The 134,891-nt window shown below is 46.3% G+C and overlaps 1 protein-coding gene and 1 long non-coding RNA gene across 4 annotated transcripts; one reads left to right on the plus strand and one right to left on the minus strand.

Moving 5' to 3' along the window:
* The first annotated feature begins 6,641 nt into the window (after positions 1-6,641).
* LOC139259057 (uncharacterized) lies at positions 6,642-7,911 on the plus strand. The gene is made up of 2 exons (XR_011592383.1): positions 6,642-6,764; positions 7,156-7,911. It is a non-coding gene; the product is annotated as an uncharacterized lncRNA (long non-coding RNA).
* Positions 7,912-14,462: 6,551 nt separating this feature from the next.
* tyw5 (tRNA-yW synthesizing protein 5) lies at positions 14,463-121,194 on the minus strand. Of its 3 annotated transcripts, XM_070874834.1 has the most exons (9): positions 121,138-121,194; positions 107,848-108,060; positions 77,696-77,850; positions 57,379-57,448; positions 54,247-54,291; positions 28,219-28,356; positions 23,186-23,273; positions 18,928-19,044; positions 14,463-14,827 (listed from the first exon to the last, which is right to left on the minus strand). In XM_070874834.1, the coding sequence occupies exons 2-9, from the start codon at positions 107,926-107,928 to the stop codon at positions 14,571-14,573; spliced, it is 951 nt and encodes a 316-aa protein (XP_070730935.1). In that variant the 5' UTR covers positions 107,929-108,060; positions 121,138-121,194; the 3' UTR covers positions 14,463-14,570. The 3 variants fall into 3 exon arrangements, with proteins under 3 accessions (XP_070730935.1, XP_070730934.1, XP_070730933.1); XM_070874833.1 differs by lacking the exon at positions 121,138-121,194 and having other exon boundaries at positions 28,237-28,356; positions 107,848-108,291; XM_070874832.1 differs by lacking the exon at positions 121,138-121,194 and having other exon boundaries at positions 107,848-108,291.
* Positions 121,195-134,891: the final 13,697 nt, after the last annotated feature.

The raw sequence follows: 134,891 nt of genomic DNA on the forward strand, positions 1-134,891 counted from the left end.
CCTTTTTACATAGCTATAGAAGTTTTTACAGTCTGCTTTTATGTCTCTCGCAAGTTTACTCCCATATTCTATTTCGCTTTCTTCATCAATTTCTTGGTCCTCCTTTGCTGAATTCTAAAATCCTCCCAATCCTCAGGCTTACTACTCTTTTTGGCAACATTATAAACCTCTTCCTTTGATCTAATACTATCTTTAACTTCTCTTGTTAGCCACAGTTGGATCACTTTTCCTGTGGGGTTTTTGCGCCTTACAGGAATGTATTATTTGTTGTAAATTATGTATTAATTCTTTAAATGCTAGCCATTGCTTGTCCACCATCATACCTTTTAATGTAGTTTCCCAATCTACCTTAGCCAACTCGCCCCTCATACCTACGTAGTTTGCTTTGTTTAGATTTAAGACCCAAGTTTCAGATTTAACTAAATCACTTTCAAACTCAATATAAAATTCTATCATATTATGGTCACTCTTCCCTAAAGGCCCCTTTACTACAAGGTTACTAATTAACCCTTTCTCATTGCACAATACTAGATTTAAAATAACCTGTTCCGTTGTTGATTCCTCAACATACTGATCTAGAAAACAATCTTGTATACATTCCATGAATTCGTCCTCCTCACTATTACAGACAATTTGGTTTTGTAGATTAAAGTCCCCCATGATTATTATATTACCCTTGTTACATGCATCTCTAATTTCCTGATTTATACTCTGCCCTACATTACCACTACTGTTTGGGGGCCTATAAACAACTCCGATCAATGTTTTCAGCCCCTTGCTATTTCTTAGCTCCACCTAAACTGATTCTGTTTCTTGATTTTCAGACCCAAGATCCTTTCTCTCTGCTGTCTTTATCCCATCCTTTATTATCAGGGCTACCACTCATCCCTTTCCATTTGCCTATCTCTTCTAAAAGTTAAGGATCCTAGAATATTTTAGTTCCCAACCTTGTCTACTTTGCAACCAGATATCCATAATGGCTATTAGATCAAACCTATTAATTGCTACTTGCACTATTAATTCATCTATTTTGTTGTGAATGCTTCGATTTATTTTCCCCTGATGTCACTTTAGTCACTGATGCCTTCTTTGTTACACTCTCTGTCCCTTCCTGACCCACTCTGCTTATCTTTACCCAAAACTCTACTCTGCTCTAGAGCCTTGACATTTCTCTTGCTGCTTTTAAATTTACTCTTTTATGAATCGTCCCACCCCCAATTCATTAGTTTAAAGCCCTGTCTACTGCCCTTGTTATTCGATTTGCCAGGATATTGGTCCCAGCCCGGCCCAATGGAACACCTCCCTCTTTCCTCAGTACAGGTGCCTGTGTCCCATGAACCAAAATCCCTTCCTCTCACATCAATCTTTGAGCACACAGTTAAACCTCTAATCTGTCTGTCAATTTGCTTGTGGCTCAGGTAACATTCCAGAGATGATTACCTTTGAGGTTCTGCTTTTTAATTTGGATCCTAGCTCCTCAAACTCCCTCAGGAGAACCTCATTCCTAAGTCTACCTATGTCGTTAGTTCCTACGTGGACCACAACAATTCGATCCTCCCTCTCCCACTCCAAGCTCTTCTCCAGCTTTGAGGAGATGTCCTTAATCCTGGACAGGCAAGCAACACAACCTCTGGAACTCCCTGTCGTGGCTGCGGAGAATAGTATCTATCCCCCTGACTATACTGTCGCCTACCAATACAACATTCCGTTTTACTACCCCACTTGAATGGCCTCCTGTACCATGGTGCAATGGTCAATTAGCCCATCCTCCCTGCAGTGTTTGTTCTCATCCATACAGGCAGCAAGTACCTTGTACCTGTTGGACAAGGGCTGAGGCTCCTCCATCACTATATCCTGGGTCCCCATACCTTCCTGACTCGCAGTCACACTCTCCTGTCCCTGACCCTTGATGAACTCTAAATTACTGCTTAACCTAAGGGGTGTGACTGCTTCCTGGAACAAAGTATCCAGGTAACTCTCCCCCTCCCTGATGCGTCTGCAGCTCAGACTCCAGCTCAACAACTCTGAGCCGAAGTTCGTCGAGCTGCAGGCACTTGCCGCAGATGTGGTTGCTCAGGATCTCATTGCTCTCCACCAACTCTCACATGCTGCAGTTACAACACACCACCTGCACTACCATCTCTATCAACCTTATTTTATTTATATAATTAGTTACAGTATTTATTCAAATGATTATTTTAACTTTTAATTTGTAGGTTTAATTGGTTAATTTAGTTTAAGTTATTAATTCAATTAAGTTATAGCAGTTAATACTCTCACAGTTCTGAATTTAATCCACTTACCTAAGCGAGAGAACAAAAGAGCTATAATACTCACAAACCAATCATCTACCTGCTGTCACTCCTTGCTTTTTGTTTTTTTTAAATTCACCGGTCAGCTACCTTTTAGCCGTCACTCTCGCTCAGGTCCACCTGTGTTCTGGGCCTTCTCCTCTCAGGTCCCTTTTAGCTGCTGCTCCCACTCATATATAGTGTCACAGTACATGTACTAGTGTATTGGTGCACGCATCCAATATCAGCATAGAATAGTTACAGCATAGAAGGAGGCCATTCGGTCTGTTGAGCCCATACTGGCTCTCTGCAAGAGCACTTCAGCTAGTCCCACTCTGCTGCCAATTCTCCGTACCCCTGCAATTTTTTTTCCTTCAGGTACTTATACAATTCCCTTTTGAAAGCCATGATTGAATCCTCCTCCACCGCCCTTTCAGGCAGTGCATTCCAGATCCTTACCCCTTGATGTGTAACAAAGTTTTTTCTCATTTTACCTTTGGTTCTTCTGCCAATCACCTTAAATCTGTGTCCTCTGGTTCTCGATCCTTTCGCCAATGGGAACAGTTTGTCTCTATCTACTCTGTCTAGACCTCTCATGATTTTAAACGCCTCTATTAAATCTCCTCTCAGCCTTCTCTGCTCTAAGGAGAACAACCCCAGCTTTTCCAGTCTATCCACATAACTGAAGTCCCTCTTTCCTTGTAAAAATTTTTTGCACCTTCTCTAAGGCCTTCACATCCTTCCTAAAGTGTGTGCCCAGAATTGGACGCAATACTCCAATCATAATTTCCTTGCTTTTGTACTCCACACCTCTATTTTTTATGAAGCCCAGGATCCCGTAAGCTTTTTTCATTGCTTCCTCAACCTGCCCTGCCACCATCAATGATTTGTATACATGTACCCCTAGGTCTCTCTGTTCGTGCACTTCCTTTAGAATTGTACCCTTTCGTTTATATTGCCTCTCCTCATTCTTCCTACAAAATGTATCACCTCACACTTTTCTGCGTTAAATTGCATCTGCCACGTGTCTGCCCATTCCACCAGCCTGTCTATTTATTCATGAAATCTATCACTATCCTCCTCACTGTTCACTGTACTTCCAAGTTTTGTGTCATCTGCAAATTTTGAAATTATGCCCTGTACACCCAAGTCCAAGTCATTAATATAGATCAAGAAAAGCAGTGGTCTTAATACCAACCCCTGGGGAATACCACTGTATACCTTTCTCCAGTCCGAAACAACCGTTCACCACTATTCTCTGTTTCCTGTTACTTAGCTAATTTCGTATCCATGTTGCCACTGCCACTTTTATTCCATGGGCTTCAACTTTGTCAGCAAGCCTATTATGTGCCACTTTGTCAAACTCCTTTTGGAAGTCATGTACACCACATCAACCACATTGCCCTCATTAACCCTCTCTGTTGCCTCATCAAAAGACTCAATCAAGTTATAAGAACATAAGAGCATAAGAAATAGGAGCAAGAGTGGGCCATACGGCCCCTCTAGCCTGCTCTGCTATTTAATACGAACATGGCTGATCCAATCATGGACTCAGGTCCACTTCCCTGCTTGTTCCCCATAACCCTTTAATCCCTTATCAGTTAAGAAACTGTCTATCTCTGTCTTAAATGTATTCAATGTCCCAGCTTCCACAGCTCCCTGAGGCACCGAATTCCACAGATTTACAACTCTCTGAATGAGCGGCCCCTTATTCTAAGATTATGACCCTTTTTCTAGTCTCCCCTATCAGTGGAAACATCCTCTCTGCATTCACCTTGTCAAGCCCCTCATAATCTTAAACTTTTTGATAAGATCACTTCTCATTCTTCTGAATTCTAATGAGTAGAGGCCCAACCTACTCAACCTTTCCTCATAAGTCAACCCCCTCATCTCCGGAATCAACCTAGTGAACCTTCTCTGAACTGCCTCCAAAGCAAATATATCGTTTCATAAATATGGAAACCAAAACTGCACGCAGTATTCCAGGTGTGGCCTCACCAATACCCTGTATAACTGTAGCAAGACTTCCCTGCTTTTATACTCCACCCCTTTGCAATAAAGGCCAAGATTCCATTGGCCTTCCTGATCACTTGCCGTACTTGCATACTAACATTTTGTGTTTCATGCACAAGTGCCCCCAGGTCCCGCTGTACTGCAGCAATTTGCAATTTTTCTCCATTTAAATAATAACTTGCCCTTTGATTTTTTTCTGCCAAAGTGCACGACCTCACACTTTCCAACATTATATTTCATCTGCCAAATTTTTGCCACTCACTTCGCCTGTCTATATCCTTTTGCAGATTTTTTGTGTCCTTCTCGCACAATGCTTTTCCTCCCACCTTTGTATCATCAGCAAACTTGGCTACATTACACTCGGTCCTGTCTTCCAAGTCGTTAATATAGATTGTAAATAGTTGGGGTCCCAGCACTGATCCCTGCACCACCCCACTACTTACTGATTGCCAACCTGAGAATGAACCATTTATCCCGAATCTCTGTTTTCTGTTAGTTAGCCAATCCTCTATCCATGCTAATATATTATCCCCAACCCCGTGAACTTTTATCTTGTGCAGTACCTTTTAAGTGGCACCTTGTCAAATGCCTTCTGGAAGTTCAAATACACCACATCCACTGGTTTTCCTTTATCCACCCTGTTCGTTACATCCTCAAAGAATTCCAGCAAATTTGTCAAACATGACTTCCCCTTCATAAATCCATGCTGATCCTGCCTGACCGAATTATGTTTTTCCAAATGTCCTGGTACTGCTTCTTTAATAATGGATTCCAACATTTTCCCAACCACAGATGTAAGGCTAACTGGTCTATAGTTTCCTGCTTTGTCTGCCTCCTTTTTTAAATATTGGCGTTATATTTTCAATTCCAATTATGCTTTTCCAAATGTCCTGCTACTGCTTCTTTAATAATGGACTCCAACATTTTCCCAACCACAGATGTTAGGTTAACTAGACTATAGTTTCCTGCTTTTTGTCTGCCTCCTTTTTTAAATAGGGGCGTTACATTTGCAGTTTTCCAATCTGCTGAGACCTTCCCAGAATCCAGGGAATTTTGGTAAATTACAACCAATGCATCCACTATCCCTGCCGTTACTTCTCTTAAGGCCCTAGGATGCAAGCCATCAGGTCCAGGGGATTTATCTGGCTTAGTTAAACACGATTTGCCATTAACAAATCCGTGCTGGCTTTACTTCATAAATCTACTTGTTCAAATGACTGTTAATTTTGTCCCGGATTATCGTTTCTAAAAGCTTCCCTACTACCAAAGTTAAACTGACTGGCCTGTAGTTGCTGGGTTTATCCTTACACCCTTTTTGAACAAGGTTGTAACATTTGCAATTCTCCAGTCCTCTGGCACCAAGGAGGATTGGAAGATTATGGTCAGTACCTCTGCAATTTCCACCTTTACTTCCCTCAGCATACTAAGATGCATCCCATCCGGTCCTGGTGACTTATCTACTTTAAGTACAGCCAGCCTTTCTAGTACCTCCTCCTAATCAATTTTTTCCCATCCAGTATCTCAACTACCTCCTCCTTCACTATGACTTTGGCAGCATCTTCTTCCCTGGTGAAGACAGATGCAAAGTACTCATTTATTACGTCAGCCATGCCCTCTGCCTCCATGCGCAGCTTTCCATTTTGGTCCATCCTCTTACTACCCATTTACTATTTACATGCCTATAGAAGACGTTTGCATTACCTTTTATGTTAGCTGCCAATCTATTCTCATATAGCATGTAGTGTCAGAGTACATGAAGCAGTGTATTGATGTAAAGCTTTCCCTCTTTCATGAAGGTTGTTGGGTCGCACAGCTAGAAGTGATCACTGTCCTGCTAGTGATGTGTCCAGATGTGGGCAGAACATCTTACTGTTCTTCTCCATTGGTAAAATGTTTGTGTTGCAGTTTAATCTCGCAAAGGAGAATCGTAGGGGGAAAAAATGAGAGAAAATACTTTCTGAAATTAATTATAGAATCTTACAGTTCAAAAAGAGGCCATGCGGGCGGCCCATCGTCCCTGTGTTGGCTCTTTGAAAGAACTATCCAATTAGTTCCACTCCCCCATTCTTTCCTCACAGCCTGCACTGTTTCTCCTTTTCAAATATGTATCCAATTCCCTTTTGATAGTTATTATTGAATCTGTTTCCACCACTCTTTCAGTGTTTATTCAGATTAATTGTAATGGGAATTATAGCATTGGAAAAAGGTTTCATGTTTACATCACTGGACTATGCACATGTTTCATTTAAAGTGGATTTGCATTTTGAGAGCTGTAAGACTATGAACACGCTAGGTGACGCACCAACCACGCTTCTTTCCCGCGCGTCAGTTTCATCGAATGCGCGAAGTTTAAGTAAAGTCTCGAAATTCACAATCTCAACCCTCAGATCGGTGCCCAGACCATCCTGAACAGGCTACACAATGACTAACTGGCCATCCACGCTGACAGCAAAGAGAATGGTGGGTCTTTTCATGTTTATACACCATGTAACATTATCTTGTGATTTAACTCATTAGATCCGTGTAAGTTTTGAGACTAGGGTACAGTTCTCAGCAAAGCAACTCCTAAAATGATCTATGAACCGTTGTCAAATGTACCAAGAAATCGAAATAATGAGTCAAAACTAGCCCACATTATTTAATATACTTCCTTTTCAATATACATAATAAAGTCCACGATTAGTCCCCACTGTTTACTTTCATTACTGATGTGGTGGCAGCTATTAATTGTCTTTCTTAAAGTCTACTTGAAAGCAGCAGTCTTTTCTGTACACTGAAGTATTGTTTTTTAAATGATGTGTCGGGATGTCTTTACATTGCTTGCACCAATATCGATGCTGTCGTTTTCCAGGCTTCCCGTGAAGTGCTTCTGTTGGTGGCAGTTCTGCTCCTCGCTCTGCCGCAGACCCAGAGTTTCCCAAACTGCTGTCGCCGGAGAAAGTGCTACTGCAAACTTTACGAACTGCTGCACGGCGCAGGGAACCACGCCGCTGGCATTTTAACGCTAGGGAAACGCGGATCGGAACTCGCGGGAACCTTCTCATCAACGGATCGACAGTTCCTGATATCGTCCAGGAATGAAGACGAGGATGACATGAGCAGCAGAGAGCGCGACGATCCCGATCCCGTCCCTTGGCGGGGTCCGTGTCTCCAGCGACAGTCCGGGAGTACAGTCTCCAGAAACTGCTGTCTCTCTGCAGCAGGCTCTTCGACCACCTCCTGAGGTGTTCAGCATTAGGAATAGCAGAAGCTTTTCAACAGTAATTGTGATTATTCTGCAACGCAATGTGTTGATATTAGTGCAGGATAGTTAGTGTTAGACAGCGCGCTACATCCATGGAAAATAACTTGTTATTTAGTGTTTACTTACGTGTTTGTAGTATCTTAAGCTTCATTGTCCAACACTAGAGATGTGACATCTTTGTATTATGTAATCATCTCACACAGTTCTGTACTCTCAGTTTTCTCAGCCTCCCTCCCCTGAGATTTTCAGAAATCTTTTCTATGATTTTTCAATGTAAACATTACGCCGATAGATAGTTGATCTTTGTGATGGACCATGTTATTGTTCAGAACTTCAACGATTAAAGGCATTCGCAAGTATTAATTGAAACCTATCAGTTAATTCTTTCATTTTGTAAAGCGGTGCAGTTAAAGTTTCCTGCATTCCAACAGCGACTACATTCCAAAAGTACTTCATTGGCTGTAAAGCTCTTTGAGACGTCCGCTGGTGAAAGGCGCTATATAAATCCGAGTCTCCTTTTTTTGTGCGCAAAGTGACGGGTGTATAACTGTATAAAATACAAATATCTGTCCTTCGGCAAACTGTTTTTCTTTTGCCTATTATCGCACAATATAATGAAGCAAATCATCTTGAAATGAGCGCAGTAAAACAATGACATATGCCTCACGCTTCTCTCTGCCCAAACAAAATATAAAAACACCTCATTAACTCGCTAACACTTGTGTTTAATGTAAAAAGTTGAACCTAACAGGCTAACAATAGTGTGGATGGTAGCTCGGGAGCGTGGCAGGAGCAGTAAGCAAACAGGAGGGAATCGCCACTACTCCAACAGTAAGTACAACTAATACCATTATCTTGTTGTTGAAATCTCTATATTGAATGAGTATAAAACCGACAATCAAGTGAAATGTCCCCTAAAATAAGATCAGTGGTCTGTGTATGTAGGTGCACATTTGATTTCTACACAACTCCCAAGTGTATCATGAAGTAACTAGCCTTGATAGAAGGCACGTCGACAGGATCACTTTCACTTAGTCAAGGTCAAGTTACTTCTAATGCACAGGTGGAAAGTGCCAGGCAGTTAATACATAGATGGTGTTTTCAGCAGTTTGACCGGACAATGTGCGTATTATGATGCCGCGATATGATTGTCCTTTATATAGTTTATAAGAGAATGAAATGATAACTGACATGGCACAATCCGTGGATGTGTTCTCTGCTCAAGAGACAACCTGTTTGCTGGTAAAAGTACTATTATGGGTGACACTGCCCATATCGTAGAATGAGGCCATTCGGCCTGTTAGCGTGAATGTTTTCTCGGAAGAATCACTCAACACTCAGAGTCGGTTCCAACGCCAATGCGGCCTTTATTTTCGCTAGCGGGGAGGAAGCCTCAGGACTGGATCCAGGCACTTCTCTCCGACGAACAAAGAAACTCATCGATATTTATATGTTTTACAATAGTTCTTTACAGTTACTCAGCCCACTTTGGCTGGACACAATCCAATCATACCGATTATAGATTACATATAGGTTTCTTTAACCCAATAGAATTCTCCTGATATCTCAGGGGCTGTATGTTCGTTTTTTGTCAGCTCGGGCTGATTAATGACCTCGTTATGTGAGGTGGGCCCCCCTCCCCCTTATCTCTGTTCCTCGGGCTCTGCTGTGTGAAGTCCTTAGTTTATATTATCTTGTCGGAAGTGAGTGAGCTAAGGCATTCCCGGTAGTGGGCCTCACAGGGTCATTGCTCGGTCAGCCCCAGTTCATTACTTGACTAACTGAGTACCCATCATGCTTGGGCAGCCATTTTATTTGTGGCCACTTTAAACTTATGAGTTTAGATATATTCAGCAGGTGCCTAATGCCTACAACACGGCCCATTGTGTCTGTGACGGCTCTTTGAAAGTGCTCTCCAATTAGTCCCACTCCCTGCTCTTTCTCCATAGCCTTGCAATTTTTTTCCTTTTCAACTATATATCCAATTCCCTTTTGAAATTTACTATTAATTCTTCTTCCTCCACCCTTTCAGACAGTGTATTCCAGATTGTAACAACTCCCCGTGTTTAAAAAAAGCTCCCTATCTTGCCATTGGTTCTGTTGCCAATGACTTTCAATGTGTGCCCTCTGGTTACCGACCATCCTGCCAATATAAGCAGTTTCCACTTTATTTACTCTTTCAAACCCTTCATAATTTCGAACATCTCTATTAAATCTCCCCTTAACTTTCTCTGCTCTAAGGAGAACAACCACACTTTCTCTAGTCCCTCTACATAACTGAAGTCCCTCATCTCTGCTATTACCTTAGTAAATCTCCTCCACACCCTCTCCAAGGCCTTGACATCCATGCTCCACAATTTTTAATTAAGGGCACTTTCACATTGCAGCTCCGGGTAGAAACCCTCAGCACATTTAAAAAGTACTTGGATGTGCACCTGAAATGCCGTAACCTGCAGCGTTACGGACCTCGAGCTGGAAAGTGGGATTAGGCTGGATAGCCTCTTGTTGGCCAGCATGGACATGATGGGCCGAAATGGCCTCCTTCCGTGCTGTAAACTTCTATGATTGCCATGGTGGGATTCTAAACTCATGGGCCTAGATTTCGGGCCACATTGTGTCCATTTTTCAGGTTCTGCACGGCCTACTTAGGCCCCAAACGGTGAGAAGGAAGCGTGTGCACATCCTCCATATTAGCTAAGGACAAATAAGAGGCATCCGTTACCCACGCCTGAAGCAGGCATTAGGTCTTTACATATGCAGATAAGGGGCTGAATGCATGTTTGATGCACCCTTCTATAAGATTGGTTGCTCTGGGGCAGCCCCCGCCAGAGCCAGCTGCACTCTGGAAAACAAGCATAGGGATCGCCGATAACAAAGGTGGTAAGTAACTTTCCTGAATGTGGAGCAAAAGTGCAGGACCAGGACTCCACGTTAACAGGAGTCATGCTGCCCCCCCCCAATCGCCGCCGCTCCCAACCTGACTGCTAGTCCCGATCTCCCCTCTGCTCCCACATCAATTCCACCCACCCCACAAGAGTTCTCCGACATCAACCCATGGCCCCATCCTGATTCCTGACCCAGGCCACCAACCACAATACTTACCCAAGGGCTCAACCTTGGACTCCTCTTCACCGGCAGTCTCTTTACGCCTTGTCGGCGTAAATATTGAAATATCTAGAGAGCCTCGGGGCTTACCATTCAGGCATGTGTGTGGAGTAGTAAAAAGTCTCTCTCCCTGCCCCATGTGCCCAAAAATGGTTGTGGCCCGATTTCAAGGCCAAAAACTGAACTGTGCTAATTTCAATTGCAGAGTTAATGGCTAGTGCTCTGCAAACCAAAGGATCTCTAAGGAACATGAACATCGAATTTTTCCCTAGTTTATTTTTTCTACTCCTCATCTCTCCTGAAGATGTTGACTCCTTGCTCAGGCATGGTTTCATAGGCTCCTGGTACCTCACCCATTATATATGTGTGCAAGCCTTGATCGGGAGTGCTGGAGGGCTATTTTACTGCAGAGGGTGCCACAGTTAAGCCTGCTGCTGCTGTTATCCAGTATCCACATGTGCACACTTGCAGCTGGGGCTGTTGGATAGTAGAAAAAATAAGTCAGAGTTTCAATTCCTGATTGCTATCCCGTGACAGCTACTGCAGAAAGTGGTCTGTGGTCAAGATCAAGCACAGCTATGATGCCCACTGCAGTAGAGCAGCCTGCTGACACTTACTGTTAATGTTCACACATGATGTTTAGCCATTTGGAACAGTCAGGGGGGTTAGATCTTCTTGCACTATACCTCCCATTTTCATGTGGGAAAGGTGGCATTGGGGCGGGCGGGGAGGGAAATCAACCAGGGAGCCATTGTGCTGGCTCCCCAATTGTCCCTGACACTACTGTGATTTTCCTCTGGTGGTGGCAGCAGTTGCTGAATACACCCACCCATATTTGGGCAGGGGTATTCAAATGTCATGTTAAATGAAGGAAATACATCATCAGACTTATTTTCCTGCACGTTTATCCTACACCAATGTTTTTAAAGTGAGCAGAGGGAGATGTCTTAAATCAAAAGCACTGCTTGACCAAGTTAGTCAATTGCAGAATGTGTTTGTCTTCAGCCAGCACCATCAGCTACGATGCACTACAGCATGCTTTGCTCCACCTCCCCCCCACCCGCCCCCTCCCCACACACACACACACTTGAGTCAGGCGTCCTACCAGTATTGTAACTGGCTGTTGCGTTTCCTACATTACAATAGCGACACTTCAAAAGTAATAAAGTGCTTTGGGACGTACTGAGGCTATGAAAGGCGCTATATAAATGCAAGATCATGTGCCTGCGCTCTATACTGTGTAAAATACCTTGGCTGCCCCCCCCCCCCCAGGAAATATGCTGCATTCAGTGGAGTAGACAGGGCCTGGATGGAATTTTTTTGCCATTGAAGATCCACCGCTATTCCAACAAAAAAGATGAATCTATTGAGGAAGGGTGCTGAAAAGTTTCTCCTGCCATATCCCAAAGTTAAATCAAACAGAACTGCTGGATATTTAAATAACCTTACATCCTAATCCCCGACCAGTTGCTGCTCTCGTGTGGCATTTTCACAGGATCTGCCGATCAAGAACTATCATGGTCTACAAAGTATTCAAACATTTATCTAAATTTATCTTTCTAGTGATGAATTTTTTGAAGATGTAACTAGTAGAGTGGACAAGAGAGAACCAGTGGATGTGGTGTATTTGGACTTTCAAAAGGATTTTTGACAAGATCCCAAACAAGAGATTGGTGTGCAAAATCAAAGTACATGGTATTCGGCGTAATATACTGACGTGGATAGAGAACTGGTTGGCAGACAGGAAGCAGAGAGTCGGGATAAACGGGTCCTTTTCAGAATGGCAGGCAGTGACTAGTGGAGTGCCGCAGGGCTCAGTGCTGGAACCGCAGCTCTTTACAATGTACATCAATGATTTGGATGAAGGCATTGAGTGTAATATCTCCAAGTTTGCAGATGACACTAAACTGGGTGGCGGTGTGAGCTGTGAGGAGAAGCTAAGAGGCTGCAGATTTGGATAGGTGAGGGGAGTGGGCAAATGCATGGCAGATGCAGTATAATGTGGATAAATGTGAGGTTATCCACTTTGGGGGCAAAAACGCAAGGACAGAATATTATCTGAATGGCGGCAGATTAGGAAAAGGGGTGGTACAATGAGACCTGGGTGTCATGCAGGTACAGCAGGCAGTGAAGAAGGCAAATGGTATGTTGGCCTTCATAGCAAGGGGATTTGAGTATAGGAGTAGGGAGATCTTACTGCAGTTGTACAGGGTCTTGGTGAGGCCTCACCTGGAATATTGTGTTCAGTTTTGGTCTCCTAATCTGAGGAAGGACGTTTTTGCTATTGAGGGAGTGCACGAAGGTTCACCAAACTGATTCCAGGGATGGCTGGATTGACATATGAGGAGAGACTGGGATCAACTGGGCCTTTATACATTGGAGTTTCGAAGGATGAGAGGGGATCTCATAGAAACATATAAGATTCTGACGGGACGGGACAGGTTAGATGCGGGTAGAATGTTCCCGATGTTGGGGAAGTCCAGAACCAGGGGACACAGTCTTAGAATAAGGGGTAGGCCATTTAGGACTGAGATGAGGAGAAACTTCTTCACTCAGAGAGTTGTTAACCTGTGGAATTCCCTGTCGCAGAGAGTTGTTGATGCCAGTTAATTGGATATATTTAAAAGGGAGTTAGATATGGCCCTTACGGCTAAGGGGATCAAGGGGTATGGAGAGAAAGCAGGAAAGGGGTACTGAGGGAATGATCAGCCATGATCTTATTGAATGGTGGTGCAGGCTCGAAGGGCCAAATGGCCTACTCCTACACCTATTTTCTATGTTTCTATGTAGCGGTCAATATTTCCGGCCAATTATTTTAGCTGGGGTTCTATTCTAAATATACTAATCTGTGTAGCAGAACAATCCTTTAAAATCGCAAGTTTTGCTTGAGACTTGTTAATTTTATACCCTTATCTTTCCCTGATTTTGCACGTTGAAGTATCTGGCTGATGATACCCAGTACTCAGTTCATGATCACCAAGTTTACTCGTGCATCAGTTAAGTCTTCGTAGCAAACAATAACTAGATTTTCTTTTAAAACGCATTATTACTCTATTGTTGAAAGTTGTGCATAAGACATAATTGAAGCTGACTTTCACAAAGAATTTTAATTTTTTAGAGAAGTACTCTTTGTGTATCACTAAAAAGTAAGCCAAGTTCACTAGCAATGTTTTAAAACTGCTCATTTTGTACACTTTGGGACAATTATATGGAGATCTTAGTGCATTTGGAAAAAAAAAATCCCATTATTTGGTTAGAGGCACGAGAGAGAAATACAAATGTTAACATTCTCAATATTATGAATGATTTTGTATTTGCAATATTTCCATTTCTATACAGAGCAAAATTGGATATTTTCTACACCATTTGAAATGTGCACTATGGACTTTACTAGTGATCGTGCATGATATTAAGACACTACATGAGGTTGCTGCAGGATATATTTTATGCGCTTCGAAAAAGTATTACAGTTGTACTTCTCCAGTCCGGCACCCTCAGGACCTGACCTTTGCTTGAACAGAGAATTTCCTGAACCACGGGAGGTCTCGCTTACCAGTACCGGTGGACAGTGCCTGGGCTCCTGTATGTGAGCGCGTGTCATGGCAGTGTGTGGATGGCTCCCGCGCACACTCGCTGACTGACAGGTGCTCCCAGCCGATTGCCCCCACCCCCCGCAGCAGGCCCAACTAATAAGTATTAAAAGATGCAGTGTAAAACAGTTATGCATATGAATTTAAAAACTTACTGGTAATGTACTACTGGGTTTATCTGATCATTTAAAACAGTAACTTATGGAAAAGTAGAAACTATTTCCATGTTACAACTATTAGTTTTATTGTAAATTGTTTCACTGACAATAAATACTGCACCTGTGTACTGTTCATGATTTTGTACAATCAAGGCAGACATACATTATTCTATTTATGACGATTGCTGTATGTTTTGCTTTGAATTCGTAGAACCATTCTACATGCATAAAAGTCTCTGTATTCGTCCGGAAGTTCTCCCAGTGTCTTTAAGGCTCGGTCTAAAATCTGCATAGCTCTTGAGGCTGCTAGAGGGTCTTTGTTTCCATAGGTGTCTGTTTTATCATAGCAGTCTGCTGGAAGATGTTTCCAAAATACGTTCACTCCCACCCCAAACTCTTTAGCAACAGTGTTGTGAAACCACAATGCTGTGAGGGAAAAACAGTTATTCAGATGATTTATTTAGATGACCTTTACAAGGTAATTCCAAAGAACAATTCATATACTGGATGTTGCAAACATGTTAACCCAGTATAAATTATGATCTTTGAGTCAAATTAATATTCAATATGAAACTTGTTTTCAAGACAATTAAGATGGCATATCTTGGTTCTGTTATATAATCATTGTAAATTGATGTCGGATCCCAAATAATATTCAATGGTCTAGATGCAGTTTCAGAATATTTCATCACAGTGCAACAAATCCAAGGCAAAGTAACTGTATGAGTGCCTGATCAAAATGGGCACTTGCACTATGAATAAAACCTGAACGCAATTAGCTCAGTTCCAACTTCTGGCATCCCAACAAAACAAAACTTAAAATATTGTAGCCATTTGTAGCACGTTATGTCCAGTCAGGTCTGGGTGCAGGACGCACATTATTACTATTTTTTAAATGTTTATAGCACAATATATAATGCTGGGAACTAGTAAAGGAGAGTGAAGGCCAGTCAAGAAGTGAGGGGCTGGCCGGCTAAAGATAGAGGTCAGAGGAGCGGATGAAGCTGGACTGGCAAGGCCATGAATAAAGGTTCAGTCAGGGTGGGAGAAAGCCACAGAGGTGGGGTCCAGGTTGGTGTACACTGTCTTCCGTATACGATTGGCTGCTCTGTGCTGCATCTGGAGTTAATGGTGGAAGTGGCAAATTGGGGATCAGAAATGTTGGACAAACAGCAGTTCAGGAATGACTTTGAGGGGGGTTGCTTTGATTCAAAGTTTAATTCTTTACATTAAGTTGCAATTTCTGCCAGCACATTTATTTTTGCAGGCAGTTCGGTTCAGCAACTTTAAACGGGCCAGTTACTGTATTGCCAAGGCAAGATGAGATAAAGGAGAGGCAGGCTCATTCATGAAGCGCTGAGAAAACATATTTTTCATTTGATTTGATAGGGGAGAAAGCAATGTGAAGGCTTACACATTTTTACAGAAGGAACTGCAGTAAACTAAAATTAATTTGTTTTAAAAAATCCACAAAGATTAACCTATTTATTGAAGAGATGATTGTACCCAAGGACAAATTTAAATGGTGGTCAAAGGTTCTGAAATGCGGTGGAGGAGGATTTCCTGGAGTGTATTAGGGATGGTTTTCTAGACCAAAATGTCGAGGAACCAGCTAGAGAACGGGCCATCCTAGACTGGGTATTGTGTAATGAGAGAGGACTAGTTAGCAATCTTGTGCGAGGCTCCTTGGGGAAGAGTGACCATAATATGGTAGAATTCTTTATTACGATGGAGAGTGAGACAGTTAATTCAGAGACAAGGGTCCTGAACTTAAGGAAAGGTAACTTCGATGGTATGAGATGTGAGTTGGTTAGAATAGACCGGCAAATGATACTTAAAGGGTTGACGGTGGATAGGCAATGACAGACATTTATAGATCACATGGATGAACTTCAACAATTGTACATCCCTGTCTGGAGTAAAAATAAAACGGGGAAGGTAGCTCAACTGTGGCCAACAAGGGAAATTAAGGATAGTGTTAAATCCAAGGAAGAGGCATATAAATTGGCCAGAAAAAGCAGCAAACCTGAGGACTGGGAGAAATTTAGAAGTCAGCAGAGGAGGACAAAGAGTATAATTAGGAGGGGAAAATAGAGTATGAGAGGAAGCTTGCAGGGAACATAAAAACTGACTACAAAAGCTTCTATAGATATGTGAAGAGAAAAAGATTAGTAAAGACCAACGTAGCTTCTTTGCAGTCAGAATCAGGGGAACAAAGAAATGGCAGACCAATTGAGCAAATATTTTGGATCTGTCTTCACGAAGGAAGACACAAATAACCTTCCGGAAATACTAGGGGTTCGAGGGTCGAGCGAAAAGGAGGAACTGAAGGAAATCCTTATAAGTCAGGAAATTGTGTTCGGGAAATTGATGGGATAGAAGGCCGATAAATTCCCAGGGCCTGATAGGCTGCATCCCAGAATACTTAAGGAAGTGGCCCTCGAAATAGTGGATGCATTGGTCATCATTTTCCAACATTCTATTGACTCTGGATCAGTTCCTATGGACTGGAGGGTAGCTAATGTAACACCACTTTTAATAAAAGGAGGGAGAGAGAAAACAGGGAATTATAGACCGGTTAGCCTGACATCAGTAGTGGGGAAAATGTTGGAATCAATTTATTAAAGATGAAATAGCAGCGCATTTGGAAAGCAGTGACAGGATCGGTCCAAGTCAGCATGGATTTATGAAAGGGAAATCATGCTTGACAAATCTTCTGGAATTTTTTGAGATGTAACTAGTAGAGTGGACAAGGGAGAACCAGTGGATGTGGTGTATTTGGACTTTCAAAAGGCTTTTGACAAGGTCCCACACAAGAGATTAGTGTGCAAAATTAAAGCACATGGTATTGGGGTTAATGTATTGACATGGATAGAAAACTGGTTGGCAGACAGGAAGCAGAGAGTTGGAATAAACGGGTCCTTTTCAGAATGGCAAGCAGTGACCAGTGGGGTGCCGCAGGGTTCAGTACTGGGACCCCAGCTATTTACAATATAAATCAATGATTTAGATGAAGGAATTGAATGTAATATCTCCAAGTTTGCACATGACACTAAGCTGGGTGGCGGTGTGAGCTGTGAGGTGGATGCTAAGAGGCTGATGCTAAGAGGCTGCAGGGTGACTTGGACAGGTTAGGTGAGTGGACAAATGCATGACAGATGCGGTATAATGTGGATAAATGTGAGGTTATCTACTTTGGTGGCAAAAACAGGAAGACAGATTATCTGAATGGTGACAGATTAGGAAAAGGGTAGGTGCAACGAGACCTGGGTGTCATGGTATATCAGTCATTGAAGGTTGGCATGCAGGCACAGCAGGCGGTGAAGAAGACAAATGGCATATTGGCCTTCATAGCTAGAGAATTTGAGTATAGGAGCAGGGAGGTTTTACTGCAGTTGTACAAAGCCTTAGTGAGGCCAAACCTCGAATATTGTGTTCAGTTGTGGTCTCCTAATCTGAGAAAGGACGTTCTTGCTATTGAGGGAGTACAGCGAAGGTTCACCAGACTGATTCCCGGGATGGTGGGACTGACATATGAGGAGAGACTGGATCAACTGGGCTTGTATCCACTGGAGTTTAGAAGAATGAGAGGGGATCTCATAGGAACATATAAAATTCTGACGGGATTGGACAGGTTAGAGGCAGGAAGAATGGTCCCGTTGCTGGGGAGTTTCAGAACAAGGGGTCACAGTCTAAGAATAAGGGGTAAGCTATTTAGGACCGAGATGAGGAGAAACTTCTTCACTCAGAGTGGTTAACCTGTGGAATTCACTACCGCAGAAAGTTGTTGAGGCCAGTTCGTTAGATATGTTCAAAAGGGAGTTAGATATGGCCCTTACGGCCAAAGGGATCAAGGGGTATGGAGAGAAAACAGGAAAGGGGTACTGAGGTTGAATGATCAGCCATGATCTTATTGAATGGTGGTGCAGGCTCGAGGGGCTGAATGGGCTTCTCCTGCACCTAATTTCTATGTTTCTATGGTTCCAGAGAGGGTCTGAAGGATACCAAGTAGCCTGAATTACAGCGTGATATGTTTACATTGACAAAATCTACTACAGTGTGGACATGCATTTGAAGTGTAGCCACTGTTGTAATATAGGAAGACCCGGCAGCCACTTTGCACACAGCAATGAGATAAATGACCAGATAATCTATTTTGTTTGTGTTAGTTGAGGGATAAATGCTGGTCAAGTCACGAAGCAACTTCCCTCCTCTTTTGAATAGTACCATGTTATCCTTTACATCCACCCGAGACAGGGCCTCAGTTTAACGTCTCATCTGAAACACGGCATCTCAGTACTCCCTCAGTCTGTCAGCCTAGATTTTGTGCTCAAGACTCTGGAGTGATGCGAACACATGACTTTCTGACTCAGAGCCAAGACTGACACCTTCACTATTAGTTAATTTTAACAGCATTGTCAACTTTTTATGACCTCCAATTATTAATATGATAAAGGAATTTGCTGATGTTTTGATGGCCTATTTTGAGACTAAAATCAAGTGCTGGATTTGTACTTGCAGATTACCTGGAATGAAAAGCACGTCACCTGGATCTAATTGACATTCATAGCCCAGGGCGTTGGCAAATTGTGGATATTTTCCTAGATCAGGAGTGTCCACGTCTAAGACCTCAGACTTATCACCTGTGCCAAGTTAGAAAAAAAACTCAAATGAAGTTTATAGTATATTAAAAGAACTTAACTTAATATTAAAAGAAATTAAAAGAACAATTACCATTATTTATTTTAAGACTTTTTTGGATTTTAAAATAACAATGTACATATGGATTGATTTTATATATTGTATATTTTTCTATTGAAACTGGAGACAATCCTAGAATTGTATAGATATTATTAGTGGGATATGGCATGTCATTAACGAAAACAAAAAGCAGTACAAGTGAGTGTGGGTTAGGAAACCTCTAAGGAAGAAATACATTGTTTGCCTTCGGTGGTATTTACTGGAACAACACTTGTGACCTTCGGATTGTTGGCTTCGTGATTTTCTTCTGTTCTGTACAGCAACTGCTTTAAACACTGATCTTAAGAACATAAGAAATAGGAGCAGGAGTAGGCCATACGTTCCCTCGAGCCTGCTCCGCCATTCAATAAGATCAAGGCTGATCATCGATCTCAACACCACTTTCCCACCCGATCTCCATATCCCTTGATTCCCCTCGACTCAAAAAATGTATCGATCTCAGCCTTGAATATATTCAGAGACTCAGCATTCACAGCCCTCTGGGGCAGAGAATTCCAAAGACTCATAACCCTGAGTGAAGAAATTCCTCCTCATCTCTGCCCTAAATGGCCTGCCCCTTATCCTGAGACTGTGGCCCCTAATTCTAGACTCCAGCCAGGGGAAATTTTATTTACATTAGTGTTCTATACTTTTAAGGAATGAGTTCCCGATATGGAAAATGTCCTGTTTCTCTATCTTTCACTACTCCTTCACCTGTTATGTTAATTATTTTAAATCGCCTCCGTTAAATTAAAGTGGCAAAGTCCTGATAAAGTGATGCAATGATGTCCCAGCATTGCCAATTGTATCTGCCAATAAATGGTAATATTTAGTAATACCATTCAATGATATTAAGGCTGATCTGCAGCCTAACTCCATCCACCCACCTTGGGTTCATATCCCTTAATACCCTTTGCTAGCAAAAATCGATCGATCAGATTTAAAATTATTAATTGAGAAAGCACTTTTGCTTTTTATGAGAGTTCCACATAAGTGTTTCCTAACTTCTCTCCTGAATGGCGTGGCTCTGATTTTAAGGTTATGTCCCCTTGTCCTAAACTCCCCCACCAGCGGAAAACATTTCTCTATCTACCCCATCAATTCCTTTACAAAATCCTTTAAATCTCAATCAAATCACCCCTTAATCTTCTATATTCTAGTGAATACAAACTTAGTTTATGTAATCCCTCACAATAATCTAACTCTTTGCATCCTGGTAATATTCTGGTGAATCTGCACTGCACTCCTTCCAAGGCCAATATATCACTTCTAAGATGTGATGACACAGTACTGCAGATCCGGTTGAACCAGGGCTTTGTATAGCTGTAGAAAAACTTCCTCCCCATTATATTCTAGCCCTCCAGTTCTAAAGACTAACATTCCATTAGCTTGGAGCTTTGATTTGACATTTGAAGCTGTCAACTTATCAACTGATTCAATGGCAAGTGACCTCCCGCCTTAGCTTCACAGCAGGAAACTGGTAGGCGGCCTGTTAAATTCAAAAGTTGAGAAAAAAAAAACATTGTTAAGAGGCTGTAAACAAGCCACTAATGATTTTAATTGCCTCCCCGCCTCTGCGTGTTGGGTCTGCTCAGCGCTAACAGACCCGACATTTGGTAAAGATGTGAAGCGGTGAGTTCACAGCAGGGTTTCAACCCGCTGGAGAAAAAAAACTTCCCACCCAGACCCCCCCCCCCATTGCAAAATCCAGCCCAAAAAGTCTGCAAAGGGATATTGGCAGTGAGTGGGCAAAAAGATGGCAGATGGAGTACAATGTGGGGAAATGCAAGGTTATTTACTTTGGTGGGAAGAATAGAAAAAACAGCAGAAACAGAATATTTTTTAAATGGTGAGAACATTTTAAATGTTGGTGTTCAGAAGGATTTGGGTGTCCTTGTACATGAAACACAGAAAGTTAACATGCAGGTAAGGAAGTCTTGCTGTAATTGTACAGTGAGACCACGTCTAGAGTACTGTCTACAGTTTTGGACTCCGTCCCGAAAGAAGAATATACTTGCCTTAGAGGGTGTTCAACAGAGGTTCACTAGATTGATTCCTGGGATGAAAGGATTGTCCTATGATTGAGTAGATTGGGCCTATACTCTCTGGAGTTTAGAAGAATGAGAGGTGATCCCACTGAAGAGGCTGTTTCCCCTGGCAGAGAGTCTAGAACTAGGGGTCACAGTCTCAGAATAAGGGGTTGGCTAATTAGGACTGAGACAAGGAAAAATTTCCTCATTCAGAGGGTTGTGAATCTATGGAGTTGTCTACCCCAGAGGGTATGGATGCTCAGCCGTTGAGTATATTTGGCTGAGATCGATAGATTTTTGGACTCTAAAGGAATCAAGGCATATGGGGACTGAGTGGGAAAGTGGAGTTGAGGTCGACTACACTTGCTCCTATTTCTTATGTTCTTCTGTTCTTAAATAATACTTGGATCTATCCTACTTTGGTCCAAAATAGATGACCTCACATTTACCGTGTTGAAATCTATTTACCACATTTTTGCCCACTCACTTAATCTATCGATATCTCTTTGTAATTTTATGCTTCCGTCTACACTACTTACTATGCCACCAATCTTTGTGTCATCGGCAAACTTGGATATATGGCTCTCTATTGTATTATCTGCAGTGAATAATTGAAGCCCCAAGCACAGGTCCTTGTGGACTAGAGATTATAGTGAAAGTGGTTCTGAAGGGGTCAGAAACTGAGCATGTCCAATAATTCCCCCAAATTATATCAATGCAACTTTAAATTCAAACAGCTATGGGGTATGTAAAATAACTTTGCATGATTCTCTACAATATTCCAGATTTCCAAAGATGATTTGGACTTTTATCCTAAACAAAAATATCTGAAGGAAGTTAGACTTGTAGGAGAGGACAGAGAACAAACTGACGCACTGCAAATAAGAATAAAAAGCACCGAGTGCGTAAAAAGGTTCTGCCTTTCCATAGTATTAAAAGATACTGGTGGGGGAGGGGGGAGGAAATAGCCCTCTGCCTCTTTTGGAGCGGATAATACGAGTTATTTGAATTATTACCGCCCGGCGGGAGTCAGAGGGAAGAGTCGGAAAATTCGTCTCTTTAACTCTGACACCGCCTCTCAGCGCTTGGGGACACTGTTGGAGGCGGTAGCGGGTCGGGAGCGGGGCTGTGTCCATCACCCCCACATGGCCCTGCTGCGTCGTGCTGACGCGTTGCAACATCCCTCACCTTCGCTTAATGGGCAGGGACGCTGCGAGGCCTATTGAGGCCTCAGTGAAGCCCACTGGGCCACCAGGGAGGGGTTCGGCCAAGCCAGCGGCCACCATTGTTGGGCCGACTCCCACAAGATAGAAAAGGAGTCACCACCGAGCAGTAACGGGTCGGCAGTGGCCAACAACGGATCAGGCGCCGGGCAGGGTGGAAAGTCAGGGTGTGACGGAAACCTCTTAGAAGTGGTAATGGGCCTTAAAAAAGGGGCAATTTCGGCCCCACTGCATTGTGACAGGGCAAGCAACTTAATTAAGGTTCCCAAGTGAAATCCACTTAGAGAAAATATTTTATCAGAACTATTTCTTCCTACCAAATTTGCGTAATTTCAAAAGGAAGGGACTGTGTCAGGACATAAATGTGCCGTCAGGACAAGCTCTTCTCAGTATATTGTAATTATATAATATACAATTTTATACATTGTTCACTTCATCAATTACTGCCATTGCAAGCTAGTGATGATTAAATCAATTAAAAAAAATAATAAATGAGAAGTCAGGTCCCAGCAGAGCAAATAGGTTAACAGTGAGCTTAAACACTTGAAAGGCACTTTGTTCTCATAACTGGCGCTCTGCCTGCTATGAATATTCAACAAAAGACATGAACACTAAACAGATGGAACTAATTATCTCACAGAGCACCTCCACAATCATTACACTTTCTAGTCTTGCAAAGAGATATGTAAATTAGGCTTGATGATACTTAATTTGGAATGAGCTTTTAACAGCCCCAGTAAGATCTGGTGCAACCCAGAGTCTTCCTTCTAACCCCTTACTGTAAGTGTTACCTGTTAGGTATAAGTAAGGTGCATCCCGAGGGCTGAACAGCACAACTCGCTTCCTTCCTGTTACTTGGATCAGTAGGTTATCCATAACCTGTAGGAGACAACAGTATGTTGCAAACAATTATTTTAGAAAGATGAAAATTCAACTTTATATCAATGAAACTACATTTTTGGGAAGACAGCTGTCTGCCCAATGAGTTTCAGTTATATTGTACATTTAGTCATGGTGGAGTATGATCGTCACATTGGGGTTATCTTGGAGGTTGTCTTCTTTTTGGTGATTTTCCTCTGGTTTTAAGAAAAAAAACATTCGCCATTCTTTAACAAACTATCCACAATGACACAAAGGTTAATTGGTGAGAAATGAAAACATCTAATATGCACCAGTAAGTATGGTCGAGTCTAAGTCAAAAATGAGGAGCTGCTCACTGTGAAGCTAGATGTTGGAGATCTTCAAGTAGCAAATCTGGTTAGAAAAATGGGCCAAGAATGTCTTGAACAATGCAAAATTCCAGGTTTTTGGGAAGAGAGCTAGATGTGTTGGGTAGATATAATTGGCACTAAAACTAAAACCCGAGCCCGAAAGTGAGGCAGTCAACTGGTGGGTAAAGGTCAGATGCACCATTAAACGAATGTGGTACGATACCAAAAAATAATTCATTGATAATTAATGGAACTGCACAACTACCCTTCAACAAATGAATTGAAAGTGAAACTGGTGGAAATCTCCTCCACCAAAGATTATATATAACAGACAGTACCTAAAGTTAAAAATAACACTATAGTGTTGACGTATTACAATGTCTGAAGGGTAACAGTTCTGCCAATTCTTTCCTTTTTTTTTGTAGTTTTCTTCCCCTCACCTGAAGGTATTGACTGAACGGTAGCACCAGAAACCCACCAGCATCCCACTCAAATATGTGAGACCCCTCCATAACTCCCTTGTTACGCTCCAACTGGCACCCGATTGAGATTAGCCAACTCTGCACAGACTGAAAACAGAATTTCTAGTCTCTGGCTCAGTTAAATATTGTCCGTGAAAATCTGCAGGGTGGCGCATGTCAGATACGCTAGTCCTAGACCCGCACTGCCATCCTCGCAAGGTTTGCAGAGGGCGAAGCTTGGGTACCTACACCTCCACCAAAGCAGCCAGATAGTCTGCTGAAGAGTCTGCGGCTGGGAGGAGGGGCTGTTAAGTCCGCTATACCCTCCTTCAATCCCTCAGGAATAAAAACTTGATGTCCCTACAGCCTCCTTAAAATACACAAAAAACATTTCACTTTTTTAATCTTCGTGGGTCTAGGCCGCTTGGAGCCCCAGATGAACTTCACTGATGCCAGTTGGTCAGTCAATCTGTACCAGGGCCAACCATGTGTCAGATTCCTGAGTAGAGTGGGACAAGAGACCTCTGGCATTCTGACTGGGTAACTTTGTTTGATTATTATTTGTGGTTATATATTGGTTTCCAATCATCATCAATAAGCAGTCCCTCGAAATCGAGGAAGACTTGCTTCCACTCCAAAAATGAGTTCTCAAGTGACTGTATAATCCAATACGGGAATTACAATCTCGGTCACAGGTGGGACAAACAGCTGTTGAAGGAAAGGGTGGGTGGGGAGTCTGGTTTGCCGCACACTCCTTCCGCTGCCTGTGTTTGTCCTCCGCATGCTCTCGACGACGAGACTCAAAGTGCTCAGCGCCATCCCGGATGCTCTTCCTCCACTTAGGGTGGTCTTGGGCCAGGGATTCCCAGGTGCTGGTGAGGATGTTGCACTTTATCAAGGAGGCTTTGAGGATGTCCTTGACACGTTTCCAGTCACTAGCCTAGCAATTGGTGAGAGGAGCCTCCACTCCTTACAAGACCTAACAGCAATTCCTGTGCACGCCTGCAACCTGGAGTATTCGGGCCCTGGTCTAGTTTCCAGTTGTTCCAGGGGGTCTTTTCATAAACCAAAGCTAGTCCTAATGAATTACTTTTTTTTTAAAACAATCTGATATGTTATTTTAATGCATTTTATGAACATGCTGAAATAATCTTTTCTAGTATTTCCACAGAATAATATTGATAATTGGATTGTGTTTTATACTAAAGTTAGAAACCCAATATCCAGAGCGCTAGCTAAATATTTTTCTTTGATCCCAGTAGTTTATATAACTGTAACCTATGCCCCCTTTATTTTGCTGTTTTGTTTATAATTTCAAAGTTATAATGTCACTTTTTATGAGGCTGTAAAGAGCTTTTTACTGAATTTATCCCATTTCTTCTACGCTTCATTAATAATATAATACAAGATGAGTGTTAAACCTGCTATATCACCCCAGGGAGATGTATAGCTATGTGAATAATCAGTTGAACATGATGGATGTAATAGAAAGGACACGATGATTCATCCATTCCCTATTATCAATTTCCTAATTTTAACAGCATCATCATAAAAATATTGAACATGAAATCTAATACATGACCATAAATAATAATATTACACCAGGATTCCCAGTCTAACCTCGACATAATGACTACACATTAATAGGGAGTCGTGCTGTAGTGGAAGCACTTTCAAAGTAAACTACTTACCCCTTTTATCTTTGCCCACATGCAGTTTATTTTATAAAATTCCGTTAGAAGGGCAGGATTACAGTTCTGTGCAAACACCCTGAGGAGATACGACATTTCAGACTGAGTGGAAGCCCCCTTCTTGGTTAAAAGACTGGGGATCACTAAAGGCTGATTGAGGGCAGACAGCCATTTCCTAACTCAGTCTGACATCATCTCCAGGTTATAAGCTAGGAAGGAAAACAATGTTGATTGATGTTCTTTTAGGCCTTCATTCACTGATTCAGCTTATTAAGGGCACTGGCTATGTGGGAATCAGGAAATGCAACCAATCCGATGTACTGGGCCTTCTAGAGGTTGCCACAAAGACTGTAAATTTACTTTCTTTCCTGTCTGAAAGGAAAGAGACCAAACCTGCATTTGTCAAAGCATTTCATCTTCACCACACCTTGATCATAGACGTAGCACTGCTGAATAGTCAACAGTCTATTGCTCCTTTCACCATACCAGACATCCGCTTGTAAATACTAATATTTTAAAGGGTCAGCCTAGGCTCAGTGGTAGCACTCTCGCTTCAGTCATAAGCTTGTGAGCCCCATTCCAGAGACTAGAGCACTTAATCTAGACTGATACTTAAGTGCAGTACTGAAGGATTATTGCACTGTTGAAGGTGCTGTCTTTTGGATGAGATGTTAAACCAAGGCCTTATTTGCCTTCTAAAGTGGACGTAAATGATCCCATGGGACTTTTCGAAGAAGTGCAAGGAGTTCGCCTGTTGTCCAAGCCAAGTTTCTCCCCCTCAACCAGCATCACTGAAACAGATTATCTGGTAATTTATCTCATTGCTGTCTGTGGGACCTTGCTATGTGCAGAATGGCTCCTATAGAAACATAGAAAATAGGTGCAGGAGTAGGCCATTTGGCCTTTCAAGCCTGCACCGCCATTCAATAAGATCATGGCTGATCATTCCCTCAGTACCCCTTTCCTGCTTTTCTACATTCCCCTTGATCCCCCTAGCCGTAAGGGCCATATCTAACTCCCTCTTGAATATATCCAATGAACTGGTATCAACAACTCTCTGTGGCAGGGAATTCCACAGGTTAACAACTCTCTGCGTGAAGAAGTTTCTCCTCATTTCAGTCCTAAATGGCCTACCCCTTATCCTAAGACTATGTCCCCTGGTTCTGGACTTCCCCAACATCGGGAACATTCTTCCTGCAACTAACCTGTCCCGTCCTGTCAGAATCTTATACGTTTCTATGAGATCCCCTCTCATCCTTCTAAACTCCAGTGAATAAAGGCCCAGTTGATCCAGTCTCTCCTCATATGACAGTCCAGCCATCCCTGGAATCAGTCTAGTGAACCTTCGCTGCACTCCCTCAATAGCAAGAACATCCTTCCTCAGATTAGGAGACCAAAACTGTACACAATATTCCAGGTGAGGCCTCACCAAGGCTCTGTACAACTACAGCAAGATCTCCCTGCTCCTATACTCAAATCACCTAGCTATGAAGGCCAACATACCATTTGCCCTCCTCACCGCCCGCTGTACCTGCATGCCAACTTTCAATGACTGATGAACCATGACACCCAGGTCTCGTTGCACCTCCCCTTTTCCTAATCTTCCGCCATTCAGATAATATTCTGCCTTCGTGTTTTTGCCCCCAAAATGGATAACCTCACATTTATCTACATTATACTGCATCTGCCATGCATTTGCCCACTCACCCAACCTGTCCAAATCACCCCGCAGCCTCTTAGCATCCTCCTCACAGCTCACACCGCCATCCAGTTTAGTGTGGTCTGCAAACTTGGAGATATTACACTCAATTCCTTTATCCAAATCATCAATATACATTGTAAATAGCTGGGGCCCCAGCACCGAGCCCCGCGGCATTCCACCCGTCACTGTCTGCCATTCTGAAAAGGACCCCTTCATCCCGACTCTCTGCTGCCCGTCAGCCAACCAGTTCTATATCGACATTAGAACATTAGCTCCAATACCACGCACTTTGATTTTGCATACCAATCTCTTGTGCGGGACCTTGTCAAAAGCCTTTTGAATGTTTGCCTTCATTACAAAAGTATGTTGGATGTGAAGTGCTTTGAGACATGAAAAGTATTATATAAATGCAAGCTCTTTCTTTAACTGAGGTGACATTAAGCTTTCATACATGTTTAATTGTGGTTTTAGTACCAGGCTGGTAAATGTAAAATTTAAGGTTAAATTGCACATTTGATTTGGGCATATATACCATATAGAGGGAAGAACAGGCTGACGTGAGTATTTTCTAGCTGCCTGACCCCCATGGCTACCACCATGAAAGCAGCCTCATCATGAAGTGTCTAACTTGTCCATACCAGTACGTACAATAATGTCAACAGATTCATTGTATTAATGCATGCTCCTACAAATGTCATCTAAGCAAATGCCCACCGTATCAACAGAAAAAAGCACCACAGTATTAGTCTTGTTACATACATCATAATGAGTCCAGACCTGCAGGCCTGGTGAGCTGATTCGAAAAACACTGGAGAAAAACTGATTCTTCTCAAAGAACTCTGGGATGTTGATGTCCTCAGCCAGAGATGGGAATTGTTTTGTGATATCTGCAATATCCTGTTTTTAAATGAGCGAAGAAAGATATTGTCAGCTATTTCCTTGATACACAAACTAATAGAATTAAATTAGCTTTGGAAAAAAACAGCTACAGTAAGACACAGATAGTGAAAGCATCAGAATTTGCTCATTTATACAAATTCAAACTGCTACTCCAATCCTATAAGTGCAGAAGTGAGCATTTAGGATAAAAATTAATTGTTCTATATCAAAGCCTGAAAATTACTGTTGGCTGATGAACACTTAAAATAGTTGAGAGAGGAATTTGTTAACAGCAGCATTAGCCCATTTGTTTTGAGTAGGTTAACACCCCTGTTAAAACAGTCGTGAGTACAATGACATAAGTTTTTAACATCACTGTTAAAGTAGTAGTGATTTAGCACAAGCCTTTAACACTCCTGATAAAATAGTGAAGAGCGCATTTTGATACAAGCTGTTAAATGTTCATAAGGTAACGTTGTTCATTATAATTCCCCCCCAGTTTCATTAAATTTTATTTGATCTTTTCACTTCAATAAGGAATTTGCATATTACAGTAATCTTCGTCAGCGCTGGGTTAAGAATTCTCGCGGTCCTTAGATCAAGAACATTCAGGGCTAGAAATTCACCGATTTTGCGACTGGGTTTTTGGTGGTATTTCACCATATTTGGCGAAAAACCGGTCGGCGGGAAATTCGGTGACGTTTTGCAGCGCCGCTTTCCATGTACCATTGGGGAGAGGAGCACCGCCGTGCAAGACCCGAAATAGCGTTTTCGCCCAAAATTTGGCTCTCTCCACACCTGTATTCTGCGCCCAGATTACTGCCAGGGAAAAACCTGCACTGTAGCAGTAAATATGAAGACCTGCAAAATAGGGTAAGTTAAAGTTTTTATTTTTTAAATTTTTTTTCAGCGATTTAGTAAGTCAGGGTTCTGTGAATGTTTTGTGAATTTTGTTTTTTCCAATTTATTTTTGTTGTTTTTTCCCCCCTCCCAAGGCCTTTTTCGTAGCGGTATCGGCCTCGGACTAAAGTTGTCGAAATTCGCGGTGTGTGCCGAGAATCCTTGTGCAATGCCGATTTTTACCGCTGCGCAAATTAAAGGCCGAATTTCCAGCCTACTAACTGTAACGAAGCGAAAATGGTAATTTTGACGAAAAAATAGGTTTTCACTGAAAAACGAATTTCTAACCCTCAGGGTTCCTCCACATCAGTCCTGCATTCCACCCTCTCTAATCTATTAAAACACAACGTGCAGTAAAATGTATGAAGAAATAGGCTCATAGAATGTTTACACTCTACATCAATAATAAATCACATCACAATATACTATGCTCAAGTGAAACATATTTGCATAAGGTCTCCGGCAGGGGCCCACTGGACACAGGCCCCATAGTCCACTGCGTTAATTTAACCCTGATTTTTGTGCAAGATATGATTTACAATCAGAATACTGAATACCCAGCCAGTCTCGTACAGTATTGGACCCGATAACTCATGAGCCGTTTTATGCTATTTTATTTAATGGTATCAATTCAAATATGCATTTTGTAACCCTTTAAACAAGTGCAATTAAAAATATATATTTGCAGATGTGTGTTTGTTTAAAATAAAACAGAATTGCTTGAAAAACACAGCATGCCCATCAACAGCTGAAAAGAAGGGAAAAAGCGTTAACGTTATGGTGAAGACACTTCATCGACCTGACAATTTGGATAAGATTATCTATCACACTGTTGCTGATATGATTCCATTTAGCTGTCAATGGATTAAAATGCTGAAATGTTAAATTTTATGTACATGACACATTTATGATATTCAATAAAAATGCTGTTTAAATATTTTCCCTGAAAAGGTGATTCGCCCGCCATCATGAGAAGTATAAGAACATAAGAAATAGGAACAGGAGTATGTCATACGGCCCCTTGAGCCTGCTCTGCCATTCAATAAGATCGTGGCTGATCTGCTCATGGACTCAGCTCCACTTCCCTGCCTGCTCCCCATAACCCCTTATCCTCTTATTGTTTAAGAAACTGTCTATTTCTGTCTTAAATTTATTCAATGTCCCAGCTTCCACAGCTCTCTGAGGCAGCAAATTCCACAGATTCACAACCCTCTGAGAAGAAATTTCTCCTCATCTCGGTTTTAAATGGGCGGCCCCTTATTCTAAGATCATGCCCTCTAGTTCTAGTCTCCCCTATCAGTGGAAACATCCTCTCTGCATCCACCTTGTCAAGTTCCCTCATAATCTTATACATTTCGATAAGATCACCTCTCATTCTTCTGAATTCCAATGAGTAGAGGCCCAACCTACTCAACCTTTCTTCACAAATCAACCCTCTCATCCCCGGAATCATCCTAGTGAACCTTCTCTGAACTGCCTCCAAAGCAAGTATATCCTTTCGTAAATATGGAAACCAAAACTGCACGCAGAATTCCAGGTGTGGCCTCACCAATACCTTATATATCTGTAGCAAGACTTCCCTGCTTTTATAATCCATCCCCTTTGCAATAAAGGCCAAGATACCATTGGCCTTCCTGATCACTTGCTGTACCTGCATACTATCGTTTTGCGTTTCATGCACAAGTACTGCTGTACTGCGGCATTTTGCAATCTTTCTCCATTTAAATACTAACTTGCTCTTTGATTTTTTTTCTGCCAAAGTGCATGACCTCACACTTTCCAACATTATACTCCATCTGCCAAATTTTTTCCCACTCACTTAGCCTGTCTATGTCCTTTTACAGATTTTGTGTGTCCTCACACATTGCTTTTCCTCCCATCTTTGTATCGTCAGCAACCTTGGCTATGATACTCAGTTCCTTCTTCCAAGTCGTTAATATAGATAGTAAATAGTTGGGGTCCCAGCACTGATCCCTGCGGCACCCCACTGGTTACTGATTGCCAACCAGAGAATGTACCATTTATCCCGACTCTCTGTTTTCTGTTAGTTAGCTAATCTTCTATCCATGCTAATATATTACCCCCAACCCTGTGATCTTTTATCTTGTGCAGTAACCTTTTATGTGGCACCTTGTCAAATGCTTTCTGCAAGTCCAAATACACCACATCCCATTATCCACCCTGTTCGTTACATCCCCGAAGAACTCCAGCAAATTTGTCAAACATGACTTCCCCTTCATAAATCCATCCTGACTCTGCCTGACCGAATTTTGCTTTTCCAAATGTCCTGCTACTGCTTCTTTAATAATGGACTCCAACATTTTCCCAACCACAGATGTTAGACTAACTGGTCTATAGTTTCCTGCTTTTTGTCTGCCTCCTTTTTTAAATAGGGGCATTACATTTGCAGTTTTCCAATCTGCTGGGAGCCCCCCAGAATCCAGGGAATTTTGGTAAATTACAACCAACGCATCCACAATCCCTGCCGCTACTTCTCTTAAGACCCTAGGATGCAAGCCATCAGGTCCAGGGGATTTATCTGCCTTTAGTCCCATTATCTTACTGAGTACCACCTCCTTAGTGATTGTGATTGTGTTAAGTTCTTCCCCCCCATAGTCCCTTGACTATCCACTGTTGGAATATTGTTCCCCTCTACCGTAAAGACTGGTACAAAATATTTGTTCAGAGTTTCTGCCATCTCCATGTTCCCCATTACTAATTCCCCGGTCTTGTCCTCTAAGGAACCAAAATTTACTTTAGCCACTCTTTTCCTTTTTATATGCCTATCGAAACTCTTGCTATCTGTTTTTATATTTTGTGCTAGTTTATTTACATAATCTATCTTCCCTATCTTAATCATTTTTTTTTAGTTGTTCTTTGCTGGCTTTTAAAAGCTTCCCAGTCTTCTGTCCTCTCACTAGTTTTGGCCACTTGTTTTTAATTGGATACCGTCCTTTATTTCTTTAGTTAGCCACGGATGGCTGTTACACCCTTTTCTCCTCAATGAAATATATTTTTCTTGAGTTGTGAAATACCTCCTTAAGTGTACACCACTGTTCATCAACCATCCTACACTTTAATCTATTTTCCCAGTCCACTCTGCCCTCATACCTTCATAGTCTCCTTTATTTAAGCTTAGTACGCTGGTTAGAGATCCAACTTTCTCACCCTCCATCTGGATTTGAAATTCAATCATGCTATGATCACTCATTCCGAGGGGATCCTTTACTAGGAGGTTGTTTATTAATCCTGTATGGTGCGGAATTTCATGGATTGCATTTACGCGAAATTTATTCCGGTTTCTGCACTGATCTTGCTGATGGGAACTTACACCATCATTTCCTGCAGAGCTCATTTGACTATGTCGGACCATAAAAATCGGCATAAAAGAAATTGAAATGCAGCCCCATTATTCGGGGAAACAGCGAGAGAGCTGATGTTTTCTGCCATTGTGCATCACTCTCTGAGCCTTTTGCCTCTGCTCTCCTCATCCTCATCTTATTGTGCTGAACAGGGGCATGCGCATCAGGAATGTCATTCCAACTGCTTAGTCCTTCTGAACACGTGGGGGAAGGATGTCTGAAAAGTATCAGTTGTACAGAGACTGACAACAATTTGGTGAATTATAGTGCAGGTCTTAGTAAGGATTAGTTTTTTGTTTAAATCGCAAAGAAAATCACTCTCAAACTCCAGAGATCTCAGTTATGCCGATATATCAAATGATTTTGAGCTCTACTGCACCTAAAAATGTTTGAGCATGAATCTACGGTAGTGCATTCTTGGCGTAAATCCAGGAAACTCATGTGTGCTGGTCATTTACATGAGCGGCAGAGGGCTTCGTCCTATGTAGCTGAGAAGCATAACAAACGATCAAAATAAAGGCACACGCAGCGATGTATCAGTGTAAATGCAGAGTTAATCAGTTACTTGCAAATCTCCTTGGAAAAACAGCGGTGCAATGTCACTCTTATGCCGTAGTTACAGCGGAATTTTTCAGGAAATTTTAGGCCATTATATCTTCAGCCTGCGTGATTTCAGGGCTTTGCTCACTGTTCTGTGATTCTAGTCACAAAACTTTTGTGTATCTGTTCTAAATCTCCAGTCTTATTACAAATATTACATTTTAATGGACCAGTGAAAGCTTTTTAAACAAGGAGACAAAATATTCACAAAGAAAATGCACAACAAATTTACTTCAGCCCTTGTAGTAAAGTATTACTTTCTGAAGTAACCCTTTGCCACTATTACTCTGTTTTCCTAATCATCATGTTCCCTATAAAAACTTCCGAGATAGTAGCACAAACCAGCAGTTACTCGTTAACAAATTTGCAGCATAAATGTATGCATACCTTCATTTATGATGCAATCTTACTTTGGAATGATCAGTAAGTCACGCACCCGTGTGTCACTTTGTACATGATAGACACACAAAGCAAATACATTGTTACAAGAATTATGGAAAGTAATCAAATATTGAAAGATAAACTTCAAAAACAAGAGCTCAATGCTGTAAGCACATTAAGCACAAGGGACTTGTGAAAGGATTGGTGGAGTAGAAAAGGGAGTTACAGAAGATCCACTTTGCTAGGTAGTGCCAATGTAATCTGGAGACTTATCTAAATGGATAAGGCTTTCAAATCAGCTGGAACACTGACTCGAAATTCCTGCACCCCTGATGCACGGGCAGAACTGCGGTTGGGTATGAATTTTATCTATTGGTATCCAAGGATGGTGACCCCATCGGAAGTCCTGGATTAGCTAATTTCCATAATGCTGGGTGAGACAAGTATACGAATCCTGTCAGCAGCAAGCCAGATATACTTGGGAGAGTGGATGGAAACTTTGAGCATGAGCAGGGAAGCAACTTCCTCATTTAAGGGGTTGCATCAATTTAAAGGGGTGAGCATGCTGTGGTAAGAAGCATTGCAATGGCAACTGCAGAAGGAGGAAAAAGGTGAGCACAGAATTTTTCTGAGGCCAATGCTGAATTTCTTCTATAATAAAAACAGAAAATGATGGAAATGCTCGGCAGCTCAGGCAACATCCGTGTAGAATCAGGTCGACCCACCCAAGCCTACTCCTGATCATCACTCCTCACACCAACCTACTTTTCAGGTGCACCCATCCCTCACTGTCTATGCACTTACTCACATCCACATCTGACTATCCACCACTGACACTCACCCTCATCCTACTATAATCATAGAATTTAACACCACAGAAGGAGGCCAATTGGCAATGTCACACCACTCCCTCATAGTCACCCTCTATAGATATTATCCATCCATCCCTTACACTCATTACATGATTCGCACTGGGAGGTCTCTTGCTTTCTTTCTTGCAGAAGAGAGCACAGAACACGCAGGAGAGGCAGAGAACCGGACGAGGTCCTCCGGTAACAACATCGCTGACTGCAGCAGAAGAGGTTGCACTGGAGCTCAGCTGAGTTGCAGAGTTGCTGGTGGTGGGAGATGTGACAGAATTAAATATCATACAGTCACATGGCATACAACAGTCACTCATGAAGAGTTGATGCCAGCAGCCAGTGAAATATGATCATGTGCATAATGGTAACTTAAAACATTCTTATCATAACAGCTCTAATTCATGTCTTTACTCTCTCACAGGCCCATCAAGTGCCCCCCCGCCCCCCAACACACTGTCCAGCTAGAGGAGGAAGGTGACTCCTCAGAGGCCGTTGCGGTCTCTGAGGGCGCACCGTCACACAACCCATGCACACCCAGCACCAGCGCAGATACACACATGCCGGTGGGTCCAGTAAGTGAGAAAGTAGTGCTGTCACCTGGTGTCTCACAGATCACATGTGAGCAAGAACAGATGGTAGAGACAGGATCAGCAGTGGAGTGTCCTCATCAGAGGGTGGACGCTCCAAGCAGTGCTCAACTGGGCAAAGATGCAGAACCTCAGGGGCCATAGACAAACAGAATGATTCTTAAGGAACAGCTAAAAATACGGGAGGCTCTGGCAGCTTTTCCAGCCGAGTTGTGCTTGATTGTAGGAAAAATGGATGAGTCCATCTCCAACATGAGCAACATGCTGTCGTAGGTGTTTGTCCATGGAGCATCAAATGTGCCAGTTGAATGAGTGCATGCTTGCTTATGAACAACAGCTTGCAGACTCTGATTGCAGCCATATCTAGAATGGATAGAAACCTGGAGTTGACCGTTCGTCGACCTATTGATGTGCAGCAAAGTGCACACCAGTTCCTTGCTAGCAGAGAAGTATGGTGGGCTATGAGGGGGATAATGGTGAGAAGGGACTTGGAAGTGGGACCTCTCCTCAAAGTCCATCAGAGCCCCACATGCTGCCTCGGATCCTGATGGTCGAGTCTGCCCCCGCACAGTCGCAGGAGGAGCAGTCTTTGGCAGGGTTCTTACAGGTTCCAAAACCCAGAGAACGTCCGCCAAAAGTGTCTAAGCAGTCAGAGCAGGGAAGTGGACAGTCTGCCTCTGACTCTGCTGAAACCACAGGGTCGTAGAAGTAGCAGAAAAAGATAAAAGACACAATTGTAGTTGCACAAGGAGATGCATATGGGTGTGTTATAACATGTTAAAGGATTAAGTTTCTGTGGTTATGTAAGAGGGTTAAGTTAGGAGACACATAAATTAATTTATTTGCTCCACTTTCCCGTCTTGTCCATTTTTGCCTGGAAAGTGGCCTTGTCAGTTGGAGTGAATGGTAAGACAGACATTACTTAACTTGGAGCAACGGGTGTCTGTAATAGGATTGGTTTGGTAATTTTAGGACTGCTTTATGGTGGGTGGGGGGAAAGTTGACGAAATAACTTAACTAAATCGTGCTATTATGAGGCTATCCTGGGCCTCCCGGGCAGCAATATGCACCGCTGCTGGTGCCATGTCCACTTCAGGTTGCTCCTCCTCTGAGGAGGCTCCATGCTCTGCGCCTTGCTCTTCCTTTTGCTCCAATCCTTGCTGCTGCGCTGTGCTGTGCAGAGCACAACATACAATAATCATTCTGGAGCACTTGGCTGGTGTGTAATGAAGGGCTCCTCCAGATTTGCCCAGGCATCTGAAGCACATCTTCAGCATCCTGACTGCTTGCTCTATGACAGATCTCTTTGTTATCTGGCTTTGGTTGTAGCGCTCCTCGGCCTCATTGCTGGGCCTCCTCAAGGGTGTCATCAGCCACGTCTTCAGTGGATAGCCCTTGTCTCCAAGCAGCCAGACTGCAAGTCTGATCGGAGGAGTGAAGAGCTGAGTGAGGGTGGACTGGTGCAGGATGAATGAGTCAGGACAGCTCCCTGGGAATAAGAACATAAGAAATAGGAACAGGAGTAGGCCATACGGCGCCTCGAGCCTGCTCCGCCATTCAATAAGATCATGGCTGATCTGATCATGGACTCAGCTCCACTTCCCCGCCCGCTCCCCATAACCTCTTATTCCCTTATCATTTAAGAAACTGTCTATTTCTGTCTTAAATTTATTCAATGTCCCAGCTTCCACAGCTCTCTGAGGCAACGAATTCCACAGATTTACAACCCTCGGAGAAAAAAATTCTCATCTCTGTTTTAAATGGGCGACCCCAGATTCTAAGATCGTGCTCTCTAGTTCTAGTCTCCCCCATCAGTGGAAACATCCTCTCTGCATCCACCTTGTCAAGCCGCCTCATAATCTTATACATTTTGATAAGATCACCTCTCCTTCTTCTGAATTCCAATGAGTAGAGGCCCAACTTACTCAACCTTTCCTCATAAGTCAACTCCCTCATCCCCGGAATCAACCTAGTGAACCTTCTCTGAACTTCCTACAAAGCAAGTATATCCTTCGTAAATATGGAAGTCAAAACTGCACGCAGTATTCCAGGTGTGGCCTCACCAATACCTTATTTTGCTGCAGCAAAACTTCCCTGCTTTTGTACTCCATCCCCTTTGCAATAAATGCCAAGATACCATTGAACTTCCTGATCACTTGCTGTACCTGCATACTGAGCTTTTTTGTTTCATGCACAAGTACCCCCAGGTCCCGCTGTACTGCAGCACTTTAAATCTTTCTCCATTTAAATAATGACTTGCTCTTTGATTTTTTTCTGCCAAAGTGCATGACCTCACACTTTCCGACATTATACTCCATCTGGCAAATCTTTGCCCACTCATTTAGCCTGTCTATGTCCTTTTGCAGATCTTTTGTGTCCTCCTCACACACTGCTTTTCCTCCCATCTTTGTATCATCAGCAAACTTGGCTACGTTACACTCAATCCCTTCTTCCAAGTCGTTAATATAGATTATAAATAGTTGGAGTCCCAGCACTGATCCCTGCGGCATCCCATTAGTTACTGGTTGCCAACCAGAGAATAAACCATTTATCCCGACTCTCTGTTCTCTGTTAGTTAGCCAATCCTCTATCCATGCTAATATATTACCACCAACCCTGTGAACTTTTATCTTGTGCAGTAACCTGGTACACACATGCATGATGATCTTTTTGTGGTTGCAGACAAGCTGCACATTGAGGGAGTGGAAGCCCTTATGGTTCATGAACACTGCTGAGTGATCTAGGGGTGCCTTGATGGCGTGGAGGCCCCGACCTGCGGGAGAACACCAACGGCAGGTCGGGTCCATAAAAGGAGCAGCGTGCGGAGGCCCAGAAGCAACATGGAGGCATGCAACTTTAGGGAGCAGCGTGAGCTACGAAGGCAGTGAAGAGTGACGTCATCAAGATCCAGGTCGGTGATTGGAGCGTGGGCAGATACAGCAGGACCAGCGAGGTCGGGGCAAAGGAGCGGCGAGAAACTATAGAGCGATGTGATCGGGGCCCAGGGGAGGCGTGAGTTCGGGGCCAGAGACAGCACCGGACAGCCCACACTGTGATATGTGTGCGCGCTAGGTCCATGCAGCAGAGCAGGTCTCCAGTTTGTCTTGGTTAATCCTTGCCACTGGACCAAGACCTAGCTCTGTCAAGCCCGTGTGGTGGCAGGTCTGCAACGGTCACCACACGTTAAACAAATCTAAGCACAGGCATCTTCCACCCTTCAGGATGTAGTTCAGGACCTGGAACTTTAAGATCTATCATTGGAACACCTGTGAACTTATCCTTTTTTGGCGTGGAAGTAAATCATCCTCGTTTTGAGGGACCGCCTATGATGATGATAATGATAGGCACGTGTGCAGTCGATGACGCCCTAAATCTGTGGGAGGCTAGCCAGAGCCGCAAAGCTGAGCACTCGCTCAGGCTGACTGACTTCATCAGTGGCAACGTTTACATAAGTGCCTGACTTGTGAAACATGGCATCGGTCACGTGAGTGATGCATTTGTGGATGAGATCCTGCAGATCCCCGAAGGAGCCTGAGGCAAAGATGTTGAGGGCAGTGACGACTTTGACAGCCACTGGTAAGGCATGTCTACCGGGTCCTCAGCAGGTCTTCTTCCAGCAAGCTACAAATGTCTGCCATGACCTGACGAGATCGCCTGAGCCTCCTGAAGTACTGCTACTCAGTCATGTCCAGGAAGCTCATCCTCTGCCTGTATACCTTGTGTTAGGCGTTTCGCCTCCTGTGAGATGCACCCCTGTGCTCATCCTCTCTGTCCTGTGGAGCGGCAGGGCGTTGAGGAGGAGGCTGTTGATGTGGCTGGTATTGTTGGTGTTGGGGCTCATCTTGGTTCAAATTTGAGGTCCAAAGTGAAACAGCATAAGCGGCACCCATGCTGATCTGATAGATGCCAGGTGAAGTGGAGATCAGAGACACAATCCTCCAATTGTAATCAGAGTGACTTCCAAAGTGTGAGAATAACTTCCAAAGTTATCAAAGGTAATCAACTGCAAACTACTGAAAGCAAACTCTCAGCACAAGTGGCGTCAGTAAGAATATTTTCCTCAGGCAAGGAAGCAGATGTGTGAAGTTTGAGTATTTGTGTGATTTTTTAAAAAACTATAAATTGTTCAACTCCCACAATGACTGCTGTGCTCTCGTCTTGATTTCATTGTCGAGGTTCAGCAAGCCTGTGAATTTCATGGACAGCCATTAAAAGCTCCAGCTTCAGGTTAAAAAGGCTGTTAATAGCTTCTTAATAAGGTCTCTGGCGTGTTGCCTAACTCACCCAAGTAAGAGGTTGAAGCCGGCTTCCTGACACTGTTAATTTCAGAGCTTTTAACTGCACACCCGCTCGCAAACCCGCACATTCCAGCCCTCGTTTCTCTCTCCACAGATGCTGCCTGACCTGTTGAGTAGTTCCAACATACTATGTTTTTATTTCAGATTTCCAGCATCCGTAGTAGTTTGCTTTTGTAATACTGCTGAATTTCTTCTGTCAAAAATCAGAGAAAGTACATCAGAACATAAGAATTAGGAACAAGAGCAGGCCATCTAGCCCCTCGAGCCTGCTCCGCCATTCAAAAAGATCATGGCTGATCTGGCCGTGGACTCAGCTCCACTTACCCGCCCGCTCCCCATAACCCTTAAATCCCTTATTGGTTAAACATCTATCTATCTGTGATTTGAATACATTCAATGAGCTAGCCTCAACTGCTTCCTTGGCCAGAGAATTCCACAGATTCACAACCCTCTGGGAGAAGAATTTCCTTCTCAACTCGGTTTTAAATTGTCTCCCCCGTATTTTGAGGCTGTGCCCCGAGTTCTAGTCTCCCCGACCAGTGGAAACAACCTCTCTGCCTCTATCTTGTCTATCCCTTTCATTATTTTAAATGTTTCTATAAGATCACCCCTCATCCTTCTGAACTCCACCGAGTAAAGACCCAGTCTACTCAATCTATCATCATAAGGTAACCCTCTCATCTCCAGAATCAGCCTTGTGAATCGTCTCTGTACCCCCTCCAAAGCTTGTATATCCTTCCTTAAGTAAGGTGATCAAAACTGCACACAGTAGTCCAGGTGCAGCCTCACCAATACCCTGTACTTCCCTGTTTTTGTACTCCATCCCTCTCGCAATGAAGGCCAACATTCCATTCGCCTTCCTGATTACCTGCTGCACCTGCAAACTAACTTTTTGGGTTTCATGCACAAGGACCCCCAGGTTCCTCTGCACCGCAGCATGTTGTAATTTCTCCCCATTCAAATAATATTCCCTTTTACTGTTTTTTTTTTGAAGGTGGATGACCTCACATTTTCCAACATTGTATTCCATCTGCCAAACCTTAGTCCATTCGCTTAACCTATCTAAATCTCTTTGCAGCCTCTCTGTGTCCTCTACACAACCCGCTTTCCCACTAATCTTTGTGTCATCTGCAAATTTTGTTACACTACACTCTGTCCCCTCTTCCAGGTCATCTATGTATATTGTAAACAGTTATGGTCCCAGCACCAATCCCTGTGGCACACCACTAACCACTGATTTCCAACCCGAAAAGGACCCATTTATCCCGACTCTCTGCTTTCTGTTAGCCAGCCAATTTTCATAGAAACATAGAAACATAGAAAATAGGTGCAGGAGCAGGCCATTCAGCCCTTCTAGCCTGCACCGCCATTCAATGAGTTCATGGCTGAACATGAAACTTCAGTACCCCCTTCCTGCTTTCTCGCCATAACCCTTGATCCCCCGAGTAGTAAGGACTTCATCTAACTCCCTTTTGAATATATTTAGTGAATTGGCCTCAACTACTTTCTGTGGTAGAGAATTCCACAGGTTCACCACTCTCTGGGTGAAGAAGTTTCTCCTCATCTCGGTCCTAAATGGCTTACCCCTTATCCTCAGACTGTGACCCCTGGTTCTGGACTTCCCCAACATTGGGAACATTCTTTCTGCATCTAACCTGTCTAAACCCGTCAGAATTTTAAACGTTTCTATGAGGTCCCCTCTCATTCTTCTGAACTCCAGTGAATACAATCCCAATTGATCCAATCTTTCTTGATAGGGCAGTCCCGCCATCCCGGGAATCAGTCTGGTGAACCTTCGCTGCACTCCCTCAATAGCAAGAATGTCCTTCCTCAAGTTAGGAGACCAAAACTGTACACAATACTCCAGGTGTGGCCTCACCAAGGCCCTGTACAACTGTAGCAACACCTCCCTGCCCCTGTATTCAAATCCCCTCGCTATGAAGGCCAACATGCCATTTGCTTTCTTAACCGCCTGCTGTACCTGCATGCCAACCTTCAATGACTGATGTACCATGACACCCAGGTCTCGTTGCACCTTCCCTTTTCCTAATCTGTCACCATTCAGATAATAGTCTGTCTCTCTGTTTTTACCACCAAAGTGGATAACCTCACATTTATCCACATTATACTTCATCTGCCATGCATTTGCCCACTCACCTAACCTATCCAAGTCACTCTGCAGCCTAATAGCATCCTCCTCGCAGCTCACACTGCCACCCAACTTAGTATCATCCGCAAATTTGGAGATACTGCATTTAATCCCCTCGTCTAAATCATTAATGTACAATGTAAACAGCTGGGGCCCCAGCACAGAACCTTGCGGCACTCCACTAGTCACTGCCTGCCATTCTGAAAAGTACCCGTTTACTCCTACTCTTTGCTTCCTGTCTGACAACCAGTTCTCAATCCACGTCAGCACACTACCCCCAATCCCATGTGCTTTAACTTTGCACATTAATCTCTTGTGTGGGACCTTGTCGAAAGCCTTCTGAAAGTCCAAATATACCACATCAACTGGTTCTCCCTTGTCCACTTTACTGGAAACATCCTCAAAAAATTCCAGAAGATTTGTCAAGCATGATTTCCCTTTCACAAATCCATGCTGACTTGGACCTATCATGTCACCATTTTCCAGATGCACTGCTATGACATCCTTAATAATTGATTCCATCACTTTACCCACTACTGAGGTCAGGCTGACCGGTCTATAATTCCCTGTTTTCTCTCTCCCTCCTTTTTTAAAAAATGGGGTTACATTGGCTACCCTCCACTCCATAGGAACTGATCCAGAGTCAATGGAATGTTGGAAAATGACTGTCAATGCATCCGCTATTTCCAAGGCCACCTCCTTAAGTACTCTAGGATGCAGTCCATCAGGCCCTGGGGATTTATCGGCCTTCAATCCCATCAATTTCCCCAACACAATTTCCCGACTAATAAAGATTTCCCTCAGTTCCTCTTCCTTACTAGACCCTCTGACCCCTTTTATATCCGGAAGGTTGTTTGTATCCTCCTTAGTGAATACCGAACCAAAGTACTTGTTCAATTGATCCGCCATTTCTTTGTTCCCCGTTATGACTTCCCCTGATTCTGACTGCAGGGGACCTACGTTTGTCTTCACCAACCTTTTTCTCTTTACATACCTATAGAAACTTTTGCAATCCGCCTTAATGTTCCCTGCAAGCTTCTTCTCGTACTCCATTTTCCCTGTCCTAATCAAACCCTTTGTCCTCCTCTGCTGAGTTCTAAATTTCTCCCAGTCCCCAGGTTCGCTGCTATTTCTGGCCAATTTGTATGCCACTTCCTTGGCTTTAATACTATCCCTGATTTCCCTAGATAGCCACGGTTGAGCCACCTTCCCCTTTTTATTTTTACGCCAGACAGGAATGTACAATTGTTGTACTTCATCCATGCGGTCTCTAAATGTCTGCCATTGCCCATCCACAGTCAACCCCCTAAGTATCATTCGCCAATCTATCCTAGCCAATTCACGCCTCATACCTTCAAAGTTACCCTTCTTTAAGTTCTGGACCATGGTCTCTGAAATTACTGTTTCATTCTCCATCCTAATGCAGAATTCCACCATATTATGGTCACTCTTCCCCAAGGGGCCTCGCACAATGAGATTGCTAATTAATCCTCTCTCATTACACAACACCCAGTCTAAGATGGCCTCCCCCCTAGTTGGTTCCTCAACATATTGGTCTAGAAAACCATCCCTTATGCACTCCAGGAAATCCTCCTCCACCGTATTGCTTCCAGTTTGGCTAGCCCAATCTATGTGCATATTAAAGTCACCCATTATAACTGCTGCACCTTTATTGCATGCACCCCTAATTTCCTGTTTGATGCCCTCCCCAACATCCCTATTACTGTTTGGAGGTCTGTACACAACTCCCACTAACGTTTTTTGCCCTTTGGTGTTCTGCAGCTCTACCCATATAGATTCCACATCATCCAAGCTAATGTCTTTCCTAACTATTGCATTAATCTCCTCTTTAACCAGCAATGCTACCCCACCTCCTTTTCCTTTTATTCTATCCTTCCTGAATGTTGAATACCCCTGAATGTTGAGTTCCCAGCCCTGATCATCCTGGAGCCACGTCTCCGTAATCCCAATCACATCATATTTGTTAACATCTATTTGCACAATTAATTCATCCACCTTATTGCGGATACTCCTTGCATTAAGACACAAAGCCTTCAGGCTTGTTTTATTAACACCCTTTGTCCTTTTAGAATTTTGCTGTACAGTGGCCCTTTTTGTTCTTTGCCTTGGGTTTCTCTGCCCTCCACTTTTCCTCATCTCCTTTCTGTCTTTTGCTTTTGGCTCCTTTTTGTTTCCCTCTGTCTCCCTGCATTGGTTCCCATCCCCCTGCCATATTAGTTTAAATCCTCCCCAACAGCACTAGCAAACACTCCCCCTAGGACATTGGTTCCAGTCCTGCCCAGGTGCAGACCGTCCGGTTTGTACTGGTCCCACCTCCCCCAGAACCGGTCCCAATGCCCCAGGAATTTGAATCCCTCCCTGCTGCACCACTGCTCAAGCCACGTATTCATCGATCCATGCTAATACATTTCCTCTGACTCCGCGTACCTTTATCTTCTGCAGTAACCTTTTGTGTGGCACCTTATCAAATGCCTTTTGGAAATCTAAATACACCACATCCATCGGTACACCTCTATCCACCATGCTCGTTATATCCTCAAAGAATTCCAGTAAATTAGTTAACCATGATTTCCCCTTCATGAATCCATGTTGCGTCTGCTTGATTGCACTATTCTTATCTAGATGTTCCGCTATTTCTTCCTTAATAATAGCTTCAAGCATTTTCCCCACTACAGATGTTAAACTAACCGGCCTATAGTTACCTGCCTTTTGTCTGCCCCCTTTTTTAAACAGAGGCGTTACATTAGCTGCTTTCCAATCCGCTGGTACTTCCCCAGAGTCCAGGGAATTTTGGTATATTTTAACTTCCGCCATCTCTTTTAATACCTTGGGATGCATTTCATCAGGACCAGGGGACTTGTCTACCTTGAGTCCCATTAGCCTGTCCAGCACTACCTCCCTAGTGATAGTGATTGTCTCAAGGTCCTCCCTTCCCACATTCCCGTGACCAGCAATTTTTGACATGGTTTTTGTGTCTTCCACTGTGAAGATCGAAGCAAAATAATTGTTTAAGTTCTCAGCCATTTCCACATTTCCCATTATGAAATCCCCCTTCTCATCTTCGAAGGGACCAACATTTACTTTAGTCACTCTCTTCCATTTTATATATCGGTAAAAGCTTTTACTATCTGTTTTTATGTTTTGCGCAAGTTTACTTTCGTAATCTATCTTTCTTTTCTTTATTGTTTTCTTAGTCATTCTTTGCTGTCGTTTAAAATGTTCCCAATCTTCTAGTTTCCCACTAACCTTGGCCACCTTATATGCATACGTAGTGATGCTATTTTTGGAATAGTTGGGAAGAAGCTATAAAATACAGCAGGATAGGCCATGTGGAGGAGACTGGCTGTGAGTGCACCGCCATAATCCCAAGGACCCTCTTATAGTGCCAGAATTAGTTTAATGATCTCACAAGGTCAACAAGAGTAAGCTGAATAAGAGCAAAGGAAATGGGTAGACACTGCCTCAAAATTCAAGCTCTGCCATTTGGGGTATCACGCTAAAGGGAGTTAGGGAAACCTTAGTGGTTGATATAAATATGGGAGTTAATACTCAGGTCTGCAAAAGTACATGAAAATCAATAGCTCTTACAACCCTGGGAAATTCCAGTGATTTTGTGACAATGTATTGCCCTATCTGTCATCTGTCTTGGATCACTGCTGAAGTGCATAAACTGAGCTGCTGTAGCAATGAGGGCATCGGTAACTTGCCTTATACAGGAATGTACAGCAAACTACTTGATCGGGGAAAAGGTCCCCATGGCTGCCTGGAATGAGCGTGTTGCATAAATGTTGAGAGCTGCTGTTACTTTCGCTGCCACTGTAAGATGGGATTCCCAATGGGAAGCCCATTTTTCAGCCTTCAAAACGTAGCTCCCTAATTCCTTTCAACTACATGGCTCTCCACAGGAATTGGAGAATATAGGTGAAGAGTTCCTCAGTACAGTGGTGAAGCCATTTTTCAGTAGCCCCAGTCAATTGTAATAAATGGCCAAAAGAATTGAAAACAATCTCACCTTCAGCAGTTTCCCTTTAAAAAACGTACTACCTTGATGAACTACAACTGTTATACAATGGTGTACAACCAGAAGGGTTGTATGGGAAGACAAAAGTTACAGAATTTAGGCTGGGTGCCATCATCCTCTTAACTTCATGATTTACATAATTTGCAACTTTTATGGATGGACACTTCTTCAGCCCACCCTGAAATATGTTGGCATTTGCAATGTGGCGCTTTTGAGCAGAAACAGCTGGATTTGCCCCAAATTCCTGCCCCCAGAAAGGCACAAATTTCAAATTACACCCATCCTCAACCTAGGCATTTAGGGGCAATTACCTTTAACGTACCCCCATAATTTTTTGGTTCTTGTAAAAAAAAAAAGGAGGTATATTTTCCGCCAGTATATTATATAAAAAATGTCAGTCAGGTCAGTCAAACTGCTGTTTCAAACAGACATATTTGAGAATGCAACTCATACCTTAGGTCAAAGTTCAGATATTATTTTCCCACAAAACACACATTTCAATGTCAGATCAAAATCTATTACTGTATGTTAGATTTACATAGAAACATAGAAAATAGTTGCAGGAGTAGGCCATTCGGCCCTTCGAGCCTGCACCACCATTCGATAAGATCATGGCTGATTATTCCCTCAGTAACTCTTTCCTGCTTTCTCTCCATACCCTTGATACCCTTAGCCGTAAGGGCCATATCTAACTCCCTCTTGAATATATCCAATGAACTGGCATCAACAACTCTCTGCGGCAGGGAATTCCACAGGTTAACAACTCTCTGAGTGAAGAAGTTTCTCCTCATCTCAGTCTTAAATGGCCTACCCCTTATCCTAAGACTGTGTCCCCTGGTTCTGGACTTCCCCAACATCGGGAACGATCTACCCGCATCTAATCTGTCCCGTCCCGTCAGAATCTTATATGTTTCTATGAGATTCCCTCTCATCCTTCTAAACTTCAATGTATAAAGGCCCAGTTGATCCAGTCTCTCCTCATATATCAGTCCGGCCATCCCGGGAATCAGTCTGGTGAACCTTCACTGCACTCTCTCAATAGCAAGAATGTCCATCCTCAGATTAGGAGACCAAAATTGAACACAATATTCCAGGTGAGGCCTCACCAAGGTCCTGTACAACTGGAGTAAGACCTCCCTGCTCCAATACTCAAATCCCCTAGCTATGAAGGCCAACATACCATTTGCCTTCATTACCGCCTGCTGCACCTGTATGCCAACTTTCAATGACTGATGAACCATGACACCCAGGTCTCATTGCACCTCCCTTTTTCTTAATCTGCCACCATTTAGATAATACTCTGTCTTCGTGTTTTTGCCCTCAAAGTGGATAACCTCACATTTATCCACATTATACTGCATCTGCCATGCATTTGCCCACTCACCTAACCTGTCCAAGTCACCCTGCAGCCTCTTAGCATCCCCCTCACAGCTCACACCGCCACCCAGTTTAGTGTCATCTGCAAACTTGGAGATATTACACACAATTCCTTCATCCAAATCATTGAAGTATATTGTAAAGAGCTGAGGTCCCAGCATTGAGCGCTGTAGCACTCGACTAGTCACTGCCTGCCATTCTGAAAAGGACCCGTTTATCCCGACTCTCTGCTTCCTGTCTGCCAACCAGTTCTCTATCCACGTCAGTATATTACCCCCAATATCATGTGCTTTGATTTTGCACACCAATGTCTTGTGTGGGACCTTGTCAAAAGCCTTTTGAAAGTCCAAATACACCACATCCACTGGTTCTCCCTTGTCCACTCCATTAGTTACATCCTCAAAAAATTCCAGAAGATTTGTCAAGCATGATTTCCGCTTCATAAATCAATGCTGACTTGGACCGATCCTGTCACTGCTTTCCAAATGCGCTGCTATTTCATCCTTAATAATTCATTCCAACATTTTCCTCACTACCGATGTCAGGCTAACTGGTCTATAATTCCCCACTTTCTCTCTCCCTCCCTTTTTAAAAAGTGGTGTTACATTAGCTACCCTCCAGTCCATAGGAACTGATCCTGAGTCGATAGACTGTTGGAAAATGATGACCAATGCATCCACTATTTCTAGGGCCACTTCCTCAAGTACTCTGGGATGCAGACTATCAGGCCCCGGGGATTTATCGTCCTTCAATCCCATCAATTTCCCTAACACAATTTTCCGCCTAATAAGGATATCCTTCAGTTCCTCCTTCTCACTCGACCCTCGGTCCCCTCATACTTTCGGAAGGTTATTTGTGTCTTCCTTTGTGAAGACAGAACCAAAGTAATTGTTCAATTGGTCTGCCATTTCTTTGTTCTCCATTATAAATTCACCTGACTCCGACTGCAAGGGACCTACGTTTGTCTTCACTAATCTTTTTCTCTTCACATATCTATAGCAGCTTTTGCAGTCAGTTTTTATGTTCCCGGCAAGCTTCTTCTCGTATTCTATTTTCCCCCTCTTAATTAAACCCTTTGTCCTCCTCTGCTGAATTCTAAATTTCTCCCAGTCCTCAAGTTTGCTGCTTTTTCTGGCCAATTTATATGCTTCTTCCTTGGATTTAACACTATCCTTAATTTCCCTTGTTAGCCACGGTTGAGCCACCTTCCCCGTTTTATTTTTACTCCAGGCAGGGATGTACAATTGCTGAAATTCATCCATGTGATCTTTAAATGTTTGCCATTGCCTATCCACCGTCAACCCTTTAAGTATTATTTGCCAGTCTACTCTAGCTAATTCACGCTTAAAACCATCAAAGTTACTTTTCCTTAAGTTCAGGACCCTAGTTTCTGAATTAACTGTGTCACTCTCTATCCTAATAAAGAATTCTACCATGTTATTATCACTCTTCCCCAAGGGGTCTCGCACAAGATTGCTAATTAGTCCTTTCTCATTACACATCACCCAGTCTAGGATGGCCAGCTCCCTGGTTGGTTCCTCGACATATTGGTCTAGAAAACCATCCCGAATACACTCCAGGAAATCCTCCTCCACCGCATTGCTACCAGTTTGGTTAGCCCACTCAATATGTAGATTAAAGTCACCCATGATAACTGCTGTACCTTTATTGCATGCATCCCTTATTTCTTGTTTGATGCTGTCTCCAAACTTACTACTACTGTTTGGTGGTCTGCACACAACTCCCACTTGCGTTTTCTGCCCCTTGGTATTCCGCAGCTCCACCCATACCGATTCCACATCATCCAAGCTAATGTTCTTTCTTACTTACTATTGCATTAATTTCCTCTTTAACCAGCAATGCTACCCCGCCTCCTTTTCCTTTCTGTCTATCCTTCCTAAATGTTGAATACCCATGGATGTTGAGTTCCCAGCCTTGGTCACCCTGGAGCCATGTCTCCGTGGTGCCAATTACATCATACCTGTTAACTGCTATCTGCGCAGTTAATTCATCCACCTTATTCCGAATACTCCTCGCATTGAGGCACAGAGCCTTCAGGCTTGTCTTTTTAACACACTTTGTCCCTTTAGAATTTTGCTGTAATGTGGCCCTTTTTGCTTTTTGCCTTAGGTTTCTCTGCCCTCCACTTTTACTTTTCTTCTTTCTATCTTTTGCTTCTGCCCCCATTCTACTTCCCTCTGTCTCCCTGCATAGGTTCCCATCTCCCTGCCGGATTAGTTTAACTCCTCTCCAACAGCACTCGCAAACACTCCCCCTAGGACATTGGTTCCGGTCCGACCCAGGTGCAGACCGTCCGGTTTCTTCTGGTCCCACTTCCCCCAGAACCGGTTCCAATGTCCCAGGAATTTGAATCGCTCCCTGCTGTACTACTCCTCAAGCCACGTATTCATCTGAGCTATCCTGTGATTCCTAATCTGACGAGCACGTGGCTCTGGTAGCAATCCTGAGATTACTACTTTTGAGGTCCTACTTTTAAAATTTAGCTCCTAGTTCCCTAAATTCGTCTTGTCGGACCTCATCCTTTTTTTTAACCTATATCGTTGGTACCTATATGCACCATGACAACTGGCTGTTCACCCTCGCTTTTCAGAATGCCCTGCACCCGCTCCGAGACATCCTTGACCAATCCTGGAGTCTTGGTTGCAGCCGCAGAAACGTCTATCTATTCCCCTTACAATTGAATCCCTTATCACTATAGCTCTCCCACTCTTTTTCCTGCCCTCCTGTGGAGCAGAGCTATCCACGGTGCCATGAACTTGGCTGCTGCTGCCCTCCCCTGGTGAGTCATTCCCCTCAACAGTACCCAAAGCGGTGTATCTGTTTTGCAAGGGGATGACCGTAGGGAACCCTTGCACTACCTTCCTTGCACTGCTCTTCCTGTTGGTCTCCCATCCCCTATCTGGCTGTGTTACCTTTTCCTGCGGTAAGACCAACTCACTAAACGTGCTAATCACGTCATTCTCGGCATTGTGCATGCTCCAGACTGAATCCACCCGCAGCTCCAGCGCCGCAATGCGGTCCATCAGGAGCTGCAGCCGAATACACTTCCCGCACACGTAGTCGTCAGGGACACCGGAAGCGTCCCTGACTTCCCATACAGTACAGGAGGAGCATAACACGTGTCCGAGCTGTCCTACCATGACTTAACCCCTAGATAAACTTAATTTGGCAACAAGGCTAAAAGGTTATTTACTGATATAGAAAAGAAAAAGAAAAACCAATCACCAGCCAATCACTTACCCCCTTGGCTGTGACGTCACCTTTCGATTTCTTTCTACTTCTTTTTTGCCTTCTCACCCTGCTGCGGCTGCACCGGCTGGCTTCTTGTAGGCCACTCACCTCCCGAACTCCCGCCTCCGACTACGAACTCCCGCTGCTCACTGACGGACCTTTTGTCGGCCGCTCGCCTCCCGAATTCCCGCCTCTCATTTTTCATTTTTATTAAGTCACGTATAAAAAAAACTGTTGGATAGCTTTGTTAACTTTTTCTAGCTATTGGATCTGTTAATTATTCCTAAAATGTCCTACATATAATTTTACAAGTCAGTAATTAAAGTAACATTCAATCTTTGAATTATATTGCAAGTTTTTTTACTAATATAAATATCATATTTGAAACTTTGCGATAAATTGGCCTTGGTGAGGCCACACCTGGAGTATTGTGTACAGTTTTGGTCTCCTAACTTGAGGAAGGACATTCTTGCTATTGAGGGAGTGCAGCGAAGGTTCACCAGACTGATTCCCGGGATGGCGGGACTGACATATGAGGAGAGACTGGATCAACTGGGCTTGTATCCACTGGAGTTCAGAAGAATGAGAGGGGATCTCATAGAAACATTTAAAATTCTGACGGGTTTAGACAGGTTAGATGCAGGAAGAATGTTCCCAATGTTGGGGAAGTCCAGAACCAGGGGTCACAGTCTAAGGATAAGGGGTAAGCCATTTAGGACCGAGATGAGGAGAAACTTCTTCACCCAGAGAGTGGTGAACCTGTGGAATTCTCTACCACAGAAAGTTGTTGAGGCCAATTCACTAAATATATTCAAAAAGGAGTTAGATGTAGTCCTTACTACTAGGGGGATCAAAGGGTATGGCGAGAAAGCAGGAATGGGGTACTGAAGTTGCATGTTCAGCCATGAACTCATCTCATTGTGCGAGGCCCCTTGGGGAAGAGTGACCATAATATGGTGGAATTCTGCATTAGGATGGAGAATGAAACAGTAAATTCAGAGACCATGGTCCAGAACTTAAAGAAGGGTAACTTTGAAGGTATGAGGCGTGAATTGGCTAGGATAGATTGGCGAATGATACTTAGGGGGTTGACTGTGGATGGGCAATGGCAGACATTTAGAGACCGCATGGATGAATTACAACAATTGTACATTCCTGTCTGGCGTAAAAATAAAAAAGGGAAGGTGGCTCAACCGTGGCTATCTAGGGAAATCAGGGATAGTATTAAAGCCAAGGAAGTGGCATACAAATTGGCCAGAAATAGCAGCGAACCTGGGGACTGGGAGAAATTTAGAACTCAGCAAAGGAGGACAAAGGGTTTGATTAGGGCAGGGAAAATGGAGTATGGGAAGAAGCTTGCAGGGAACATTAAGGTGGATTGCAAAAGTTTCTATAGGTATGTAAAGAGAAAAAGGTTAGTAAAGACAAATGTAGGTCCCCTGCAGTCAGAATCAGGGGAAGTCATAACGGGGAACAAAGAAATGGCAGACCAATTGAACAAGTACTTTGGTTCGGTATTCACTAAGGAGGATACAAACAACCTTCCGGATATAAAAGGGGTCAGAGGGTCTAGTAAGGAGGGGGAACTGAAGGAAATCTTTATTAGTCGGGAAATTGTGTTGGGGAAATTGATGGGATTGAAGGCCGATAAATCCCCAGGGCCTGATGGACTGCATCCCAGAGTACTTAAGGAGGTGGCCTTGGAAATAGCGGATGCATTGACAGTCATTTTCCAACATTCCATTGACTCTGGATCAGTTCCTATGGAGTGGAGGGTAGCCAATGTAACCCCACTTTTTAAAAAAGGAGGGAGAGAGAAAACAGGGAATTATAGACCGGTCAGCCTGACCTCAGTAGTGGGTAAAATGATGGAATCAATTATTAAGGATGTCATAGCAGTGCATCTGGAAAATGGTGACATGATAGGTCCAAGTCAGCATGGATTTGTGAAAGGGAAATCATGCTTGACAAATCTTCTGGAATTTTTTGAGGATGTTTCCAGTAAAGTGGACAAAGGAGAACCAGTTGATGTGGTATATTTGGACTTTCAGAAGGCTTTCGACAAGGTCCCACACAAGAGATTAATGTGCAAAGTTAAAGCACATGGGATTGGGGGTAGTGTGCTGACGTGGATTGAGAACTGGTTGTCAGACAGGAAGCAAAGAGTAGGAGTAAACGGGTACTTTTCAGAATGGCAGGCAGTGACTAGTGGGGTGCCGCAAGGTTCTGTGCTGGGGCCCCAGCTGTTTACATTGTACATTAATGATTTAGACGAGGAGATTAAATGCAGTATCTCCAAATTTGCGGATGACACTAAGTTGGGTGGCAGTGTGAGCTGCGAGGAGGATGCTATTAGGCTGCAGAGTGACTTGGATAGGTTAGGTGAGTGGGCAAATGCATGGCAGATGAAGTATAATGTGGATAAATGTGAGGTTATCCACTTTGGTGGTAAAAACAGAGAGACAGACTATTATCTGAATGGTGACAGATTAGGAAAAGGGAAGGTGCAACGAGACCTGGGTGTCATGGTACATCAGTCATTGAAGGTTAGCATGCAGGTACAGCAGGCGGTTAAGAAAGCAAATGGCCTGTTGGCCTTCATAGCGAGGGGATTTGAATACAGGGGCAGGGAGGTGTTGCTACAGTTGTACAGGGCCTTGGTGAGGCCACACCTGGAGTATTGTGTACAGTTTTGGTCTCCTAACTTGAGGAAGGACATTCTTGCTATTGAGGGAGTGCAGCGAAGATTCACCAGACTGATTCCCGGGATGGTGGGACTGACCTATCAAGAAAGACTGGATCAACTGGGCTTGTATTCACTGGAGTTCAGAAGAATGAGAGGGGACCTCATAGAAACGTTTAAAATTCTGGCGGGTTTAGACAGGTTAGATGCAGGAAGAATGTTCCCAATGTTGGGGAAGTCCAGAACCAGGGGTCACAGTCTGAGGATAAGGGGTAAGCCATTTAGGACCGAGATGAGGAGAAACTTCTTCACCCAGAGAGTGGTGAACCTGTGGAATTCTCTACCACAGAAAGTAGTTGAGGCCAATTCACTAACTATATTCAAAAGGGAGTTAGATGAAGTCCTTACTACTCGGGGGATCAAGGGTTATAGCGAGAAAGCAGGAAGGGGGTACTGAAGTTTCATGTTCAGCCATGAACTCATTGAATGGCGGTGCAGGCTAGAAGGGCTGAATGGCCTGCTCCTGCACCTATTTTCTATGTTTCTATGTTTCTATGAATGGTGGTGCAGGCTCGAAGGGCCAAATGGCCTAATCCTGCTCCTATTTTGTATGTTTCTATGTTTCTAAATTAGAATGTATGATGAAATTGTTGCTTTGAAATGTCCGAATAATTATTAAATGTTCCCTGTTGAGAAGTGCGACGTAGACACTCTTCATGATAATACCAAACACAGGACCTAAAGCCCATATTTCTGTATTTCCTTTGTGTTCATGCATCTTTTAATAACAGCAGATTAATTACCTCTGACATTTGAGAGCTTACTAATTGTATAGCCTAATTACTGCATTTGATCTTGATTCAAAGAAATGCTAATTATCTGCAGAGTACACAAGGTTTATTACAAACATTTAAACCAACTGTAGCATGAGCCTATTTAACAGCATGTCGTCAAAACTGGATAGCACAAGTCATTTCTGACTGGCAGTCAGTTGTTTTAGTTAGGCCCTCTGGCAAAAGCTTCCCTGCCGACTCAGTGAATATGCAGACTGGGAAGGTCACAGCTGCAATCCCTGGTCTGTGCAGTGAACGGCTCGCAGCTGGGTGGCTGAACGAGCTCCACAACTGCCCTCAGTGTTCCTGGACTGCTCGCTATCCAGTTAGATATTGTTCATGGGTGAAAGTTCAGCAAGGGTGGAATCAGACCTGGCCAAATAACCCACAAGCACAGATTTTCTAGGCTGCTAGCATGACCACTTGTGCAAGATAACGAAGGATACATTCCAGTGCCCATTGAATCAAACCCAGCATGTCAGTGACTTCATGAGAGGAGAGAAAACTAGGAAAAAATAAGATGCAAGGGTAGTGGTTTAAAAGCTGCAGATTGTGAAACATTTGACTGTTTAGTCACTCACCTTCCGTGGGTCTACTCCTAGTGACCGCAAGTAATACTTTTCATCCTGAACACAAAACAATTATTACATTAGTCATAAGGGCACATAGCTCATAAATCTGTGGTAAGTTACAGGAGTTATTAAAGTTTCATACATTCAATGTTATTTAAAAGTTCTTGGATAAGCTGCTCTACAGTCTTGCCCTTTTCATGACTGCTCCCTGCAGATTTCTCAAACAAACATAAAAAAATACATAGGCTTATGTATGGAGCAAATGGGCGTAAAACAAACCCCTGAAGACATTAAACCAAATTTGCTTTAACTTTAACTTCAAGTTTAATGAAGCACTGAAACAAAAGTATCACACAGATGATCACTATTATATCAATGATCACACAACAAACCATAAAACATCTGGAAAATGAGACAATGGCATTTTTCTCTGTGAAAGTTAGACACATGAATTGCTTTTGTACTCGTTAATAAATCATTTTGATCAAGTTCTGAGACTAAATAACTTTCCCATGCATGATGATCCTCGACACAGGTCACTTCAGATTTCAGTTTACTTTGCAGTTTTGGCATTTTCAATCTTAGATCTTAACAGTTCTCCTGTGGTTCAATGGGTGGCTCCACTATGCAGACTGGAATCCCAAGTTCATCCTAACAAATCTCAACCAGGGCTTCTGTGGAGATGCTACAGCGGCCTCAAGTATTTCGGAGTTAAACAGGAGAAACAAAACAAGATAACGTTCCTACTTCAGCTTATTGGTGAAAGAGCACTTGTGTGGATCCCTGATGAGCATGTTTGGGTTTTGTTCTGATGGGCCAGCATGGCCGAATTGCCCATCAACACTGTCCAAGTAAGACTGGCTTCTTGCCTCCATCCCTACACCATCCATACCCCTGCATGAATCATCTTTTAGGAAAGGAGAAACAATGGGGAAAAAATTTGGAGTCGGAGTAGATAGCATGTCTGATTCAAGATGTCTTCAGTGTGGATGAAGAATTAGTCAATTTTGTATTCCTTCAGTTAAGTAGGTTTAATAAAGAACTCCAATAAGACATATTAAGCACTACTCATCACAACATATTAGTGAAGCACAGATTAAGAACTACAGCTGCATATGCAATTAGCAAATATAAAGCTGCTCTTCACCCAGTCCATACTACAGCAAACAGGTCTAACACCTGAGTTCATACAGACATCATTCTTGTTTTCGTAAAGTGGCAGTTAACACTATATACCCCTTTATGGATTTACTGAGGTTTTTTTCTCTATTTAGTTATCCAAATCTTCTCTGACATTCTTGAGGCTAGAAATTCAGTAGTGCCTCAGCTGGGGCGCAAACTTGTGAGAAGTTGGAAGTTTAGCTTTAGGCGCTAATCAATCTTGCTGCCCGCTAAATTCAGTCTCAGCACTTAAAGAATGCAGGGGAGCACTAAATCAGGCACTAATAGCGTAGGTGAGTGGTGTTGGGGTCCAAGCGATAACAAATATGAGATATTGTGTAATCGGGAATGAGCATTGGTGAAGGCGCCTGCCAGCCATTACAGGGGAGGTCACTGGAGTCTGCACACCAGCCCCCAATGATTTGGGGAGTGCAGAACGGCGATATGCTGTGAGATGAAATGCAAAGTCATTTGACGGCCTGCAACACTCCGGCAACTAAGCAGCTTCTATTTGGCTGCAGATACATCCTGCGCTCTCTACCACTCATAACTGACCTTTGGAACGGAAGTTCCTTGACAGCTGGGGCGCATCCCTTTACGTAGCGGCCCGTCAGCTAGCTGGTTCACACCTCCGCTCCCTGGCGGGAAGCGGTACTGCGGGGGGTGCTATTTAAGTTTGCAGATTGGGCGCTCAGTGAGCGTTGCACATTTGCCGACGTCACGATCTGCATGGCGAAAGATTCTGACGCGCTAATTTGCCGTGCAGCGCAGTATTCGTCCTGCCGTGGCGCTATTGCCTGCGCACCCCTTTAGTGCCCTCGCTAGGCGCTAACATGCCGAAGTTCTTCCCCCACTATTTCCTCTGGGTAATTAGGCCCAGTGCCTGATGCTTCTGCTGACTATGATTCAGTCACAGGTGTATGTTGCTGGTTAACTGTTTCTTCCACTTGATTGTGGATCCCCAAATGTGATCCAGTGTTGAAGTATGAGGTGCCTTCTGTTTCAGAAGAGACTCCCTCCTGGAGCACTGATGAGTAGGATTGTGACATCTTTGCTCTTGCAACTACGATACCAGTAAACTCTGTGGGGGTGATTATCCACTGACAACTGCCCATTTTTTGTCTGAAAAACAACTGCCCAGCAGATGAACATTGAAAGGGGAGGGGGGGGGGGTGCACCTTGGCTGCTCCACTGATGTCCAAGACCCAGGTGATGTTGTTTTCCCTTTTGTTAATGTCACCAGAAATATTCTTACACATTTAACTAGTTATGTTCAATGCCAAACAGTATGGTTGCATGAAATACTTTATACTAGCAGAGACCCGCAAAATATTTGCGGTCAAATTAGTATCTTTATTGCCACAGTACTTGTTTAGACTGTTATCATCCTCCATCTATAGAATCAATGCTGCTGCCCTCCCTTCTCTCTCCCTCCCCCCCTCTCTTTCTCTCGCTCACCCGCCGCTCCAGTCAGGCACTCCTCTCGACTCTGCAGCAACGCCCGGGGAGGTCCCACCCCCCCGTGCCTGCGCCTATTGGCCCCCGCCGCATCCACTGCTGTTTCCATCGCTCCCCGCCTGAATTGGTTGTAAGGCTGGGTGGGCTCTGATCGGCCATTGGTCAGTGCAACTGTCACTCAGTCCAAACCACGTGCTCCCAGCCCTCGCCCCATCCCAGGACAGACAAAAACTGACTATTATTATTATAATAGAAGATTTCTCCAGGCACAGCGTAAACTACAAAGTTGCAGTAGCCAGAGATTAATTTACGTGTGATTTTTGTTACTATCAGGCTTACCTTCTTCATTCGATGTCAGCATTTTCCTGTTGCCTTTAACCCACCTATCTGATGCTGCCCTGCCCAACCTTGTAACTGTTGAAAGCAACTAACCCAAGCAAGGTACTAATATCTTCCCAACTGCAGCAAACAAGTCCCAAAACAGACAGTTTATTTTCGTTTTCAGAAAAGTTGAATTAATACCTCAGATATGAAATATTGTGCATGTGTTGCCTCTGCTGCACGCTTCACAAACACATCAAATGGCAAAGTTCTGCAAACAAGGAACAAAAATAATTAAACTAGATATTAAAGATACAAACAATGCATGGATCATTGAAGTAAGTGACTCAGGCTTCACAAGGATTAAAAAACGAGAACATATGAACACACAAAAAAGGACAGGAAAAGACCAGTTGATCTATTAAGCCTGCCCCATCCTGTCATGGTGTAATGAAGCTAGCTCCAGGAGATCACAATGACTGGAGACACGAGCCTCCATTAATCCACCTATCTTCTAAAGATCAAGGGGCTGGATTTTCCGGTCTTCTGCGCTCCGGGTTTTGCCCTGGTGCGGCGACAATGAGGGTTTTTGGGCGGGCGGTCAGCCTCCAGCGCTACACAACGATTCTCGGGTCCGGTTTTGCCGCATTGCGGAGCAGCAGCACCCAGTGTGCAACACCCTTGGTTGTGACACCGGCACGAGTTTGAGCTCCTGCCCAACCCGTCCATCCGGAAGTGTGCCCGCATTGACCGTCTGGGAACTCAGGGCGGTCCAACCATCCCATCGACGGAGAGGTAGGTAATGGACTCCTAAGGTTAGCGTGATTGTTTTTTGTTTTAATTTTTTTAGCGATTTGTGTTGTGGAGGCATGGGCAATGTTTTGGTGGGGTTTCTTTTTTGGGTTCTCCCCTCCCCCCCCCCGCAGATGTCTCTCGGAGCACTTCCGGCCCGGCACTTTAGTTTGGGGGTTTCCCATCCTTGCGCCAAGAGAGGTGTACAACGCCTCCCTTAGTGCTATGCCCCCAGATGCAGGGCCCAGATGCCAAAACTTAACTACTAAAGCACAAACTATTCCCGCCGCTAACTTTCCCGCCCAACCGCCATTATCGCTCCAAAAACATAAAAGCCTAAAATCCAGCCCAAGGTATTCACTACTCAGAGGAACTTGTCTAACTCCCTTTTGAATTGTGAAACCACATTGTATGTGCTACCAAGTTTTTCCAGAAGTTGACAACTCTTAACATCGAACCTAATTCTATGCTTTGTAACTTGTACTGGTATCCCATTAGTTCTCCTTTTCCCTAATTTGTTCAAATAGACTGTCCATGTGGATAGCATCTAATCCCTTCATTATTTTAAAGACCTCAATCATATCTTCTTGAAGTATCCGTTTTTAAGAGTAAAAAGCCCGAGCTCTCTAAGCCTGCCCTGATAACCAAGAGCCCGTCAATTAGATATTAAATTGCGTTGCCCTCCTCTGACCCTATTTCATAACCTTGATATCCCTCACCATGTGAGAGGAACAAAATGTGACATAGTATTCTAGATGTGGACAGACCAAGGCCTTATACAAGGAAAATATTCTAATTTTACGCTTTTTTTTTGGCAATACAGCTTTAATAACCTATTCACCTTTGCAACAGCCTTGTGACACTAGTTATGCACCTTCAATGACTTATGCATCATAATGCCCAAGACCTGCTCCCATACAGCAGCTATGAGCAGGAAATCCTAAAGTGGCAATTGAAGCCATCAGCACTTAGCCAGTACGCTCGCTGGGGCAAGGTTACTACTTCTCATTTCGGCAACAAGCCGACATGTTGCAGGTCAGTAGCAAGAAATTTTCTTTCTACTGAACATGATCAATTTTTGCATGTGTGCAATATTATAGATTGTAAATTTGATTCCTTTGGTACACCCTCTCCTCAAGTCAGAAGGTTAGGAGAAGGTCATTTATCCCCTCAGGCCTGCTCTGTCATTCAATTAGATCATGTCTACATTTTCCTGCCTTTGCTCTATATCCCTTGATACCCTTATCCAACAAAAATAAATCTATCTCAGTCTTGATAGCTCCAACTGACCCAGCATCCACAGCCTTTTGCGGGAGAGTGTTCCAAATTTCTACTACCCTTTGTGTGAAAAAGTGCTTCCCCATTTCTCTCCTGAATGGCCAAGTTCTAATTTTAAGATTTTATCCCTTTGTTCTTGATTCCTCCACCAAAGGAAATAGTTTCTCCGTATCTACTGTATCAAATCCTTTAAACATTTTAAACACCTCTATCAATGTCATGTATGTACAATTCTGTTTGTAGCCACCAGATGCCATCATTGTTGGAGGCCACTGAGCAGCATGCACATGGTGCTGCTCAGGTATAAAAGGCCAGCCATTTTGAGAGTCAAGACACTTTGGGCCTAAATAAAGCAGAGCCAAGGTTGTACCTTGCTTAGTTAAACAGTACTCAGTTTGAAACTTTATTGCATACATAACATTTGTCAACGAGAATACAAGAAACTTTGTTTACAAAATGAGCACGATTGGATTTTTAGAGCGATTCGTGGAGGGAGAAGATTGGACAGATTTTGTGAGCCTGTTAGATCTCTTAATTTCCAATGAAATACGAACTCCGATTGTAGTTTTAATGTCACTTTATTTTGGCCGCAGTAACAAGCTCTTGACTTTAAGCCAGGTCTTTGTCCTTCTGAGACCACATGGTCAAAATGGCTGTATTTATACCGGGTTCAATTTACAAAAAAGAACTCGCCTTCTTTGACCTTATTGGCTCAATTAATAGTCTTTTAACCTTTTAATTGGCTCACTACCCAAGGTCCTAAAATGTCAAGTTGATTGATGACTTAATGCAACATGCTCCCACTCACGTAGCATCTCTGACTTGGTGTCTGAATTTTCACAGCCTGTCTAAATGCAGCCTGTTTGAATTCTCTATCAGAGCCGTTTGAACCAGTACTTCGTGCCAACAAAATGAAGGGGGTCGACGATGCAGATCGGCGCCGGGCCGTGTTCCTTACTGTGTACGGTTCAAAGATCGATGGTCTGATAAAGAATCTACTCATGCCTAGTGATCCAACAGAGAAAACATACGAAGAGTTGTGTACATTGGTACGGGAGCACCTCAGGCCAGACGACGGCATCATCATCTCGAGATACAGGTTTTATACACACGTTCGTTCGGAGGGCCAGAGCGCGGCGGAATTCGTTGCCGACCCGAGATGTCTAGCGGGACCGTGCAAGTTCGGGACGGTGTTGGCAGACATGCTGCGGGACTTCTTTATTATCGCTATCAACCACGAGGTGATCCTGCGCAAACTTCTGGTGGTGGAGGAGTTGGATTTAAATAGGGCCATCCAGATCACTCAATCATGTATGACGACGGACAGGAGTCTAAAGCAAATAGCGGTGAAGAACCGAACCTCGGTAAGTACTGTAAATGCGATTGATTCGGCGTTCAGCAGTGCGGCACATGACAGGGCCTATCCAGCTGCGTTCGCGAAACCAGTGGCTGCCCAAAGTCCGCCAGCGGGAATGTATCTGACTTCTCCGTGTTGGTGTTGTGGGGGAAATCATCGGCACCAGCAGTGTCGATTTAAGCAATATAGTTGCAAAGGCTGTCTGAGAGTGGGGCATCTCCAGTGCAAGTGTCCGCAGATGAGCAAGCGAGCTGCGGCACACCACGTGGAGGATGAGAGTCAGACTAGCGCGGATCGGGATATGCAATTCGAGATGCAAGAGGAGGAAATGTATGGACTGTACTCCTTCATAACCAAGACTAAACCAATTTTGATTAACGAGATACTGGTATCGATGGAACTGGACACGGGGGCGAGTCATAGAAACATAGAAAATAGGTGCAGGAGTAGGTCATTTGGCCCTTCGAGCCTGCATCACCATTCAATATGATCATGGCTGATCATGCAACTTCAGTACCCCATTCCTGCTTTCTCTCCATACCCCTTGATCCCTTTAGCCGTAAGGGCCACATCTAACTCCCTTTTGAATATATCTAACGAACTGGCCTCAACAACTTTCTGCCGTAGACAATTTTCTACAGGTCCACAATTCTCTGAGTGAAGAAGTTTCTCCTCATCTCGGTCCTAAATGGCTTAGCCCTTATCCTTAGACTGTGGCCCCTGATTCTGGACTTCCCCAACATCGGGAACATTCTTCCTGCATCGAACCTGTCCAATCCAGTCAGAATTTTATACGTTTCTATGAGATCCCCTCTCATTCTTCTAAATTCCAGTGAATATAAGCCAAGTCGATCCAGTCTTTCTTCATATGTCAGACCTGCCATCCTGGGAATCAGTCTGGTGAACCTTTGCTGCAAAAACAGGAAGGCAGATTATTATCTGAATGGTGACAGATTAGGAAAAGGGGAGGTGCAACGAAACCTGGATGTCATGGTACATCAGTCATTGAAAGTTGGCATGCAGGTACAGCAGGCAGTGAAGAAGGCAACAGGCATGTTGGCCTTCATAACGAGAGGATTTGAGTATAGGAGCAGGGAGGTCTTACTCCCTCAGTAGCAAGAATGTCCTTCCTCAGATTAGGAGACCAAAACTGTACACAATATTCAAGTTGTGCCCTCACCAAGGCCCTGTACAACTGCAGTAAGACCTCCCTGCTCCTATACTCAAATCCTCTCGCTATGAAGGCCAACATGCCAGTTGCCTTCTTCACTGCCTGCTGTACCTGCATGCCAACTTTCAATGACTGATGTGCCATGACATCCAAGTCTCGATGCACCTCCCCTTTTCCTAATCTGTCACCATTCAGATAATATTCTGCCTTCCTGTTTTTGCCACCAAAGTGGATAACCTCACATTTATCTACATTATACTGCATCTGCTATGCATTTGCCCACTCACCTAACCTGTCCAAGTCACTCTGCAGCCTCTTAGCATCCTCCTCACAGCTCACACTGCCACCCAGCTTAGTGTTATATGCAAACTTGGAGATATTACATTCAATTCCTTTGTCTAAATGAATGTATATTGTAAATAGCTGGGGTCCCAGCACTGAATCTTGCGGTACCCTACTAGTCACTGCCTGCCATTCTGAAAAGGACCCGTTTATTCCTAATCTTTGCTTCCTGTCTGCCAACCAGTTCTCTATCCATGTCAATACATTACCCCAAATACCATGTGCTTTAATTTTGCACACTAATCTCTTGTGTGGGACCTTGTCAAAAGCCTTTTGAAAGTCCAAATACACCACATCCACTGGTTCTCCCTTGTCCACTCTACTAGTTACATCCTCAAAAAATTCTAGAAGATTTGTCAAGCATGATTTCCCTTTCATAAATCCATGCTGACATGGACCGATCCGGTCACTGCTTTCCAAATGCATTGCTATTACATCTTTAATAATTGATTCCAAAATTTTCCCCACTACCGATGTCAGGCTAACCGGTCTATAATTCCCTGTTTTCTCTCTCCCTCCTTTTTTAAAAAGTGGGGTTACATTAGCTACCCTCCAATCTATAAGAACTTATCCAGAGTCTATAGAATGTTGGAAAATGACCACCAATGCATCCACTATTTCTAGGGCCACTTTCTTAAGTACTCTGGGATGCAGACTATCAGGCCCTGGGGATTTATCGGCCTTCAATCCCATCAATTTCCCTAACACTAATAAGGATTTCCTTCAGTTCCTATTTCTCGCTAGACCCTCGATCCCCTAGTATTTCCGGAAGGATATCTGTGTCTTCCTTAGTGAAGACAGAACCAAAGTATTTGTTCAATTGGTCTGCCATTTCTTTGTTCCTCATTATAAATTCACCTGATTCTGACTGCAAGGGACCTACATTTGTCTTCACTAATCTTTTTCTCTTCACATATCTGTAGATCATGAACAAGAGGGCTTTTTGTAAGCTGTGGGATACTAAGACTGAGAGTCCCAGGCTGAGCCCTGTTAATGCCAAGCTGTGCACGTACACCAAAGAACTGATAAAGGTGATTGGCAGTGCACAAATGAATGTGTCATATAACGGTCCGGTTCACGAGTTACCACTGGGGATTGTTCCAGGCAATAGCCCAACGCTGCTTGGCAGGAGCTGGTTGGAGAAAATCAGATGCATCTGGAACGACATAAAGGCGTTGTCATCGGAGAAAGATACATGTGCCCAAGTATTGAGCAAGTTCCCCTTGCTGTTTGAACCGGGTATCAGCAACTTCACAGGAGCCAAGGTGCTGATCCATGTGGACTCAGATGCAAGACCCATCCATCATAAAGCTCGGGCAGGGCCGTATGTGATGAGGGAGGTCGAAATTGAACTGGACAGACTCCAACGTGAAGAGATCATATCGCCGATCGAAATTAATGAATGGGCAAGCCCCATTGTTCCTGTGCTGAAAAATGATAGCACAGTCAGAATCTGTGGAGACTACAAGGCTACGATCAACAGGGTTTCGAAAGAAGATCAGTACCCGTTAACGAAGGCTGATGACTTGTTTGTGACGCTAGCCGGAGGGAAGTCGTTCACAAAACTGGACTTGACGCCGGCCTATATAACAAAGGAGCTGGTCAAGACGTCGAAGAGACTTATGTGCATTAACACGCACAAAGGACTGTTTATTTACCACAGGTGCCCTTTCGGAATTTGCTCGGCTGCAGCAATATTCCAGAGGAATATGGAAAGTCTACTGAAGTCCGTTCCCAGAACCGTCGTGTTCCAAGATGACATCCTGATCACCGGTCGTGACGCCAAGGAACATCTGAACAACCTGGAAGAGGTTCTACTGCATTTGGACAGAGTGGGATTCAGACTGAAATGCTCGAAGTGCGTCTTCATGGCACCAGAGGTCGAATTCCTCAGGAGGAAAATCGCTGCTGATGGCATCAGACCTACTGACGTGAAAACCAAGGCCATCAAGAATGCACACAAGCTGCAGAACGTGATGGAGCTGCGTTCGTTCCTGGGTCTACTCAACTACTTTGGTAACTTCCTACCTAAATTGAGCACCTTACTAGAACCATTGCATATGCTATTGAGAAACAGCGACAACTGGGTGTGGGGCTCTTTGCAAGGCAGAGCTTTCAAGAAAGCCACCAATCTGCTTTGCTCGAACAAGCTGCTAGTACATTACGACCCATGTAAATGTTTAGTTTTGGCCTGTGACGCATCATCATATGGAATTGGTTGCGTACTCCGACAAGCCAGTGAGTCGGGGAAACTTCAACCTGTCGCGTATGCATCTAAAAGTTTATCTAAAGTGGAAAGAGCCTACAGCATGGTAGAAAAAGAAGCTTTAGCGTGCTTGTATAGTGTTAAGAACATGCATCAATACCTGTTCGGTCTGGGGTTCGAATTAGAGATTGATCACAAGCCGCTCATTTCATTGTTTTCCGAGAGCAAATGTATCAATACCAGTGCTTCATCCTGCATTCAAAGGTGGGCGTTAACATTATCTGCCTATGATTATGTCATTCGCCACAGACCTGGCACAGAGAATTGTGCCAATGCTTTGAGCCGGTTGCTGTTGCCCACACTGGAGATGGAAATGCCAAAACCGGCGGATCTAATGTTAATCTTGGATGCTCAACAAGTTAAGACCTGGACCAGTCAGGACCCGATGTTATTGGTGGTAAATGGTTGCATCCTCAAAGGGGATTGGGCTGCCATACCTAAGCAAATGTGCGAGGAGGCCAAACCGTACATTCGTCGCAAGGACGAACTGTCTATTCAAGCAGATTGCATATTGTGGGACAATCGCGTTGTAATGCCCAAGAAAGGGAGAGAGAAGTTTGTGCGTGAGTTACACAGCACACAACCGGCTATAGTCATGATGAAGGTCATCGCCAGGTCCCATGTATGGTGGCCAGGAATTGATTCAGAGCTGGAAGTATGCGTGCATCAGTGCAACACTTGCATGCAGCTCAGCAAAGCACCAGCGGAATCGCCGCTGAGTCTGTGGTCGTGGCCATCCAAACCTTCGTCCAGGATCCATGTAAATTTTGCAGGTCCCTTCCTGGGCAAGATGTTTTTAGTGGTGGTGGACGCTTATTTGAAGTGGATAGAATGCATAATCATGTCATCCAGCACATCCACGGCAACCATAGAGAATCTCAATGTCGTGTTCGCGACACATGGTCTGGCTGACATAGTGGTGAGCGACATTGGTCATGCTTCACCAAGCAGGAGTTTCAGGAGTTTGTGAAACTTAATGGGATAAAACATGTAAGGTCAGCTCCATTCACACCTGCGTCCAACGGGCAAGCTGAACGTGCAGTACAAATTATCAAGCAAAGCATGAGGAGAGTAACCCAAGGGTCACTGCAGACCCGCTTGTCCTGCATACTGCTGAGTTACAGGACAAGACTCCACACACTCACAGGGGTCTCGCCTGCTGAACTCATGATGAAAAGAGATCTTAAGACCAAGCTATCTCTGATACACCCGGAGTTAAATAATCATGTTGAATACAGAAGACAAAGTCAACAAGGGTGCCACGATCGCGCAACTGTGTCATGTGAGATTTCTGTTAATGATCCTGTATATTTGTTGAACTATGGTCAGGATCCCAAATGGATCTTTGGTATGGTCATGGCCAAGGAGGGCAACAGAGTATTCGTTATTAAGCACAAGAATGGGCAAACTTGCAGTAAACACATGGATCAGACAAAGCTGAGGCACATAGTCAAGCCAGAACAGTCGGATGAAGAAACCATCGACGACCAACCAACCTCCCAGCAGCCTTCAGAGGACTTGAGGGTCATCAGTGAACCCGGAATTTCCATCACGGACCTGTTCAATAAAAATGGACTTGCAATTCCTGACATGGCCACTGCCACCCCCAACAAGTCAGTCATCCAGCCATCAGCCACAACAGACCCCGCACACTCACCCAAGGCTGGAATTGAACTGAGACGGTCAAACCGGGAGAGCAAAGCACCGGACCATCTCAACCTGTGAAATACTGTGATAAGATCTCAGAGGGGAGTGGGGTATTGTCACGTATGTACATTCTGTTTGTAGCCACCAGATGGCGTCATTGTTGGAGTCCACTGAGCAGCACGCACATGGTACTGCTCAGGTATAAAAGGCCAGTCATTTTGAGAGTCAGGCATTTTGGGCTTCAATAAAGCAGAGCCAAGGTTGTACCTTGCTTAGTTAAACAGTGCTCAGTTTGAACCTTTATTGCATACATAACAATCAGATCACCTCTCAATCTCTTAAACAAGCCAAGTTTATGCAACATAATTTAACCTCTAAAGCCCCAGTATCATACTGGTAAATTTGTGCTGCACACTCTTTAAGGCCAATATCCTTCCTGAGGGGTGGTACCCAAAATTGAAATCAGTACACCAGATGAGGTCTGATCAAGGCTCTATACAGCATAACTTGCTAACTTTTGTAGTCCAGCCACCTTGAGATAAAGGCCAACATTTCATCAGCTCTCTTGATTGCTTTCTGTACCTATCTACTGGCTTTTAATGATGTGCACTTGGACTCTCAAATCTCTTTGCTCCCCTACAGTCCCTAGTTTCTCACCATTTAGAAAATACTCCAATTTATCATTCTTAGGTCCAAAATGGATGACCTCACATTTCTCCACATTGAATTCCATTTGCCATAGTCTTGCCCACTCACTTAATCAGTCTATGTCCCTTTGCAACTTTCTGCTCCCATCTGCATTACTTTCTGTCCCTCGTGCCATCCTGAGTGGACATCTGCCTCTTTGATGGGACGATTCAAAGAAAAGCAGGGAATCATATCCAACATTCCTCCCTCAACCATCATTGCCAAAACCAGATTAACTGGTCTTTGATCTAACTGCTGTTTGAGATTGTGCCTTATATAAAATGACTGCTGTGTTTGCTTAAATAACTAGTCACTGCTCTTCAAGTTAATTTGATGCATGCGAAGCACTTTGATATGCTTCTGATAAACCATTATCTATAGATACCAAGCCTTTCTTTAGACATCTTCTGAAGAGAATAGTCTTTATATAACTAGTGAACTATGGCTTTCTTAAACAATTATTGTACAGAATTAATAACAGTGCCTACAACGCTCTTTGAAAAAATGTTCCTCTTAATAGGGTGCTCATTAACTGGAACTAGTTATCTTTGTACAACTTCGCTCATTAACAATTTCTTGTATTCTGTAATATCAATGTGAAATTCAACAATAATGGGGGCCAATGTTCATTCATTCACAAAATTGAGCACGCAGATCAACTATGTTGCTGTGGAGTGGCATCAAGCAAATGCTAGACAAACAAGGAGGAGGAGGAATGAGAATACCTTTCTTTGCAGAACTCTGAATGACACTAGCAAAGGACTGGGCATTTTTCCATAAACGGTACATATACTTTATGGTGACATTTCTTGTGTTATTAGCAAACTGAGCATCTTTGCTGTTCATTTGTATGAATAATTATTATTCATAGTCCCTTGTTATTCTCATGAGCTTCTTCACAGCGGTTTCTTATAATCTCAGTTATTTTTAAGATAATAAAAAATTTATAAAATGCTTTAATGCAGAAATCCCAAAGCACTTAAATCAACAACTCGTATTTATATAGTGCCTTTAACATAGTGAAACATCCCAAGGTGCTTCACAGGAGCATTATGCAATAAAGATTTGACACCGAGCCGCATAAGTAGAAATTAGTGCAGGTGACCAAAAGCTTGGATCAAAGAGGTATGTTTTAAGGAGCGTCTTGAAGGAGGAAAGAAGTAGCGAGGCGGAGGTTTAGGCAGGGAGTTCCACAGCTTGGGACCTAGGCAACAGAAGGCATAGCCACCAATGGTTGGGCGATTATAATCAGGGATGCTCAGGAGGGTAGAATTAGAGGAACGCAGACATCTTGGAGGGTTGTGGGGTTGGAGGAGATTACAGAAATAGGGAGGGGCAAGGCCATGGAGGGATTTGAAAATAAGGATGAGAATTTTGAAATCGAGTAGTTGCTTAACCGGAAGCCAATGTAGGTCAGTAAGCACAGGGGTGATGGATGAGCAGGACTTGGTGTGAGTTAACATGAGTTAAGTGCGTTAAACCCTCTTGTTTACGTAGGGTAGAATGTGGGAGGCCAGCCAGGTGTGCGTTCGAATAGTCAAGTCTAGAGGTAAGTGGATAACCTCATATTTTCCTACATTATACTCCATCTGCCAAATTTTTGCCCACTCACTTAGCCTGTCTATATCCCTTTGCAGATATTTTTGGGTCCTCCTCACAATTTGCTTTCCCACCCATCTTTGTATCATCAGCAAACTTGGCTACATTACACTCAGTCCCTTCATCCAAGTCATTAATTTAGATTGTAAATAGTTGAGGCCCCAGTACCGATCTCTGCGGCATCCCATTAGTTACTGTTTGCCAACCGGAAAACGACCCATTTATCCCGACTCTCTGTTTTCTATCCACACTAATATACTACCCTCAACCCCGTTAAATTTTATCTTGTGCAGTAACCTTTTGTGTGACACCTTATCGAATGCCTTCTGGAAATTCAAATACACCACATCCACTGGTTCCCCCTTATCCACCCTGCTCGTTACAGCCTCAAAGAACTCCAGCAAATTTGTCAAACATGATTTCCCTTTCATAAAATCATGCTGACTCTGCTTGATTGAATTATGCTTTTCTATGGGCTAGAACCTCCACTTTTGTGCTTATTGCCCAAAAATGGGCGATATTTCCAGTGTCGGCAGTAAAAAAGGGTTTTCAGATTGCCGGCTTCGCGCCCATTTTCAAACCACCTAGTCTCCACTTTTGAAAATGGGCATTACCGTGAGCGATATAAAATGGGTGGTAGCATAACATTTTTTTGACCTTCTGCCATTAAGTGTGGCCGTCCATAGCAATGGCATGGCAACGCTCGATTCCTGCGATTCTGGAGGTCAAGGGTCATCATGACATGCGCAGAAGAGGACAGAGCGAGAGGGAGCACAGAAGGACTGAAGCGTGGCTGGGTGTGGTGTGGCTGCTTTGGGAGGAAAGAGGGAGACTTTAGAGTTTCACAGCAAGTAGGCAAACAAAATGTAGCTGTTACCATCCACATATTTGACTGAATTTGGCCTATAATGGCGAGAGAGGAGGAGGCATCACAGCATGCTGTGGAGACTGACGCTGGAGAGAGCAGTGAGCTGGGAGAGGAGGGCGCAAGAGCCAGGAGGTTCTCGGATAAGGCAAATGCCTCCCTGCTGCAGGAGGTCGAGTTACGCTGGGGTGATTTGACACAGGGAGGGTGTGGGAAGCCCACCCCAAAGGCCTACTAGAAAATATGGACCGAGATAGCAGAGGTGGTCTCGTCGGCGACCAACGAGGTGCGTGAGGGCAACCAATGCCGCAAACGATGGAATGACCTGGTGGGATCCGCAAGAGTAAGTATTACATTGATTTACATGTACTTATGTATTTATATAATTTGATTTGTAACAGTCATGTGACTATCAGCAGATGTGAGGTCTTTCACTTTTACCGGGAATGTTGTACTCCAAGCCTGCGGTCACGTTGGACGTCTTAGGTAAAGAATGATAATTTTCATAATAATGATGATTACATCTGTCGGTTATGTGTTGTATCAGTATCTGTGACAGTACCTAGCAATGAAATCACGCAATGATCTCATGCCATGCCATCCTGTCAACCTTTTACAGAAGAAGCTATCGACGATGAGATCTGTGCAGAGGCGAGTGGGTGGGGGGGGCCACCAGTCCCCAGCGATATCACTGACATGGAGGAGCACGTGCTCGCACTCATGGCGAAGCACCCCCGGACAGCCACAGACGCATCTGCAGACCCTGAAGTGATGCCACGTGAGTAATGCTTACACCATTGCGTAATGTAAAGTCAATAGATGCCACACTCACTCATATCCGAACAACCATACATTAAAGATGATTTCTAAAATTGTCATGGAAATAATGATGGCCTGATGAAAATCATTGGAATGCAAATGTGTTGATGGTCATGAAATTTGATGTCTGCGATGATTTTGATAGCGGTGGTGCTTTTGTCGTGCATATGCTGTGTGTAGGGCTGGGCTCACCTTGTGACCCTAGCACCCCCGTCTCCTCTAATAACCTCATTTGTGTTTTGCAGCTCAGCCAGCAGCGCGTCCCAAGGCAAGACCACAGAGGCCAGAAGGTGCAGGAGTCGACGGACGATCCTATATCTGGTGCTGAGGAGCTCCAATTCCTGCCAGTCAATCCGCTGGGTCTGTTCTCCACGGACGAGCACGCATATTTCGAGGAACCTGCATCACCACGCTCCAGAAGCCATTCCACCCCAAGGTCATCTAGTGGTCCTCCGGTCATTCCTGCCTCCACTCTGGAGGTACCGGCCCCAACCACCTCGCCACAGGGCACCCCATTTGTCCCCAGGACAGCGCCAAATCCGCGGAAGTCCCGTGGACGTGGCAGGTCTGTTCAACGAGCGCCACATGACAGCGGAGAGATGGTACAGTTGTCCAGGAGGGCTGTAGACATTGGTGACCAGCTCATCGAAGCATTGGGGGGCATATCCTGACAGCTGGCCATCATGACTGAGTATGTTCCGCGAATGGCGGAGGCCCTGGATGCGATAGCCAGGAACACTGCTGCCACAGGCCTTCCAGTGGTCCCCGAGTGCAGCACTCCACCCCTAGGTTCCACACCACCACTGCGAATGACAGATGAGAGCAAGGACCAAGATCCTCCTTCTGCATCAGAGAATGTTGCCCCCTCGGCATCCCCCACTCCTGTACCGGTGCAATGAGCGCATCTGCCTTCATCCCCCCCAATGCCTGAGGAGCTCCTCGGCCAGGCGCCATGGAGCGAGGAGGGGAGGGGGTAGAGGTGGGGAGAAGAAAGGGAGGGGGGGGAAAAGGAAAGTGAGGTGTATGTCCGCAGATGATGGCGGTGTTATATCTCCATTTGAGTGTATGCAATTTGTTGCAATGTATGGGAGCTGGGGACCACGCTCCTGCTTTGCCTTTGTATTTTGTGTTGCTGGACGTGTTGAACATGTGATTGATGTCAATGGTGGAAAAAGTGGGATGTGGGCGGGGGTTGGGTGTTATTGCCTGTGAAATTTATGATTTCAGACCAATGTGGGTATAACATTTTTGTTATTGAACATAACCTTGTTGCTCATTGTCTCAGATAGCTGCACCGTTACACACTGTTGATTCCTTAACATACAACTTAAATACAACTTATCAATCAACGTAAACTTTAACTGGCACCAAGTTTATGGGCAACATTGATGTCCGACCTGCACACGCATAGCAGTGTGTCGGCGCTGTCACTCACATCAACGCTCTTTCAGGCAAATCGTTCAGATTTCGGCTCCTCACGCAAGAGTGGGATGTTAAAAATGCCAGCCACACCGCTGGCGTTAGTTCAGAACAATTCCACTTTTTGTGGCCGTTTTTTTGGGCGAGCGATATTGTGGGCGATGTGTGTGCGAGGTGGGGAAAGTGACGGTGGGCGATCTCCTGGGCGTTAGTTTTGCCAAATGTGCTCTTTACGACAAAAAAAAAAGTGGGCGGGCGTTAATATTGAATCTCGGCGTTAAATCCGTGCGGAAAGTATGGGCGATACTATGGCCGTTGAATTCGCCCATTCTGATGATTCCGCTCCAAAAAAGTGGGCGGGCGGTAATATTTTTTCCAGACGTTAAGCACATGGGGAAAGTAACACTCGGCGATAGGTTTCTGAAAAATGCCCGGCAGTTTTCACTTTGTGACAAAATGGGCGATATATGGGCGTTATACGTCATTTCAGCGGTAAAATGGATGTTAAGTGGGTGTTAAGCATGCAAAAAAAGTGGGAGGTTCTAGCCCCCAAATGTCCTGCTACTGCTTCCTTAATAATGGACTCCAGCATTTTCCCAACGACAAATGTTAGGCTAACCGGTCTACAGTTCCCCACTTTCTGTCTGCCTCCTTTTTTAAATAGGAGTGTTACATTTGCGGTTTTCCAATCCACTGGGACCTCCCCAGAATCCAGGGAAATTTGGTAGATTACAACCAATGCATCCACTATCTCTGCAGCCACTTCTCTTAAGACCCAAGGATGCAAGCCATCAGGTCCAGGGGACTTGTCCGCCTTTAGTCACATTATTTTGCCGAGTACTATTTCTTTAGTGATAGTGATTGTAGCGCCTTGATTAGATAGATAAAAATCAACTTTGCTTAATTTTAACCAAAATGAATGAGATGATTTTATTTCCACCAAATCACCTCGAAAGTTTTCATTGTTTTATTGAGAAACACCTGCATATTCTTAAAGCCGAAACATTTACTTTAGAAAGTACTTTAAAAGATAGGAATTTAGAATCATCAATGGTAATTATAAGCCCAATCATAATCATTCCATTAAAATAGATGTACAAAGGAATAGGGGAACTTTGATCCCACCTAGAGATATGTCCAAATTATACCTTTTAGATGTAGAATACAAGAAGTCACTGTAATCATTTTGACTTACCTAATTAATATGCCCATTATAATAATATTATAATTATTATTAAAAATGCAGGGCTTTTATATAGAGTTCCAGGATTTCAACATTGGCAGTTATGCTAAATGTTCTTTCCTATTGACTATGTAGGTTTCCTCTATCACCCTCTTTGTATGAATTAAAATTCTCTACGGCCCAGTTTCGTGCTTGCTGGGCCTGCTCACTGGAGAAGGATGGCCCCACACAACAATCCGGCTAGTGCAACTCTCATCACCAGCTGTGCGAAGATCTACACCTTCCTCTGTGGCAAAGTGTAGCTTTCCCCTAACAAGTCTGCTACTGAAACACACGTGAACTACGTGTCAGTGAGAATGAGTGGTATTTGGTTGTTGTTGTGGACACTAATGCCCAGAACCCAAGACCAATCCAGCTGCCTAAAATAGATGTGAATGTACAATTAAAAATATGCTAGCTTTATAAAATATATTGAACATTCACCAATGTGTACAATGGCCTCATAAAACATACATGATGGACTCTTAAATGTACAATAGTTTTGAAAAATATATGTGCATAACAGTTGCAATGAATGTACTTTCCTGAGAACCCACAAAGAGGGAAAAAATACACCTCAGCTGGTTTCCAATATTTTCAGATTTTAGAAAATTACGTGCTGAAACAATACTGCCACATCAACATGGAATCCATTTGCTGGGACCACAGAAAGCAAATGACAATGAAGTTTAATCTCTTGGCATTTCCAATATAACTTTTTTCCCGACCAAACACAGCTCGTTTCCTACTTTATTTCCCAGTTTCCTCCATTCCTTTGCTGAAAGCTCCAATATTTGCTGGTGTAGTGTTCCAAGGGCTGCAGCAGTTCACTGACGTCTTAACCAAATAGCCATTTTTCATGATGCGAGTGGCAGCAGACTGCTTGACTGCAGCCAATCTCAATCCTGGTGGTTGGTGGGGAGGGGGGTGAGGGGGTATAACCAACGATCAGGGAACCCGTGCATCCAGCTTGCAGGCTTTTCAAAACCGCACATGCATGGTATTTTGAATGGCACCAAAATAATTACAGGGAACATTGGGTATAGCTAACACTGAGGAAGAATGCAACAAGAGAACAGCAAAAGACTTGCAGACTTGGCAATTCAGTGGCATATTAACTTTAACAGATATATGTGAGGTGAAGCACTTTGGTAAGAAAAATAGAAACATCACTGACACCTTAGAAAATGAAAATAATTGAATGGGGTAGAAGAGCAAATAGGTCTAGGGATATAGGTGAACAAATTATTAAATACAGCATCGCAGATCAGCAAGGCAATTAAAAATGCTAACAAACCACTGGGATTTATTTCTAGGGGTACAGAATTCAAAAGCAGTGAAATTTTGTTAAACTTGTATAGGACCTTGGTCAGACTGCATTTAGAGTAGTGTGCACAGTTCTGGCCTCCATATTATAAAAAGGACATCGAAGCATTGGAGAAAGTGCAAAATAAATTTACAAGGATGGTGTCAGAAGTGAGAGATTACAGCTATCAGGAAAGATTGAACAGGTTGGGGCTTTTTTCTTTAGAAAAGAGAAGACTTAAGAGTGACCTGATAGAGGTCTTATAATTATGGATGGTTTGGACAGGGTAGATGTGGAGAGAATGTTTCCACTTGTGGGAGAATCCAAAAAATTAGGGGCCATAAATTCAAGATAATAACTTATAAATCTAACAAGGAAATAGGAGATCCTTTTTACTCAGAGTGGTTAGAATGTGGATCTCACTAACACAGGAAATGGTTGGAGCAAATAGCTTAAATGCTTTTAAAAGGAAACTAGAAGAGAACATGGGAGAAAAGGGAATAGAAAGATATGCTGAAATGAGTCAGACAGAATGGGAGGAGACTCGTGTGGAGTATAAACACCAGCATGGACTAGTTGGGCCGAATGGCCTGTTCTGTATATTCTATGTAATCTTATGCTCACCCAACACCCACATCCCAGATCTGAATTGAGAGCACAATGGCCGATTCTTCCTCTCCTTATCCCAGGAGCCTCAGGCCAATTGTAACATCCAAAATGCCATCCCGAGCAGGACTAGCAAACTACATAGAGAGCGAGGATCAAACTTTGAATTGTCCTGGTTTTTATGGCTTGATATCACACCATTGGAACAATTTGCCTGCTTCTCAGGGTGAAATGTTAAAAGTCCAGATAATCATTATGCCATTTAAAAGAACCTTCACTGATGTAAAATTCTGTATTTTGTGTTTCCACATATATCTGGAACTATTGTACTGTACTGTCAAGACAATATTTACAGAAGCACAACACAATTAAAATTCCTGGTCTAACTGAGGGGCTACAAGTAAAGTGAAGTGTATGATGTGTAGAATTGCCATCGCCTGGAGTTGATGCATTGAGTCAAATTTACCACACTTGGATCTCCATTTACTCTACAGCTATATTGGTGTGAAAATAGAAACATAGAAAATAGGTGCAGGAGTAGGCCATCCAGCCCTTCGAGCCTGCACCACCATTCAATAAGATCATGACTGATCATTCCTTCAGTACCCCGTTCCTGCTTTCTCTCCATACCCCTTGATCCCTTAAACCGCAAGGGCCATATCTAACTCCCTCTTGAATATATCCAATGAACTGGCATCAACAACTCTCTGCGGTAGGGAATTCCATAGGTTAACAACTCTCTGAGTGAAGAAGTTCCTCCTCATCTCAGTACTAAATGGCTTACCCCTTATCCTAAGACTATGTCCCGTGGTTCTGGACTTCCCCAATATTGGGAGCATCCTTCCTGCATCTAACCTGTCCAGTTCCGTCAGAATTTTATATGTTTCTATGAGATCCCCTCTCATCCTTCTAAACTCCAGTGAATACAGGCCCAGTCGATCCAGTCTCTCTTCATATGTCAGTCCTGCCATCCCTGGAATCAGTCTGGTGAACCTTCGCTGGACTCCCTCAATAGCAAGAACGTCCTTCCTCAGATTAGGAGACCAAAACTGGACATACACTATTCCAGGTGGGGCCTCACCAATGCCCTATACAACTGCAGTAAGACTTCCCTGCTCCTATACTCAAATCATCTTGCTCTAAAGGCCAAAATACCATTTGCCTTCTTCACCGCCTGCTGTAGCTGCATGCCAACCTTCAATGACTGATGAATCATGACACCCAGGATTCGCTGCATCTTCCCCTTTTCCTAATCTGCCGCCATTCAGATAATATTCTGCCTTCATGTTTTTGCCCCCAAAGTGGATAACCTCCCATTTATCCGCATCTGCCATGTATTTGCCCACTGACCAAACCTGTCCAAATCATCCTGTAGCCTCTTAGTGTCCTCCGCACAGCTCACACCGCCACCCAGTTTAGTGTCATCTGCAAACTTGGAGATATTACACTCAATTTCATCATCCAAATCATTAATATATATTGTAAAGAGCTGGGGTCCCAGCACTGAGCCTTGCGGCACTCCACTAGTTACTACCTGCCATTCTGGAAAGGACCCGTTTATCCCGACTCTCTGCTTCCTGTCTGCCAACCAGTTCTCTATCCACATCAGTAGATTACCCCCAGTACCATGTGCTTTAATTTTGCACACCAATCTCTTGTGTGGGACCTTGTCAAAAGCCTTTTGAAAGTCCAAATACACCACATCCACTGGTTCTCCCCTGTCCACTCTACTAGTTACATCCTCAAAAAAATTCCAGAAGATTTGTCAAGCATGATTTCCCCTTCATAAATCCATGCTGACTTGTGCCAATCCTATCTGCTTTCCAAATGTGCTGCTATTTCATCCTTAATGATTGATTCCAACACTTTCCCTACTACTGATGTCAGGCTAACTGGTCTTTAATTACCCGTTTTCTCTCTCCCTCCTTTTTTAAAGTGGTGTTACATTAGCAACCCTCTAGTCCATAGGAACTGATCCAGAGTCGATAGACTGTTGGAAAATTATCACCAATGCATCCACTAGTTATTGGGCCACTTCCTTAAGTACTCTGGCATGTAGACTATCAGGCCCTGAGGATTTATCAGTCTTCAATCCCGTCAATTTCCCTAACACAATTTCCCGCCTAATAAAGGATATCCTTCAGTTCCTCCTTCTCACTAGACCTTCGGACCCCTAGTACATCCGGAAGGTTATTTGTGTCTTCCTTTGTGAAGACAGAACCAAAGTACTTGTTCAATTGGTCTGCCATTATAAATTCACCCGAATCCAACTGCAAGGGACCTAAGTTTGTCTTCACTAATCTTTTTCTCTTCACATATCTATAGAAGCTTTTGCAGTCAGTTTTTATGTTTCCGGCACTGATGGTACGGATAGATTTGGAACATTAACAATGAAAACTTTTCAATTATTTTGTATTTAGCCTTGTATTGTGTGTGCAATGGATATTTTTTTAAGTTATCATGCATTGTTATTTTAGAAATAAATACATTTGAAAAATAACTAAGCTACAAATTTTGACTGGAGTAAACAAGCTAGTAGGGCAACATTTGCTTCAGTGTTGCAATATTACACACAGTAGAAAATTCCCATTTGGAAATATATTTTGGAAATAAAGACTTAAAATGAATGTGAATAAAGAGCTTTAAGTTCAGAAAGAGAGTTTGATTTGTCTCCCTTTTTAATGCATTCCCAGGTCATGCATCTTCCCCAATCAATAGGATAGAGTATACACCTACTCCCGAGCTTTACTGAAGCCGCTTTAAGTGGCCAGAGGAAGCATGCGAGAGGGATCCAGGAAGACCGACCCTTTCAGTTTTCCACGCCTTCTCCGTTGGTCTCTGCTTGGCTTTTCCCCTTGGTAGCATGGTTTGAAATTAGGAACGCTCCATTTCATAGCCCAATGTGGTGGGTGCCCTGCTCATCATGTAGCTTTCAGCTAAAGTGCCTGAATTCAAAATCTTTATAATCAAGCATAGTTGGTGTCAAACACACAAGTATAAAAATGTACTGAATTGCAGCAAAACATAACTCTATGTACACTGTCACAAATGAATTACATTAAATAATTCCCTGAAACTAGCTGCAGGATATAAATTCAAGTCCAAAGAAAGCAATCTATGAGAACATTACTTTTTTTAGTACCTGTAGATAAAATTTTTGTTGATAAAATCCATCTGTGGTACTGATGCAACATGGACCTTGACTTCTTGACTTCCTCCAGTTGTGGTCAGGTAATCCACTGTCCATTTTGATGTGCATGTGCCCAGGTGAATTCCTTTTAGAACGGCAGGTTTTCTCTGAGGTTTGTAAAAAAAAAAGGTTAAGTGGGCAAAATGCAAGCTGACATTTAAAAACCAATTGACCAAACTTCCTACTTTCTAATTGTACTGCCATATTTCACAAATACATTGTGTTAGAATATTCACAGACTCACCTATAACTATAGTAAGTGTTCACAAATAAAGCAATTAAAACCAGTGCCTTCCATTACATTGCTCTAGCTGTCCATTGTGTTTTGCCCTCGGTCAGGTCCTAACTCAAGTCTTACACACGCTTACTAGGGAAGAATAGTTGAGGTGGTTTCCCATCACCTTCCTCAGTTTTGAATCTTAAAAGTACCTTCTCCTTGGTGGGTTGCAACCAAGGCTAAAGAGCCCCCACAATTTGATGTACTAACCATCACCAAGGCCATTTATTTCCACTCTGCATATTGCTTGCCTCACCCCTACATTGCCCATACTGCTGCTAAAACGCTTACTCGTGCCTTCATTGCCTCCAGACTTGACTTCTCAAATGCTCTCCTTGCTAGCCTTCCAGCCTCCGCAAACTCCAAGTTGTCCAAAACTCCGCCATCCACATCCTGTATCACAATAATCCCCGCTTACACATGGAGCAGCAAAGCAGATTTACATTGTTAGTTTAAAACCTGACCTGACTTCAGGAGTTCATCAAAATTAACCCGAAAGGCAGCACTTCATATAAAACCCAATTCTGTTTGCAGTCTCTACAAGTTGAATTGTGAATGAGGCTTGAAAGGTAGTGTGGATCGATAGTCTTAATGAAGACTGCACAGACCTGATAAATCCTATACATCGGTGAGACTCATGGATTTTTATTTGTCCCATTTCAATGTTTCATGAGTTAAAGCTTCAATTCACCTGCACCCAGCTACAATTTTGTAAAAAGAAATTACTTGGCGAACTCCCTGAATTACTAAACTCTGGTCAGGTGATCTCAATCAGGGCAGGCACAGGGCATTAGAATTGATCCCAGTGTCCCTAGTTTGTAGGGAGGATAAAATCAACCAGGGCTTCTTCTCCTGGTCACTATCCAGTGACTCCTGCTGAAAAGCGCACGAATTTCAGATGGGAACAGTACCAGATTTGCTTGTGATTCTTCTATGGTTGAATACCTGGTGGGATTCACTGTCTGAGCTCAAACATGAAGAATGGTCACTTTGATGACGTACCTGAGGGTGGTCACTTGTGCTGTCATAGGTTAATTGCCATATTAGGTGCTATGCTCATAATAAAGGATGAAACTGAGTATTGTGTACAATGAGCAAGTGTGACCTTAGCTCCTTTAATAAGACTCCAGAGTGCAGGTACCTCCTGGGTGGCCTGCTTATATAGGGATGCTGGGATCCCTTGGGACTCTGACAGGTAGGCCCTCTGGTGGTAGGGTAATACAGGTTACAAGGGGTTAAATACATAACATCACCCCCCACCCCCGTGAAGTCAACAGTACACTTATTTACAAGGTGAGACAATCTGGGGCTTTACGCTCCCTTGTCGATCGTCTCGGTACAAATGCAGGTGTGGGTGGGTTGGTCAGTTCTTCACTGGGCTGTTGGGCAGCCGGCCTTGCCGGGCTGCTGGGGATGGTGAGTTCGGCTTTGTGGTCAACCATGATATCAGCTGCCCCTTGTGTGTGTGTTGGAGGGTCAAAGTTGGTGGTGTCTTCTTCGGGTTGTTCGTAGCTGTTGGTGAACCGCAATTTGATTTGGTCCAAATGTTTTCTGTGCATTTGTCCATTGGCCAATTTGACCTGAAACACCCTACTCCCCTCTTTGGCTATGACCGTGCCAGCGAGCCATTTGGGACCATGTCCATAATTGAGCACAAACACAGGATCATTGATCTCAATATCGCATGACAAATTTGCGCGGTCATGGTACACATTTTGTTGATGCCGCTTGTCCTCCACGTGATCATGGAGATCAAGGTGGACAAGAGAGAGCCTTGTTTTGAGTGCCCTTTTCATGAGCAGCTCGGCTGGGGGAACTCTGGTGAGCGAGTAGGGTCTGTTGCGGTAGCTGAGCAGGACTCGGGACAGCCGGGTCTGCAGGGAGCCTTCTGACATACCTTTCAAGCTTTGCTTGATGGTCTGAACTGCCCGTTCTGCCTGGCTGTTGGATGTGACGTGTTTGATCCCATTGCGGGTCATGAATTCCTTGAATTCAGCACTGGTAAAACACGGCCCATTGTTGCTGACGAGGACATCAAGCAAGCCATGCGTGGCAAACATGGCTCGTAGGCTTTCAATAGTGGCCGTGGATGGCTTACAGATATTATTGCACATTCAATCCATTTTGAGTAAGCGTCCACGACAACCAAAAACATTTTTCCTAGAAATGGTCCACGTGGATCCTCGACCACGGTTTGGAGGGTCACGACCACAAACTTAGCAGTGCCTCTCTGGGTGCATTGCTCAGCTGAGAGCAAGTGTTGCACTGGCGCACGCATGACTCCAAATCTGAGTCGATGCCAGGCCACCATACATGGGATCTAGCTATGGCTTTCATCATTATAATGCCTGGGTGGGTGCTGTGCAGTTCACATATGAACGTATCTCTGCCTTTCTTGGGCAAGACGACACGATTGCCCCACAATAGACAGTCCGTCTGCAGGGACATTTCGTCTTTGCGCCTGTGAAACGGCTTAATCGCCTCCTGCATCTCCGCTGGGACACCGGACCAGCTCCCATGGAGGACAGTTTTTTTTAACCAAGGACAGTAAAGGATCCTGGCTGGTCCAGGTCCTGATCTGGCGGGCCGTAACGGGGGACTTTTCGTTCTCGAAAGCCACCATGATCATGAGCAAGTCTGCTGGCTGTGCCATTTCCACCCCGGTGGTGGGCAATGGCAGCCGACTGAGAGCATCTGCGCAGTTCTCTGTGCCCGGTCTGTGGCAGATGACGTAGTTGTATGCCGTCAGCGCGAGCGCCCATACGGGCAGAGGCATTGGTGTTAATCCCTTTGCTCCCAGAGAACAGCGATATGAGCAACTTGTGGTCAGTTTCAAGCTCAAACTTGAGGCCAAATAAGTATTGGTGCATTTTTTTTACCCCGTAAACGCACGCCAGAGCCTCTTTTTCAATCATGCTATAGGCCCTTTTGGTCTTGGACAAACTCCTGGATGCATAAGCGACCGGTTGCAAGAGCCCCGATTCGTTAGCCTGTTGTAACACACACCCGACCCCGTATGACAATGCATCGCAAGCTAGCACTTATCTTTTACAAGGGTTAGACAGGACAAGCAGTTTGTTTGAACACAACAGATTTCTGGCTTTCTTAAAGGCAGCCACTTGTGAATTCCCCCATGCCCAGTCATCTCCCTTGTGCAGCAGCGCATCTAGGGGTTCTAGCAGGGTGCTTAACCCAGGTAGGAAATTACCAAAATAGTCAAGGAGTCCCAGGAACGACTGCAGCTCCGTCACGTTCTGTGGTCTCAGCACTAGGAGCTAAATTAAAAATTAAAAGACCTCAAAAGGTAGTAATCTCTCAGGATTGATACCAGTGCCACGTGCTAGTCAGAGTAGGAATCGCAGGATAACTCAGATGAATACGTGGCTCGAGGAGTGGTGCAGGAGGGAGGGATTCAAATTCCTGGGGCATTGGAACCGGTTCTGGGGGAAGGTGAGACCAGTACAAACCGGATGGTCTGCACCTGGGCAGGACCGGGACCAATGTCCAAGGGGGAGTGTTTGCGAGTGCTGTTGGGGAGGAGTTAAACTAATATGGCAGGGGGACGGGAACCTATGCAGGGAGACAGAGGCAAAAGATAGAAAGGAGAACAGTAAAAGTGGAGGGCAGGGAATCCTAAGGCAAAAAACAAAAAGGGCCACATTACAGGAAAATTCTAAAGGGGCAAGGTGTGTTAAAAAGACAAGCCTGAAGGCTCTGTGCCTCAATGCGAGGAGTATTCGGAATAAGGTGGACGAATTAACTACGCAGAGAGCAGTTAATGGATATGATGTAATTGGCATCACAGAGACATGGCTCCAGGGTGACCAAGGCTGGGAACTCAACATCCAACATTCAACATTTAGGAAGGACAGACAGAGAGGAAAAGGAGGCGGGGTGGAGTTGCTGGTTAAAGAGGAAATTAATGCAGGGAATGACTTGGATTGAGAACTGGTTGGCAGACAGGAAGCAAAAAGTAGGAGTAAATGGGTACTTTTCAGAATGGCAGGCAGTGACTAGTGGAGTACCGCAAGGTTCTGTGCTGGTTGGGTGAGTGGGCAAATGCATGGCAGATGCAGTATAATGTGGATAAATGTGAGGTTATCCACTTTGGTGGCAAAAACACGAAGGTAGATTATCTGAATGGTGGCAGATTTGGAAAAGGGGAGGTGCAACGAGACCTAGGTGTCATCAGTCATTGAAAGTTGACATGCAGGTACAGCAGGTGGTGAAGAAGGCAAATGGCATGATGGCCTTCATAGCTAGGGGATTTGAGTATAGGAGCAGGGAGGTCTTACTACAATTGTACAGGGCCTTGGTGAGGCCTCACCTGGAATATTGTGTTTAGTTTTGGTCTCCTAATCTGAGGAAGTTCGTTCTTGCCATTGAGGGAGTGCAGCGAAGGTTCACCAGACTGATTCCAGGGATGGCCGGACTGACAGGAGTAGAGACTGGATCAACTGGGCCTTTATATATTGAAGTTTAGAAGAATGAGAGGGGATCTCATAGAAACATACAAGATTCTGACGGGATGGGACAGGTTAGATGCGGGTAGATTGTTCCCGATGTTGGGGAAGTCCAGAACCAGGGGACACAGTCTTAGGATAAGGGGTAGGCCATTTAGGACTGAGATGAGGAGAAACTTCTTCACTCAGAGAGTTGTTAACCTGTGGAATTCCCTGCCGCAGAGAGTTGTTGATGCCAGTTCATTGGATATATTCAAGAGGGAGTTAGATATGGCCCTTACGGCTAAAAGGATCAAGGAGTATGGAGAGAAAGCGGAAAAGGGATACTGAGGTGAATGATCAGCCATGATCATATTAAATGGTGGTGCAGCGAATGGTCTACTCCTGGCACCTATTTTCTATGTTTCTATGTCTATGTTCTTGATGGCCTCTGACTTGGTGTCGGTTGGTCTGATGACGTCTGCCGCAATTCTTCCCAAGAACTCGACCTCCTGTGCCAGGAAAAAATCACATCGAGCGTTTCAACCTGAGCCCCAGGCAATCCAACCGACTAAGAACCTCTTCCAGATTCTTCAAGTGCTCAATGGTGTCCCAACCTGTAACCAGTATGTCGTCCTGGAAAACCAGGGTGCGAGGAACCGACTTTAGCAGGCTCTCCATGTTCCATTGGAAGATTGCCGCGGCCAACCGAATCCCGAACGGGCACCGGTTAAATCTGAACAGACCTTTGTGCGTGTTGATGCAGGTGAAGCCTTTCGAAGACTCCTCCAGCTCCTGCATCACGTAGGCCGAGGTCAGGTCCAGCTTGGTGAACGTCTTTCCTCCAGCCAGGGTCGCGAATAGGTCGTCTGCCTTGGGTAGCGGGTACTGGTCCTGTACGAAAAACGCTTAATCATTACTTTATAGTCCCCACAAATTCTGACTGTGCCGTCCTCTTTAAGTACCGGGACAATCAGACTAGCCCACTCGTTGAATTCCACCGGCGCGATGATGCCTTCTCGCTGCAGCCTGTCCAGCTCAATTTCCACTTTCTCACGCATCATGTACAGTACCGCCCGTGCCTTGTGGTGGATGGGTCGTGTACCGGGAACCAAATGGATCTGCACTTGCACCCCCGAGAAGCTTCCAATGCCTGGCTCGAATAACGATGGGAACTTGCTCAGAACCTGGGCACGAGGCGTTGTCACGGACGAACCGCTCGGATGTCGTCCCAGTTCCAGCGGATTTTTCCCAGCTAGCTTCTGCCAAACAACGTGGGGCCATTCCCTGGCACAATCCACAGCGGGAGTTCGTGTACTGCTCCGTCATAGGAGACTTTGACTTCTGCACTGCCAATTACAGGGATTAGTTCCTTGGTGTAAGTCCTTAGTTTGGTGTGAATGGGGCCGAGAGCTTGGGTCTGTGTGCCTTTTTGCCCCACAGCCTGTCGAAGGCCTTTTTACTCATTATGGACTGACTTGCACCCATGTCCAGTTCCACAGAAACTGGAATACTGTTCAGTTCAACTTTCAACATTATTGGTGGACAATTCCTAGTGAATTTGTGTACCCCGTACACTTCTGCCTCCTCGGCACGAGTCTCCAATTCAGCCTACTCCACAGTGGATCGATCGTCCTCTGCAACATGGAGGTTTGCAGCTCGCCTGCACATTCGCTGGAGGTGTCCAATTGTTCTGCAAACGTTGCACGCATAGTGCTTGAAGCGGTACTGATGGGGCCGATGATCACCTCCACAACGCCAACAAGGTGTTAACTGCCTCGCATAAATGATTGATGGCAGACTCTGGGTCATCTGAGGTCAGGCAGCAGCAGCCGGCGTGTACGTTCTGCCATGTATATTTCTACTTGAAACCAACATTACTTTATGCACAGTACTGGCCGAATCTTCGTTACTCTGCGAAATCTGTTTGGTGTTGTTGCTGGTGGACATAAATACCTGAGCTATTGTTATGGCTTTACTTAGCTTCGGCATTTCTACAGTCAACAGTTTGCGAAGGATTGTCTCACGGCCAATGCCCAGTACAAAAAAGTCTCTAAGCATTTGTTCTAGGAATCCCTAAAACTCACAATGTCCTGTGAGGCGCCTTCGTTCGGCGACATAACTCGCCACTTCCTGGCCCTCCGATCGTTGACACGTGTAGAACTGATATCTTGCCATCCTTTGGATTTAGGTGCTCCCGAACCAGCGTACACAATTCTTCATAGGATTTCTCTGTTGGTTTTGCCGGAGCTAGGAGGTTTTTCATGAGGCCATAGGTTATTGCCCCACAGACAGTTCGGAGGATCGCCCTTCGTTTGGTAGCATTCTCGCCCCTTCCAGCTCATTGGCCATGAAGTATTGGTCGAGTCTCTCCACGAAGGCCTCCCAATCGTCCCCTTCTGAGAACTTCTCCAGGATACCAACTGTTCTTTGCATTTTCGCGTGGTTGTTCGTTACCTCATCGCCAATTGCTATGCTCATAATAAAGCATGAAACTGAGTACTGTGTACAATGAGAAAGTGTGACCTTAGGTCCTATAATAAGACTCCAGAGTGCTGGTACCTCGTGGGTGGCCTGCTTATATATCGTGCTCCCAAGGGATGCTGGGATCCCTTGGGACTCCGACAGGTAAGCCCTCTGGTGGTAGTGTAATACAGGTTACAAGGGGTTAAATACAGAACATTAGGCACTCTCAGCATAGAGTGACACACATAGGAATCACTAGTCAGGAAATTACAGGCCTACAGGCCCAATTTTCTATTCATCTAAATCAATTTGATAGTATGTTACGACTTTAGCAAAGACATCAAAAGTAGACTAAATATTAATGTAAGTTCCTGGTGGTGAGAATATAGAATCATAGAGTAGGAGGCCATTTAGCCCGTTGCAACTGTGCAGACTCTCTGAAAGAGCTAGCACTTAGTCCATTCCCTATAATCTTTTCCAATGTTCGTTTTCAAATATTTGGGGAGCATTTACAGTTAGTAGCTGAATGGCTTTTAAAAGAAGAACCTCCTTTTCTCCTGCAACTCGTGATAAGCAATGAGGTCTGATTAGGGACATGGAGTAGGCCATTCAGCCCCTTGAGCTGGTTTCACCATTCAATTAAATCATGGGTTGATCTATACCTCAAACTAATCAGATGCCCCAAGTGAGGAGAGGCACTCACTGGAAAGTGTAGCTCAGGAAACCAGGATCCACTGTCCAAGTTGCCAATATTTGTACATTGTCACTCTCTTGTTTTACTGATGCAGTGAAAGGAACAGCAGTTCAGTGACTAGTTCGAATTAATTTACTGAACTGAAGTAACAGTAACCTTGGCACCATACAAGTTTTTATGCCCCGGAGGTCCTCGTGGTTTGGTAAATACCATGCATTTGCAAAAATTTGATTTCTTTAAAAAGAGAGGTCTTTGCTTTCCCAAGACTGAAATGGGCACAAATCATATTTCAGCAGGCACAGTACAGGTTGCACGTCTGAAATCCGGAAACCTCGTGACCGAGGCCGTTCCAGATATTTCCGGATTTTGGAACGCCTTTGCCTGTGCCGAGGTAGGTGGGGGCGGGCAGCCGAGGCAAGTGGGCAAGGTCAGGCCGCGCGAAGTCGCGGCGGGCGAAGTCGGGGCAAGCGAAGTCGTGGCGAAGTCGGGCCGGAGCGGGGGCGTGATTGGGGCTAAGTCAGGCCACCGAGGCGGGTAGAATCCGGATTCCGGACGACCCCACCACGGATCAGCCCGGTGTCTGGATTCCGGAACATTCCAAATTTTGGAACACCGGATTTTGGGCGCTCAACCTGTACTGTGAGCATTGATATAAAATATTTGAAGGTATCAGGAAGGAGGAAAATCCTTCTTTCATTGGAGGATTGATGATTCTACTTGGCTCTCATCCCTTGACTCAATCCACTCAATTCTAATTTTAATAATGAAGGGATAATGTTAGTAGTTTTATTTTTAATTCAGGTTAAAAACTCCTATTTTAATTATTCATTACTTTACTAACGTTCATTCCAAAAACATAGTGCTTGCTATAATTTTGCCATTTTAAATTCTAGACAGGTTTTTCCAAACCCATGTAAGGTTTAGGTGTGTTTTATTTGTTAAATTTTGCGAAAGGTCAAATTGTTTCCTTCTTGCTGCAAAAATACAATTATTAAACAATGTGTTGATTTGCACTGTAATTTGAAACTTGCATCTAGAGATATTGTTGTAATGATATCCTTGCTTATGTGATGTTAAATTATTGTGCACAATAAAATCTCAGGGATATCGGGAAAGAACGGGGAGTGGGACTAAATGGATTATTGTTCGAAAGAGCCGGCACGGACTCGATGGGCTGAATACTGTCCTTCTGTGCTGTACTATCGGGGCGAGATTGTCCATTATTTTGGCATGCATAACACCCACTTAACGTCCATTTTAACGCTGAAATGAGGTGCAATGCCTAGATATCGCTCATCTAGCCACAAAATGGAAACTGACAGCCATTTTTCGGACACTTATCAGCAAGCGTTACTTTCGCCATGTACGTAATGCCAGGAAAAAATAATTCCACCCGCCCACATTTTTTAGGCGGAATCATCAGAATGGGCGAAACACCACCCATAATATCGCCCAGCATCACTTTCCGCACGTAAATAATGCCGAGATTCAATAAATTTGGCGTAAAGATCACATTTGCCGAAACTAAAGCCCTGCGTCACTTTCACCACCTCGCACACATTTCGCCCACAATATCCTTCGCCCAAAACACCGCTCTGAAAAAGTTGAACTGTTCTGAACTAATCACAGCGGTGTGGACGCCATTTTTCAAAATCGCAGGTCGCTTCATTGAAAAGGCTGTTTCAACTTCAGGGGAGTTTGGATTGACTCTGGAGTTCTTCTCAGGTGATTTGACCATCTGAACAGACATCTTTTCAGACTGTGGCCGATTGGGTTTTACTGTAGGTATCTTTTAGTGTTGAAATTTAACACTTGTGAACAATCGCCATTATACTTTTATTGAAATGGGGCCAGCCATTTCTCAGCCTGCATCGATTATTACGCAGATGCTGCAGAGTGCAGATGGCACAACCTCTAACTCACAGCATTATGTGCTCAATCTAAGACGTGCCAGACTGAGGAAGAGGTCCACACCATACACACCCCGCACTTACAGGGAGAAGCGGACTTACCTCGACTTATCCGAGAATACCTGCCTTCGGAGACTGCGCTTTCACAAAGTGGATCAGTATGCCAGCTCATCAGCGCAGATCTGTAGCCTGCCAGCACCTTCAGGACATCACTATCCGTCGAGGTAAAGGTCACCGCGGCACTGTTGTTCTACACGTCCGGATCCCTCTGTCTCAATATGCCACACGTTGCCGCATTGGACAGGTCACGAACGACCTGTACGCGCGTAGGATGGACTTGATCAGCTTCCCTATGGCCACGGAGGCTCAGATTGACAGGACTGGAGCATTCTACTGCATTGCTAAGTTCCCCAAGGTGCAGGGAGCAATACAGTGTACTCACATCGCCATGCGGGCACCTTCTCAGGACCCAGAGGTTTTTCGCAACAGAAAAGGATTTCACTCCCTGAAGATCCAACTAGTTGTTGACCACAGCCAGATAATTATGGCAGTGAATGCCAACTCTCTGGGCAGCTTCGATGAGGCTCACATCCTGTGTGAGAGCGCTGTCTCTGACATGTTTACCAGTCAGCCACTAGGTCAATGCTGGATGCTTGGTGACAAGGGATATGGCCTAGCCACCTGGCTAATGACCCCTCTGCATGACACCCACACCGAGGCCGAGAAACAATACAACCAGAGCCACAGGGCTACACGCAATTAATGTGCTTAAACAGCGCTTTAGATGCCTCAAGCACTCAGGAGGGGAGCTACAATACAACCCGGAGCAAGTAGCTCAATTCGTGGTCGTGTGCTCCATGCTGCACAACCTGGCTATTAGGAGGGGACAAGAATTGCCAGAAGGAACTAATGGTCCACCTAAGGAGAGAGAGGAAGAGGAGGACGAGGGGCTGGACACTGAGTTAGGGCCAGACAACCAAGCTGACTATGCAACCATGCCCACGCCCCGCTCCAGACCGCAGCAAAGGGCCCGTGGCAGCTACATAGCTGCAAGACTCTTATGTCAGGAGCTCATAAATGAGCAATTTGCCTGAAAGAATGTTGCTGTTATTGACAACGCTGACACACTGCTGTGTGTGTGCAACTCAGACATCACTGGTGGGCATCACCGTGGTGCCAGTTAAAGTTTAAGTTGATTCAAGTTAAGTGTAATTATATCCTTTCATGTTAAGGAATCACCAGTGTGTAACGGTCCAGCTATCTGAGACAATGCGCAACAAGGTTTTGTTGAATAAAAAACATTCAATACAACCAGTGGTTTGAAATCATAAATATCACGGCCAAAAGCATCTCACTCCCACCTCACTTTTTCGATCATTGACATCAATCAAATGGTCAACATGTCCAGCAACACAGAATGGTTTTCTAGACCAATATGTCGAGGAACCAACTAGAGGGCTGGCCATCCTAGACTGGGAGGTGTGTAATGAGAAAGGACTAATTAGCAATCTTGTTGTGCGAGGCCCCTTGGGGAAGAGTGACCATAATATGGGAGAATTCTTTATTAAGATGGAGAGTGACATAGTTAATTCAGAGACTAGAGTCCTGAACTTAAGGAAAGCTAACTTCGATGGTATGAGACGTTAATTGGCTAGAATAGACTGGCGAGTGATACTTAAAGGATTGACGGTGGATAGGCAATGGTAAACATTTAAAGATCACATGGATGAACGTCAACAATTGTACATCCTGGTCTGGAGTAAAAATAAAACGGGGAAGGTGGCTCAACCGTGCCAAATAAGGGAAATTAAGGATAGTGTTAAATCCAAGAGAGAGGCATATAAATTGGCCAGAAAAAGCAGCAAACCTGAGGACTGAAAGAATTTTATAATACAGCAGAGGAGGTCAAAGGGTTTAATTAGGAGGGGGAAAATAGAGTATGAGAGGAAGCTTGCTGGGAACATAAAAACTGACTGCAAAAGCGTCTATAGATATGTGAAGTGAAGAGAAAAGGATTAGTGAAAACAAACATAGGTCCCTTGCAGTCAGATTCAGGTGAATTTATAACGGGAAATAAAGAAATAGCAGGCCAGTTTAACAAATACTTTGGTTCTGTCTTCACGAAGGAAGACACAAATAACCTTCCAGAAATACTCGGGGACCGAGGGTCTAGTGAGAAGGAGGAACTGAAGGAAATCCTTATTAGGCGGGAAATTGTGTTAGGGAAATTGATAGGATTGAAGGCGGATAAATCCCCGGGGCCTGATCGTCCGCATCCCAGAGTACTTAAGAAAGTGGCCATAGAAATAGTGGATGCATTGTTGATCATTTTCCAACAGTCTATTGGCTCTGGATCGGTTCCTATGGACTGGAGGGTAGCTAATTTAACACCACTTTTTAAGAAAGGAGGGAGAGAGACAACAGGTAATTATAGACCGGTTAGCCTGACATCAGTAGTGGGGAAAATGTTGGAATCAATTATTAAAGATGAAATAGCAGCACATTTGGAAAGCAGTGACGGGATCAGTCCAAGTTAGCATGGAATTATGAAAGGGAAATCCTGCTTGACAAATCTTCTAGAATTTTTTGAGGATGTAACTGGTAAGAGTGGACAAGGGAGAACCAGTGGATGTGGTGTATTTTGACTTTCAAAAGGCTTTTGACAAGGTCCCACACAAGAGATTGGTGTGCAAAATGAAAGCACATGGTTATTGGGGATAATGTACTGCCGTGGATAGAGAACTGGTTGGCAGACAGGAAGCAGAAAGTCAGGATAAACGGGTCTTTTTCAGAATGGCAGGCAGTGACTAGTGGGGTGCCGCAGGGCTCGGTGCTGGGACCCCAGCTATTTATAATATACATTATTGATTTCGATGAGGGAATTGAATGTAATATCTCCAAGTTTGCAGATGACACTAAGCTGGGTGGCAGTGTGAGCTGTGAGGACGCTAAAAGGCTGCAGGGGGACTTGGACAGGTTAGGTGAGTGGGCAAACACGTGGCAGATGCAATATAATGTGGATAAATGTGAGGTTATTCACTTTGGTGGCAAAAACACGAAGGCAGAATATTATCTGAATGGCGGCAGATTAGGAAAAAGGGTGGTGCAATGAGACCTGGGCGTCATGGTACATCAGTCATTGAAAGTTGGCATGCAGATACAGCAGGTGGTGAAGCAGGCAAATGGTATGTTGGCCTTCATAGCTAGGGGATTTGAGTAGAGGAGCAGAGAGGTCTTACTGCAGTTGTACAGGGCCTTGGTGAGGCCTCACCTGGAATATTGTGTTCAATTTTGGTCTCCTAATCTGAGGAAGAATGTTCTTGCTATTGAGGGAGTGCAGCGAAGGTTCACCAGACTGATTCCAGGGATGGCAGGACTGACATATGAGAGACTGGATCGACTGGGCCTGTATTCACTCGAGTTTAGAAGGATGAGAGGGGATCTCATAGAAACATATAAAATTCTGACGGGACTGGACAGGTTAGATGCAGGAAGAATGTTCCCGATGTTGGGGAAGTCCAGAACCAGGGAACTTAATCTAAGGATAAGGGGTAAGCCATTTAGGACTGAGATGAGGAGAAACTTCTTCACTCAGAGAGTTGTTAACCTGTGGAATTCCCTACCGCAGAGAGTTGTTGATGCCAGTTCATTGGATATATTCAGGAGGGAGTTAGATATGGCCCTTACGGCTAAAGGGATTAAGGGGTATGGAAAGAAAGCAGGAAAGGAGTACTGAGGTGAATGATCAGCCATGATCTTATTGAATGGTGGTGTAGGCTCGAAGGGCCGAATGATCTACTCCTGCACCTATTTTCTATGTTTCTAGGTTTCTAAGACAAATGCAAACCAACAGGGTGGCCACCTCCCCCCCATACATTACAATAAATTGCATTACAACAGATGCCGATATAACAAAGCCATCACCTGCGGACATGCACCTCATTTTCCTTCCCCCCACCTCTACCCCTTCCCCTCCTCGCTTCACGCCGCCTGGCCGAGGAGCTCCTCAGGCGGTGCCTTATTGGGAGCGGGGGGCGGGTGGGGAATGAAGGCAGAGCTGATGGTTGCACAGGTATGGGAGTGGTGGGGGGGGGGCGGGTACCGAGGTGGGAACATTCTCGGATCCAGAAACAGGATCTTGCTCCTGCCTCTCATTTATCGTTTGCACTGGGGGTGCGGAACCTAGGGGTGGAGTGCCGCGCTCCGGGACCACTGGTAGGCCTGTGCCAGCAGTGTTCCTGGCTATCGCCTCCAGGGCCTCTGCCATCTGTGGAACGTACTCCGTCATGGTTTGGAGATGCTGGCCAGCTGTTGGGATATGTTCCCCAATGCATTTAGGATCTAGTCACCTATGTCTGCAGTCCTCCTGGACAACTTTACCATCTCTCCGCTCTCATCTGGCACTCGTGGACCAGACCTCCCACATCCACGAAACCTCCGTGGGGTCGGCGCCGTCCTGGGAACAAATGGGGTGTCCTGTGGTGAGGGGCTTGGAGCCGGTACCTCTAGAATGGAGGCAGGAGTGGCCGAGGGAGCACTAGATGGCATTGGGGTGGACTGCCTTCTGGAGCCTGGCAATGCAGACTCCTCAAAGTCCGCGCTCTCATTCGTGGAGAACAGACCCAGCTGATTGATGGGCAAGAATTGGACCTCCTCAGCACCAGATGTAGGATTGTCCGCTGAATCCGGGCCCGCACCCCCACCTTCTGGGCCTCTGTGGTCTTGCCTGGGGCCGCTCTGCTGGCTGAGCTGAAAAACACAAATGAGGTTATTAGAGGAGAAGGGGGTGCTATTGTCACAAAGTGAGTCTAGCGCTACACACAGCATATGCACGACAAAAGCACCACTGCTATCAAAATCATCACAGACATCACATTTCATGACCATCAACACATTCTGCATTGCAATGATTCTCATGAGGCCAGTATTATTTATAGGACTATTTTAGAAATCATCTATCATATTATTGTTCAGATACAAGGGAGTGTGGCATCTATTGACTTTAGATCACGCAATGTTGTATACTTTACTCACGTGGCATCACTTCAGGGTCTGCAGTTGCCTGCGTGGCCATCCGGGGGTGCCTCCCCACGAGTGCAAGCACCCGCTCCTCCATGTCAGTGATGTTGCTGGAGACTGGTGGTCCCCCGCCCGTTCGCCTCTGCTCGGACCTATTCGTCGAGAGCTTCCTCTGTAAAAGATAACAGGACCATCGTGTGATTTCATTGCTAGGTAATGTCAGAGAGACTGATACAGCACATAATAATCATGATTACATCTGTTGGTTATGATAATTATCATTCTTTACCTAAAGACGTGCACCGTGACCACAGGCTTGGAGTACAACATTCCCGGTAAACGTGAAAGACCTCACATCTGATGAGAGTCATTCATGACTCTTACAAATCAAATTATATAAATACACAAGTACATGTAAATAAATGTAATACTTACTCTTGTGGATCTGACAAGGTCGTTCCATCGCGCACCTTGTTGGTTGCCAACGAGACCACCTCTGCTATCTCGGCCCATATCTTCTGGTAGGCCTTTGAGGTGGGCTTCCCACGCCCTCCCTGGGTCAAATCACCCCAGCGTCACTCGACCTCGCTCTTTTGTGTCCTCCAATGTGTTCCTCTCCCAGCTCACTGCTCTCGCCAGCATCAGTCTCCACAGCGTGCTGTGTCGCCTCCTCCTCTCTCTCCATTATCGGCACCAAATTCGGGCAAATATCTGGCTGACAACAGCTAAATTTTTTTCCCCCAATTTGCTCTAAACTCTCCCTCCTTCCTCCCAAAGCAGCCACACCATACCCACAAACGCCTTCACTCCCTCTCAGCTCCCTCTCTCTCTGTCTCCTCTTATGCACATGTCATGAAGACTCTTGACCTCCTGAATCGCAGGAATCGAGGATTGCCGTGCCATTGCTAAGGACGGCGACACTTTATGGCAGAAGGTCAGAGAGATTTAACACTAAGGCCCATTTCATATTGCTCGCGGTAATGCCCAATTTTTAAAATGGAGACTAGGGGCTTTGAAAATGGGCGACAAGCAGGCGATCTGAAAACCCATTTTTACCACCCACGCCGGAAATAACGCCAATTTTGGGCGATCTGCACAAAAGTGTAAAATCTAACCCAAAGGTCCTCCACCAGCCTGTCTTCGCCGCACAGCACTGCCCCCCAGTCATCAAGATCCACAGCGCGGCCCTGGAAAACTTTGACCATTTCCCATACCTCAGGAGCCTCTAATCAACAAGAGCAGACATTGACGATGAGATGCAACACCGCCTCCAGTGCGCTAGTGCAGCCTTCGGCCGCCTGAGGAAAAGAGTGTTTGAAGACCAGGCCCTCAAATCTGCCACCAAGCTCATGGTCTACAGGGCTGTAGTAATACCCGCCCTCCTGTATGGCTCAGATACATGGACCATGTACAGTAGACACCTCAAGTCGCTGGAGAAATACCACCAACGATGTCTCCACAAGATCCTACAAATCCCCTGGGAGGACAGACGCACCAACATTAGTGTCGTCGACCAGGCCAACATTCCCAGCATTGAAGCATTGACCACACTTGATTAGCTCCACTGGGCAGGCCACATTGTTCGCATGCCAGGCGCGAGACTCCCGAAGCAAGCGCTCTAGTCGGAACTCCCTCATGGCAAATGAGCCAAAGGTGGGCAGAGGAAACGTTACAAGGACACCCTCAAAGCCTCCCTGATAAAGTGCAACATCCCCACTGACACCTGGGAGTCCCTGGCCAAAGACCGCCCTAAGTGGAGTAAGTGCATCCGGGAAGGCGCTGAGCACCTCGAGTCTCATAGCCGAGAGCATGCAGAAATCAAGCGCAGGCAGCGGAAAGAGCGTGCGGCAAATCTGTCCCACCCTCCCTTGCCCTCAACAACTATCTGTCCCACCTGTGACAGGTACTGTGGTTCTCGTATTTTACTGTTCAGCCACCGAAGGATTCATTTTAAGAGTGGAAGCAAGTCTTCCTCGATTCCGAGGGACTGCTTATGATGATGATAGAGCAGTATATAAATACAAGTAGTATTGTTATAATGACAGCACCCAGAAATTAATCAATAGCACGTTGCAGTGTTACTATGGATAGAAATATTAAAACTCAGAATAAAATAATCAGGTTTTAGCTACCACCTGTTCTTAAATATCAAGCACTAGCTCTACAGACTGCTCAGCAAGTCTTTCTCTGTTTAACACTTTCAGCTTAAATGCTTATCATAATATGTTTGGGCATGTAACCATATTTCACACATGGTGAAACATTCTGTAATTGAAATGGAGATTAAATTAAACAAACAATGATCAACTGAAACAAAGTGCCTGATTAACGCTCTGGCATAAGCACCATGATAAAAAAACCTTGCACGAACAGGAAGAACAACTTGCATTTAAATAGTACCTTTAATATCATAAAAAGTCCCCAAACGCTTCACAGGAGCGTAATCAGACAAAAATAAAACAGGCTTAAACATATCGAAGACATAAACAAATTAAAGTGGATAAGTCACCCACTCTGGATGGGATGTATTCTAGGTTGCTGAGGGAAGTAAGGGTAGAAATTGCGGAGGTGGCTGAAGGATAGATAATGAGAGGGCACAGATTTAATGTGATTGGTGAAAGAACCAGAGGTGACACGAGGAAAAACTTTTTTATGCAACGAGTGGTTAGGATTTGGAATGCACTGCCTGAGAGGGTTACAGATTTAATAGTAGCCTACAAAAGGGAATTGGATAAATGCTTGAAGGAGAAAAAAATTGCAGAGAAATGGGGAAAGAGCGGGGGAGTGGGACTAAGTGGATTGCTCTTTGAAAGAGCCGGCACACTCGATGGGCCGAATGGCCTCCTTCTCTGCTGTACTATTCTATAATTCTACAAGAGGGCAGCTCAAAACAAGAAATGTTTAATAAACTCAAGATCTTACATTTAAACAAACATTAGCCCTCCCTCCAAATAGAAGCTGAGCGTACTTTAAAAGCTGGATGCAAGCTGTTTTGACAACCATTATATCCTTCTTTCCAGAGATCTTTCGAGAATACGGCTAACAAGGTTGAAAGTGACTGAAAGTTGGCACTGGCCCAACCAACCTCTCCAAAAACAGGCAAGGCTAATGACACGGGGATTTCAAGTTATCCACCTTAATACATCTCAATAAGTGGACAAAAATTAAGAGCATCTCTTTGATCCATACTCTTGGGGAAATGATCATCCCTCTTCATTTTTAATAGCACCTTATCAAAAATTGATTTGAGGATATTAATTCCCCTGATACTTTTAATTCCAAAATTATTATGTCAAATGACTTGCTCATGTGTGGGTATGATGCCCGCAAATTCTCTTTTAATTTATCTAATAAGCAGAAGCTGGATTCTTAATTTGCTTTTGTGTTTTGTTCTTAAGTTTATTTCCAGCACAACTTGTCATCTCACAGGTTCAATATATGAAATACCCTGCACTCGACATTAAGCACATGAATCTGGACAACTATAAAATACCTTACTTCTCAAACTTTTTTACATTGTTCATTAATATACACAATATGCGAAAAACACATGCTGCTCTGTGAAAACAACCCTTTTCCCTATTTAGCCGTTTAGACTTCACTTTACTATGAAGTTATTTTTCTCTTAGGGACACACTAGGCTCCCATATCCATCAGCATGGATGTAAATATATTAAGTTTTCCCTTTGTATGGCAGTTATTTTTGCTGAACAGCCTATCCCAATGTGCCTTCCCCAAATCTGCCCTCATATATGAAAATGTAAGCCTCCTGAAATCAGGTATTAACATTAAATTATCCCCATTAATTTGCCTTACCAACTGAAATTCAACAATACAGTGTTTACCTTTGCCCACTATATTTAAATTTAAATTCCTCATCCTTGTATTTAAATTGCTTCATGTCCTGCCCCACACTTAACTCTGCAAATTCCTTCAGCCTTATGCATACCGCTGCACCCTTCGGTCCTCTGCCCAGGACTTGTGTGTGTTGCTCCCATCCCCCACTCTCTTTCTCCAGCCTTTGGTGGCAGAGTCTGCAGCAGCCTTGGGGCCACTCTCTCCCTTTTGCTCCTCCACATGGAGAGCCAATATTGTCCAGGATAAGTACCAGAGTACTAAATTTAACAAAGGGGGTGAGAAATTGGGTATCGCCCCGTTTGGGACCTTAACGTTTAACAGTTTAAAAAATTAGCGGCAGGTGCTAATCATTTCAAACTTTAAAAAAATTTGGTGTTTGCGCTCCAAGAAGGAAGTGGAGCGCTAATTCAAGTGCTCCACTTCCATCCTGGAATGCAATCGGCAGAAAACAGGGCAGTGAGTTCAACACCGCTGCACACTGGGGTCGTGCAGCGCTGCCGCATTTAAAGGCTCCTTCCCTCCCTTAACGGGAAAAGCCATCGCTGCAGGCTCTGCAAAGAAAAAACACCTATCTTCTCCACGATGGCTGATCAATCGCGGGCAGGAACCGGCGAAAAAAGCTACTTACCTTGGCCACCTCACCTTTAAGCATCGCCCCCGGAGTGGCCGGCCTCCTGATGAACGACTCCTGCAGCTGCCGGTGTTTTTGCCTGGCGCTGCTGCAGAGGGCGGAACGCAATTTCGGGTTAGGGACAAGGGCAATGCGTACTGCGATGATGTCACAATCTCCGGGCAAATGAGATTGGGGCGCAATGCTGTATCACCACCGCAAAACTCCTGCCGGATACGCCGGGAGTGTCTGATCCTGTCGTGCCTAGTCGCAAAGCTATTTGCACCTCCCGTTAACACCCTCAGGGGCACTAACGGGAGGCGCAAAGGAACCCAATTTCCCTCCCCAAAGTGTCCATTCTAATATTCTTACCAACAAGCTGGAGCAATCAGTAACAGCATCAACACTTCGCCATGAGTCTGGCTGCCCATCAGACTACTTAATGTGGGGGAGGCTTGTACAGATCCCACCAAAAAAGGGATGCTTATGACAGATACCAGGAACTCAACATTGCAGAAATTCTAGGGGAGTATAAGAAGTGCAGAGGTGCAATTAAAAAAGATAAGCCTTACGAGCAATTAAGCAGGTACCAGCTGCCTCCAAAGAAATGGGAGTAATATGTAAAGAAATTAAAATGTAAGAGAGTGCATTGTACATGGACATGGATTTTAAGGCTTTTCATCAAACATGATTACTTTTAAAAGAAAGAAAAATAATGTTTCTCAGTTGAATTGTCAAAGCAATGGTGTTTCTTTGGCCACAAGTTTCCACATGATTTGCTCCTGATTTTTAAGAGCAACTGGTGTAGAACGGAGTATCTTAGAAATCGGAATTCTCCACATTTAGTTTTCTGCAGTTCTAGTCAGGTAGAACAGTTTCACTTTGGAACCAAATTTTTTTTTCAAAAGGGGGTGTGTCCGGCCACTGAAGCCTGATTTGAAAGTTTCCACAGTGAAAGCGTACTCCAAACTAACTTAGAATGGAGCAAGTGAAGATTTTTGTACGTTTGAAAAAACCTTGTCTACACTTTAAAAAAATCAGGCGCAGGTTACAAATTAGGCGTCGGGAACGAGGTGGGGGGGGGAAGGGAAGTCATTAAATTCTACAATCAATCCTTAGTTATACTTATACAAATATTATACAAATAAATCCAACCTGAATAAAAATTTATAAGCAAAGAAAAGATGAAATAAACCATGTTCTTACCTGTGTGAAAGTGCTTCAGGCAGGCCTTTCAGGCAGCGGTGTGGCATCAGTGTCTCTCGACGGCAGCGGCAGCAAGCAGCCTTCGAGCTGAGCTGCGGTGCTTGAGGCAGGCCTTCATTCCCCGCGAAGATGCAGCACCCGGACGGACTTGAGGCCATTCGGCCATGGGATTGCAGCGGCGTCAGTGGCTGGTCGGGAGCAGCAGCAGCCTTCGAGCTGTGAGGGGGACTGACTGAGGCCATTTGGACAGGGAGAGGCAGCCACATCGACATCTTTATATTTAAATTTGCAGAATGGGTTCACCACATATTATGCAATGGTTTGCTTCCTCATGCAAGACATTTTTTGTTCTTGGTGGAAGTTGATCCATTGCAAAGTTGAATTGGCACTTTTATTTCTCCAAACACACAGTCCTTAATTTGCAGGCACCGGTTCTGCAAGTTTAGCAGTGAAAAGCCGAACTCACTGATTTCAGCAGGTGATTTATTCAGCAGTGCTGCTAAAAGCACTCCCTCACACACAGAAATATCAAGAAAATTAAAATACAAGCCTTTGCAGAGGTCCAAGAAACAAATCTTCACTTTTTCTGCAGCACTTTTAAAAATGGCCGAGTGCCAATGTTTACTTCAGACTGCGCGTGCGCGAATGCTCCAACGCGCACGCGCAGGGTTGCCGGCACCAAGAAGCCTCATTTAAATTGTACCCGCCCCCTCCTACTTACAAAATCGGTGCGAGTGGTAGGCTCCGCCCCCTGTGCGCCGCGCCAAGGAGCTCGAGAATACCGCATTTTCTTTCAGGCGCCGTTTTCGGTGCGAAAAACAGGCGCCCAGCTCTGGCCACTGACGCCTGATTTCAAAGTTGCCACAGTGAAAACGTACTCCAAACTAACGTAGAATGGAACAAGTGAAGATTTTTGTAGAACTGAAAAAACCTTGTCAACGCATTAAAAAATCAGGCGCAGGTTACAAATTAGGCGTCCAGAATGAGGTGGTGGGGGGGGGGGGGGGGGGGAGGAGGGGGGAAGGGAAGTCATTAAATTTTATAATAAATCCTTACTTACACTTCTACAAATAATATACAAATAAATCCAACCTGAATAAACATTTATAAGCAAAGAAAAGATTAAATAAACCATCTTCCTACTTGTGTGAAAGTGCTTCAGCCAGGGAGAATGCTGCAGGCGTTCGTTCCCGCGGGGGAAGGGGAGAAAACCGTTCGTTCCCGCGGTGGGGAGGAGAAAGCCGTTCGTTCCTGCGGCGGGGGGAGGAGAAAGCCGTTCGTTCCTGCGGGGGGGGGGGGGGGGGGGGGGAGGAGAAAGCCGTTCGTTCCTGCGGGGGGGGGGGGGGGGGGGGAGAAAGCCGTTCGTTCCTGCGGGGGGGGGGGGGGGGGGGGGGGAGGAGAAAGCCGTTCTTTCCTGCGGGGGGGGGGGGGGGAGGAGAAAGCCGTTCGTTCCTGCGGGGGGGGGGGGGGGGGGGGGAGAGGAGAGGAGAAAGCCGTTCGTTCCCGCGGGGGGGGGGGGGGGGGGGGGGAGGGAGAAAGCCGTTCGTTCCCGCGGGGGGGGGGGGAGGAGAAAGCCGTTCGTTCCCGCGGGGGGGGAGGAGAAAGCCGTTCGTTCCCGCGGTGGGGGGGGAGAGGGGGAAGCCGTTCGTTCCCGCGGCGGGGGGGGGGGGGGGGGGGGGAGGGAGAAAGCCGTTCGTTCCCGCGGCGGGGGGGGGAGGAGAAAGCCGTTCGTTCCCGCGGGGGGGGGAGGGAGGAGAAAGCCGTTCGTTCCCGCGGGGGGGGGGGGGAGGAGGGAAACGGCTGCCTCAACTTTCTGAGGCTTCCTGCAGCCTTCTCCCTGCTGCAGGAAGCCTCAGTGCTGATGTGCTGATGGCAATGTGCTTTTATTAAAAAAATTTCAAAAATTAAAGAGCTACAAAGAACTACAAAAATGGCCGAGTGCCAATGTTTCCTTCACACTGTGCGTGCGCGAACGCTCCAACGCGCACGCGCAGCGTTGCCGCAGGAAAAAAACTAATTTAAATGGTACCCGCCCCCTCCCACTTACAAAATCTGCGCGAGTGTAGGCTCCGCCCCCCTGGGCGCCGCTCCAAACAGACAAGGAGCTGCAGGGCGCTCCAGAATCGCGCGTTTTTTTTCCGGCGCCGTTTTAGGCGCGAAAAACGGGCGCCCAGCTCGGAGTGGCGCCCGTTTTTTATCGTGTGGAAACTTGGGCCCATAGAGTGGAGGTACAAATCAGCTGTGAGCTGACTGAATGGTGGAACAGGCATGAGGGGCTGAATTATATCATGTTACTAATGAAATACCAAGTATGCAATAGTAGAAATGCTCACAGGTGCATGTGATGGTGGAGCTAACATTACAACAACTTGCATTTATAACGCCCTTAATGCAGAAAAAGGTCCCCCAGCCGCTTCACAGTGGTGGAATTAGACAAAATTGGATGCCAAGCCAAAGATGGAGATATTAGGAGGGGTGACCAAAAACTTGGCTAAAGAGGTGGGTTTTAAGGAGAGCCTTAAAAGAAGGAAAGTTGACGAGGCAGAAAGATTCAGGGAGGCAATTCCAGAATGTAAGGCCTAGATATATGAAGGCACATCTGCCAATGATGAGACAAAGGGAGTGAAGCATGCACAAGAAGCTAGAGTTGGAGAAAGCAGGATTCTCGAAGGGTTGTAAGGCTGGTGGAGGTTACAGAGATAGGGAGGCCTTAAACGGATTTGGACAAAGAATGAGAATTTTAAATTGGAGGTGTTGGGGATCAGAAGCCATAGTAGGTCAGCAAGGTGAGGGGTGATGGGTGTGTGGGACTTGGTGTGAGTTAGGAAATGAAAAATGATATATTTATAAAGAGTGGATGATGGGAGGCCAGCCAGGAGAGCATCAGAATAGTCAACAGAGCAGGTACCCAGTCGTCCTGGTTAACCCTTGCCAATGGATAAAGGCCGAGCTCTGTCAAGCCCTTCTGGTGGCTGGTGTGCAACGGTCACCACGTTAAAAAAATTCACGCACAGGCATCGTCCACCATTTCAATTGGAGTTCAGGACTAGAACATCGGGTCCTTCATAGAAACAGCTGTGAACGCGTGGAAGCAAGTCATCCTCGTTCGAGGGACCGCCTATGATAATGAGAATAGTCAAGTCTGTAGGTGATAAAGGAATGAAGGCTTCAGCTGCAAATGAGCTGAGGCAGGGGTGGAGACAGGTGATGTGACTGTGACCTGTAACTCAACAGTGAACCCCAGATAATTGAATCCAAATATAACCCTTTCAGCAAGGGACTGAAAATGATGTTTTAGAAAAGTAATGCTTTGGTTTATTATAACGAATCTGACAGCAGGTTAACAGATTCTGATAGTGCAATTTAGATATCTAACGGTTCTGCTGATTACACCAAATAGTCCATGTGCTAGCCAGAGGCGTAAAATAACACAACCTTGCAATCACATCAGCTTGACATGATCCATTTTAAGATTCCTGGAAATTCTAAGAGGAATGGCAAAGTTGTCCAAACTATGACTGAGAGCCATATGCGGCACGCATTCCAGCCCAGAGAGCTTCAATAACTATTCTATTTGTTGTTTGAATTTTGGGGGTTCTCGAGGTTTGGAAATGCACTTTGGCTCGTGCTATTATCTGACTGGTATTTGTGTCGATACCTCTTTAGAGAGTAGTCAAAGCCATGCATTGTTACAAAATGCATCAATGTTCTATTAACTAACTAAAACATATTAGACTTAAGAGTTACAGGAGCCAGTGCTGAGCTCCACGAGTCTGTAGTCCAGCCTAGGCGTATGCAGACAAACTCACACACCCACAAGAGACAGAGACAGAGTCATTTGCAAGATACGTGACCACGATACAGGCATCACACACCTACAACAAACGAGTGGCCCGTGTCCTATCTTTCCACTCCACAGAAAAAAGATTCACTGTACACCCATTTGAGTTCAATAAAAATAAGCATAGCGGAACGTTTTGCTGAACACACAAACGCAAACAAGCACTTCAGAAACACAATCCTTCAATCGAGCTGGAGGCTTGCGCTATCTTCCAGATCTGCGATTGGTGTCTGAATACCAGGCGTTTCTGGTGTTGTAGGTGTCTTGCTTAGTTGAATACCGAAGCTGCAGGAGCAATGTCCCCTTTTTTCTTCGTGTGCAGTCCCTTTAAATTTGCTGCACGGTATCTTCTAGTGACAACAGCTTATGAGTGACTTGCACAGGACCTCCCAATTGATGCACAGCTGCACGCCCGCGCAGATTAGGGGGAGCATTGTGCAGGAATGTTCCCGCTATAGGAAGTAGTGTCGTGCACCCACGACCCATAAGTCTCTGTGCAGGGCTTGTACCTACACCCTCACTTAGCCTCTTCCACCAATCTAATAGAGCTAAGAACTCTGATTGACCGTTCTCCTTACATTTCGTGAAGAGTCATTTGACGGTCTCGACAGCATTCTTGACTTTGCTACTGCATTGCAGGGAGAGAGGTGATGACATCACATGTTTAAATCCCCATATTTTGCTGACGCAAATTGTGGACCGTAATGTTACTAGGATCTCTTGTAGTCCAAATCTTGAAAATATTTTCTTGAGTTCTCTCAGAATGCTGCTTGCAGTGGTTACTTCAATAATGTTACTGTAATAATCACACACAACGAGCAGAGTATGGCCATGTAATTTACAAAGGTCAGCCCTAACCTTCGACCAAGGCCTAGCCACAATCTCGTGCTGTAGTCGTGGTTCCTTACTTGGAGAACTGTGATGAGCCAAACAGATATTACATTTCACGATGTATTGTTTGAGCTCTGTTGACATTCAGGGCCAATAGAGGCTATCCCAGAATCTAAGGATACAACCTTCTATGCCGAAGTGCATTGAATGTGCGATTGCTATTAATTCCTTACATAGTGCAACTAGCACCATGAGTTGCTGTCCCTTGAATATCAATTCACGTTGGACAGTTAGCTCGTCTCGAAACTCAAAGTAAGGGTTGAGGCATTCAGGTATTTCTGACTTGATCCCAGGCCAGCCTTGCTGAATGATTACACACAGTTGCTTCTGAACCAGGTCACTCACTGCAGCATGGTTAAGTTGTTGCCAGCCTGAGTCTCAATGATTGATTTCTTCCAGCTCACATGTAAAATCGCAGGCGTTAACTTCTTGCAGGTATACTCTACTAAATGCATCAGCTAGAGCCACCTTTGCTTATATAAAACTCTCAGACTGTATTTTTGGAGTCTTAACGGCATTAGTTAAAAGTTATTTCGGCACATTGTTTAGTGGCTTGAGCACTACTTATTCCAACGGACATGGATCAGTTCCAATTTTCACCACATCCCAACCTTTGATGTAGGCTTCAAAGTTAACACAGGTGAACATAATCGCGAGAACTTCTTTCTCGATCTTTGCATACCTCATCTCTGCTGATAATGTTCTTGATGCATAGGCAGCTGGTTGTCCATTCAGCATCATTGCTACTCCAAGTCCAGATTGAGATGCGCCAGATTGTAGGGCTATTTCTTCCTTGAGATTGTAGTAATGGAGGACTGGCACACTGGTGATCGCTACTTTAACACGGTGCAACACCAATTTGTGATTCTCCCCAGAACCATTCTGCCTTCTTCTGCATCAAATCTCTGAGCGGTTGTGTGATGAATCGGGATGACTTTAGCACTGTGTAGCTACATCTTCAATAGTCAGCAGAGGATAATGCTTTCACTTGATAGGTTTGTTTAAGTCTTTGGGATCTAAGCAGGTGTGTAGCGTACCATTCTTCTTAGGTACAACTGATCCACGAGATTGCCATTGTTACAGAAGCAATGATGTTCTGTCTGACCAGACCATCCAAGATTTCCTTCAGCTTATCCCTTAAAGCCACTGGTACTTGACATGGGACATGTTGAACCGGATCTACTGCCTTTTTGAGCCCGATTCAGAACTCCTTGTCGAGCCTGATTGGGTACGCTCCACCAACTTGTCCTACCCCTGTCAAGGTTCGAGGATGTTTCTGTATTAAACACTCCTTGGTAAGTGGCTTGCAGTTGTCGAACATGTATACAGATGCACCAGTAGAGGGTGTTCTATTAATTTCATCATTATCTGTATACTTAATAATATTCGTGCCCATGCAGGCCTTTCTACCTGGCAGAGGGCGTATAGTCTTACTATCGATGAACTTAGTCCAATTTACACTTAAAGTCACCACATTGGACCAGGATTTGCACTTGTCCTTTAATGGGGAGTCTTGAACCGCTGTAAGCTACAATCTCAGTCTTAAATGGTTCAAGCTTTGCTAGCTTAAAATCTTGTGTAGCTTTTTGATATAGGTGAAGCAGAATCACATTACATTGTGCACCCGACTATTGAGAGTTGAAGTAGTTGCCCAACTCCAACTTAAGTGCAACACACTGCGAGTCATCTGAACCAATGGCACTGGTCTAACTGGCCCTATGGTATAAGGTATTGGTGAGGCCACACCTGGAATACTGTGTGCAGTTTTGGTTTCCATATTTTCGAAAGGATATATTTACTTTGGAGGCAGTTCAGAGAAGGTTCACTAGGTTGATTCCGGGGATGAGTTATGAGGAAAGGTTGAGTAGGTTGGGCCTCTACTCATTGCAATTCAGAAGAATGAAAGGTGATCTTATCAAAATGTATAAGATTATGAGGGGGCTTGACAGGGTGGATGCAGAGAGGATGTTTCCACTGATAGGGGAGACTCAAACTAGAGGGCACGATCTTAGAATAAGCGGCCGTCCATTTAAAACAGAGATGAGGAAAAATTTCTTCTCTCAGAGGGTTGTGAATCTGTGGAATTCGCTGCCTCAGAGAGCTGTGGAAGCTGGGACATTGAATAAATTTAAGACAGAAATAGACGGTTTCTTAATCGATAAGGGGATAAGAGGTTATGGGGAGCGGGCAGGGAAGTGGAGCTGAGTCCATGATCAGATCAGCCATGATCTTATTGAATGGCGGAGCAGGCTCGAGGGGCCATATGGCCTACTCCTGTTCCTATTTCTTATGTTCTTATGATGACAAAGACTTCTTCTGTACTTGGTTCATCATCTATTGCTCTAGTTATCTGTTGTTGTGCAGGCAATTCTTTTTCACATCATTTCACTGTGAAATGGTTGCTTTTGCCACACGTTGCACAGTTGGGCACGGTTCTTTTTTGTGGCACTTGTGGCTCTTCCCACAATTCCAGTATACACGATTCTATGGGGAGCTGCTGGCAATGTCCCAAAGTTTCCCTCTGTTTCATCTTGGGGTCTCCTTGGCTTTCTGTACTGCACTCACATTCTGCCCACTCGAATCCCTGATGACTTTGCTGTATCACTATGCTTTCAGATGCGATTCAAATCTCATCAGTCACCAACAGGGTTAGATTAGCCTCTCAAAGCAGTCTCTCTCGCATCTTTGTATCCACAATCCTAAACATGAGTTGGTCTCGGAGTATCACTTCTGGCATTATAGAGTAGAAATCGCACCCTTTGGTGAGTTTTAGCAGTGCTGCACAATACTGGTTGTATGTTTTACTAATTTCTTGTATTCTCCTGTTGAAATTATAGCTATCAAAACAAATGTTCTTGTGTGGTTGGCAAGAGAACTTCGCCATCTTGTCTCCGTTGCCAGCTTCAGCCCAGTCTGACCACGTGGAGTAGACTTCACGCGATTCATCCCCTATTATTGTTAGAAGTGTCGCTACCTGCACTCGTTGCGGCTTCTGGTCAAGCTCCATCGCAATTATGTAGTTTTTCCAGGCTCACTCGAATCGCTCCCACTTTCCTGAAGCATTAGCGCCTTGGATGGTGAGAGCCGGACGTGGTGATAGAGCATATCCTGACGACATTGTAAACACGCTGGAGATGTTGAGCAACTGTTTAAGTTTTGCAGGCCATTAATATGTCCAACAAAAGTGAAAAGTTATTTTAAACAATCACTACCATCTCTGTCACCATGTGTTGATACCTCGTTAGAGAGTAGCCAAAGCTTTGCATTGTTAGAAAGAATATCAATGTTTTATGAACTAATTAAAACATATTAAACGTACAAGAGTTGCAGGAGCCAGTACTGAGTTTCACGTGTCTGCAGCCCAATGTACACACGCATGCAGAGTAGAATCATGTGACCATGACGTCGGCACCACGCAGTACAGCAAATGAGGCCCCTATGTCACAGTTTAAAATCAAAACACCAACATCTGTTAGTATTTACAGCTTGATTCATATGCAACTTAATGGGAGCATTAAGGTAAACTTTACATGTGGCCCTTCAGGCTCCACATCAGCCACAAAAACAAAAATGTCTGAATACTGGCATGGCATATCCAGTAGCAGAAGATAAACTTGTCAGTAAAATATTATTCAAAATGCATAAACTTTGCAGAAACCTGTAGCTAGCGGGAAATGATGGGAAATGTTATTACAAGTAAACAGAGGATGGAATAAAGGAAACTAGAGATAAGATTAGATAATCACAATAACTGATTGTACCTGATGCTACACATGATTTAGTTTGTTAAAGTAAAAAATGCAAAGCACAATGTTAATGTTTGTGCTGCAGTTTCAACATCACAGCAACCAACACCATTGTTGGTGCAAACTGTTCAAAACTGCAGACAAAAAACTCCCTTTAACCATCTAAATGAAAATCCACATTTAAAAATTCTAACAAGCTTAATTCTCACACATTCAAAATTGATTGAATGCAATCAAGTCTTAGCATTAAAATAGTTACAATTTACTCCCTGCATTTCAACAACAAAACAATTTGCATTTATGTAGCGCTTTTAATGCAGCAAAACATACCAAAGTGTTTAAGAGTGATATCAATAAAAACATTTTTGACACTGATGGAGATATCAAGACACATGACCAAAAGCTTGGTCCAAGTGGTTGGTTTTAAGGAGGATCTGAAAGAAGGAAAGAGAAATAGAGGGGTTCAGGGAGGGAATTCCAGAGCTTAGGGCCCTGAAGGCACGGCCACCAATGGTGGAGTGTAAAAAAAATTAAGACTTGGATTTACATTGCACCTTTCATAACTGCCGGATGTCTCAAAGCGCTTTGCAGCCAAAGAAGTATTTTGATTGTCGTCGCTGTTGTAATGTGATTAAAATCAGGGATGCACAAGATATCTCGGAGGGTCGTGGTGCTGCAGATCACAGAGATAGGAAGGGGTGAAGCCATGGAGGAATTTGAAAACAAGGAGGAGAATTTTTAAATTGAGGAATTGCTCAATCGAGAGACAATGTAGGTCAGCAAGCAGAGGGGTGATGGGTGATGGGTGAGCGGGACTTTGTGTGAGTTAGGACACTGGCAGCACAGTTTTGGGTCACCTCTAGTTTACCCAGGGTAGAATGTGGGAGGCCAGCCAGGAGTGCATTGGAATCGTCAATTGTAGCAAATTTACTCAGTTTCGATTTCATTAAACGAAATGATTTAAAGTAGTATTTAAAAACGGGAATTGTGACATTAAAAGTTCAGACAGTTTGAAACTTTTGCTACTTTGTGAATGTTCCGAACTGACCGGTTGGCCGGGGATTTCTGCCAATTCCCTCCCGCTCAGCAACCGCCCACCGGTTTACAGCGACTGTACGGGAGCTGAAGAGAAGGCCCAGCTTACCAGCGGGTAAATCTCACGTAAGAACACTTCTTTATCAACATTTCTGTGCACGGCGACCGTAGATTTCCTCTGATGATCCATGTTGAAATTCAACAGGAACCGCTCTGAGCGGTTTCCATCGCAACTGCGGCCGGTCCGCGGAAAACTGCAACCCCCCGGGCCCGGAGAGCCACACAGACAGATCCTGGGCTGGGAGCGAGACACAGGCAGATCCTGGGAGGGAGAGAGAGAGACAGACTGATTCTGGGAGAGAGACACAGACTTAATCTGGGAGTGAGGCACAGACAGATCCTGGGCTGGGAGGGAGACACAGACTGATCCTGGGCTGGGAGGGAGACACAGACTGATCATGGGCTGGGAGGGAGACACAGACAGATCCTGGGAGGGAGACACAGACTGAATCTGGGAGAGAGACACAGAAGGATCCTTGGAGAGAGACACAGACTTAATCTGGGAGAGAGGCACAGACAGATCCTGGGAGAGAGAAACAGACAGATCCTGGGAGGGAGACACAGACTGATCCTGGGAGAGAGACACAGACTGATCCTGGGAGGGAGACACAGACTGATCCCGGGAGTGACACAGAAGGATCCTGGGGGAGAGAGACACTGACAGGTCCTGGGAGAGAGAAACAGACTGATCCTGGGAGAGAGACACGGACAGATCCCGGGAGAGAGACACAGACAGATCCTGGGAGAGAGACATTGACAGGTCCTGGGAGAGAGAAACAGACTGATCCTAGGAGAGAGAGACTGACAGACCCTGGGAGAGTGACACAGACAGAACCTGGGAGAGTGACACGGACTGATCCTGGGAGAGAGAGAAGGACAGATCCTGGTTGAGAGACACAGACAGATCCTGGGAGAGACAGACTGACAGATCCTGGGAGTGACACAGAAGGATCCTGGGAGAGAGACACAGACAGATCATGGGAGAGACAGACAGACAGATTGTAAAGTCCTTACTCTATAGTATGAAACCACACAAGGCACATCCTGGGGACAAGGTCACACACAGACCTTCACTCTTTATTTGCAGCACTAAGACAACCTAACCCTGCGTGGGACCTCCCTTTATATACCTGGGTGCCCAGGTATGGGGCAGTCTCCCACAAGTGCACCTCTTATGGTCAAGGTGTGCATCAAGGTCAAGTGTGTACGGTAATACAGTGGTGTTACATACATGACATCACCTTCCCCCCCCAAAGTCATATTGGGATCATAGGTTTAGTCTTTCAGGTGGTCTACGCTCCCTCGAGAAGCGCCGCAGTTGGGGCTCTGGTTGTTGGACACTAACATGAGTGTCTGTCACCTGTGGTGATTCCGGCCTGTCTGGGCTGACCGCAGGGACTGTGCATTATGCTGATTGCTCTTGTTGCTCGTTCACTGGCGGTGGTGTGAGTTCCAACTCGTGGTCTTCTTCAGGTTTCTCCGTGTCAGTGCTGAACCTTTTTTTTATACTTGGTCCAGATGCTTGCGGCATATCTGACCATTGTTGAGTTTTACCACGATGACCCTATTCCGCTCTTTGTCAATTACAGTATCCTCAAGCCATTTGGGCCCCATGACGTGATTGAGGACAAATACGGGATCATTTATTTCTATACACCTCCCCTCTGAATTGCGGTCATGGTACTCGTTTTGGGACTGGCGCTTGCCCTCAACAATGTTGGTCAGGACTGGGTGAATGAGGGACAACCGAGTTTTAAGTGTCCGTTTCATTAGTAGATCTGCGGGCGGGACCCCAGTGAGCGAGTGCGGTCGGGATCTGTAGGCCAGCAGGAGGCGCGATAGGCGGCATTGTAGGGAGGGTCCTTGGATCCTGAGCATACCTTGCTTAATGATTTGGACCGCACGTTCCGCCTGGCCATTGGAGGCCGGCTTGAACGGCGCTGTCCTGATGTGGTTGATGCCATTACCCGACATGAACTCCCGGAATTCGTAGCTTGTGAAACATGGGCCATTATCACTAACCAGGAAGTCCGGCAAGCCTGCTGAGCGCGTCTGCGCAATTTTCGGTGCCGGGCCGGTGCCGAATTGTGTAGTCATAAGCAGCCAGCGTGAGGGCCCATCGCTGTATGCGAGCTGATGCATTGGCCTTGACAGCCTTGCTGTCTGACCACAGGGACATTAATGGCTTGTGGTCTGTCTCTAATTCAAATTTCCTACCAAAGAGGTACTGATGCATTTTTTTTACACCATAGACACATGCAAGCGCTTCTTTCTCAACCATGCCATATCCCCGTTCAGCTTGAGAGAGTGACCTGGAGGCATAAGCCACAGGTTGCAGTTGACCCTCAGCATTGCCCTGCTGCAACACGCACCCAACCCCATAGGATGATGCATCACATGTCAGAACCAATTTTTTACAGGGGTCGTAGGGGTCGTACAAAGTCAACAATTTGTTAGAACAAAGTAAGTTCCATGCCTGATCGAAAGCCCGTTCCTGACAGTCCCCCCAAAACCAATCGCATCCCTTTCGCAGGATCACGTGCAGCTCCAACAACGTGCTCAAGTTCGGCAGAAAGTTCCCGAAATAGTTCAACAGTCCCAGGAATGAACGTAACTCCGATGTGTTGCAGGGCCTGGATGCTCGTCGAATCGCCTCTGTTTTGGATTCGGTGGGCCGAATCCCATCTGCAGCAACCCTCCTGCCCAGAAACTCAACCTCAGGAGCTAAAAACATACATTTAGACTTCTTGAGTTGCAGGCCTACCCGGTCCAGTCGGCGCAGCACCTCCCCCAGGTTGTGGAGATGTTCCTCGGTGTCTTGACCCGTGATGAGGATGTTGTCCTGGAATACGATCGTTCCAGGAATGGATTTAAGCAGGCTTTCCATGTTTCTTTTAAAAATCGCGGCTGCTGACCGAATGCCAAACGGGCACCTGTTACAAATGAACAGTCCCTTGTGAGTGGTGGCGGTGGTCAGTAGTTTAGATTCGTCGGCCAGTTCCTGAGTCATATAGGCTGAAGTGAGGTCCAACTTGGTGAACAGCTTGCCACCTGCCAGCGTGGCAAAAAGGTCCTCCGCTCTCGGGAGTGGGTATTGATCTTGTAGGGACACCCAATTGATGGTGGCCTTGTAGTCGCCACAGATCCTGACAGAACCATCCGCTTTTAGGACGGGAACAATGGGGCTCGCCCAGTCGCTGAATTCAACGGGCAAGATGATGCCCTCTCTCAACAGCCGGTCCGACCTCCTCTCGATTTTTTCACGCATCACATATGGCACCACTCTGGCTTTGTGATGCACCGGCCTGGCGTTCGGGGTGATGTGTATCACTACTTTAGTGCCTTTGAAAGTCCCAACGCCAGGTTGAAATAGTGAATCAAATTGTTGTAGGACTTGTGAGCATGAACTTCGCTCCACAGACGACGTTGCGTGGACATCCCCCCATTTCCAGTTCATCTCGGCTAACCAGCTCCTCCCCAACAGTGCGGGACCATTGTCCGGGACAATCCAGAGCGACAGCCGATTCACTAGTCCATTGTATGTGACTGCCTAGCACCGGAATAATCTCTTTAGTGTACGTCCGGAATTGTGTCTCAATGCGTTCTAGTTTGAGTCTACTGGCTTTGATGGGCCATAGTTTCTTAAATTGCTGAACGCCCATGAGTGACTGGCTGGCCCCCGTGTCTAGCTCCATGCATACTGGGATGGTGTTTAATAAAACCCTCATCATCATTGGTGGCGTGCTGGTGTATGCACTGTGAATATTCGCCATATGGACCCGCTGAACCTCAGCATCCATCGATTTGCCCCAAAAGTCATCCTGCCTGAAAGAACCCTCTTCTGGTTCATCCGCCTCATATATTAGTCTGGTTGCAGGTTTTCTGCACATTGGTGCTAAATGGCCACTGAGATTTCAGTTTCTGCAGACAAACTGTTGGAATCTGCAAGATCTGGCTGAGTGTTTACCTCCACACCTCCAGCAGGAGTTGAAGTTTCCATTGTTGGGAATGAAAGGACTATGGCCAGGCATTCCGCTCTGAATGTCCCTTTGACTTCTCTTAAGTACCCTATTAGTGGGTGTCAATGGCCCCATCCCGGGCCACATTGTCCACTGTGATGGCGTAAATGTCCGTTCAGCCTGCCATTGTCTCTGTGGAAAACCTACTCTGGGGTCTAAGGCTGCCTGGGGGGGTGACGGACTTCCCCTGCCTGCCTGCAGAGCGCTGAGTTGCATTAATAACATTGACTCCCTGATCCATCACCGTATTGGGGGCAGAATTGCGCGCATATATTATTTTCGTCTCTTCCTCCCCCGCCATGAAAGTTTGAGCCATCAACGCCGCCGCTTCCAAGGTCAAATCCTCGGTCTCAATTAATTTACGGAAAATTCCTGCATAACCGATGCCCTCGATAAAGAAGTCACTTAGCATCTCCCCGCTACAGGCATCTGTGAACTTACAGAGGCTGGCCAAACGCCGAAGGTCCACTACAAAGTCCAGTATGCCCTGTCCTTCACAGCGTCTGTGGGTGTAGAATCTGTGTCGGGCCATGTGTACGCTGCTCGCCGGTTTGAGGTGCTCCCTGATTAACATGCTGAGCTCCTCAAAGGTTTTGTGCGCCGGCTTTTCGGGTGCTAGTAAGTCCTTCATCAGTGCGCAAGTCTTTGGTCCGCAGCTGGTCAGGAGGTGAGCGCTGCACTTGTCAGCCGCTGCATCCCCCAGCCATTCCTTCGTAACAAAACTCTGCAGAAGCCTCTCAACAAAATCGTCCCAATCTTTCCCAACACAGTATCGTTCTTCTGTGCTACCGGTGGCCATTCTCGTGGGTCATGAATTCTCGTTTCTCGTCGTCACTGTAAAGTCCTTACTCTATAGTATGAAACCACATGAGGCACATCCTGGGGACAAGGTCACACACAGACCTTCACTCTTTATTTACAGCACTAAAACAACCTAACCCTGCGTGGGACCTCCCTTTATACACCTGGGTGCCCAGGTATGGGGCAGTCTCCCACATGTGCACCTCTTGTGGTCAACGTGTGCATCAAGGTCAAGTGTGTACAGTAATACAGTGGTTACATACATGACACAGATCATGGGAGAGAGGCAGAGACAGACCCTGGGAGAGAGAGAGACAGACAGTTCCTGGGAGATAGACACAGACAGATCCTGGGATAGAGACACAGACTAATCCTGGGAGATAGACACAGATTGATCCTGGGAGAGAGAAACAGACTGATCCTGGAAGTGACACAGAAGGATCCTGGGAGAGCAACACAGAAGGATCCTGGGAGAGAGACACCGACTGATCCTGGAAGTGACACAGAAGGATCCTGGTAGAGAGACACAGACTGATGAGAAGGGTGATTTAATAATGAGAAATGTGGAAATGGCTGAGACCTTAAACAATTATTTTGCTTCGGTCTTCACAGTGGAAGACACAAAACCCATGCAAAAAATTGCTGATCACGGGAATGTGGGAAGGGAGAATCACTATCACTAGGGAGGTAGTGCTGGACAGGTTAATGGGACTCAAGGTAGACAAGTCCCCTGGTCCTAATGAAATGCATCCCAGGGTATTAAAAGAGATGGCGGAAGTTATAGCAGATGCATTTGTTATAATCTACCAAAATTCTCTGGACTCTGGGGAGGTACCAGCGGATTGGAAAGCAGCTAATGTAACGCTTCTGTTTAAAAAAGGGGGCAGACAAAAGGCAGGTGACTATTGGCCGGTTAGTTTAACATCTGTAGTGGGGAAAATGTTTGAAGCTATCATTAAGGAAGAAATAGCGGGACACCGAGATAGGAATCGTGCAATCAAGCAGACGCAACATGGATTCATGAAGGGGAAATCATGTTTAACTAATTTACTGGAATTCTTTGAGGATATAACGAGCATGGTGGATAGAGGTGTAATGATGGATGTGGTGTATTTAGATTTCCAAAAGGCATTCGATAAGGTGCCACACAAAAGGTTTCTGCAGAAGATAAAGGTACGTGGAGTCAGAGGAAATGTATTAGCATGGATCGAGAATTGGTTGGCTAACAGAAAGCAGAGAGTCAGGATAAATGGGTCCTTTTCGGGTTGGAAATCGGTGGTTAGTGGTGTGCCACAGGGATCGGTGCTAGGACCACAACTGTTTATAATATATATAGATGACCTGGAAGAGGGGACAGAGTGGAGTGTAACAAAATTTGCAGATGACACAAAGATTAGTGGGAAAGCAGGTTGTGAAGAGGACACAGAGAGGCTGCAAAGAGATTTAGATAAGTTAAGCGAATGGGCTAAGGTTTGGCAGATGGAATACAATGTTGGAAAATGTGAGGTCATCCACCTTGAAAAAAAAAACTGTAAAAGGGAATATTATTTGAATGGGAAGAAATTACAACATGCTGCGGTGCAGAGGGACTTGTGGGTCCTTGTGCATGAAACTCTTTTGAGTTTATCTGTAAAATAAAAAAACATTAAACCGTGCCACCCGCCCTGGATGACACAGCAGACATTTACAAGGCCCTTTTTTTTTCCCCCTTTTTTTTTTTGTGTTTTTCTTTTTTTGGTTTTTTTTTGGGCACAAAAATCACAATTTTTCCCCAGTGCCCCCTATAAAAGGGAAGGGGGACACTAAAAGCACCGGCAATTAAAACAAATTAAACTTTAAAACGTAAAATCAAATTAAAATTTGGTTGCCGGGCGTGATGATGCACTCCAGTCCCTCCGGTGCCCACCTCTCGCGGAAGGCCGCGAGCGTACCGGTGGACACCGCGTGCTCCATCTCCAAGGACACCCTGGACCGGATGTAAGAGCGGAAGAGAGGCAGGCAGTCAGGTTGAACGACCCCCTCGACCGCCCGCTGCCTGGACCGGCTGATGGCACCCTTGGCCGTGCCCAGGAGCAGTCCTACGAGGAGGCCCTCGGACCTACCCGCTCCCCTCCGCACAGGGTGCCCAAAGATCAGGAGTGTGGGACTGAAGTGCAGCCAGAATTTCAGGAGCAGCCCCTTCAAATAATGGAACAGGGGCTGCAACCTTGTGCACTCAATAAAAACATGGAACACGGACTCCTCCAGACCGCAGAAATTGCAGGCGGCCTGGGAGTCCGTGAACCGGCTTAAAAATTTGTTGCACGGCACTGCTCCGTGCACCACCCACCAGGCCAAGTCCCCGATGAATAGTGGGAGGACCCCTGCGTAGAGTGCCCTCCATCGGGGACCCCCGCCTCCTCCGGACGGCAAGATGGTACGCCAGGCGTATCCGGACGGCAGGCGAGGATGGCAAAGTTGAGAGTGTGCAGGAGCAGCCCGTACAAGAAACCCCTCCGCGCGGAACTGAAAGGCACGGAGGGGATTTCCCCGAGGCGGCTCAAGTTGTGAGGCGCCGGCCCCCGAGGGAGGTTCCGGGGTTTGGCGCCGATGAGGAATTCCGTCCGGACGGGGGTCAGTTCGGACGGGATCTCCCCACGTGCTTGAGCCTCCTCGATGCACCTAACGGAGTCAGGGCCCAGAGCTGTTTTTAGCGACTCGATGGCATCGGCCGCGTGGCGGACGTTGGCAGAATTTAGGCGCTGCGCCAGTGTGTCTGGTGCCATCCAGCCCGCTCCTCCGCCATCGAGCAGGTCCCTGACCCTGGTCACCTCACCAGCCACAGCCCTCTCTTCCGACCGCCACATAAAACCTCGGTCGTGGAGGTACGGATTCCTGAGCAGCGGCTCCTGCAGGACAGCCGCCACTCCAGCCGGCGGAGAGCTGCGCTTGGTGGAGACTTTGTTCCAGACCCTGATGAGGTCCCTGTAAAAGATAGGCAGCTCCCGGAGGGCGGTCCTGACACCCCCCAAGTTCACAAACAGGAGCTGCGTGTCATAATTGAGGTCGCGCTGCTGGCGGAAGAAATACCTCGCCAGAGCGCACCACCTAGGAGGGGGCTCGACGTAAAGGTATCTCTGCAGGGTCTGAAGATGGAAAGTCGCGAGCTGGGCGCTGACGCACACCAACGACTGACCGCCCTCCTCAAGCGGGAGACTCAAGACCGCAGCAGAGACCCAGTGCTTCCTGTTGTTCCAGAAGAAGTCCACCAGCTTCTTCTGTATCTTGGCGACAAACGCAGGGGGAGGGGTCAAAGTGACCAGCCGGTACCACAACATTGCGGCCACCAGCTGATTTATGACTAGCGCTCGACCCCTGTAGGACAGCACTCGGAGCAGTCCTGTCCAGCGCCCTAGGCGAGCGGCGACCTTGGCCTCCAGCTCCTGCCAGTTCGCCGGCCAGGCTCCCTCGTCGGGGCTAAGGTAGACTCCCAGATAGAGGAGATGGGTCGTGCTCCAGGCAAAAGGCCTGAGCTCCTCCGGCAGGGAGTCCACCCGCCACTGACCCACCAGGAGTCCGGAACATTTCTCCCAGTTGATCCTGGCGGAGGACGCGGCCGAGTAAATCTCCTGGCACTCACGCATCTTCCGCAGGTCAGCGGGATCCTCTACCGCGAGGAGCACGTCATCGGCGTAAGCCGAGAGGACGACCTCCACGCCCGGCCCTTGCAGAGCCAGTCCCGTCAACCTCGTCCGCAAGAGGCGCAGGAAAGTCTCCACGCAAACGGCGTATAACTGGCCGGACATGGGGCATCCCTGGCGCACCCCTCTCCTAAAGCGAAGGGGCGCCGTCAAGGACCCGTTAACCTTAATCAGACACTCCGCGGCGGCGTACAAAAGTCGGATCCGGGCGACGAAATGCGTCCCGAACCCGAAAGCGCGCAGAGTTCCGAGCAGATAGTTGTGATCCACCCTGTCGAACGCCTTCTCTTGGTCGAGGGATAGGAAGGCGACCGACAGACCAGCCTCCTGGGAACAATGGATGAGGTCCCGGACCAGATGGATGTTATCGTGGTTGTCCGGCCCGGGACCGTATAGGACTGGTCGGGATGGATCATGTGGTCCAGCACGGCACCAAGGCGAGCAGACATCGCCCTGGCGAAAATTTTGTAGTCCGTGCTGAGGAGGGAGACCGGGCGCCAGTTCTTAAGGAGGCGGAGATCGCCCTTCTTAGGCAGCAGGACGATGACTGCCCTGCGCCAAGAGAGGGGCATCTCCCCGGTCGCCAGACTTTCCCCCAGGACCCGCGCGTAGTCGCCCCCCCGGACGTCCCAGAACGCCCTGTGGAACTCCACGGTCAGCCCGTCCAGCCCCGGGGATTTTCCCATCGAGAGCCGGTCGAGGGCACCGGTCAGCTCCGCCAGGCTTAGCGGAGCTTCCAAATTTTCGGCGCCCTCCGAGCTGACCTTCGGCAGGTCCTCCCACAAAACTCTACACGCTTCCTCGCTGGACGGATCCGGAGAGAACAGAGCCCCGTAATATTCACAGGCCCTGTTGTTGACGCCCTCCGGATCCGAGACGAGAGAGCCGTCGTCGGCCAGCAGCGTCAAGAGCTGCTTACGGACACTCTGCCTTTTTTCCAGCGAGTAGAAGAAGGGGGAGCCGCGGTCCAGATCCCGCAGGAACCGGATCCGCGACCTCACGAACGCGCCTCGGGACCCGACGAGCTGCAGGTCCTTCAGCGCGGCCTTCTTCGCTTCGTACACCGTCCGCAGGACCGGGTCCTGGACGACTTGACCGAGACGGGCTTCCAGGTCGAGCACCTCTTTTTCTAGGCGCCCGACTCTGGCCACCCGCCTCTTGGTCGACCCCCTCGCGTACTCTTGACAGAAGACGCGGACGTGAGCCTTGCCCACGTCCCACCATAGCCTCAAGGAGGGGAAGCCCCCCTGCTTCCTTCTCCAGTCGGACCAGAATCGACGGAACGAGTCCTGGAACTGCACGTCCTCCAGCAGCCGGTTGTTAAAGTGCCAGTACGCGGACCCCGTCCTCGCGCGGAGCGAAGCGAGCTCCGCCCACACCAGGTGGTGGTCCGAACACGGCACCGGCCGCATGGAGGCCGCCGGGACGCAGGAAACGTATGCCCGAGACGCGTAAAGGCGGTCGACTCTGGACCATCCAACTCCAGGCCTCACCCAAGTAAAGGCGCTGGAGTCGGGGTGGAGATTTCGCCAGACATCCACCAAGTCGAAGGACCCGACCAGGTCCCTCAACTTCTCCATCGCCGTCATGCACTGCGGGGCACCGGAGCGGTCCCTCGCCTCGAGGGTGCAGTTAAAATCCCCCCCCGAGGACAATGCAGTCGCCGACGTCGACGGAGCCAAGAAGAGCGGACACCTCTTCAAAGAAGCGCGTTTGCTGCGGGCCGGGCTGAGGGGCGTACACGTTCACGAGATGGAGCGGCACGTCTCCCAGGCGAACCGTTACGGGCAGCAAGCGGCCTGGCACGGGCTCCTCGACCCCCAAGATCTCCGGCTGAAAATGCGGGCCCAGCAAGATGGCCACCCCACTAGAAATGGCGGTGAGGTGGCTCATGCGGACCTCTCCTTGCCATTCCAGGAGCCACGTGGCTTCGTCTCCCGGAACGGTGTGGGTTTCTTGCAGGAAGCACACCGCATATTTCCCCTCCCGCAGGAGTGAAAAATTGTCAAATCTACAGCGTGCCCCTCTGCCGCCGTTGATGTTGAGGCTGGCTATGGTTATCTTCATGGCAAAAGCATAGTGCAACCTCTACCTTAACCTATTGTGGGGGAGGGAGCGGAGTCTTTTGTTGAACTCCACTCCCTCCGCAGCCCAGCGAGGAGTCCCTCGAGCTCGCGTAGCTCAAGGTGTTGCGCCTTTGTCAAGGGCCCGCCCACGGCCAAGGTTTTAACGGTGGCGCGGATGGACCCCTTGATCAGCTCTAGCTCGGATCATTTTTCCAGGGCCAGTCGGGCTTGGTTGCAGCGACCCCGGCTCTGGGCCAAAAAGTCCCGGAGTTCCTTTGCAGGAATGAGGATGGTCTCGGCGGCGGCCGCGAGCAGATCCACCGCCTCGCTGGCGGTGGTCTCTAGATTTTCACCCGCGTCCCCCACCGAGTCCCCGTCCTCCTCCGGGAGGTGGCCGCCAGCAGCCGGCCCATCGACCGCACAAGGTACGGCAAATGACCCGGCCGCTCCAACCGGCCCTGGCTCTGCCCCGATCCCACCCCCAGGATCGTCGGCAGAGGAGTCCCCACTGGGCTCTTTTAAAAATGGTGCTGGGTCGGGAAATGACAGCGGAAGGGGTTCCCCCTCCGCCCCAGGAACCGGGGAACAAGGAGAGACCCGGCCATAGGAAATCCCCAGGCTCCCCAAGTGCTCCAGCTTCAAAGCAAGGGGCGAGGGTGGGTGTTCCTCCCCCTCCCCGCTGCCACCCCCCGGCCCAGCATCTACAGTGTCATAAAAATCATTCGTTTCATTTTCTGCCGGGTCGAGCGACTCCCGGGGGAAGTTGGGTATTGGCTGGGCGGGCTCAGGTTCGGCCTTTTCGGCCCCGCCCGCCTCAGTCCCCGGGACGCCCGGCCCGGCGGCAATGCATTCCTCCGCGGTCCCCACGCCCCCCACGACAGGCAGATCTTCCACACCATCCCCGGGAGGCAGAGGCTGGGCAGCCTCGACTGTCTCACCCTCCCCGGGGACAGACTCCTCCCGCCTACGGCGCTGCTTGGGGGCGCTGGTGGGGGACGCGGGACACGCGGCGGGCACCGACTCCTCCGCGGAGGGATGTTGTTCCCCCTCCGCCTCAACGGAGCGGCGCCTCCTTTTGTTGCTGGAGGTGCGCTGAGGCAGGGAGACCTCCATGTCTGCCGAGGCCTCCCGCTCCGCCCCCCCCTTTTCCTTTTCTTGCCCGCGCCCGGGCCCCTCTGCGGTGTTGTTCAAGGGCTCGGGCACGGGCTCAGGGCACCCCGCGCTCGCCGGTGGCTGGGTTGGGCCGAGCGCAGTGGTCAATCTTTCTGGCGCACTGAGGGGACCCGCCTCTAGATGTTTCTCCTTGTTCCGCGCCTTCTTTCCGTCCGGACGCTCTCCCTCCCCCCCGCCGGAGGCCCTGAAAACAAAGGCCTCCGACGATGCCCGCGCACCTACGGCTCCCGGCACGCGGACGCAACTAGGGGGAGGGGTGGCGGCGGCGCCAGCCTTGGCCGCCTTCGGTGGTTTGGCGGCCTTGGAGGCGGGGCAGTTCTTACGAACATGCCCCACCTCCCTACAGGCATGGCACCGCACGCCGTCCGACGTCCAGAAGACGCGGTAGGCAGTCCCCTCGTGCACCACATTAAAACTACCCTCCGTCGTCTCCTCCCGCGCCAGCCGGACAAAGAGCTGGCGGCGGAAGGAGAACACGTGGCGCAGGCTGTTCTCCCTGAGGCCGAGCGGTATGGGGTTGATCCCTGACCTTACCTCCCCCAGTTGTTGTCGGTGAGGGAGGAGGAGCTCAGCGGGAACAAAGGGCGGGACGTTCGACACGATGACCCTCTGCGCGGTGGCCTCGAGAGGATCCACCGGCAGGAACGTCCCGCCCACCGTGAGCCCCTTTTCGAGGGCCCCTTTTCGAGGGCCAGGGACACCGCTCGCTCCGACCCCAGGAAGAACACAACCTTCCCAGACATCTTGGAGGCTGCGACAATGGCCGAGGGGCCGACTACCCCAGCCATCGCACGCACGCACTCCTCGATGCTCATTGTGGGGTGAGTGTAGCTCTTGACTCCGTGTTTCCTGGTTATAAGTCTGAATGGTGGCAGGGCAGCGGGTGGCGCAGGAGGTGCCGTGGAAGCGGTTGCCACCTGCGCATATGTCCTTGCTGGCCCTGCCACCGGCGTGGATGGGGTCGCCATCACAGGGTCCCTTTAAGGGCTACACCCACCCCAAAGTCACAGGCCTTAATGGTCTTTATTGGCCTCGTATATTGACTGAGCAGAGGAGCTCTTAACGAGGCACACCTCTCCCCTAGTTGGCAATTGGGGAGGGGCCTTGCTCCCTCTGCTCAGTTGTCTCAATTGTTCTGTTTTTTTTTTAATTAGGAGGAAGGGGTCTCAGAGAGAGAGGGGAGAGACAGAGAGAGAGAGATAGAGAGAGGGGAGTGGGAACGGGGAGGGGAACTGCGAGGGCAGCTGTGGGTGGGTGCAATCCCCAGATGGCAAAAATCAAATAGTCTTTGAGGTGGTCTTCGGGTGAGGGGAGAAGACATCTTCACCTGGGGCAGCTCGAGCCACCAGGCACACACTCCTAACGATGTTAATAGGGTGATTAAGAAAAATCTTCAGCCTCGTAGCTCCAGCTATCCCAGGCTAGGCAATTGGGTGGGTGGGGGGGGGGGTTCAATTGTGTGTGGGGCCCAGTTGTAAGCAAGGTCCCCACACACACTTCCACACACACACACCCCCCGCGATGTTCCGGCCCTCAGTGGTCTTCTTTCCTCCCCCCACCGATACAACAAAGTCTTTTTGGGAAATGCACCCACACCCACCTGTAGCAATGGTAGAGTCTCCCTCCTTCCACACTGGATGTTTGTTGTTGGTCTTTCCCCCTCTCTCCAACTCTTTGCAGAAATGGTAAAAAGTAGTAAACGTTTTCTGCCTTTTCCTCCTCTCCCTCTGGGTGAAAGTTAGTGGTGAAGCCCCTTCCTTCCTTCTCTTCCTGGGCTGTTCTCAGGGCTCTCCAGGCCTTCAAAGGCAGGAGCAAAAGTTGGTAGCTCCTCCTCACTGCAGCTCAGCTCCAACTGTGCAGGACACGCCTCCACTGCTCCACAATTGGTCCTTGTGCATGAAACTCTTTTTGGAGTTTATCTGCAAAAACAAAAGACATTAAACCGTGCCACCCTACCTGGGTGACACACCAGACATTTACAAGGCCCTTTTTTTTTTCCTTTTTTTGTTTTATTTTGTGTTTTTCTTTTTTTTTTGTTTTTTTTTTTGGGCACTAAAATCACAATTTTTCCCCAGTGCCCCCTATAAAAGGGAAGGGGGACACTAAAAGCACCGGCAATTAAAACAAATTAAACTTTAAAACGTAAAATCAAATTAAAATTTGGTTGCCGGGCGTGATGATGCACTCCAGTCCCTCCGGTGCCCACCTCTCGCGGAAGGCCGCAAGCGTACCGGTGGACACCGCGTGTTCCATCTCCAAGGACACCCTGGACCGGATGTAAGAGCGGAAGAGAGGCAGGCAGTCAGGTTGAACGACCCCCTCGACCGCCCGCTGCCTGGACCGGCTGATGGCACCCTTGGCCGTGCCCAGGAGCAGTCCTACGAGGAGGCCTTCGGACCTACCCGCTCCCCTCCGCACAGGGTGCCCAAAGATCAGGAGAGTGGGACTGAAGTGCAGCCAGAATTTCAGGAGCAGCCATTTCAAATAATGGAACAGGGGCTGCAAATCCCAAAAAGTTAGTTTACAGGTGCAGCAGGTAATCAGGAAGGCGAATGGAATGTTGGCCTTCATTGCGAGAGGGATGGAGTACAAAAGCAGGGAGGTCCTGCTGCAACTGTACAGGGTATTGGTGAGGCCGCACCTGGAGTACTGCGTGCAGTTTTGGTCACCTTACTTAAGGAAGGATATACTAGCCTTGGAGGGGGTACAGAGACGATTCACTCGGCTGATTCTGGAGATGAGGCAGTTACCTTATGATGATACATTGAGTAGACTGGGTCTTTACTCGTTGGAGTTCAGAAGGATGAGGGGTGATCTTATAGAAACATTTAAAATAATGAAAGGAATAGACAAGATAGAGGCAGAGAGTTTGTTTCCACTGGTCGGGGAGACTAGAACTAGGGGGCACAGCCTCAAAATACGGAGGAGACAATTTAAAACCGAGTTGAGAAGGAATTTCTTCTCCCAGAGGGTTGTGAATCTGTGGAATTCCAGCCCAAGGAATAGCTCATTGAATGTATTCAAATCACAGACATTTAGATTTTTAACCAATAAGGGAATTAAGGGTTATGGGGAGCGGGCGGGTAAGTGGAGCTGAGTCCACAGCCAGATCAGCCATGATCTTTTTGAATGGCGGAGCAGGCTCGAGGGGCTATATGGCCTACTCCTGTTCCTAATTCTTATGTTCTTATGTATGTTCTGATCCTGGGAGAGAGACTCAGACTGATCCTGAGAGAGAGACGAAGACAGATCCTGGGAGAGAGACACAAATAGATCCCGAAAGAGAGATCACGGGAGAGAGACACGGGCAGATCCTGGGAGAGAGACACGGGCAGATCCTGGGAGAGAGACACGGGCAGATCCTGGGAGAGAGACACGGGCAGATCCTGGGAGAGAGACATGGGCAGATCCTGGGAGAGAGACACAGGCAGATCCTGGGAGAGACATACAGACGGATCCTGGGAGAGAAACTGTCATGTATGTAACCTCTATGTAACACCACTGCAATACTGTATGTACTTAACAATGCACACCTTGATCACAGGGGGGTGAACTTGTGGGCGACACTCCTTACCTGGTCATCCAGGTATATAAAGGGAGGTCCCACGCAGGGTCATCACTTCTTGGTCCTGTGAATAAAGGTTCAGGTCATAGAATGTGCCTCGTGTGGGTTTTGTGCCATTGAGACTAAGGATTTTACATTGGCGATGAGAAACGAGAATGGCCACCGGTAGCACAGAGGAACGGTACTGTGTTGGTGAGGACTGGGACGATTTCATTGAGAGGCTCCAGCAGAGCTTTGTCATGAAAGAATGGCTGGGAGATGCAGCAGCCGACAAGCGAAGGGCACATCTGCTAACCAGCTACGGACCTAAGACTTACGCGCTCATGAAGGACGTACTAGCAGCCAAAAAGCCGGCGGACAAAACCTTTGAAGAGCTCAGCAAACTAATCGGTGAGCACCTCAAACTGCCGAGCAGCATACACATGGCCCGACACAGATTCCATACCCACCGACGTTGTGAAGGACAGAGCATACCGGACTTCGTTGCGGACCTCCGGCGTTTGGCCAGCCTCTGTAAGTTCACAGACGCCTGCAGGGGGGAGATGTTAAGGGATTTCTTTATTGAGGGCATCGGTCATGCGGGGATTTTCCAAAAGTCAATTGAGACCAAGGACTTGACTTTGGAAGCGGCGGCGTTGATGGCTCAGACTTTCATGGCGGGGGATGAGGAAACCAAAATAATATACGCGCGCAATTCTGCCTCCAACGCGGCGGGCAATCAGGGAGTCAATATCATAAACGCGACTCAGAACCCTGAGGCAGGCAATGGCAGTTTGACGCACCCCAGGCAGCAATAGACCCCAGAGCAGGTTTTCAACAGAGACAATGACAGGCTGAACAGACATTTACGCCATCACAGTGGACAATGTGGTCTGGGATGGGGCCTTTGACACCCACGAACAGGGTACTCAAGGGCAGTCAAAGGGACAATCTGCGAGGAATGCCGGGTCATAGCTCCTTTGTTCACAACAATGGGGATCTCAGCTCATGCTGGAGGTGTGGGGGCAAACACTCTGCCAGGACTTGCAAGTTTCAACAATTCGTCTGCAGAAATTGCAACCTCAGTGGCCATTTAGCTCGAATGTGCAGGAAGCCTGTAACCAGGCTAATTTACGAGACGGATGGACCAGAAGAGGGGTCTGTGATGCAGGATGACTCTTGGGGCAAATCAATGGACGCTGAAGTTCAGCGGGTTCATGTGGCAAACATTCACAGCTCATATACCAAAATGCCACCAATGATGATGAAGGTTTTATTAAATAGCATCCCTGTACGCATGGAGCTGGACACGGGGGCCAGCCAGTCACTCATGAGCGTTCAACAATTCGAAAAGCTATTGCCACACAAAGCCAGTAGACCCAAACTAGAACGCATTGAGCCACAACTACGGACGTGTACCAAAGAAATCATTCCAGTACTAGGCAGTGCAATGTTGGTGGTCACACACAATGGATCAGTGAACCGGCTGCCGCTCTGGATTGTCCCGGGCAATGGTCCCGTACTGTTGGGAAGGAGCTAGTTAGCTGAGATGAACTGGAAATGGGGGGATGTGCATGCAATGTCATCTGTGGAGCAAAGTTCGTGCTCACAAGTCCCACAACAATTTGAGTCACTATTCCAACCTGCCGTCGATACGTTCAAAGGTACCAAAGTAGTGATACGTGTCACCCCGGACGCCAGACCAGTGCACCACAAAGCCAGCGCGGTTCCGTATGTGATGCGGGAGAAAATTGAGAGCGAATTGGACCGTTTGCTGAGAGGGCATCATCTCGCCCATTGAATTCAGTGACTGGGCGAGCCCCATTGTTCCCGTCCTAAAAGCGGATGGTTCTGTCAGGATCTGTGGCGACTACAAGGCTACTATCAATCGGGTGTCCCTACAAGACCAATACCCGCTCCCGAGAGCGGAGGATCTTTTCGCCATGCTGGCAGGCGGCAAGCTGTTTACCAAGTTGGATCTCACTTCAGCTTACATGACCCAAGAACTGGCCGATGAATCTAAACTACTGACCACCATCATTACGCACAAGGGACTGTTCGTTTACAACAGGTGCCCATTTGGCATTTGATCAGCGGCCGTGATTTTTCAAAGAAACATGGAAAGCCTGCTCAAATCCATTCCTGGAACAATCGTATTTCAGGACGACATTCTAATCACGGGCCGTGACACCGAGGAACATCTCCACACCCTGGAGGAGGTGCTACGCTGACTGGACCGGGTAGGCCTGCGACTCAAGAAGTCTAAATGTCTCCTGAGGTTGAGTTCCTGGGCAGAAGGGTTGCTGCAGATGGGATTCGGCTCACCGAATCCAAAACAGAGGCGATTCGACGAGCGCCCAGGCCTCGCAACACATCGGAGTTGCATTCATTTCTGGGCCTCTTGAACTATTTCGGGAACTTTCTGTCGAACTTAAGCACGTTGTTGGAGCCGCTTCACGTGCTCCTGCATAAGGGTTGTGATTGGTTCTGGGGGGACTGTCAAGAACGGGCTTTCAATTGGGCGCGGAACCTACTTTGTTCAAATAAGTTATTGACCCTGTACGACTCCTGTAAGAAATTGGTTCTGACATGTGATGCATCGTCCTATGGGGTCGGGTGCATGTTGCAGCAGAGTAATGCTGAGGGCCAACTACAACGTGTGGCTTATGCTTCCAGGTTGCGCCTCTCAAGCAGAACGGGGATACGAGATGGTTGAGGAGGCACTCGCGTGTGTCTATGGTGTAAAAAAAAATGCATCAGTACCTTTTTGGCAGGAGGTTCGAATTAGAAACGGACCACAAGCCGTTAACAACATCCCTGTTGTCAGACAGCAAGGCTGTCAATGCCAATGCATCAGCCCCCATACAGCGATGGGCTCTCATGCTGGCTGCTTATGACTACTGCATCCGGCACCGGCCGGGCACCGAAAATTGCGCTGACGTGCTCAGCAGGCTTCCACTGGCCACCAGCGAGGGGGCAGCGGAACAAAGCGCTGAGATATGGTCATGGCCGTTGATGCCTTTGACAGCGCAGGCTCCCCCTTCACAGCCCGTCAGATCAAAATCTGGACAAACAGAGATCCCCTCCTATCTCTGATTAAGAAATGTGTCCTGACTGGGGATTGGGCGCCCGCACACGGAGCATGCCCTGAGGAGGTCAGACCGTTCCACAGGCGGATGGATGAGCTCTCCATCCAAGCTGACTGCCTACTATGGGGCAGCCGGGTAGTCATGCCCCAGAGGGGCAGGGAGGCATTCATCAGGGAACTCCACAGTGAGCATCCTGGCATCGTTTTGATGAAGGCCATTGCCCGGTCACATGTTTGGTGGCCGGGAATTGATTCAGACCTGGAACAATGTGTTCGCAGGTGCACGACGTGTGCACAGCTGGGTAATGCACCCAGGGAGGGCCCGCTCAGCCCGTGGCCCTGGCCCACCAGGCCATGGTCACGTATTCATGTAGGCTACGCGGGCCCGTTCATGGGAAAAAATTTTCTCATTGTGGTAGATGCGTACTCGAAATGGATCGAGTGCATCATTTTGAATTCGTGCACGACATCCACCATTGTTGAGAGTCCACGTGCGGTCTTTGCGAACCACGGCTTGCCGGACATCATTGTTAGCGATAATGGCCCATGTATCACGAGCTATGAATTCCGGGAGTTCATGTCGGGCAATGGCATCAACCATGTCAGGACAGCACCGTTCAAGCCGGCCTCCAATGGCCAGGCGGAACGTGCGGTCCAAATCATTAAACAAGGCATGCTCAGGATTCAAGGATCCTCCCTTCAATGCCACCTATCGCGCCTCCTGCTGGCCTATAGGTCCCAACCACACTCGATCACGGGGGTCCCGCCCGCTGAGCTACTTATGAAACGAACACTCAAAACTTGGTTGTCCCTCATTCACCCAATCCTGACCGACATAGTTGAGGGCAAGCGCCAGTCCCAAAACGAGTACCATGACCGAAACTCAAAGGGGAGATGTATAGAAATAAATTACCCCGTATTTGTCCTCAATCACGCTGTGGGGCCCAAATGGCTTGAGGGTACTGTATTAGACAAAGAGGGGTACAGGGTCTTTGTGGTTAAACACAACAATAGGCAGATATGCCGTAAGCATTTGGACCAGGTAAAAAAAAAAGTTCAGCATGGACACTGAGGAACCTGAGGAAGAACATGAGATGGTGCTCACACCACCGCCAGTGAACGAGCAACAAGAACATTCAGCAGCATGCACAGTCCCTGCGGTCAGCCCGGACAGGCCGGAATCACCACAGGTGACAGACACTCACGCCAAGGCTCAACAACCAGAGCCCCAACTGCGGCGCTCCACGAGGGAGCGTAGACCACCTGAAAGACTTAACCTATGATCCCAATAAGACTTTGGGGGGAAGGTGATGCCATGTATGTAACCTCTATGTAACACCACTGCAATACTGTATATACTTAAGCAATGCACACCTTGACCACAGGGGGTGAACTTGTGGGAGACTCTCCTTACCTGGTCATCCAGGTATATAAAGGGAGGATCCACACAGGGTCATCACTTCTTGGTCCTGTGAATAAAGGTTCAGGTCATAGAGTGACCTTGTCCATAGAATGTGCCTCGTGTGGGTTTTGTGCCATTGAGACTAAGGACTTTATAGAAACAGACGGATTCTGGGAAAAACAGAGACCGATCCCGCGAGAGACAGACAAGTTCCTGGGAGAGACACACAGACAGATCCTGGTAGAGACACACAGACAGATACTGGGAGACACACAGTCAAGTTATGGGAGAGGGACACAGACGGATTCTGCGGGAGGGGCACAAACGGATTCTGGGAGAGGGACACAGGCAGACCCTGGGAGACACACAGACGGATCTTGGGAGAGACACAGACAGATGCTGGGAGTGAGGCACAGACAGATCCTGGGAGGGGGACACAAACAGATCCTGGGAGGGGGACACAGACAGATCCTGGGAGGGGGACACAGACAGATCCTGGGAGGGGGACACAGACAGCTCCTGGGAGGGGGACACAGACAGCTCCTGGGAGGGGGACACAGACAGCTCCTGGGAGGGGGACACAGACAGCTCCTGGGAGGGGGACACAGACAGCTCCTGGGAGGGGGACACAGACAGCTCCTGGGAGGGGGACACAGACAGCTCCTGGGAGGGGGACACAGACAGCTCCTGGGAGGGGGACACAGACAGCTCCTGGGGGGGAGACACAGACAGCTCCTGGGAGAGACATACAGACGGATCCTGGGAGAGAAACAGATGGATTCTGGGAAAAATAGAGACTGATCCCGTGAGACACAGGTAGATCCTGGGAGAGAGACACAGACAGATCTTGGGAGAGAGACACAGACTGGCAGTCTTGCTCGGAGTGCAGCGGCAGATCAGAGTGAAAAGATAAGAGTTTGGTAAGTGGGAGAACTTTAAGGGTTAATCCTTTTTAAACTTGATTGGTGTAAATTTAAGGTTGGTGTAAATTACTAGTGACAATTACTAGTAGCTTCTAAAGGTAAAATAAGATTACAAGTCGAAGTAAAACTGCAATATTACAAAGATAGGATTCTTGTAGGTTTAAACAGAGAAAAACAAGCAAGCAAGCTTAGTTAATTGGCAGCTAGTAAAAACTGTTTCCCTAAATAGGCCAGTGGTGAGTCAGCCAGGAACAGCATAAAAAGAGGGGGCGTGGTGCAGTCTTGCTTGGAGTGCAGCGACAGGTCAGAGTGCAAAGGTAAAAGTTTGGTAAGTGGGAGAGTTCAGGCAAGTGGGAGCAGGAGGTGTTGCTCTGCCTTGTTTTCCCCACCAGTGCTGACTCCTCGACCTGCGAGGAAAAGAAAACGAAGTGTGACATCACAGCAAGAGGTTCGGGGACGTCGGAGTGGCCTATAAAGACCAGCTGGTACAGCTGCAGCAGGGAGAGAAGGCAAAAAAGTAGAAAGAAATCGAAAGGTGACGTCACAGCCAAGGGGGTAAGTGATTGGTGAGTAGTTTTTAATTTTTCTTTATCAGTAAGTAACCTTTAGTATTATTGTTGCCAAATTAAGTTAATCTAGGGGTTAAGTCATGGCAGGAGAGCTCGGACATATGTTATGCTCCTCCTGTACTATGTGTGAAGTCAGGGACACTTACAGTGTCCCTAATGACTACATATGCAGGAAGTGTATCTGGCTGCAGCTCCTGACAGACCGTATTGCGGCACTGGAGCTGCGGGTGAATTCATTCTGGAGCGTGCGCGATGCTGAGGATGTCGTGAATAGTACGTTTAGTGAGTTGGTCTTACCGCAGGTAAAGGTTACACAGCCAGATAGGGGATGGGTGACCAACAGGAAGAGCAGTGGAAGGAAGGTAGTGAAGGGGTCCCCTGCGGTCATCCCCCTGCAAAACACATACAGCGCTTTGGGTACTGTTGAGGGGATGACTCATCAGGGGAGGGGAGCAGCAGCCAAGTCCATGGCACCGTGGGTGGCTCTGCTGCACAGGAGGACAGGAAAAAGAGTAGGAGAGCTATAGTGATAGGGGATTCTATTGTAAGGCGAATAGATAGACATTTCTGCAGCGGCAACTGAGACTCCAGGATGGTATGTTGCCTCCCTGGTGCAAGAGTCAAGGATGTCTTGGAGCGGGTGCAGGACATTTTGAAGGGGGAAGGTAAACAGCCAGTTGTCGTGATGCATATAGGTATCAACGATATAGGTAAAAAAACGGAATGAGGTCCTACAAGACGGATTTAGGGAGCGAGGAGTTAAATTAAAAAGTAGGACCTCAAAAGTAGTAATCTCAGCGTTGCTACCATGCCACGTGCGAGTCAGAGTAGGAAGCACAGGATAGCTCAGATGAATACGTGGCTTGAGGAGTGGTGCAGAAGGGAGGGATTCAAATTCCTGGGACATTGGAACCGGTTCTGGGGGTGGTGGGACGAGTACAAACTGGACGGTCTGCACCTGTGCAGGACCGGAACCAATGTCCAAGGTGGAGTGTTTGCTAATGTTGTTGGGGGAGGGGTTAAATGAATATGGCAGGGGGATGGGAAACTATGCAGGAAGACAGAGGGAAGTAAACTGGGGGCAGAAGCAAAAGATAGAAAGAAGAAAAGTATAAGTGGAGGGCAGAGAAACCCAAGGCAAAAAGCAAAAAGGGCCACATTACAGCAAAATCCTAAAGGGGCAAAGGGTGTTAAAAAGACAAGCCTGAAGGCTCTGTGCCTCAATGCGAGAAGTATTCGGAATAAGATGGGCGAATTAACTGCGCAGATAGCAGTTAATGGATATGATGTAATTGGCATCACGAAGACATGGCTCCAGGGTGACTAAGGCTAGGAACTCAACATCCAGGGGTATTCAACATTTGGGAAGGAGAGACAGAAAGGAAAAGGAGGTGGGATGGTGTTGCTCGTTAAAGAGGAAATTAATGCAATAGCAAGAAAGGAGATTAGCTTGGATGATGTGGAATCTGTATGGGTGGAGCTACGGAATACCAAAGGGCAGAAAACACTACTGGGAGTTGTGTACAGACCACCAAACAGTAGTAATGAGGATGGGGACAGCATCAAACAAGAAATTAGGGATGCGTGCAATTAAGGTACAGCAGTTATCATGGGCGACTTCAATCTACATATTGACTGGGCTAACCAAACTGGTAGCAATGCAGTGGAGGAGGATTTCCTGGAGTGTATTAGGGATGGTTTTCTAGACCAATATGTCGAAGAACCAACTAGAGGGCTGGCCATCCTCGACTGGATGATGTGTAATGAGAAAGGACTAATTAGCAGTCTTGTTGTACGAGGCCCCTTGGGGAAGAGTGACCATAATATGGTAGAATTCTTTATTAAGATGGAGAGTGACACAGTTAATTCCGAGACTAGGTAACTTAAGGAAAGGTAACTTCGATGGTATGAGACGTGAATTGGCTAGAATAGACTGGCGGGTGATACTTAAAGGGTTGACGGTGGATAGGCAATGGCAAACGTTTAAAGATCACATGGATGAACTTCAACAATTGTACATCCCTGTCTGGAGTAAAAATAAAATGGGGAAGATGGCTCAACAGTGGCTAACAAGGGAAATTAAGGATAGTGTTAAATCCAAAGAAGAGGCATATAAATTGGCCAGAAAAAGCAGCAAACCCGAGGACTGGGAGAATTTTGTAACAGAGCAGAGGAGGACAAAGGGTTTAATTAGGAGGGGGAAAATAGAGTATGAGAGGAAGCTTGCTGGGAACATAAAAACTGACTGCAAAAGCTTCTATAGATATGTGAAGAGAAAAAGATTAGTGAAAACAAATGTAGGTCCCTTGCAGTCAGATTCAGGTGAATTTATAATGGGGACAAAGAAATGGCAGACCAGTTAAACAAATACTTTGGTTCTGTTTTCACGAAGGAAGACACAAATAACCTTCCGGAAATACTACGGGACCGAGGGTCTAGTGAGAAGGAGGAACTGAAGGATATCCTTTATAAAGCAGGAAATTGTGTTAAGGAAATTGATGGGATTGAAGGCCGATAAATCCCCGGGGCCTGATAGTCTGCATCCCAGAGTACTTAAGGAAGTGGCCATCGAAATAGTGGATGCATTGGTGATCATTTTCCAACAATCTATCGACTCTGGATCAGTTCCTATGGACTGGAGGGTAGCTGATGTAACACCACTGTTTAAAAAAGGGAGAGAGAAAATGGGTAATTATAGACTAGTTAGCCTGACATCAGTGGTGGGGAAAATGTTGGAATCAATTATTAAAGATGAAATAGCAGCGCATTTGGAAAGCAGTGACAGGATCTGTCCAAGTCAGCATGGATTTGTGAAAGGAAAATCATGCCTGACAAATCTTCTGGGATTTTTTGAGGATGTAACTAGTAGAGTGGACAAGGGAGAACCAGTGGATGTGGTGTATTTGGACTTTCAAAAGCTTTTGACAAGGTCCCACACAAGAGATTGGTGTTCAAAATCAAAGCATATGGTATTGGGGGTAATGTATTGACGTAGATAGAGAACTGGTTGGCAGACAGGAAGCAGAGAGATGGGATAGACGGGTCCTTTTCAGAATGTCAGGCAGTGACTAGTGGGGAGCCGCAGGGCTTAGTGCTGGGACCCCAGCTCTTTACAATATACATCAATGATTCAGATGAAGGAATTGAGTGTAATATCTCCAGATGCAGATGACACTAAACTGGGTGGCGGTGTGAGCTTTGAGGAGGATGCTAAAAGGCTGCAGGGTGACTTGGACAGTTTAGGTGAGTGAGCAATTGCATGGCAGATGTAGTATAATGTGGATAAATGTGAGGTTATCCACTTTGGGGGAAAAAAACACACAGGCAAAATATTATTTGAATGGCGGCAGATTAGGAAAGGTCGCGGTGCAACGAGACCTGGGTGTCATGGTACATAAGTCACTGAAAGTTGGCATGCAGGTACAGTAGTCGGTGAAGAAGGCAAATGGTATGTTGGCCTTCATAACTGGAGGTCTTACTGCAGTTGTACACGGACTTGGTGAGGCCTCACCTGCAATATTGTGTTCAGTTTTGGTCCCCTAATCTGAGAAAGGACGTTTTTGCGAAGGTTCACGAGACTGATTCCCGGGATGGCGGGACTGACATAATGGGCCCAAGTATCGGCCTCAGTTGCTCCTGATTTTTTGGAGCAACTGGTGTAGAACGGAGTATCTTAGAAATTCAAATTCTCGGCATTTAGTTTGCTCCAGTTCTAGTCAGTTAGAACAGTTTCACTTTGGAACAGAATTTTTTTTTCAAAAGGGGGCGTGTCCGGCCACTTACGCCTGTTTTCAAAGTTTCGGCAGTGAAAACTTACTCCAAACTAACTTAGAATGGAGTAAGTGAAGATTTTTGTACGCTCAAAAAAACCTTGTCTACACTTTAGAAAATCAGGCGTAGGTTACAAATCAGGCGTAGGGAATGGCGGGGGGGGGGGGGGCGGTTTAAAGGGAAGTTTACAAACATTAAACACTTCAGTTTTACAAATAAAGAGCCATCATCAATAATAAATGATAAAAACATCAATAAAACAACCAATAAATCAATCAAAAAAAATGAATAAGAAATAATTTTTTTTTTAAATCAATAAATAAAACATTTTCTACTTACTGACTGCAGCACCGGGAGCCCTCCAACAGCGTGCTGGGATGCCCCCCAATGTGTCTCTGTCAGTGTCTCGATCTCTCTGTCTGTCTGTGTGTGTCTCTCACTCTCTGTCTGTCAGTGTCTGTGTTTCTGACAGCGAGGGGAGGGGGAGCAGGGGGAGGAGGGGGGCAGGGGCAGGAGGGGGGCAGAGGGAGAGGGGGCAGAGGGAGGGAGGCAGAGGGGGAGGTTAGGGGGAGAAGGGGGAAGGGGGAGAGGGGAAGGGAAAAGGGGGGAGAGGGGAAAGGGAAAGGGGGGAAGAGGGGAAGGGGAAAGGGAAAGGGGGGGAGAGGGGAAGGGGAAAGGGGGGAGAGGGGAAGGGGAAAGGGGGGAGAGGGGAAGGGGAAAGGGGGGAGAGGGGAAAGGGGGGAGAGGGGGAAGGGGAGAGGGGGAAGGGGAGAGGGGGAAGGGGAGAGGGGGAAGGGGAGAGGGGGAAGGGGAGAGGGGAAGGGGAGAGGGGAAGGGGAGAGGGGAAGGGGAGAGGGGAAGGGGAGAGGGGAAGGGGGAACGGGAAAGGGGAGGGGAAGGGGGAACGGGAAAGGGGAGGGGAAGGGGGAACGGGGAAGGGGGGGAGAGGGGGAGGGGAAAGGGGGGGAGAGGGGGAGGGGAAAGGGGGGGAGAGGGGGAGGGGAAAGGGGGGAGAGGGAGAGGGGGAGGGGAAAGGGGGGAGAGGGGGAGGGGAAAGGGGGGAGAGGGGGAGGGGAAAGGGGGGAGAGGGGGAGGGGAAAGGGGGGAGAGGGGGAGGGGAAAGGGGGGAGAGGGGGAGGGGAAAGGGGGGAGAGGGGGAGGGGAAAGGGGGGAGAGGGGGAGGGGAAAGGGGGGAGAGGGGGAGGGGAAAGGGGGGAGAGGGGGAGGGGAAAGGGGGGAGAGGGGGAGGGGAAAGGGGGGAGAGGGGGAGGGGAAAGGGGGGGAGAGGGGGAGGGGAAAGGGGGGAGAGGGGGAGGGGAAAGGGGGGGAGAGGGGGAGGGGAAAGGGGGGGGGAGAGGGGGAGGGGAAAGGGGAGAGGGGAGGGGAAAGGGGGGGAGAGGGAGAGGGGGAGGGGAAAGGGGAGAGGAAAGGGGAGAGGGGAGAGAAAGGGGAGAGGGGAGGGGAAAGGGGGGAGAGGAGATGGGGGGGAGAGGGGGAGGGGAAAGGGGGGGAGGAGTGGAAAGGGGGGGAGGGGGAGCGGAAAGGGGGGGAGGGGGAGCGGAAAGGGGGGAGAGGGGAGGGGAGAGGGGGAGGGGAAAGGGGAGGGGAGGGGAAAGGGGGGAGGGGAAAGGGGGGGAGGGAGAGAGAGGGGGAGGGGAAAGGGGGAAAGGGGGGAAAGGGGGGGGAAAGGGGGGAAAGGGGGAGGGGAAAGGGGGGAAGAGGGGGAGGGGAAAGGGGGGAGGGGAAAGGGGAAAGGGGGGAGGGGAAAGAGGGGGAGGGGAAAGGGGAAAGAGGGGGAGGGGAAAGGGGGGGAGAGGGGGAGGGGAAAGGGGGGAGAGGGGGAGGGGAAGGGGGAAAGGGGGGGAGATGGGGAGGGGAAAGAGGGGAGGGGAAAGAGGGGGAGGGGAAAGGGGGGAGGGGAAAGGGGGGGAGGGGAAAGGGGGGGAGGGGAAAGGGGGGGAGGAGGGGAGGGGAAAGGGGGAGGGGAAAGGGAGGAGGGGAAAGGGAGGAGGGGAAGGGGGGGGGGGAGGGGAAAGGGGGGAGAGGGGAGGGGGGAG

Source organism: Pristiophorus japonicus, chromosome 3 (genome assembly GCF_044704955.1).
Source record: "Pristiophorus japonicus isolate sPriJap1 chromosome 3, sPriJap1.hap1, whole genome shotgun sequence".
Classification (NCBI taxonomy): domain Eukaryota; kingdom Metazoa; phylum Chordata; class Chondrichthyes; family Pristiophoridae; genus Pristiophorus; species Pristiophorus japonicus.

Coding starts and splice junctions, on each gene's coding strand:
- tyw5 (XM_070874832.1), bottom strand. CDS start 108,198: ATGATCAGTCTGTGTCTCCCTCCCAGCCCAGGATCAGTCTGTGTCTCC. Junction 57,449..77,695: donor AACAAAAATTTTATCTACAG/GTACTAAAAAAA, acceptor CCTTGTTTGCAG/AACTTTGCCATTTGATGTGT. Junction 14,828..18,927: donor TGACGTGCTTTTCATTCCAG/GTAATCTGCAAG, acceptor TTTCCCTCACAG/CATTGTGGTTTCACAACACT.